Source organism: Saccopteryx bilineata, chromosome 7, assembly GCF_036850765.1.
Source record: "Saccopteryx bilineata isolate mSacBil1 chromosome 7, mSacBil1_pri_phased_curated, whole genome shotgun sequence".
NCBI classification, from domain to species: domain Eukaryota; kingdom Metazoa; phylum Chordata; class Mammalia; order Chiroptera; family Emballonuridae; genus Saccopteryx; species Saccopteryx bilineata.
Window position 1 is genome coordinate 47,187,855 of NC_089496.1, and position 104,763 is coordinate 47,292,617.

At 49.0% G+C, this 104,763-nt stretch overlaps 2 protein-coding genes, 1 long non-coding RNA gene and 1 pseudogene across 4 annotated transcripts; 2 read left to right on the forward strand and 2 right to left on the reverse strand.

Moving 5' to 3' along the window:
- Positions 1 to 15,183: 15,183 nt before the first annotated feature.
- On the reverse strand, positions 15,184 to 52,907 carry NOD1 (nucleotide binding oligomerization domain containing 1). The gene is made up of 14 exons (XM_066238310.1): positions 52,594 to 52,907; positions 45,943 to 46,133; positions 40,651 to 40,736; positions 38,897 to 39,206; positions 37,528 to 37,702; positions 33,129 to 34,953; positions 30,231 to 30,314; positions 28,931 to 29,014; positions 27,355 to 27,438; positions 25,936 to 26,019; positions 24,972 to 25,055; positions 22,606 to 22,689; positions 18,218 to 18,301; positions 15,184 to 16,566 (listed from the first exon to the last, which is right to left on the reverse strand). Exons 4-14 carry the CDS (start codon positions 39,098 to 39,100, stop codon positions 16,494 to 16,496), a joined length of 2,865 nt encoding a protein of 954 aa, XP_066094407.1. The 5' UTR covers positions 39,101 to 39,206; positions 40,651 to 40,736; positions 45,943 to 46,133; positions 52,594 to 52,907; the 3' UTR covers positions 15,184 to 16,493.
- A 4,229-nt stretch (positions 52,908 to 57,136) lies between these two features.
- On the reverse strand, positions 57,137 to 64,935 carry GGCT (gamma-glutamylcyclotransferase). 2 transcript variants are annotated; one of them, XM_066238311.1, is made up of 4 exons: positions 64,771 to 64,935; positions 61,360 to 61,505; positions 59,608 to 59,743; positions 57,137 to 58,291 (listed from the first exon to the last, which is right to left on the reverse strand). In XM_066238311.1, exons 1-4 carry the CDS (start codon positions 64,933 to 64,935, stop codon positions 58,148 to 58,150), a joined length of 591 nt encoding a protein of 196 aa, XP_066094408.1. In that variant the 3' UTR covers positions 57,137 to 58,147. The 2 variants fall into 2 exon arrangements, with proteins under 2 accessions (XP_066094408.1, XP_066094409.1); XM_066238312.1 differs by lacking the exon at positions 59,608 to 59,743.
- Positions 59,857 to 64,991, forward strand: LOC136310141 (uncharacterized). The gene is made up of 3 exons (XR_010726516.1): positions 59,857 to 60,088; positions 64,159 to 64,211; positions 64,885 to 64,991. It is a non-coding gene; the product is annotated as an uncharacterized lncRNA (long non-coding RNA).
- A 255-nt stretch (positions 64,992 to 65,246) lies between these two features.
- Positions 65,247 to 67,408, forward strand: LOC136310367 (ER membrane protein complex subunit 5 pseudogene; annotated as a pseudogene).
- Positions 67,409 to 104,763: the final 37,355 nt, after the last annotated feature.

Here is a 104,763-nt window from a genome sequence, read left to right on the forward strand (position 1 = left end):
ACTAACAGTTAACTTTTTCTCCTGTATTGGTTTTAGCAAGAAAAACTTAGAGCAAATACATGTAAAGCTTGAGACTATTAAAAAAATAATTTGAGGCCCTGGCCTGTTGGCTCAGTGGTAGAGCGTCGGCCTGGCGTGCAGGAGTCCCAGGTTTGATTCCCGGCCAGGGCACACAGGAGAAGCGCCCATCTGCTTCTCCACCCCTCCCCCTCTCCTTCCTCTCTGTCTCTCTCTTCCCCTCCCGCAACCAAGGCTCCATTGGAGCAAAGTTGGCCCGGGCGCTGAGGATGACTCTGTGGCCTCTGCCTCAGGTGCTAGAATGGCTCTGGTTGCAACAGAGCAACGCCCCAGATGGGCAGAGCATCGCCCCATGGTGGGCATGCCGGGTGGATCCCGGTCGGGCACATGTGGGAGTCTATCTGACTGCCTCCCCGTTTCCAACTTCAGAAAAATACAAATAATAATAATAATAATAATTTGAAGTTTACCTGGACTGAATGGATATGTGAATAACAACAGAATGCTTTTTTGATTAATTTTTGATTTTTGATTAGTTTCTTAGGTTTTTCCAAAAGAAGGAGGTTGGGGTGGAGGTGAATGAGAGGGAGCCACGTATGGGCAGATCAGACTAGGGAGAAGTTAAACTACCATCTGGTCATGTTTTAATTCTCAAAAATATAATTGTATCATCGTAGAAACAGTGGTAGGACTTACGGTACAGCCGTTGGAAAGGTTTGTGTCCTTCCGCCCGAGATAATTCGTCTCATCGGCCTCAGGGAGTCATTGGAATTTGAGGGCCGCAGTTTCCCTGGGATCTTTATAATGACTCAGAGGGTTCTAGTTCTTTCCCTTTGGGACTCAAATGAGACAACTTTCCAGTGACCTTTTTGCTTATAATGTCAAGTTTTTGTATCTCCTAGACCCATCAAAAGAGAACTATTTGATAGAGTCAAGAGGGTTTGGAGTGTATGGTCCAGGACGGGATCTGGGAAGTCCTTCAGAATGGCACAAAGCTATTGAATGTGACCAGGATTAGAAATTGACATGGGAGGAACCATTAGGGACCTCTTCATATGGAGGTTGTAATTTTAAGGGACTTTGAGTTCGTATGAGGCGTTCTAAAGCTGGAAGAGGAAGGAAGGGAAAGGGAAGATAATGAACAGGGAAGTGTGGAACAGAGTTGAGGTGAACCCACAAGCGAGGCAGGTTGAGCACTGCATATTATTTATTGGTCTAAAGAGTCTTTTAGGAAAGTTCTAGAACCTGGAGTGTATTTAGAGGCCTCATTTACCAATTTTTTAGCTGTATTTTAAAATAATTTTACACTCACAGGGAATTGGAAAAAAACAGTACCGAGATTTCCTGTGTACCTTCACTGAGTCTTCCAGATGCCCCAGTGGTAAGCTCTGTAACCGTGCTTCATCGTCAAAACCGAGGAACTGACATTGGCACAAATCTTTTAACTAAACCTCAGACGGTATTCACATTTTACATGTAATATTTTAAGTGTACAGTTCTAAGAAATTTTATCTCATACAGATTCCTGTAATGACCACAAAGAAACTCTCATGCTAACCTCTTTCTATTCAGATGGGAATGTCCCAGTCTTTCTGTTGCTTGTCACGACTGGTTTTTGTTTTTTGTTTTTTTTTGTAATCACCTGGCCTGGAGATAGATAGCATGTATCACTTCTTCCTACATTCCATTGGTCACAATCCAGTCATGGAGCTGCACCTGCCTGTACAGGAGGCTGAAGTAGATCGTAGCAGTGTGCCCAGAAATGTAATTGCGTAACACTCTTGTGTTGTGGTTTTTTTCTCTTGTTCTTTATAAATTATTTTCTTCCTTTATTCCCTGGTCCCACTCCCATAGACACATAACCTAGTATAATTCATATATGTCCTTCTGATCTACCTTATTTATATTTAATCAGGTTTTTGTGAATCTTGGAGAAATGCATATCATGCTTATTTAGTATGTTTTTAAAATGTATATAACTTCATGTTATTTTGAACATTCATTTTTCACTGCATTTTTTGAGATTTATGTCACTGCATAGAAATCTTAATTCATTCCTCCTGATTGCTTCAAAATATTCCCTTCACACTCATTCAGCATTTTCCGTATCCATTCCACCACGTACAAAAAGTCAGAAAGCTTCACTAATTTAGTGTCGTTTATTCTTTCCATTATTTTCTGCATAATAAAGCATGCCTGATTTAGTGGCTTGAGATAACACTCATTTAATTTATTCACATCTGCATTTGGGCTGGGACCAGCAGGGACCGCCCCTCTCGGCTCCATGCAACACTGACTGGAAGCTCTGTCCACTCAGCAGGTTGGGGCTGGAGTCAGCCAGAGGCGCAGTTACATCTGGTGGTCGAGGTGGCTGGTGGTTGGGGACTTGGCTGGGGCATTTGCTGGAATACCAACATGCAGCGTGTGTGTGTAGCTGCTAAACTTCCTCACGAGGTCATGGCTGGTTCCAAGAGCTGATGTCCCAAGAGAGTGAGGCAGAAGTGCGTGACTTGTGACCTTGTTCTGAAGTCACATAGAGTTGTTTCCACGGTACCCTGTTGGTCGAAGAGGTTTTCCCAAGCTCAAGAGAGAAGACAGACCCCCCCACCACCACCACCCAAAGGATGGAATGTCAGTGCTACATGGTTTAAAAGAAAAAGAAAAAGGTGGAACACGCTATGGTGTCCATCTTTAGAAAAGGTGACCGGCCACATGTGTGAAAATTAAAGATCTGATTTGAGTATCAAGTGGTTAACAAGGAGTTTAATTGTAAAAGTGATCTTCCAAATGCGCTCTTTTCGTAGAGAGTACTGATGGTGGCCAACAAACTTGCTCCCTGTATCCCGACTTTTTTCCTGAGGTTATTAGTTAATGTCAGTCCCCTCTGTTCTGTTTATGTGGTTAATGAAACAGATGAGATCAAGCAATACATAGAACATGATTTCAAAACTTATGCACATCTTGAGTGTAATAAAAAATTGATTTTTTTTTTCAGAAAATGCAGCTTATGAGAAAGAAATAGTAACTAGTTTCCAATATCTTTCTCCTTGTCTTTTGTGCTGCCGACCAGAGGCTCTCTTGGGTACTGGATTTTCTGGTTAGATACGTATGTGTGTCTTCTGAAGATCTATTGTCTCCATCCATAGAAAGGCGGCCCATCAGTTTTGCAGTCCTCACGCTCCCTTCCCTCATCTGTTCTCTCCTGTTCCATACAAGGTGCTTGATGAAACCACTGCCCAATAGCTCTGCTTTCCCCGAGGGGACAGGATGGGGGGAGGGCGGGGGAAGGGTTCTGGAAATCAGTAGGTCAAGAAAACGTAGTTGAGTTCAGCTAGCCCTGTCCAGTTCTGATTTCTGTATATCATTTTAAACACTTCTCTCAAAATCCAGAGAAAAACGCAACCAAATGGATAATGCTGATCATGGCAGCAGTCCCTTTTCGTTATGTCAAGTTTTCACCAAAAAATCACAGCTAGAAAATGTGATAGGAGATGGGCCAGTCAAGTCCATTTCTCCTGAACCTGTAAGCCAAGAGGAGATAGTCTTGGGCTTTTATTTTCCTTTGTTTGTTTCTTTAGGGGAAACTTTTTGAATGTATACAAAAGTAGAACAATATAGGGGACTCTTACGCACTGATGCCCTCACTTCAGCAATTAACTCCTGGCCAGTGTACGTGGTCTGTATGCTCCCCTCCCCTCCCCTAAGTATATTTTACCCATAAAGACTTCCAAGTTATGCCCTGGCTGGTTGGCTCAGTGGTAGAGCGTCAGCCTGGCGTGCAGGGGACCCAGGTTCGATTCCCGGCCAGGGCACATAGGAGAAGCGCCCATTTGCTTCTCCACCCCCCCCCTTCCTCTCTGTCTCTCTCTTCCTCTCCCACAGCCAAGGCTCCATTGGAGCGGGGATGGCCCGGGTGCTGGGGATGGCTCCTTGGCCTCTGCCCCAGGCGCTAGAGTGTCTGGTCGCGGCAGAGCGACGCCCCGGAGGGGCAGAGCATCGCCCCCTGGTGGGCAGGGCGTCACCCCTGGTGGGTGTGCCGGGTGGATCCCAGTCGGGCGCATGCGGGAGTCTGTCTGACTGTCTCTCCCTGTTTCCAGCTTCAGAAAAATACAAAAAAAAAAAAAAAAAAAAAAGACAAGTTGTATGTATAAAAGACTCTTAAAATATAACCACTGTCCACTTAAGAATGTCCAAACCTGGAGAGAATTTTTCTGTAAGAAAGGCAACATGAGGGTGGGAGAGAGCAGTATAGGGGGTTGGGTGACAGGAGCATTGACTAGATTGTGTGCTTTCTTGAGGGTGGTTATGCTTATCTCAGCGGTGTGTTAACCTATATACGTAAGAGCAGGGGACAGGGTTCACTTAAGGCAAAGTTAAACCTTTTACTAAAAAAGTTATATGCCTGGGGTGTGACTACCCACCATGACCTGCCCAGTGAGGAGTCTACAATCAGATCACCGTAAAACCCCCTTTTTGTCCGCACCACAGTAACATCACACATTTAAATGTTTGCGATTCTGGAGAACTGTTGAAACCTGCAGAGGTGTGTCCATATTGGCGAGAGTGAAGCAGAGACACATAAATAGCACATAGCGTGAGGAGGAGTTTCACCCTCTGGAAGTCCTGGAAGAGGTTCTGGTCCAGCAGGTCTCCCTTTGATGTTGCCAGCCACACCCCACCTCTGTCCTAGGAAGTCCCCTCCCTTTGAGGTAACGCTGGTTTGAATTCCTTTCCCGACTGACGCCTGGAAGCCCCGTGGGTTCTTCTGCTACCTGGGTAGCTCAGTGTTGCTCTTACTTGTTTTCTTACTCTGATTCCTCACACCGTGCAATTTAGTTATAATAAGAATGCTATTAGCCGCCCTTGATTGACTGTCACATTCCATACACTTTCCTGAGTGCTTTACATGTAATCTCGCAACAGCCCGCTGAAGACGGTCTTTTCGCTGTCTTGTGGATGAAGAAATGAAGATGAACGTGGACCAGGTCATTGCTCAGGTTGCCGTTAATAAGTGGGGACCCCAAATCCTGCCCTGATCTTCCTAAACCTCGGTTCGTGCTCCCCCTGTGCTGTGCTGTGCACCTCACAGATGTGGTTTTTATTTCCAGAAAAGTGGACGAGATTCTGTCACATGAAGCCGAGATGTTCGCCAGACTCCTCGTCCGTTGTCCTGGGCACAGAGCCAGGCCAGGTTGCAGTTCAGTCTGGTCACATGGTTGGGTTCTCCCTGCCTAGGCAATGGGAATAGAAGAAAGACGCCCTTTTAACTGGCCCCAGGAAAGCTGCACGTTTGCTGTTCTCTGTTCTCTCTGCTTCCCCTGTCTGGTTTAACCTACCCAGGGTGACCTTGGAAACTACATGGTCAAGATGGCAAACACAGGCAGCCTGGGTCCCCAGTGACTGTGCACCGAGGCCATCTGCCGCTGACCTGAAGCTGGTCACGTGCGCAGTAGATAAGCTTCTGTTGTGTTTAAGCCCTTATGTATTTAAGAGTCCATTTATTGCAGCAGTAAGCCTTCCTTAACTTTAGTACCATTTCAGTTACCCTTTGCCAGATAACAAACCACCCTAATATGTAGTGGCTTGAAATCACAGCATTGACGCACCATTCTGTGAGTCAGAAATGGAGGCCCTTGCCCATGCCTGTCCCTGCAGCTACAACCAGCAGGTGGGTCCGCCGGGGCTGATGGGTCTGGCACTGCCTCCCTCACAGCTGGAAGTGCGAGCTGGCTGTTGGCGGATGGGTGTCTCCTACAGGTCTGCCTGGGATTAGTCACATGCACTGGAGCGTTCTCCGCACAAGAGAAGGCTAACCCTCTTGCATCTTAAAGGCTTCTGCTTGTGTTTTTGGCCAGTGTACCATGATCCGGGGCAAGTCACCCAGGCAGAGGCAAATGTCACTTATTGGGGAGCATTTACCCAGCAATCTACCATACCTGTTACCATACTCATGCACGCATTAGGCAAATCTTTCACACTTCTGCGTCTCACGTTTGCTAAGAGTCCAGCCATAAGGCCGCTTTTATAACCCCTGAAGGAAGTTCTATCAGAGTTGGTTATAATAAAGATCCTATCAGTTTTGTCTTAAAGTTACATTTCAGGTTCATGTATAAAAATATTTACCAACACAGCATAAATTTCAGGTAGTAGACTTTGCACCCCTCTCCCTTCTCTCCCTCTCACTCTCTCCCCTTTCATCCTGTAGCTATGGCCCAAATGGATTTAGCACGTTGACCCTGGGCACTGAGGATGGCTCCGTGGTCTCACTTCAGGTGCTAAAATAGCTCAGTTGCTGAGCAATGGAGCAGCAGCCCCAAATGGCAGATCATCAGCCCCAGCCAGGGGTTGCTAGGTAGATCCCAGTCGAGGCACATGCAAGAGTCTCTCTCTCCACCTTCCTGCCTCACATTTTATTTAAAAAAAAAAAAAAAAAAAAAGTAGTGCTATGGTCATTAAAGGCCTGAGTTCAAGAGCCAGAATGCCCAGGTTCAAATACCGATGCTGCTGCTCATTAGTTATGTGACACTGGGTGATTCAGTTATTCAGTACCTCAGTTTCTTCATCTATAAAATGGAGATAATTACACAACTTGCCTCATTGTGTGGTAGTGAGGATTAAAAGAGATAAAATATCTAAAGCCCTTGGCTCAGAGCCTAGCCTCACCTTATACAAAAAGTCATACTGATTATCCTTATGGAGGTATAATTGACAATTTTATTTTTAAATTACTCTTCAGGCCTATGTATATACGAGAATGAAATATTTACCAATACATCCTAAACTAGGTTTTGTAGGAGATGACCTGTTTCCTTAGCAGGTGCATGCTAAAATATTTAGATAAGTTTCATGATGTATGGAACTTACTTTTAAATGCCATAACAAGAAGGAGAACTTACATTTATTTATATATATATATATGAAAAAGTATATATAATATAATATATATGAAAAAGATATAGTAGAATGTTAATGCTTGTTAATATATGTAGGATGTGCATGTTTATTGTGTTTAAGTTTTCTGTGCACTTGAAATTTTTCATAATAAAAATTTCAGGGAGGATGGAAATCTTCATTTCTCTCAATCTCCTTAGGGGTATTTTGTTTGGTTGGGGTTTTTTCAGTGTCTTTCTCCCCAAACTGTCTTCCAAATTTCTCCCATTCGGGGCTTCAGGCCTCTCCTCATCTGTGGATTCTCTCTTCATTGTTACCCATCAGCAGCCGCCCTGTAGCGGAAGTGGTTACACATAAACACTCCGGAGCAGCCCCCCTGTGAGGGAGCATCTGCCGTCTCATTTTCTTGTGTGACCACGTGCCAGTTACTTGAAACTCTTCATAGCAGTTTCCATAGCTTCAAAGGGCTGGTGTGGGGAGTGAGGAGACAGTGCATGTCTCGAAATGATCAGAAGAAGGTCTGGAATACTGTGAGGCTCCTCTAGGGTTGCCCCGTGATTGTACCTGTAATCTCTCGTGTCCCCGACTTCTCTTCAGTGAGGGGGGACCTCCTGTGGAGAAGGAGTTGGGGGGAGATCGCCAATGCTTCTTTCTCAGTACTTTTCCTTCTTTTTTCTTCCAAACACAAAAGGAATTGAAATGGGTAACAATCCTGGAAAGTGTTTCTACATTCAGAATAAATATTTTAGATCGTGCACGTGTGTGCGCTGTCTTATTCATCAGTGGCCCTGTAGGTGGCTCCCCCATCTTGGCTGTTGTAAATGACACTGCAGTGAGCACGAGGGGCATATACAATAGCTTTCTGAATTAGTGCTTTCATGTTCTTCGGATAGATACCCGGAAGTGGAACTGCTGGATCCGATGGTAATTCTATTTTTAATTGTTTTTAGGAAGATCCATGCTGTTTTCCATCGTAGCTGCACCAATTTACAATCCCATCGACCGTGCACAGGGGTTCCCTTTTCTCCACATCCTGACCAACACGTGTTCGTTGATGATAGCCATTCTGATGAGTGTGGTTTATCTCATTGTGGTTTTGATTTGCGTTTCCCTGATTAGTGATATTGAACATCTTTTTATGTGTCCATTGGCCACCTTTATGTCTTTTTTTGGAGAAATGTTTATGTAGGTTCTCTGCTCCATTTTCTTAATCGGATTATTTGGTTTTTTGAAGTTGGGTTGTATGAGTTCTTTATAAATGTTATATGTACTCCCTTATTGGATACATCATTTGCAACCATCCTCTCCCATTCAGCAGGTTGCTTCAGACATTGCAGGGATCAAACCCTTCCAGAAGGGCCAACTATGTTCTGGACTCATTCTGGGGTTGTGAGGGAGACGACTGAGGAGACACAACATTTCTGTGGGTCGATGTGTCTGCTTGGAGACTATTTGGTCAGCCAGCTCTCCTTCTGACACGGAAGCTCTGTCAGGGGCAGTCCTGTTCGACGGGGGCATTTATCCTGACTCATTTGAATCAGTGTCGTGTCCTGCTGTCTCGCTGAGCTTAGTAGTGATTTGTGGTGAGGTTGGCACCCTGGGGGCTGGGCCTAGGCCTGGGTTCTGTTTCAGAAGGGGAATTCTGGACATTCCTGGGTCTCTTGAAGGGGGTGTGAGGGTAGCGGAACCAAGAAGTGAGAAAGGGAAGTGGGACAGAGGAAAGGCAAACTTGTCACCCTCAAGTTCTGCCCAGAGCCCTGGTGGCAGTAGCCAGGGACTCAGAAATTCATCTCTGAAGCTGTCGGCCCCAGAATGCTTCAGATAGCAACTGCCCCCGTTAGGATAAACTTCCCCTTTCACGAACAACCTGTTTTTATTGCATAAGCAGAAGTCTTGCACATAGATTAAAATTGTTTTCAGGGCAGAGAAAAGGCTAAAGAGGGAGAATCAGAATGTTAAATGTACAGCTGTTCAGATTTATTGAGTTGGAGGCTGAGCAATGGGCAGAAAAGCAGACAGCCCTTGAAGTGACATGGGGTTCCTGGAGACAGCGAGGGCGGCAGGAATCCGTTCAAGGCTTTGCCTAGATCGAGCGTTCTCAACAGGGAGGATGTCACCCCTAAGGGGGCGAAAAGCGGTTCTTGGGGGACAGAATACACCTTGGATACTCGATGGTTTTGGCCCTCCCAAGGTCCAAACTACTATAAAGTTCATAAATGTACTCTATCTGTGGTGTCAGAATTTCATGGTGGAGGGGGGGAGTAGAAACACAATGTCTTACAAAGTCTCCTTAAAGGCACAACAATGAAAAAAAGGCTGGGAAGTGCGGGACTAGATGATGCAAATGGAAGGGTTGTGCTGACCAGCAGGAAGTCCTCCTGGGCAAAGGCGATGGAGGTGAGCGCCGTGTCTCGGCAGCAGGAGAAAGGCCTTACCCAATGCCTGGTGAGGACCCACTGGGAAGTCTGGAAGCAGCGGTGGGCGGCTGGCTCCATTGAACTTCAAGTGTCCAGGCTGCGGGCTGATGGCCCCAGACACACGGGGCCAGTTCCTGGACACGGCAACGGGAGGTACGAAGGAGGGCAGAAGTGTGGGTTCTGGGAGTTAACCCACCCTCCTGCCCCCTTTCTTTCTTTCTTTCTTTCTTTCTTTCTTTCTTTCTTTCTTTCTTTCTTTCTTTCTTTCTTTCTTTCTTTCTTTCTTTCTTTCTTTCTTTCTTTTTTTTTTCATTTTTCTGAAGCTGGAAACAGGGAGAGACAGTCAGACAGACTCCCGCATGCGCCCGACCGGGATCCACCCGGCACGCCCACCAGGGGCTCCGCTCTGCCCACCAGGGGGCGATGCTCTGCCCATCCTGGGCGTTGCCATGTCGCGACCAGAGCCACTCTAGTGCCTGAGGCAGAGGCCACAGAGCCATCCCCAGCGCCCGGGCCATCTCTGCTCCAATGGAGCCTTGGCTGCAGGAGGGGAAGAGAGAGAGAGGAAAGCGCGGCGGAGGGGTGGAGAAGCAAATGGGCGCTTCTCCTGTGTGCCCTGGCCGGGAATCTGCCCCCTTTCTGATCTGATCTGTTCCCCTCCCCTCCCCTCCCCTCCCTTCCCCTCCCCTCCCCTCTCATCCCCTCCCCTCCTTTCCCCTCCCCTCCCCTCCCCTCTTCTCTGCTCTCGCTTGCTCTCAGGACTCCCCTCACTCACTCCTGCTATAGGCAGTAGCCATGTTGGTGAGTGAAAGCCAAGAATGCTGGGAACCAAGAGCCACGTGCTGACGTCAAAGCTAGAGATGACCTCCAGCCGTGTGACTTGAGTGTGGAAGGCCAGGTAATGCAGTCTAACATCTGTGAGATCAATCTGAATGCAGTAGGCCTCTTGGCTTTCCCGATCCTGGGTATGACCTGGACGTGCAGCTTCTTAAAACAAAAATGAAGACACTGCCGATAGGGGGATGGTTAGCTCTTGTCCGTCGGCTATTCAGCCTTGGAAATGGCTTCTGATCTCTGAGCTACTTAAAGGTCTAGTTTGCTCTCAGTTTGAAAAATAGTGATGTTGTTTTGGAGGGACTCCCAAGAATGGGAAGGATGGCCTCGGATGGGTCCCTCTTCTCTCTTGCCTTGTCCCTGGTTCTCATTAAGACAGTATGGGGGAGAGAGGGGGGAAGGTCCAGTTAGATGACAAGTTGCAGTTACTGGAACCCGACTGCATGTCAGGTTTTTAGTGCTTTACGTGTCTGAATTTACTCCTCGTGGCCCTGGCTAGTCAGCTCGGTCAGTTAAGAGCGTCGTCTAGAAACAACAAGGTTGCATGCAGTCCGATCTCTGGTCAGGGCACACATGGGAAGCTACCAGAAGATGCACAGCTGAGTGGAACAACAAATGCTTCCCTTCCCCCTCTCCTCTCTCTCCGTTCCTCTCTCTATCTCTCTAAAACCAGATAGCTCTGTTGGTTGGAGCCTTGTCCCGGAGCACGGAGGTTGCCAGTTCGATTTCCCAGTCAAAAAAAATTACTCCTCGTAACCAAACAACAGCATGGGAGCACTGTTATAATGGGCAGGAAACTGGCACAGAAAAGCTAAGTCACTTGTCCCAGGCCACACAGTTACTGGTAGCACTGGGAGTTGGACCCAGATCCTTAGCACCCAGAGAACTTTCTGTAATCAGGCTGTTCAGTGTGCCTAGGGGCCAGCCCTCCCTATTACCAGTGTCTCTGAACTCATCATGGATGAACGGGCGTAAGATGAAATTGCTTTAACACCATGCACTTAGGATGAGTCTTATTTCTTTTTTATTTTTTTTTATTTTTTATTTTTTTCCATTTTTTTCTGAAGCTGGAAACAGGGAGAGACAGTCAGACAGACTCCCGCATGCGCCCGACCGGGATCCACCCGGCACGCCCACCAGGGGGCGACGCTCTGCCCACCAGGGGGCGATGCTCTGCCCATCCTGGGCGTCGCCATGTTGCGACCCTCCTGGGTGTCGCCATATTGCGACCAGAGCCACTCTAGCGCCTGGGGCAGAGGCCACAGAGCCATCCCCAGCGCCCGGGCCATCCTTTGCTCCAATGGAGCCTTGGCTGCGGGAGGGGAAGAGAGAGACAGAGAGGAAAGCGCGGCGGAGGGGTGGAGAAGCAAATGGGCGCTTCTCCTATGTGCCCTGGCCGGGAATCGAACCCGGGTCCTCCGCACGCTAGGCCGTCGCTCTACCGCTGAGCCAACCGGCCAGGGCCGGATGAGTCTTATTTCAATAAAACAATGTGTCTGGCACCAGGCCCCTTGACTGCGTCCAGCCACTTATGTGATGGATAATTGCTGGGCATTTGCTGCCCTCTTGTGATGAAAATTGTCCGAATCTGACCTCCAGCTTTCTGGAATGCACCCGCTTCCTGTGGTTGGTTTCCTGGTTGGGGGACAGAGGGTTGCTGGCCAGCGAGGAAGCTGCTGGCTCTGTGGTCAGACCCTTACATCACCCCGACGTTCTCCACGGCGCTCCTAGCCTGCGACTCTCAGACAGTGAGGCTTGTAAACGTGACTCCTGGTCCTGTAACCTTCAGCACCATGCACATAGGCTTAAAGACCAGGCTTCCCCAAGAATCCCAGGGACACTAAGGAGACCCCGTGTGTGTCCTCAGGGAGAGAGGTCATTTTGTTTAACTGCCCTAGTGGGTTGGGACCCGGTTTCCTAGACGTGATGGACAGGTCAGCTGCAGAATGCACTGAAGGTCACCAGCTCTGTGAGAACAGAGGGAGAATGAAACCAACCAGAAGGCCTGTGGTCTCATTCTCGCTCTACCAGAGGTCCAGTGTATGACCTTGGGCGCGCGTTGACTCTCCAATACCAATTGCCTCACTGGCAGAGTCAGGAAACCGGAACTAACTGGGCTCAAAACCTTAAATATTGGCCTGACCCGTGCTGGCGCAGTGGATCAAGTGTTGACCTGGAACGCTGGGTTGCCAGTTCAAAACCCTGGGCTTGCCAGGTCAAGGCACATGTGGGAGTTGATGCTCCCTGCTCCTCCTCCTCCTCCTCCTCTCTCTCTCTCTCTTCTCTAAAATGAATAAATAAAAATAATTTTTAAAAAAAACAAACAAAAAAAAAGCCTTAGATATTGTCAACTTTCTACATCTGTCAAAATCCCTTTCCTGAAGGGTTTTGCCTTCTTTTGTTCCATGTTGTGTACATCCTGATTAGCATGACAAGATGCATGTCAGTACTCAGTTTTCTTATTCGTGAAATCATTCCTACTTCATGGCGTGTTGTCGGGAAGAAGTCTCCATCTTTTTTCAGTCGAAGAAAACGGATTCTGAAGACCCTGACACCTATGCTACGAAGTGGTTCTCCAGCAGGGTATCTATCACTTTCAAAGAGATGCCAACTTACAGGTCATTCATTGTGCCCGGCAGCTCAGCCGTAGTTAGTACTGGCACCAGTCTTAGCTAGAATCTGTGGGGGAAGGGGGGGGTGCGGGGAGGCCTGAACACCATCCAGGCTAAGGGTCCCAGGGTCCCGGGCAGGAGTGTTTCTCCTGTTCCAAGCAGACACCACTGACTTCACGTTACACTGTCCTCTAACGCCCCCTGCTTCCACACTACTCACTTCACCCCTAAGCTGTAGGCCTGACATAGGTTGAAAAAGAAATAAGCCAGACACAAGAGAGAAATACTGCGTGGATCCGGGTCTGGGCTCTTAGCTTCGTCCGAGTCAGAACCGTGGAAAGGGAAAGCAGAAGGTGGTTCCCGGAGGCTGGGGGGAGGGGCGGGGCGGAGTAACGTACTCAACGGGGACAAAGTGCCAGTTTTACAAGAAGAAAAGAGTTCTGGAGTTGGGTAGTGGTGACGGTTGCACAACAATGTGAACGTATTTGATACCATTGAACTGCACGCTTAAAATGGTTAGATGGTGAGATTTCACGTTATGTGTATTTTACCACAATTAAAAAAAATTGGGGAAAAGTCTCGAAGGCAAAGCACAGGAAGCTGACATTCAAAAATTAAAATAGCTGTATTCGCGTGGTGTTAGCACACGCATTATTTTTGGTTTTTCTTTCCATATTGTGATATTTGCTTTTACAATGGAAACCACTGAGACAAGGAGAGAAGAAATCAAGGAAGAAAATGTGAGATATTTTGATTTTTGTTATCGACCAAAAAAGCACCCAAGTGGTCGTGGGAAAAATCAGAAACTTGTTTAACATCCAGGCACGTATTTTATAATTGACTGTTGTTTCATTTTTTTAAAAAATGTTTTATTACAGATCACTGGGGGCCCGTAACCTTTTCGGTGCTTAGTGGTTCTAAAGGTTAGGCTACTCTCAGGCGCACCTATTCAGTTTCCAGGCGGAGAGAATTGGGCCAGGTGGCCCTACAATAAAAAGGGCTGCTTCAGACCCTTCCGTGCGGGACCTCGAGCCTGGATCTCCTCCCAAGCTAATCCCGCTTTCCTTAAAACTCCTCCCTCTGGACCTGGGATGATGGTCACGGTGTTGCCTTTCCGCTCCAGAGCCAGGTTGGTTCTGTTGTTGCTGCTGCTGTTGTTTTAAGTAAGCAGTCGGTTACTGAGAACAGATGTGTGTCACACCTGGAGGTGGGCCGAAGTATCGGTGAGCTAAGTGTGCCCTGCCAGCTCGGGAGCTGGAAAGGGCGCGTGGCAAAGGCTTGTGGGTCCGGCTCTGTGCGGGGCGCAGAGACGCGGACGCGCCTCCCCTGCTCAGTGAGGGACACTCCCGTGGTAGGGCGCTTCCGTCACGATGGAAGCGGATGATGGGAACAGACGCCCGGGCCTTTCCCTGACAAAGCTAGGATATTGCACGGGGCTTGGTGTTGAATATTTTTGGATTTGACTTTGAGAATTTACAGTCTCATATTTGACCTTGCTGAAAAGTTCCCTTAGATGGAGTAAGGTGCCAACGGTCTGGGCATTCCACCGTGAGCAGAAACGAGAGGCATAGCAACTAGCGGCTATTGATCCGTGACCCTGTGCTGGGCGCTGTGCTAGCTGCTGTCCCTGTAGCAGCCCATGACTCTTCACAGCCACCCCGTGAGTCATTCCTCTAGGGCTCCCAGTTTTCAAGGAGGAAACTGAGATTCTGGCATTCTTAGGATCCGGCCCAAAGCCACTCAGTGACTTGACATGGCTTTTTAAAGTAGTTCAAAGTTAGCATGAATATGCCGTAAATACAGGTCATCTTTGGTAGTCTCTTAGTAAATTTTAGCTTCTCAAAAGCTTTGGGATTAGTGGGTTCATCAAATATGGATTTGTCGACTGAGAAGTGTGGTTCTTTCGCTCTGCATGGCTGAAGTCTGCCCCCCCAGCCCCCTGGACCTCAGCTTGCTACGCACTCCTTTGTGCTTTCTGGGCGTATTTGCTGCCCAGATTCTTTGGAAGGAACAGTTGCTGCCAGGGAGGGGGAGTGAGGAGGAGAGGGTAGGGTGACTGTTACGTGACTATGCAGATCTGAGGGGGTGAGGGGTGGGAGGAACCACCGAAGCAGTGCCTTGGGGAATGGCCACCATGTGGCTGAATGACTGCAGGGTGCCAGTACCTGCATCTTTCAGGGTGACCTTCCGAGCAGGGCTGCTGTACCAGGTAGGCTGTACCTCTGAGAACTCAAGGAGGGCCCCTTCTCCCTCCCCCTCTCATGTTTGACCATAATCAGCTCAATGCCTTTTGCCACAATAGGTGACCGTCCCATTTGGGTCCTCTACTCAGCAGAACAGCCGAGGAAGGTGGTAGACTTCGAACCTGGCCTGCCAGGACCTATCATGGCACAGTGGGGAGGGCAGTGGGATTTGGCCCATGCCAGCGTGTCCTGCCCGCTGCCACCCCCTAGTCCCTGCCCCTGTCCTTTCCTCTGAGGAGCCCATTTGGACCTGGTGGTCAGATGGGGAGGCCTCAGGGGCTTCCTCGGCTGTCTTTGGTCCCTTGGTAGGTGGAGAGACCTATGAAGAAGCAGAATGAGGATGCCTCCGCCCCTCCGTCAGGCTGTCCCCACAGCCTGTCACCCCGGGACCCATGCAGCGCACTTGGACGGGAGTCAGCAGGGGGTTCAGGAAACAGCATGCATCCCAGATTCAGTCCCTTTAAACAATCACAGGCTCCGGCAATTAAAATAGTGCGTTCAGTATTTTACTAACAAATGGATTGGCAAAAGCACATGTCATCTGGTCCTATCACCACCTCCTGCCCTGTTCAGCATCCACCATGTGCCCGCCATGGTGGTCGGGGTCTACCCTGCTCTGCTAGCTGGTTCTCCGCGGCTCCCTGAGTCTCGGCTCCAACTCAGTCACCCTCACAACTCCTCGGGCAGGAGGATACTTCCTCAGGACAGGGAGAGAGAGAGAGAGGCTTCTGTGCAGATGCCAGGATCACAGGTAAGCCATGGCTTATCCCTTTAGGAGGGGAGGCAGTGCTTCTTCCCGGGGCAGAGCTTTGCCCGAGTGTTGGTCTTTCGGAGGAGGCCAGCCCAGCATGCCACAGCCCTACGTGGACACTCAGCATTATGAAGCCATCGTCCTTTCTCTTAGACCGGCTAAGAGGGCATCCAGTGGCCTTTGCTGGCAGGGACAGCCCACGACTAAAACGATAGCCTGCGACGAGTCCTTCCCTTGGCACCAGCCACACCTCGGTCCTACAGCCATGAAGTGAGATTAACAGCAACACATCTGAGGAAGAAGGAGATCTCAGGCAAAACACTCCTTGTATGTTGAGCACCTTTTCTCCAAGAAACCCTGCACCATGTCCCCGACTGTCAGAAAAAAAGGCAGCAGTGACCAACTCACTCCCCCTGGTCCTCAGGGCGGTCGTCTTCATGAGCTCAAAGTGTTATTCCTTTAGCTTCAGGTTAAAATGAGCATGGATATGCACGAACGTCTCTAGCCTGTTTATGCGAAGAGGATGGCTCACAAAGCCAGCAAAGCTGGGACAGCTGTGCAGGGAGTTTGCCAGCAGCGCGCCTGCGCGGAGGCGGGTCTGCGGCACGGAGGCGGGGCTCCCGGCAGCCCTGTCTCGGCAGAGCCCTCTCAGGACACGTGGCTGCACCCAGTGGCGGTGGCCGCTGCAGTCTCCCAGGGCCAAGGCCACGGACAGGAAATCACCGTCTCAGAAACAGACAAGCCGCTTCTCGCTTTCAAAGGCCTGGGCCTCCTCGGGCTTTATCAAGTTGCCATTTAGGCTGTTGGAGAAAAACCAAGAAGACAGGTAACGTGTTAGGGGCTGTTGTAGGCTCCGTGTCTTCCTAACGACGCAGCTTCACGGGACCTTGAAATTAAGAACGTGCTGGAGTTGAATATTTGGCCTTAATGTTGATCCTTTTCAGCTGCCGTTACTCTGTGAACTAGGTCTCGGGAAGGTCACCAACAGCTTCTATGAATTTGAATTTAATGGCGTTTCTGAGACCTTGTCCCCGCCCTCTCTCCTTCTAGAAACACGACCTTCCCTTGGCTTGATACTACGCCGTCTGGCTTTTCTTGCACCTCTGGCCACTCCATCTCAGTCTCCTTTCCCATGTGATCTATAAATAGTGGGCTTCCTCCCAGCTTGGGGTAGGCCCTTCCCCCAGGCCGCTCTGTGCCATGGCCTCATCCACATGTCAGTGACCTGCAGCCAGACCCCTCCACTGTGGGGCCACCTCCCTCCCTGACGTCTTCACTGGGTGTCTCCTGAACCCCTCAACGTGGCCACGTCCCCCAGAGCTCCCTAGCTCAGTGAAGAGTAGCACTCTTCATCCAGTTGTGCAAGTTAGTAAGCTGGCGTCAACTCTGGCCCCTTCCTCCTCATCTTCCTGTTTGATCTATCACTGAATTCTATTCTATTCCCTAAACATCCCCAGACAGCCTCCTTGGAACCTCTCCGTATCTCCTTCGCCACGATCCTGGTCTGAGCACCCACCATGCCTTCTCTCTGGATCACTGCCATGTCCTCCTGACCAGTCCCTTGACGTGGACTCTGGCCTCCTCCCAGCCACTTTTAGAGGAACCAGACTGGTCTTTTTGACAGTGCGACTCTGATCACATCCTTCTTTGCTTCAAACCCTTCAGTGACTTTCCATTGCTTTTAGGATAAATACCAAACTATGTAACACGACACACAGATCTTGTATGGTCTAGTTTCCCCATACCCTCAGTTCCCTGTAGCCCCCGCTTCCAAACTATCTGAGCCCCAGGGCACATCAGCTTCTTGATATCATGCCCCTTCCTGCCTCAGAGCTTTGGCACATGCTGTTCCCCCTACCTGGAACACTTTTCCTCTCGCCCTTGCTGACAACCCCTAGTCATCTTTTATGGCTTACTTTAAATGCCACCTCCTTAAGGAGGCCTTCCCTGAATCCACACCTGTGTTAGCTTCCCTTCTTAGCTTTCCCCATAATAGCACTCATCATGACTGTAATTAAATAATTTCTTGAATGATTTTATTTTAACTGTGTGTCACCCTCACCAGACGGGAAACTTTTAAGGGCAGGCCTATTTTATTCATACTGGATTTTCAGGGCCCTCACGGTGCCTGGCACTCAAACCCTTGGTTATTCAACAAATGAATGAGGATGCAGCCTAGTCCTTGTGGACGCTGCAGTGCCTGGGCCACAGGCCCTGCCCTCAGGGAGCTCACAGTCGGGAGGAGACAGCCACACAGAAAGCCAGTATAACAGAGTGTACTGGCTAAATGCTAACCTCAGACTCAGCAGGCAGGGGACCCGTTCTAGGGAAGGGAACGCAGGTGTGAGGGTAGCTGGGAATCTGGGGATCCCCTCCATTGTCCCTGGCACATAGTCAGTGGCGCTGAGTACATGATCAGTGTCATCATTACCAGTGGAGAGTGGGTCTTACCAGATCTCCATTATGCCCGTGTTCTTCTGCAGTGCTTCTGCCAGCCGGGCAATCCCCCTGGCTGTGATCTGGTTCTGGATAAGCCTGAAAGAAGAACATATCTTTTGTATCAAGTTACACGGTACCAGATTAAATCTGCCCCCTTCATTAGGGGGTCACTGTAACGGGCTGGTGGGATAAGAGAGAGAGAGAGGGGCCAGGGAAGAGCCGAGTCCACGTGACTTTTCATTTGGCTAAGATTGTCCAGATCCAACCCACCGGAATAAAGGACAACCTTTAAAATGTTGACTTCTTTTCTATAGATTTTCATAACAAGCATATTATCTGTGTGTTCTTATGGCAGTAGTTTAATATGTGAACATACATGTGTGTGTGCTTGACATGTTTCATTGCAGAGCAGCCCAATCAGAAATGGCTGGAGACCTCTAAGAAACACATTCTAAGAAATAAATGAGAGAAGAGGCAGTCAGATCTTCGTCCAGGTGGTTAGCAAGAAGCAAGGCAGTTTTTGAAGTTAAGTAGCTACCAACAGGCTGGTCTTGTCTTCAGGGGAAACAAAAGCTTCAGAGGCGGGACCATGTCCTCCCCAGCATCTGATGGGGGAGAGGAGAAGCAGTTCTGAGAGCACTCCCGGTCCCCGCGGAGAAGCAGCGGTAACGGGGCCTCTGAGAGTAACCCCAGTGTGGTGGGTAACAGTGATCCAAACGGAACAAAGGTTTCAGGTTAGCCGAGAAGCCCAGGCAATTCCCAAAATGCTCCCCTGGGCAGCTCTGCTTCCAACCCCTCCAGAAATCAAGGCACCACGAGGCAGTGATGTGTCTGTCTGTCCTCAGGCTCATTCCTCACTCCCGGCTATTTGTAGAGTAAGGTTTTCTATGGAACTTGAGCCCTAGACGTCCTGGGCACTGACCCAAGAAGGCAGCCCTTCCAGGAAGGTGAGGGCCTATGCTGTTTGATCGATGAGGTCATAGAAATTAAGTGAGAAGGGGCCAACCCTTAAAGAGGCAGTAGGACACAGTGGTTAGAAGCTTCCCTCACACACACACATACTCCCCATTCCTTAGCTACAGATCCTTGAAATAAACTCAAGCTCTCTGTGCCTCAGCTGCCCGATCTTGTAGAATCAGAATAACTCTAAGAGAGCCACTCTCCCCCAGTTATGGGACGTTTCAATGGGACGGCGTGTAGGAAGGAAGCAGGTCTCACCATCTGTGCCTTGGTGCTCAGTGGAAGGGAGCTCTGTCACCTTCCCTGACAAGCACACCGGACTCAGGTGGCTGTGCTGCGGCTGGGACCCCATGTTCCCAGCCACAGCTCCCAAAGGCTGGGACCCCGGGGCTCAGTGGCCAAGGTGATGACTTGGTAGGCTTGACATTTTTGCAAAAGGAGCAAAAATAGAACCTGGAAGTGGGCACAGCGTTCTGCATTCGGTTAAACGCTGCTGTTTTCTAATCACTTCCTTCAGGGCTGCTAGTGCTGGCCTTGCTGGGGGGCGGGGCTGGCCTTGCTGGGGGGGCGGGGCAAGCTGCCTGCCGCCAAGACTTAGCAAGAGGCTGGGCGAGAGGAGAGCTGGCAGGCCCAGCAGTGCGCAGGCCCACATGCCTGCCGGGGCTCCCTTCACCAGGGCCACTGTGGCTGTGCAGGCACAAAGCGGCCAACATCGCTCTCCAGTCCTGTTCTAGCTCTGGTCTCCCTGGTGGGGCTGGCCTGGCACCCGGGGAGGGCATAAAAGAACACCGACAGGCCAGAAAGGAAAAGGGGAAACAACCAACCAAACAAAAAAGATGTAAAAGTAGCACAGTCTAGCTTTAAAAAAAAAAAAATGGATACAGTGACCTAAAATTCGTATGAAAAGGCAAGGGACCCACAGTAGCCAAAAGGATCTTGACAAGGAAGATTCGCACTTTGTGATTTCAAAGCTTACAACAAAGTTACAATAATCAGGACTGTGTGTTGCTGGCATAAGGATAGAGAGTAAGGATAGACATATGGATCAGTGGACTAGAATAGAAAGTCCAGAAATAAACCAATAAACCCATACATTTTTAGTCAATTGATTTTTGGCCAAAGTGCCAGGTCCCTTCAGAAGGGGAAGATGGTCTTGTCAACAAGCGCTGCTGAGGCAGCTGGACGCCCACAGGCACGAGGGCGCAGCTGCCCCCTTCCACCCCATGCCAGTCACAGAAACACACTCCATGGAGGTCAAAGACCGAGAGCGCAAAGCTTGCAACACCTAAAGGAAAACTTCGGGGTGCATCTTTGTGTCCCTGGATTAAGAAATGATTTCGTAGTGAGCTACTTGAAGCATAGCAGCCAAAGGGAAAAACAGATACACGGACTTCATCCAAATGAAAATCTTCTGTCCTCCAAAGGTCACGGTCAATAAGGTGGAAGACGGAGAGCTGCAGGTGGGTCTCTTTCCTTTTGCAGCCATCACAGGGGAGCCAGGGGTCAGGATGAAGTTCGATCCCTTTGTGACTTCTGACCGGAGCAAGAACCAGAAAGGGCATTGGGCATTTCAGGTCATCTTCCCGCGAATGCGGGAAGGACGTCTTCTTCAGGACGTCTTCTCCGCTTTCCAAAGAGAAGTACAGTGTACGTTCATGGTCATTGGAAAGGATGAAGTCAGGTTGAGTGAGGACACTACGAAGGGTAGCAAACTGGCAAAGTAAGTCCGAGAGGACAGTTGTACCACTTCGCACAACGGCTCATGTGGGCATTCACCCCAGCCAGGTAGCCATCACTAGACCAAAGCTGGACAGAGTCCACAAAAAGATCCTTGAATGCAAAAAGATCCTTGAACGTAAATCCAAATCTCGCCAAGCAGGAAAGGAAAAGGGCAAATACAAGGAAGAAACAATTGAGAAGATACAGGAATAAAGTAATTTGATGTACAGCTTTCATTAAAAACTTAAAATGAAAAAAAAAAAGAAAGTGAAAAACCCCACAGAGAGGAAATATTTGCAAATCGTATAGCTAATAAATGTTTGGTACACAGAACAGATAAAGAACTCTTAGCAACTCAGCGCTTAAAAAGGCAAATAACCCAACTGAAAATGAGCAAAGGATGTGGAGACATTTCTCCAAAGAAGACACACAAATGGCCAACAGGAACATGAAAAGATGCCCAACACCGTTAGTCACCAGGGGCACGCCAATTGAAACCACAGTGAGATTCCACTCCACACACACTAGGATGGCAAGATTCCAAAAGACGGACAGGACCGAGTGTTGGAGAGAATCTGGAGAAATGGGAATCCTCCTGCGTTACTGGTGGGATTGTAGAGTAGAGCAGTGCTCTGGGAAACAGGTTGACAATTCCTCCAAAGTTAACAGAGAGGGTACACATGACCCAGCAAGTCTGTTCCTCAGTACACACCTGGGAGGAAGAAAATACGTGTGCACACACAAGCATGTACCTGAATGTTCACAGCAGCATTATTCATAATAGTCAAAAAGTAGAGTCACCCAAATGTCCACCGATTTATGAATGGACATATAAAATGTGGAATATCCATACGATGGCATATCGTCCACCCATAGAAAGCAATGAAGTATGACTGATGCATGCTGTAATGTAGATGAACCTTGAACTAGTTAGTTACTTTTACTAGTGAATGAACAGAGACAAAAGGTCACATTATTATTTGATTCCATGTCTGTGAGATGCCCAGAATAGGCAAGTCCATAGACAAGAAAAATAGATTAGTGATTGTGTGGGCCCGGGGGGGGGGGGGGGAAGGACAGGGAGTGACTGTTTAATGCATCTAGGTATGGGGGTGGGGAAACAGGGAGTTGAAACTTCTAGAATTACATAGTAGTAATGACTGCACACCCTTGTGAATATACTAAAAATTACTGAGTGGTACACTCTAAAGGAGTGAATTGTGTGGCACGTGCATTTTATTATTTATTTATTTATTTATTTATTTTGCATTTTTCTGAAGCTAGAAACAGGGAGAGACAGTCAGACAGACTCCCGCATGCGCCCGACCGGGATCCACCCGGCACGCCCACCAGGGGGCGACGCTCTGCCCACCAGGGGGCGATGCTCTGCCCATCCTGGGTGTCGCCATGTTGCGACCAGAGCCACTCTAGTGCCTGGGGCAGAGGCCACAGAGCCATCCCTAGCGCCCGGGCCATCTTTGCTCCAATGGAGCCTTGGCTGCGGGAGGGGAAAAGAGAGACAGAGAAGAAGGCGCGGCGGAGGGGTGGAGAAGCAAATGGGCGCTTCTCCTATGTGCCCTGGCCGGGAATCGAACCCAGGTCCTCCGCACGCTAGGCCGACGCTGTACCGCTGAGCCAACCGGCCAGGGCCAGCACGTGCATTTTACATCAGTATCTTTAGAAAGGAGCACAGTCTGAAATTCCAGGGTTCTCTGAGTTACCATAAATGTTTCAACGTCTGGTTGACTTGCAACGTCTCTGCCAAGCTCTCTGCCACTTCGTCGTCCAGTTCGTTTTTGGTGAGCCTAGAAAGGAAGGGCAGTGTGTCCTCGGGGAGTCTACCTGGCACACGTTCCTAAGTGAGTTCACAGAAGCGGGATGCCAGCCCAGGTGCCCACAGCCAGCCTCTGAGCCCCACAGGTGATAAAGGGGGATTCATTTGTAGGGCAAATTCTATACCTAACCTCTTACTCCGGAGCGCCCACACTCCCTCTCCGTTCCTGCTGAGCCCCCAGGAAATGAGAAGCCAATGTCTGCTTCTTAGGTCACCTCCAACCCCCAAGGTCCCCTGAACACCACGGACAGGACAGCATGTCCCCAGAATCAGTCGGATAAAGACCTAGAAAAGCCTGCTGACATCAAAATGCACCCAGTGTTCTGCTCTGAGACGGGTTGCAAAGGACCCAGTTTCAGTGACTGGAAGTTCAGGTCTCTCACTTGTTGTAACAACTGTGAAGTAGTCTGGATAAAGCACCAAGGGCTCGAAGCGCCCGGAGGTGCATAGGAAGGGACCCTGGTGTGCTGGTGGATGAAAAAATAAGAAGAGTGGGATAGAAAGAACATTAAGCAATCTTTCTTGGAAGGACAATTTGGTGGTGTCTTTCCACCCAGTAAATGTGTTACACTTTGAGCCAAAGGTTAGAAGATTTCTAGAAACCGTAGTGTGCAGAGACCTACACAAGGATCTAAGCACACGGTATATCAATGGCAGTATTATTGGTCTAAGATCAAGGTGAACAAATTTAAATATCTCTCAGTAGAGGCCACTGGCAAACTAAGTTGTGAACGTCCATTCCGCAGGACGTCGTGCCACCTTCTGTATGAAGACGGAGGCAGAGAGGGGTGTGCCACGTGCTCTGGAGCCAGAGGTGGTGGCTGTGTCACCTACGAGCATGGCGGCCTCGGGTGGGCGGCTTCACTTCTCTCGGCCCAAACGTCCCCACGCATAGACACGGACAGAAACAGCACAGACCTGACAGGGTGACTGTGGGGTGAGTTAATACGTGCAAAGGCTGAGATTGATGTCTGGTGCAGTCCGTACACAGGAAGTGCTGGGTTTGACATTTTTATCCACGTGGAATAGTGGTTCTTAATCTCCAGGGGACACTGGCCAATGTCTGAAGATATTTTTGATGGTCACAACTGGGGTGGGGGGGTCTACTGTTCTGTAGTGGGTAGAGGCCAGGGATTCCGCTAAGCCTCCCCCAGTGCATGGGACATCCCCTTACAACAAAGAATTATTTGAATCAAAATGTTAATAGTGTTGAGGTTGAGAAACCCTGACATACAGAGACATATAAAATACGGACAATACCTGGCTAAGATTTTTTTAAAGCCACTTGTGAAATGCTATTCTATTTTGTAAGAAAAGGGATATAGATACTTCTTGAACATACATATATTCAAATGCTAGAAGGCTAGAATATGCACTCAAAGGCTAGAAGACAAAGGTTATTCTGGTACACACCAGGGAGGAGATACTTTCACTTCCTACTTTTTAGACTTCAGTATCTTTTTTTTTCTCCAAAAAAGCATATATTACTTTTCAAAATATATATTTTTAATACTTGTTGAGGGGAAAAGAATTAAAAATGCATTTTCTGGCCAGCAGGTCCAACATCGAACCTGTCCTCATGAGGACATTCTCAGGAACTAGTTTAGGCAGGAACTCGTGAATGCTGAGCCGCAAGAGGACACAGAGCCCTGCGACACCGTCGCCTGACCCGTAAGGAACGTAGGAGACAGGCAAGTGGATAGGACACAAATGAATCCAGTTAAATAATAATGGCCAGGAGAAGGGACCCAGGAAGAGCACTGTCAGAAGGCAGCACTCGTTTAATTAGTGCCCCAGAGGGCAGGGAGGGCATGAGGACAGTGGGCATCCTGTGACAGGTGACAGGTGAGCTGAGCACAAAGGCCAAATCCCAACATGGCTACCAGGGAAGGAGGAGACCACATGGGGAGGAAGGCAGTTTCAGAGGAGGAAGGAAGGAAGGAAGAAGAGTCCCAGCCAAGAGCACGACCAGTGGGCCCCGTGCGGGTCCTGAGGCTGGCCGGACAGGCGGAATGGGTGGAGGGCTTCCAGAGGGCCGGGCTGGCGCAGCAGGCTAAGGCCTGGACCGCACGCCCCTGGGCCCCTTCCCCCTGCCGCGCTTCGGGGGATGGCTGGACGGGATCGACCTAACTCTGAGGAAAGGCCTAGAGCCTTTTCAGCGGACAGGCAGCTTTTCGGTTAAGATTCCTGGCTGCCTGCAGTCTCTGGAATCAACCCCGAGACCCAGCCTTTCAAAACGACTCCGGTCATTACCAGAAGATCCGCAGAGACGCATTCTGCTGTAGGGCCCGCGCGAGGCTCTTTCCTCCTTCTGTAGAAATGCCGTTGAATGCAAGACTAGGGAGGAAAATGGGGTGGGTTATTATTATATTAGGCTTTGGCTTCAGCCACCCAGACAGCCCGGTGGCTGCGGCCGGAGGTGGCCCTGCCCGGGCCGGCTTGGGGCAGAAGCAGAAGTTCTCGGCCTCGCTGGCAGCCACCCAGGCGTTGCTGCTCCAGAGCTAATGCTCTGAGCACGAGGTCAGGTTCAAGGCTGATCACGGAGAGGCCACGTGGGAAACTGGACATCAGTGAGACGTGGTCACAGTGCAGGCTGGAGGCTGAGGAGGCCTGGCCTGCCCTGCTTCAGGGGAGGGCCCTGTCGGGGGGCCGGTCAGTGAGCGCTGGAGAGGTTTCCTCTGTCCTCGTGAAGAAGGACTCCGCCATCACCCTTCCGGCCCAGCTTCTCCTCCACGGCAGGAGAACAAGAGGCACAGGGGACACCTGAGTCTCTGAGATTTGGCCAGAGGCCTGAAGGAGGGCCAGGAGGAGCATGTCTGCACACAGAGACAGAGGGTCCCCTCTGTCCCAGCACCGCCCTGAGAACGAGGAAGGGGCAGGAATCCGCTGCCGACTGTCCCTTTCAGTTTCATCCGGACTCGAGAATTCCTCCCCACCCCCACAGGGCATGGCGGTGGCCGAGGGGCTCACGGTGTCCCGTGTCTTGACCTGAGTGGTGGTTATACTGGATGTACCATGTCAAATCACCGAGTGGAACACTTACGAGTAATGCACTTGACTGTAGATAATTAAATCATTTTTTAAAGAAAAATCACACACAAATATCCCTCTCCCTGGGAAAGCGAACCGCCCTCTTCCCCTTGGCTCGTCCCTTGGCACACCAAGAGGCACAGGGAGTGACCAGGGCGGGGCCCCTGGTGACAGAGGCGGTGGTTACCTCAGGTTGGTCAGGCTGGGGTGGTTTTTCAGCGCCTCTGCGAAGGCCTTGGCTCCCTCATCACCAATGTGATTGCCCCACATCCTGCGGGCAGAGTAAGACAGTGAAAGTCAGGGCTGGTTTGCTGCCGGTGGCCACGCCAGGCTGCACACCACACCCAGCCAGCAGATGGCTTTGCTCCGTCCCCGGAGCTGTGGCCCAGCCATGACATCCTACGCCAGCTCCGGATTTTAGATCCAGACAGAAGTGTCGGGAGAAAGAGCCGCTGAAGCTATGAAAAGAAGTCCGTCCGCAAGTCTGTCTGCAGGCCCAGGCTCACAAGAGATACCACCTCACACCTATCAGCATGATTACTATTAAAAAACAAACAAACACAAACAGAAAATACAAGTGTTGGCGAATTGTGGAGAAATTAGAACTCTTGTGCCCTATTGGTGGGCATGTCAAATGCTGTCACCACTGTGGAAAACGATACAGTGTTTTCTCAAAAAAATTTTTTTAAATAAAATTACCACCTGGCCCAGCGATGCTACTTCTACATATATATACACAAAGGAACCGAAAGCAGTTCTACTCACAACAGCTGAAAGGTAGAAGCCATCCAAATGTCCCTGGACAGATGGGTGGCTAAACAAACTGTGGTCTGTACATACAATGGACTTTTATTCAGCCCTAAAAAGGAAGCAAATTTTCACACAGGCTACAACCTGGATGAATCCTGAGGACATCAGGCCAAGTGAAATAAGCCAGTCTCAAAAGGACAAGCCCTGTGTGACTCCACTTCTGTGAGGGACCTACTGTACGAATAAACAGGGACAGAAAGTAGAGCGGTGACCGCCAGGGGTTGGTGGGAGGGGAATGGGAAGTTATTGATTAATGGATTCAGAGCATCTTTTCTGCAGGATGGAAAGAGTTCTGGAGATGGATAGCGGTGATGGTTGTGCACCGCATGAATGTGCTCAGTGCCACTGGGCTGTACGCTTAAAGATGAGTAAGATGGTGACGTGTATGTTGTATGTTATGCCACAAGAAAAATTTAAACTAAAAAAAAAATCTCTAGAGAATAATAGATAATATTCTGAAAATGGAGAGCATCTGTCTGTGGCAAGGAACCACATGGGGCTTGTTTGACAGGGCTGGAATAGCGCCCTCCATTGGCTGGAGGTGATAACACTGATTTTTGCATGAATTAAGTAAAAGTCCACACAATGAACATTGCAGGCAGTCCGGGACCCCACTGCGTATCCTGTGCAGCAGCCAGGGGGGCCCACGAGGGCCTCCATGATGAAAGCTGTCTGTGCCCAGCCCCACGACTGGCCCAGCAGTCCTGCTGGTGTGTTTATGCACAAGACCAGCAGGAGCGCATGGACACAGAACAGGTTGTGATATGCACATGCGCGTGCATTTGTCTCCACTCACCCGACTTCAGAGATTGACTTGCTGTTCTTCACGGCCAGCGCGAGACACTTGCCCCCCTCACTCGTTATTTCGTTTTTCCCCAGTCTGCGGAGAGAGCCGTGCACATGTCAGCCTCCAGCCGCGAGGGGACTCAGCCACCCTGGTCCCCAGCACAGGGCCCCTCCGGTCCCCCTTGGGAGGTGTGGCCTTTCTCCTGGGACCCACAGCAGCTGTGCCCTGCGCTCCCACTCAGGAAAGGGCCCAAAGCCGGGAGGAGAGCCATCCAGGATTCCTGTCCAGGAGATGGTAACGATTTGCAGAAATTCGACGACCCGAGCTTTCTCAGGGGTCCTTTAAATAAAGGACCACCGGAGCATCCCTCATTTCCGCTAGACCAGGGAGGTTCCGGTTTCAGCTGCAGATGGTCAAGGCGTGTGTTCCCGTCACCAGGGCAGCACCAGGGGCTCCTGTCACCCTTGGTAAAGCCAGCTCTTTCTTGCAACTAGATGGGCGTTACGGTCTGAAATGTTCGTGACCTGCCCAAAACCTGTATTCCAAATCCTAACCCCCAGCGTGATGGGATTAGGAGGTGGGGCCTGTGGGAGGTGATTGGGTCACGAGGGTGGAGCCCTCAGGAATGGGGTCAGCAGCTCGTAAAGGAGGCCCCAGAGAGCTCGCCTGCCCCCTGCTCCCAGCAGGTGAGGCCACCGCCAGGCCTCACCAGACACCTAACCTACCCGCACGTCGGTCCTGGACTCCGCAACCTCCAAAACCGTAAGCCACACGTTTTCAGTGTTTATAAACAACCTCGCTTACGGCACGTTGTTACAGAAGCCTGAAGGGACTTAGACAAGGGGGGACTTCCTTGGGGGGGGGGAGAAAGACCTCCACAAAGGGTGACAGCTGTGGCCTGTCTTCCTGTCATTAGTTAATAAAGTCAAAATGCCAGGCTTTCTCTTCACCAGTGGGAGGCGGTCCCCTCACACCCCGAGCCTCCCCCCACCAGGTCAGAAACCCTGCCCAGGGCCAGCTCCCCTTCCCACACACAGGTCTCCTCATTTTTTTTTTTTTGTATTTTTCTGAAGCTGGAAACGGGGAGAGACAGTCAGACAGACTCCCGCATGCGCCCGACAGGGATCCACCCGGCACGCCCACCAGAGGTGATGCTCTGCCACCAGGGGGCGATGCTCTGCCCTTCCGCGGCGTCGCTCTGCCGCGACCAGAGCCACTCTAGCGCCTGGGGCAGAAGCCAAAGAGCCATCCCCAGCGCCCGGGCCATCTTTGCTCCAATGGAGCCTTGGCTGCGGGAGGGGAAGAAAGAGACAGAGAGGAAGGGGGAGGGGTGGAGAAGCAAATGGGCACTTCTCCTGTGTGCCCTGGCCAGGAATCGAACCCGGGTTCCCCGCACGCCAGGCCGACGCTCTACCACTGAGCCAACCGGCCAGGGCCAGGTCTCCTTATTTTACCAGGAAAGCTCCCAGGCAAGCAGAAGGAGGCAAGGGTGAGAGCGCTGTCGGGTGACATCTACTCTTGGTTTGAATAATGAGGCGTGACCGAGAGAAGCTACCGACGAGCCTGCCACGCCGGCGCCACGTACTTAAGGTGTGTGAGGCCTTTGCATTCCTCCAAGATCCTGGCGATGTAGCCGGCTCCGACATCGGTGATCTGGTTGTTGTACAAGCTTTGAGAGAAAGCACAGTCACAACACTTGATGACTCCCGCTGTTGTCTTGATGGCCCCACCCCCTTTTTTAAACTGAGCTTGCGCTGTCTGTTTTCCCAAGTCTGGGTTAAGAGAAGAAAGAAAGGGCACGTGGAGACCGGCTCTGGGGGCTCAGAGGCTGCGTTCGAAACCACTTTCCAGCTTGATGGCCTAGGGTAAGTTACATAACGGCTCTGTGCCTCAGTTTCTCCATCTGTAATACTGGGGTAAGAGTGATAGTTCCCTGACGGGGTTGTCATAGGGATTACGTGAGACCATTCCAAGCCCTTGTCTATAAGAGCTTGATAGATGGCGGGCGATGGGTATTCTTAGATAAATATACCAATCAGCGTCTCGACGGAAGGAAGTCTCTGAGTGTTGGGGCCTCCTCACTGTCTACCTTCTAGTCATTTTACCCCTTGTTGCCAGTTCAACAGTACACACAAAGCATTTGAACGTGGGAACCAGACAGGACTCAAGGGTTCCTCGCTGCTCCCGAGCTGAGAGGCAGCCTGGCACCCTGTGTGTCCATGTCCTCATTCATCAGCTTAGGGAACTGAGGCCCAAAGAGGCTGACCAGCGGGCTCCAGCTTACAGAGTCAACAGTGGCCATGGGGCGGGCCGGATGGGCCCACAATCTTTTATCTCCAACTTTGAAATTCCAGGCTCTGAAAACCCAAAGCTTTTCAAAACTACTTTGGCAACTGATATGGAGCTATTCGTGGTCTTTATCCCAACTGGCTGCAGAAATATTCAAGTATTTAAAAACGGGGCATTGTCCTAGACCCCACTGTCACTGCTGTGTGGCAAGCACGCTGAGTTCTGATGTGCGTCTTGCCCCAGGTTCTGGACAAGGGCTCATGGACCCATAGCAGTGAAGTCTGATACATAAACGGTACTCCAATGTTTATAAAGCGTATCCCAAGATGGTCTCTCACTGTGTCCCCCCGCCACCAAGAGTGAAGCCACTTGCCTGTACTATTAGGATCCCAGTTACACAAGCAAGGAGACCATGGCCCCGCAGGGCCGCCAGCTGAACCAAAGGCAGGACCCAGGACTCCGGCTCCCAGTCCAGCACTCTCCCTGGTGCCCTTGGCCGTGAATCCCAACCATCTGGTCACTCACGCAAAGGGCCGTTTCCTGCTGTTCTGTATTACTACTACGTGGCTGGCCCAGGGCTCTTGAGAAATACGTACCCTAGAAACGTCAGGATTTTGTACTTGGTCAGCTCTTCGTACAGCACCTTGACCCCCCTGTCAGTGATCTGGTTGACGCTGAGTCTGAAACGAGACAGCAGAGGAAGTTACACATCGGAGTAGCTGCTCCCTAAGGGTGCGCTCGTGTCACGAGGATCCAGAAGCCGATGGGTCCTGGACTTTTCCTGCTCTCGGCGCCCCCTGAGGGAAGGGCTGTAGCAGCAGCCAGACAGCCCCCAAAGAGCCTGGTGGTTGTGGAACTGATAGACCCACCCAGGACGAACACATAAGTGAGACGGCAGCACAGCCCTGATTCAACACAAGGACTACGGAGGACACACGGAGGACACAGGGACAGCCACCTCTGATACCTTGCACGTGTGGGTGGCCTCCATGCCACTCAGCTCCTTAGTGTGAAGCAGCCAGATTATAAACAAGTGGCTGTGGCTGTGTTCCAGTAGCACTTCATCTACAAACGCCAGCTGTGGGCCATATTAGGCCCAGGTGTTGACCTTTTTAATAAGTAAAAGGCTGAACAGGTAAAAGCTTTGTTTTTAGGCCTCATTCAAATGATCAGGTCAGACACTCTGGGCCCCTCTGCCAGAAGGGTACCCACCTTAGTGCCGGGGCACAGTGTGTTTGCACAATGCATTGCCATCCCAGGGTGGCAGAAGCTACTAGCCACTCCCAATATCTCTGCTTTCTTATTAGGAACAGCATCCCTCATTTTGTGGCTGGGCATAGATTGTGAAGAAGTTCTACCCATAAAATTTAAGCACAAGATTCCTTAGGCATAACTGAAAAGTCTTCTTAAAACAGTAGGGTGTGCCCCCTTCTTTGCTCCTCCTTCTTCCTGGTGGCTAGAATGTTGACCGGATGGCTGGAGCTTCAGCAGCCATCTTGGGTCAACAGGTGGAAGTCAGGTAGTGAGGGCAGCGGGGTAGCAAGGCAGAAGAGAGCCTGAGCTGTTGAGGGTCCTGGGAGCACCACAGCAGCCCAGGACGGCCCCTCCTGTAGGCGTTTGCATGAGAGACAAGTAAGCTTGTAAACACCAATATTTTGAATTTTCTCTCTTAGCCAAAGTTAATCCTAACTGATACCCTAAGGCAGTGGTCGGCAAACTCATTAGTCAACAGAGCCAAATATCAACAATACAACGATTGAAATTTCCTTGGAGAGCCAAAAATTTTAAACTTAAACTATATAGGTAGGTACATTTCTTATCGAGGCTCCGCCCGCACGGGGTATTTTGTGGGAGAGCCACACTGAAGGGGTCAAAGAGCCGCGTGTGGCTCGCGGCGAGCCGCGGTTTGCCGACCAGGGTCCTAAGGGAATGCAACCTGTTTCCCTGGGATGGCCCTTTTCTTCCTGCTTTCTCCTTTCCTGGTATGGTGAGAAATTTGGGGACAGCTGCCTGGGGCAAGACCACTGCACTGGTGTGGAGTTTCCATCTCGTGAGATGAGCTCAGGGAGGCACTGAGTGTGTGGTTGCCGACAGAGAGATGCTGGCTCAGCGCAAAGAACAGACTCCAGGCCTCCAGGTTCCCAGCTCAGGGCCGCCCTGGGCTCCCTGTATCCCACCGTCCCCACACAAACTATACTCTGGTATTGATGTAACAAGTACCCAGAAACAATGGCAAATCCCCTCTGCTCTCCAGAAATGCATGAGCCACATAACAGAGAAATAACTCCCTCCCACACCCCCGCTATGCACGCCCCAGAGGTTTACAAGGTGTATACAGGATATGCTAATAGAAGAAAGCAGTCAGGCCTCTCTTTTCTCTAAACCATCAAACAGGAAACTGATCAAGAAGTGGTATTTTTTTTTACTAAGATCCCTGGCTCCGAGCTGCTGACTTTGATCATGGGAAGCAACTAATGCCAACGCCACTAAGCCTGCCTTTTCTGCAATCATGGGCTGTCTCTGAGCCTCACATACATCTTGAAAGGTAGGTTCCTTTTAATTTTGGCTCCACCACAGCCCAGCTGTGTGACCTTGAGCAACTTATTAACTTCTCTGTGCCTCCGCGTCCTCATTTGCCAAAGTACAGTAACAGCATCTACCTTACAGGATTGTGTCTTTTTTTAATTAAATTTTTAAAAATTTTATTGAACTTATTGGGTTGCATTAAGAAGATTAAATCAGGTAATGTATATAATGACTTCACCCGTTCTCCATAAATGCTGATTGTTATTATAGTCGACCCCTGAACAGCATGGGTTGGAACTCTGCAGGTTTATTCACACATGCATTGTTTTCAATAAATATATTGAAAAAAATCTTTAGAGATTTGCGAAAATTTGAAAAACCTCACAGCCTAAAAATATTTTTTAAAAATTAAGAAAAGTGAGGTATGTTATGAATGCTTAAGATACATATATTTTCTCTTTATGATTTTCTTAAAAGCATTTTCTCTTCTCTAACTTATTCTACTGTAAGAATACAGTACATAATACATGTAACATACAAAATATGTACGTCTTAATCAACTGTTTATATTCTTGGTAAGGCCTCCAGGCCACAGTGGGCTATTAGTTAAGTGTTTGGATTCAAAGTTCTATGTGGATTTTTGACTGCTGGGGGGGGGGAAGGGTAGCACCCCTAACCCCTGCATTGTTCAAGGGTCAACCGTACTGTCATTGCTAGGATATGAGCATCTCCCTTTTCCAGAGGAGAACTCTGAGGCTCAGAGAGGTTAAGCAGCGTGTTCAGGGACACCCAGCTGGGGCTCACGCAGGTGCTTCCGGCTCTGAAGCTCGGCTCCTTGCCCTCCGCCCCCCTGACCTAGAGAAGGTCCGGGTGTTCCACGGCCAGCGGTCGTGGCTCCCAGGGTAATCCGGGACCCCCCGCTCCTGGTGTCCGCAGCCTGCCGCCACCCCCTCGCCGGGTGGCCCCACCTGATGACGGTGAGGCGGCTGAAGCAGGGCCTCAGCTCGCACACGCCGTAGTCATTGAGGTTGTTGTTGTCCAGGTCGAGGGCCAGCCGCCGGCGGAAGTGGTGCAGGACGAAGGCCAGGGCGCTGCAGTCGGCCGAGCAGGCGTTGCAGTAGGTCAGCTTAAGGTAGTTGGCGCAGATGCCCCGGGCCGCCAGCCGCCCCACCCCCTCGCTCTGCGTCTCATAGATGCAGCGAAGCATCCAGATGAAGGTGGGCATGGCCTGCACCTGGCTGAAGCCCCCGGACTGGACGCGGGGCAGGTTCCTCAGGTAGGACCGCAGGCTGGCAGACAGGTGCGCCCACAGGGCCCTGCGCTTCCTCCGCAGGGTGGCAGCTGGCACCAGGTGCTGCAGGAGCCTCTGCTTGGCTTTGGACAACAGCCCGCACAGGAAGAGGTTGGTGAACTGAAAGTGGTCCTTGTTCTTGAAGGGGTCTTCCCCCGCCAGGCCACCGTCCCCCAGGCACTGGAAAGGGAGGAAGCGGCGGGGACAGGACACGGCCGCCGCCTCCCCGGGAGGCGCCCACTCCTGGAAGAAGCGGAGCAGCCCCCGAGTGCCCACCTTGTCATCCACCACGAGGAAGAAGGCAGCAAAGAAGGCCTGGAGGGTGATGTGGAAAAATTCATAGGCCGGCCGGTCCCCTTCGACGCCCAGCTCGGGCACGGCCCGCAGGAGGCCCAGCTGCAGGTCGCCCTCCTGCACCTCGGAGGCCTGCGCCTCCTCCTGGCTGAAGACAAAGAGGTTCTTCTCCATGCCCCAGTGGGCCACCCGGCCCAGCCAGTGCAGGGTGGCCCGGCCGGTGCGGAAGGTCTCCGCCTGGCTCCGCGTGTTCTGCTGCACCAGGCTGCGGGGCTGCGTCCTGTTCAGGTGGACCTCGGTGACCAGTAGGAAGACGTCGGTCAGGGTCACCGTGCAGCTGGGCAGCCGCGCGCAGCCGGCGGCGGCGCCGTGGAAGTGCTGGAAGCAGCGGAAGACGATCCAGCAGAAGAGCGGCACGGCGCACAGGCTGCAGAGCTGCGGGTTGGCCTCCAGCTGGTCCAGCAGGCTGCGCTGCACCGCCCGGTCCGGGAACATCCTCCGCGTGTAGGCCCGCAGGTGGCTCCGGGAGAAGCCCCGCAGCAGCACCTTCTTCCGGAGGAGCTGGCGCGGGATCTCGACGCCCGTGCGGGCCGTCAGCAGCTTGGTGGCGCCCTTGAGCAGCACGCCGCTGAGCAGGCTGGCCAGCAGGACCAGCGGGTGCGCGGGCTCCCAGGGCGACGAGGCGTCCGGCGCGCGGCTCAGGTCGAAGTCCGAGTGCAGCTCGTCCAGGCCGTCGAAGGTAAAGAGGGCCGTGTGGGGGAAGCGCAGCAGGAAGGCGAACACCTCCTCGGGGTCCTGCTCCGGGTAGCAGTAGTGCTTGAAGAGCAGGTCCTGCAGCGACAGCGCGTCGCTGTCCTTGAAGCAGCTGAACATGCGGCAGCGGAAGTGGAAGAAGAACTTGAGCCCCGCGTCCAGCTGGCCAGCGGCCCAGAGGCTCTGCAGCCGCTGCAGCAGCATGGACTTGCCCACGCCCGCGTCCCCGAAGACGAAGATGGTCTCCCCTTGCTCGTTGAGGACGCCCGTGGAGTGGTCCAGCAGGCTGGCCGGGCTGCCCAGGCTGCCCAGGCTCTCGTTGCCGAAGCCGACCAGCTCCACGATGGTGTCCATGTACATGTCCTCCAACAGCACCTCCTCCTTCTGCGAGTAGCACTGGATGAACTTGGAGTTGCGGCCCAGCTGGTGTCGCAACTGCTGGATGTACCGGCTCACTGGAGGGAGAGTGGGGGGGCGGGGCATGGGTGTCCGAGAAGTTCGGGACCCCAGGAGAGGTGGAAGCAGAGAGAGAGAGAGAGAAGCAAAGACCAACTAGCATCAACCAGGACGGTCTTAGGAGGAGAAACAAGACACATTCAAACCCACAAGCTGGACCCTGAGGCCAAGAGCGAGGAGGCCTCCAATGCAGGCCCTGAAGACTCCCAGAGTCTCAGACTCAGATCTCCAGCACCTGCAGGTCCTCAGGCCTTGACACCTCTGCCTGACCTCTGAACCCGCCAGAGGGTGACGGACTTCAGCTGGGATCAGTGTCTGAGACGGGCTCCCTGCTCTTCTGCACAGGTGGTCATTGAACTCCAGCTAAAACCTGAAGCTCTCGCCCTCCAGGACCAGGCCACCCCATCCCCAGGGCCCTGATCAGCTCAGTAGAGCCCGTCCCTGTTGAAACTCATGTTGTTGAGGCAGAAATTGCCCTGACCTTTCTGTGGCTTATTGCTCTGCTCTGGAAACAGCACGTAGCCTCACAAAACCGAATGCCAACACGTTTGGTGAGAAAATACGACACGGGAGGCTATATCTGGATTGCAAAGAGCTGTGCCGTATCTAAATCACCACGAGTGAGTCCACTAAGATGAAACCGGCCTTCTTATACTACAGAGGGCACACCATGCTGTCCCCAAGCTGAGGCTTGGGAGTCACTGGTGTCTGGCACATGCACACCCCAGGGACAGCCCCGGGCCTGCCCCGCAGGAGCAGACACAGTGGCATGCTCCCGCAGCGCCACGCTTTCGGCAAACCAGAGCTATGGGGTGCGGCCCACACCCCAGGAGGAAGGGGGTCCTTCCCCAGACAAAAACGTGTGCCATAAGTTCCTTTAAAATGGTTTTAGGACTTTAAGGGTGATTTACTTAACAAACATGAGACACGTGTGCACATCTCCATTTCTCTATAAGCCTGCCTGTCCATCTAGTCCAAGTTGGGCGTCTGCTTAAAATTTGCAAAGTGAATTCTATTTTTTACAGCAGGGGTCCCCAAACTTTGGCCCGCGGGCCACATGCGGCCCCCTGAGGCCATTTATCCGGCCCCTGCTGCACTTCCGGAAGGGGCACCTCTTTCATTGGTGGTCAGTGAGAGGAGCATAGTTCCCATTGAAATACTGGTCAGTTGGTTGATTTAAATTTACTTGTTCTTTATTTTAAATATTGTATTTGTTCCCATTTTGTTTTTTTTACTTTAAAATAAGATCTGTGCAGTGTGCATAGGGATTTGTTCATAGTTTTTTTTATAGTCTGGCCCTCCAATGGTCTGAGGGACAGTGAACTGGCCCCCTGTGTAGAAAGTTTGGGGACCCCTGTTTTACAGCTTTTACGAAGGCGTACTTTACATACCATCAAATTCACCTATTTTACGACAGGTATTGTGTAATGGTCCCTGATTTTTAGGAAACTGACTGAGTTACGCAAACATCGCTACCATCCAGTTCTAGAATGTCTCCATCATAACCCCATTTGCAGTCAATATCAGTCCCCACCCCTGACCTTAGGGAACTAACTACCTGCCCGTCTGCTTTCTGTCTCTATAAATGTGCTTTCTCTGGATTTTTCATATAAATGGAACCATATATGTAGCATTTCACATCCAGTTTCTTGTCACATGAATTATACTTTAAAAGCTACCCAAGGAGCTGCCTAAAGGGACCCATGGAGAGCCCTGTGAAAGAACTCTTCATCATGGAAACATTTCCCCTTTGTTCCCAGGGGAGGGAACAGAGGAAGGTGGGAAGGGCAGTCCGGTGAGGAGACAGCAGTGGCTGGTGGTTAACTTGGCCCTGACCCTACCGGTTGGCCTGGTTTCCCTTGAACACAGACCTTCTGGGGCATTGTCCTTTGTTTTTAAGGTCAAACTGGATTCTTTAAAAGTCAGAGTGTAGGACTTTGGGGCTAGTATGTTGCCACCAGCAATCTCAGCGTGAAGAGGCCACAGCTCCGGAAGCAGAGCCCCAGGCCTCAGACCAGCTGCGGGCGGAGCATGGGCTCCAGCAGCACCCTGAGCTGCTGCTGTCCTTGTCACCATCTGCACTGATACCTGTGTGTGACAGTTCACTGTCACCCTCTCTGCGGGCACTGGACCCCTAGCTCCCAGCACAGTGCCTAGGCACATCAATCCCTGTTGAATTAATTGGTTGACTAATGGGGCGCCATGGTGCTTTGGAAATAAGGACTGGCAGTCAGTGGTGACCAAAGAATACTTTGCCTGAAAGCAAATCTGAAAAAGATTCTTCAAAGGGGAAAAAAAATGCAACCTTGAACTTGTGCCACCATGAGAATGTCTATGTGTGTCGGAACAGGAAGTGAGCAAGAAGTCAGGAGAGAAGCCCTTCCCCCCATCCACGGGCCGCTACATAAAGCAGGCCCGCCACGTGCAGGCATTGCAATGCCAGTTCCCTGGGCTGCAGGGCTGGCCGTGGTGGGATAGCTGGCATGTCCACGTGAGCCTACTTGCTACAGCATTTCCAAACGCCAGGGCCTTGTCTGCCTGGTGTCTGCAGTCCCCCCGGGGCGGGCTTGTACCTGGGTCAGTGTTGACAACAGCTTTGCTCCGAATGAGCTCAGACGGGGAGAAGCCGATCTCCGATAGCCAGGGCCTGAGGTCCACGTAAGCGTCTGCCAGCTTCTGGAGGACGTAGAGGAAGAACTCGGACACCTCTTCGCCCTTGCTCTGCACCAGGTCCAGAACTTTGCGGACCTGGTGGCGGCACACGTGAGGGCATGAGACTGGCTCTCAGTGTCCCCCCCCACTGTGGGGCTCCAAGCTCTGACTGCAGCCAAGAACCAGACCGGCCACCCAGCCAGAGTGAGAGGCTGTGCGTCGAAGGCCAGACTCGACCTTACGCAGAAATGAAACCACACAGCTCCAAGAAACCAGGAGGCTTCCAGGCGCCTAAAGATAAAGTCAGACTCACAACGAGAGCCGTGCCCACCTCTGGAATTTTCCGTGTCTCCTTTTCTCTCCCTTAGACTAACACTATCACTCTCCAGGAGTGAGCGCGGAGGGGAGAAAGTCCCCCCTTAGGCATATGAGGGGGGTACTGGGCCACTCAGCAAGGGGATAACAGACCCCCGTGTAGTAATTTAAAGCTTTTTTTTAATTTTAAAAAAAAAATTTTTTTTTTTTTCTTTTCATTTTTCTGAAGCTGGAAACAGGGAGAGACAGTCAGACAGACTCCCGCATGCGCCCGACCGGGATCCACCCGGCACGCCCACCAGGGGCGAAGCTCTGCCCACCAGGGGGCGATGCTCTGCCCATCCTGGGCGTCGCCATGTTGCGACCAGAGCCACTCCAGCGCCTGGGGCAGAGGCCACAGAAACCCTTCTGGTCTGAGCCCAGCAGGATCACGAAACAGACAGGTCTGTCACTCCCCTAAGCAGGAAGGAGTTTTGGGTCTTGCCAGTTTCATTCTTCAGAAGATGATACAAAGGTGGAGTGAAACTAAGGGCTGGTAAGACTTCCCACAGGGGGGGGGGGGAGAATTCTCCATTGGATGCAGGCGTGCCCAGACCAGAGGGCCACGCTCACTCTTACCAGCAGCACGCAGCGGCCCGGCCTTTAAAGGCCCTGGATGAGCGTGGCAGCGAGTGTTCTACGCTCGTTTTCTTCTTCCTCCCTGCTCAAAGTGACTCTAATATTGGGGCATTGTGGAACCCATGCGCACAGGCAGAAGAGGCCTGTGAGTCTGCTCTGGACACGAACACAGAGGTTACAGCACGTGATTGTGTCATGAGCCCCTCACTCAAGCCTTTGGGTTCTAGAAACGGTCCCCATAGGAAGTCCTGCCCGATGTAGTGAACACCCAATGCTCTCCTCTTAGGTGGACTGGGAGAAGCCCCTTTTGGCTACCAAGCCCCCCATCCCGCCGAGGCCGATGCCGGCCACCGGCACCTTGTCAGGCTGCGTGGGGCAGGCGCCCACGATCTCCGCGTCCTCAGCCGAGAAGTAGTCATTCTGCAGCAGGTTGTCCACCAGACACTGGGTGTTGCGGATGTGCGTGACCAGAAGCTCACGGTTGGTTTTCAACAACTGAATGTGGCGGTGAAGGAACCCAAACGGGGTGATTTCCATCTCACCACCGCCCCGTGTCTCCATGGTTCAAGTCGCCGGCGGCTACTTGTCCCAGATTCATCTTTGGCCACATGTGTCTTTCTGGCAGAGGACAATCAGGGTCCAGGGCCCCTGCCTCCCCGTGAGGTCCCTGAAGAGACAAAAAGAAATCACCAACAAAGCAAAAGCTGTGGAACGGTCCCTCCCCTTCCTTTGGTCCTGGAATACATCTATTCGGAGCAGGTGGGAGTCACGCTTCATTAATACAGTGATCTGAGATGCAGCAAAGAAAAAAAAAAATCCTCATTTAATTATGTCTGCCGGTGGGCTCCATGTGAAGGTAGGTGACCAGAGGTAGACAAACCTTTTTTATTTGTTTGTTTGTTTTATTAGCAAAACTTTTGAATAGTTATTATTTTTAAATGTGCCCCAATCCTACACTTGAATAGAAATGGAAAGGTATATTATTTTCCATAAAAAGGTTAATTGGGACTGGAGGTTTCCACATGCCCGAAGAGGGGAAAAGGCCCGGACCTGGGAGCAGAGGAGCGTGGGGACTGGAGAGAGACTGGGTCTAAACAACCAATAGCCCGAGCAGCCAGCCAGCCAGCCAGCCAGCATGAGTCTGCCGTGGCTGAGCCCAGGACCCTGGGAGCAGGGATGACCCTGGGGGTCGTTACTGCCCTTGCTGGGTTGTGCTGTAGCCCCCCACCACACTACGCCAGCCGCCCTATCCCTTCAGCAAAGCCTGCTCTGCACAGCACCCTGGGGAATGAAGGAGGAACACGGCCGTGTGTGGAGGGAAGCAGGACCGAGGGTGGGCGAGAAGGAGAGGTGGCACAGACTTGCAAGTGGCGGGGGCCCAGAGGGGCCAGCTCCCTGGAAACCTTGTGCATGTGCTGAACGTCCGGCGTAAGGAGGAGCAGGGGCCCGGGCTACTTGGGTATTACAAAACCACTTGGGTTCACCCAGGCTGCCCCTAAATCGCACCGACTGCTTTCTTGTGACATAACATCCCTTAGCCACCTCTGCAGTCATCCTTGTGAATATTAAATAGACCATAATCTCGGAAGTGGCAAAGCCTTGAACTGGCCTCTTAGTCCTTCGTCTAGGTAGGGAAACCCACACGTTCCAGAGAGGTTGTGTTTAATTTTTTGTTGAGCTCGAAAACTAAATCCATAGATTTGTAAACACTGTGTGCCCTTGATGTATGTTTCAAAAGCCATATCTGTTACATTCAAGCCTAGTGGTTCTTGATTTGTTCCCCTCAAGGCACATGTGCCTATCCTGGTCTTTGATACACTGCAAGCATTGTAGCGAAATTTAGCGGGACCCCACACAATCACGTCCCTTTCATAACCTGAATGACAGAGCAAGAGACAGCATAATTTAACATTCTGAGCAACAGAGGGGCAAGAGATCCGAAGGGATGAAAATGATTGATTAGTTTCTGTTCCATTAAAAAGATGCTTCACTATCAGAGTTCTTTTGTGGTCAGTTCTACGACCCATTTTAGGATCCACAGCGTTAGAAAATTGCTTCCCACAAGGAATACCAGTTGATAATGTGAAATTTAAGTTAGTGGTTCACAACACCTTTTTAAGTTTCTGGCATCGTTCTCTGAAGCAAGTCAGGATATTTTAAAACCTTCGGTCTTCACTTCCCATTTTCTTCCTGACACCTGCCAAATCAAGAGAAAGATTGTAATGAATGGTGAATGAATGAATGAAATCGGTAGCAGGAGAAACTGGAGGCGGGGAGTAGGGCTGAAATCGTAGAAAGCTCCCCCTGCCTGGGAGGATCTGTGTCCAGGCTGTCTTAGCGTCAGTTGCAGGGTCGGGGAGGCGGCTTAACCACCAGGGGACAAGCACAGCAAGGGTGAGAGGCCTCCCAGAGAGCGGCAGACCTCCTGTTGACATCTCACTCCTCAGGCATTCGTGGGGCAGACGGACATACAGTGAATAGAGCCCACTGTACCCCTGCCCTCCAGGGGCTGATGGACCAGACACACTGTGACCAACAGAAACCTACCAGGCCACAAAAAGCAGAGGGAAAAAAATATGACAGAAAGGAAGCAAGAGGCTGATAATGGAGGAGAGAAAGCAAAGGGTTCAGAATGAGGGGAACTTAGAACCCCAGAATGGAGGGAGGTAGGGATCAGCTGGAAGTCCGGGGAAGGCAGGTGAGGGCTGGGGCTCAGAGGGGCATTGTGGCCCATCCGGGGTCAGAATGCCTGCCCTGAGGTCACTGGGGAGTCTCAGAGAAGGGGTTCACTTATAAAGGGGCCCAGCCCAGGAGAGCAAGCAGGACTCGTGGGCGGGGACTGACCTCCATTCCCGTTTCTGTCCAGGAGTCACAGGGATGCCTCCAAAGAACTCACCTATGCCCCCCTACACCCCACCCCACCCCGCACACTCAGTTCCACTTTCCACGGAAGGGTTGACCCCAGGCCTGCTTCTCTCTTTCCTTTCCGCTATCCCAGGGGCCCCGAAATGAAATGTGCACTCTTTGTAACTGAGAAGCTAACCTTAAAAAAAAAAAAACATTTTAGAAAGATGTCCTCCATCTCCACACAGATGTTCCTTTCTGTGCTCTCATCACTGTGCCCAAGTGGAAAAGCAATACCTGTCACTGTGCAAAATCTGGGAGATGAGAAAAAGGAAGTCACCTGTCACCCACTATTAACGGGCTGCTCCTCTCTATGGGCAGTGGTGCCTACACTAATTTTTCATATGTTCGGTATCACGCTATGGTTGACCCTCGAACAGTTCAGGGAGTTGGAGGACCCTATCCCCCATGCAGTAAAAAAATCCACATATAACTTGTGATTCCCCCAAAACTTAACTATGAACAGCCTACTGTTGACTGGAAGCCTTTCCAACAAGCTAACCTGTTGATTATTAGCATATAAGGAAGAGAAAATATGTTGACAGTATTTATTGAAGAAAACCCGCACAGAAGGGATCTGGTGTAGTTCAAACCCATGTTGTTCAAGAGTCGATGGCACACGTATGTTCTGTGCCTTGACCATTATCTCATGTTCCCTGTCACCACCCAGACCCTCTCTGGGGCTGCAGAAGCCAGTTTCTGACAGGTGCTTTGCCTGCCTGGGTTTTGTTTTATATAGAAGAGAAGACCCACCCACCACTCTTTGCTCTTTAAAAACTATACAGTGGGACCTTGAGATACGAATCTAATTCGTTCTGTAACCAAGCTCGTAAGTCAGTCAACTCTAATATCAAACTGCCAATACTAGACCCGTTGTGCCAACGCGCCAACTAGTGGCAGCTTCCAGAATCACGACTCGTATCTCAGAATTTCACTCGGATCTCGAACAAAAATATGGACCAAGTCACAGCTCATATGTTGGTCTGTTCGTATCTCAAGGTACCACTGTATATATTGATTGATTATTGATTGATTGATTTGAGAAGGAGAGGAAGGGAGAGAGGGAGACAGAGAAACATCTATTTGTTGTTCCACTTATTTATGCATTTACAGGTTGATTCTTATATGTGCCCTGACCACAGATCGAACCGACGACTTTGGCGTATCGGGATGACTCTCTAACCAACAGAGTCGTCTGGCCAGAGCCCTACTCATTGCTCTTGTAAAGCCCTGTACCTGAAAAATTCCAGAGGCTCAAGGAGGATGCTAACTGGGAGCACCTCCCTTGGCCAGGCCCCGCCTGCCTGAGCCACCAACGCTGGTCTGAGGACCTTCTCACCAGCAAGATGCTGTACTCAACAGGACCGCAGCGGGCAAGCCCAGGTGCCGGACCGGTCTCCAGGATGCCGCGGTGTCAGCATCCTTCTCCTGTGATCCAGTGTCAGGCGCTGTGTCGCTTGGGGGATCCCGGCAGGGCACAGAATGATCAGCGCTAACACTGGGTAAGCACTTTACGAGGGCCCAGCGTGGGTCTGATGCTTCCCCTCACTGTGGGAGGCAGGGTAACACGGGGTTAGCCGCGGTCTCTGGGGCCTGCCGGGCTCGTTGGCAACTTAACCATCCTGTCAGTGCCTCAGTTTCCTCAAAATGAGAGTCACTACCTCCAAGTGTTACTGGAAGAGTTAATATTCCCCAAGTGCCTAGACCAGGGCTGGCATTCAGCAGATACTCAGTAATTATCCCCTCACGTGACCTTCGATCGGTCGATCCTTATGATAGCTGTAGGTAGCAGAGGTCACCGGCACTGTTGAAATACAAACCAGGAAACTGAGGCACACAGAGGTGAAGTAGCCCTTCCCTCAGAGGGTTTACAGTCAGGCAGGGCGGACGGTGTGGTGAGTGCAGGGGAAGAGAAATGGACCGAGAGGGCCAGGCCGGTCCGTACCTCTCCCGAGGGCTCCCCAGGCCCCACTGGAGACTCTGGGGTGGACGGGAGAAGTGGTCCGAGCCCCTGTCTCTTAGGAATGTAGACGTGAGACATGTAGCGTCCCAACAGCCCCTAACACAGGAGTGATGGGTCAAAGCTGCCCACTGCTAAGGGACACCGTCTCCACAGTCACCCAGGTGTGTCAACCCCTATCCCGTGGGCCCTATAGTCATGCCCCGAGCAGAGATGAGTGTAATATGCCGCTGTTCCCTGAGGGACACCAGCAAACACATCCATTCAGCAGCAGCTTCATGCCAATCGTCCAGCTGGGCCGGAGCATAGCAGTCACCCTGCCCACAGTGTGAACGTTCACTTCCGGGGTGAGCTGACAGAATGAGGCCCCATCCCAACCGCTGGCGGGGTGGCAGTTAGAAACCTCCAGAAAATCATTTCCCATCACCCCTACTGGCCTCACAACCTCACTCTTCTCTCAGAATCCCAATTGTTGGAAATCATTGTGCACTCTTTTATAATCTGTGTATTTCAAAACAAATGACACAACTTTCCACAGATGGGTGTTGCAATCCCAGCTGATAAGACTCCTAACAGCCTGACCAGGCAGTGGCGCAGTGCATAGAGCGTCAGACTGGGATGCCAAGGACCCAGGTTCAAGACCCCGAGGTCGCCAGCTTGAGCGCAGGCTCATCTGGTTTGAGCAAAAGCTCACCAGCCTGGACCCAAGGTTGTTGGCTCAAGCAAGGGGTTACTTGGTCTGCTGAAGGCTCGTGGTCAAGGCACATATGAGAAAGCAATCAATGAACAACTAAGGTGCCGCAGTGCGCAACGAAAAACTAATGATTGATGCTTCTCATCTCTCCATTCCTGTCTGTCTGTCCCTGTCTATCCCTCTCTCTGACTCTCTGTCTCTGTAAAATAAAAAAAATAAAAAAAAAAAAAGACTCCTAACAGACCTGAGTCCTGGTCTTTAAAACGTCTGGTAACAATGTCGCAGATGCTGACTGGGAGTCACAGCCCAGAGCTCTTTAAATGGGGCTCTATTGAATCGGGCCCTCCTACAGGCATGTCTGTGGCCGGCCCTTTCCCTGTGTCAGCTGGAAACGACTAGAAACATAAGCAGGACCCGGGCCAACCCTGCTGAGGCCCCAGTGCTACGGAATCTGGCCCGGGACCATCAGCCTCTGCGCCTACCCTGTCCCCACCTTCCCCAAGTCTGTTCGCTTCTCAGAATGTGAGTTTCCAACCCGGCTGCCGCTCGCTGGGACCTCAGAGACCGCAGGAAAAGGTCAAGGACTGTACTCATACAGAATGGATAAGTCTGTGGAACGTGCCCTCACTGACCACGGGGCAGTGTTCAGAGACTCTCCCACCCCTTTCCTGGACAGCGTCCCGGTGAGAGAAGTATGCTGCTCGGGAGATGGTTGGGATTTTCCTCCCAAGCACCAGATAGGGTCACACTTCTCTACCCCCTTGAACTGATTTGCTTTGACTCCTGAAACGTGAGCAGAAGTGGAATGAGTTATTCCGGGCAGGATGCTTTCGGCAGCGGTGCAGAATTTTTCAGCGGGCCGCCCTCCTCTGGCGCTCTGACCAGCAAGCAGTACGCGGGGGTGGTGGCTGCTCCACCAGCCACGGCCCACACACAGTGACAGTGAGGAGGGCCTCCTGCTTACCCATGACGAACACAGAGAGTGAGCAAGGGACCTACCTCTGCTGTTTGCGCTGCTGAGCTTTGGGGCTTTTCTGCGGCTGCAGCACCGCCTAGCCCAGCCTGACGGATGCCATCGTTTCAGATGAGGAAAGCATGGAGCGTGTGAGGAAACTGAGGCCCAGTTTCCAGTGAGCTGTCAACGGCCAGATAGCTGGTGGTTGGAGACAGAACTACAAAGATTCTGGCCCAGGATGGGGCCACCGCCCTCTTCCTTCCTTGGGCAGATTCTGTGGGACAGAACCCGCTACACAAAGGGAGCACTTGTGGTCAAGAAAGCCCCTACAATTTCTTTTTTTCAGATACTGTCAGACTGATTCAGAAGAAGACACACTTTGTGAGAAGTGAGATTGCTTCTGAACAGGGAAGGAAGGGCACCGAGACTGGTGCAGTATTTTTATTTGTAAAGCTTTAATTTTTTGATGAGGAGAATATACACTTGCATGATTTAGAGTCTAGCCCGCAAATACCATCTCAGGCGAAGCCACGACCTGCCAAGCACAAGATGGGCTTCTAAAATATTCTGTCGACCGCAGTCCTGGACAACAGGAATTGATCATTGATACTTCTTTATTGGGTTCAGATTTATGATAAGGTAAAAAAATAAAGCCATCCCTTCCTGCCCACCTCACATAGGTACCTCCCTACCTCAGAGATGATATTACCCACGGGACAGAAGGTCAATCAGAGGAGAAGCCGCCAGCCTGGCCGTAAACCCCAGCATGACGTGAGCTCGCACGTCACGAATGTCGAGGGTCGTGTCGGACCCTCCTCGAGGAAGCCGCTTCTCTCTTGAATAAGACTCGTTTTGGTGACTGGGATCCACCGGCTTCTGAGATCACTCACCATGAAGAAGATCATGACACCGTGCTTGTAGACATGGAGCGCTTGGGTGTTCAGGAACAATGTGACGACGTGGACAGTGTGGCTTCGCCACCTTTAAGTTGCTCAACAACGAGATGGGTGGACTGACCCGGCCCAGCGGCAACCGAGCAGGAAGCTACCGTGGAGCACATTTTTAGGCCATCTGGACAGCGCTGCACAGAGAACACACAGAGGAGGTCAGCTCAGAGTGGGTCCTGCCCTCCCTGCTGCATAAGCCATCGCGACACCAGCTCGATTACGCTCCCAGGCTTCAGAAACTGAATAAACTCAAGCTGCCATTCTTCATTGGGTCGACAGAACCTGTCTCTCCTGGCTGGTTTTTGTCTTTTGTGGGGTTTTTTTTTTTTTTGGTCTATTCATTTTTCTTGTTTTATTTTCCATTCCTTAACCTGGAGAACACGTCCAGTCCTTTATGCCTCAGCCATACCAGAAAACTAATGGCCCCCTCTGGAAAAAAATTGAGCAGATGGATGAGGCCACAATTATTATTTGACGCTTTTGAGCTCCATGAACACTGATTTACATTAAGTACCCGCAAGCGTTTAATGCCTCAGAATTCCAAAGCAGATACAAAAATCAGTCTCTCTCAATATCTCCTCTTCTTTGCTCTCTCCCTCCCCACTCTCTCCCTCCATCTCTCTATCTCCTTTCCTCTCTTTCTCTCTTGTGAGAGTACCAAAGAGCTGGAACGGCAGATACAAGACACTGCCACCTGACTCCACAGAAAGAAATGCGACATTCTTTCCCAACCGGGCCTGGGCCTTCCGGGAAGCCAGGTGTCTGGCTCCTCATCGCCCAGATCCCAGCATCCGCTGCTCCTGGTCGAGAAAGCCTGCTGAGTGTACGCGGAGCCAGCCCCTCCCTGATGGGCCGAAACCGGGGACCAGAATGTTATCTAACACCCCCATGTTAGAAACGAGGAAACTGAGGCCCTGGGAAGGACAGGGACTTGTCTGGATCACCTAGAACTGGAACCCTGGTTTTGCCAAAGCTCCACAAGAGGCGAAACCTAACAGGGCGTCGTGGAGACGGGTGGTGAGTAAGGGAGTGCGTGTATGTGGATCTGGCCACCGCACTTTTGATGGGATGTTGTTCAGGGACTGTTGTGCCCACCTGGGCCCCATCCTGGGAGCTGCCAAGCCCGGTGGCTGTCTCCTCTAATACCCCACGCACCTGTCCAGGTGAACGTTCTGTGTTATTACACCAGGTTAGCAATCTCGGTGCACTCAGATGACATTTATCTCAAAGTAAACACCATAACCCACTTTAGTAACATTTGTCAATACCGGTATCGGCTCCCCCCTCCCCCACCCCGCCCCGCCCCACCCAGAGGCTGTCACATCCTCCGGGGTAAGCAGCGGTTGAGATTCAAGTTGCCAATCTGGGGTGGATTCATAAGCAGAAAGTTCTTCGGAAGCTGGGGCTCTGTGTCCAGAAATACAGCTCTGCAAAGAGCATAACTAAGCACATCTGCCAGTCAGTGACAGGAAGTGAGCATGAGAAGGTGAGGGAGGTGGGCAGACAGGGCGGGGCAGTCACCGGGTGCCGGCTCGGAGGCTAGCGCCCGGGACCCTGATTCACAGGCAGCGTGCAGCACTTACTGTCTGTTGACTCTGAGCTAGTTATTTCATCTCATTGAGCCTCGGTTGTCCCATCTGTAAAATGGGGAATATGATAACTACCGCCTAGGATTATTGAGAAGATTAAATTAGCTTGGAAAAAAAAAAAAGAATTCCCAAACCTAAAAGCCTTTGGAGCAGTGTCACACATAGTAAGTATGTAACTGTTTGCCATTATTATTTAGGGTCTACCAGATAAGACGCATCTTCACTAAGTTTCATTTAACTCCTCCAACCAATCCTTCCAGCTAGGTAGGGTTTCCCCATTTCACAGATACAAAACAGAGGCTCGCCTGACCAGGCGGTGGTGCAGTGAATAGAGCGTCGAACTGGGATGCGGAGGACCCAGGTTCGAGACCCTGAGTTCGCCAGCTTGAGCACAGGCTCATCTGGCTTGAGCAAAAAGCTCACCAGCTTGGACCCAAGGTCGCTGGCTCCAGCAAGGGGTTACTCGGTCTGCTGAAGGCCCATGGTCAAGGCACATATGAGAAAGCAATCAATGAACAACTAAGGTGTCACAACAAAAAACTGATGATTGATGCTTCTCATCTCTCTCTCAGTTCCTGTCTGTCTGTCCCTATCTATCCCTGTCTCTGACTCTCTCTCTGTTCCTGTAAAACAACAACAAAAAAAACACACACAAAAAACCCCCCAAAAAACCAAAACAGAGGCTCAGGAGGGTTAAGTACCTTACTCAAAGCCACACAACTAGGAGATGGCAAGACCAGCCCTTGAACCCAAATAACCATCATAATCATTATTACCATAATAATTACCATTTATTACTGAAAGCCAGGTGGTGTGCTAAGCACTTCACGTCAATTATTTCATCACGCAAAAGCACTCTAAGGAAAGAATTATTATAACTATTTACCAACGAGGACACAGGATTGGGATTAGAGGCAGATTAAGTTTGATTGAGGCCCCCGGTGCAGAAGAAAATATTGGGCCCCTTGTCATTAGGAAAAAAGTGTAAAGTTGGGGTTTTGTGGGGCCCTTCAGAAGTCGGGCACAGGGTGTGTGCCCGGTGCGCCCACCATTAAATCCACCTCTGGTTGGGACGGTTAAATATGTTGGCAGAGGCCACACAGTAAATTAAGGAATAAAGCAGAGGTTTAATCCCAGTTCTGACACCAAAAAACCCATGGTTTCACCCATTAAAGGCCTGCCTGCCTGGCATTTGTTATAGATCTTTCATCTCCACTTGAAACCATCCATGTGCCCGCCTTCGTATTAAGTGTGAAACACTGGCCTCGTTAAAGGGAGTCCAGGAATTGCCCGCTCCATGAAGGGACCCATCTATTGTCCTGAATTGTAAGGAGTTAGGCTGTCCCCCAATACGAACCAAGTTTTCCATCCAGTTCTTTCTAGAAGGCTTGGTTTAAAGGTCAGAGACAACAATTAAGAAATGGGTTAAAAGAAATCACAGGAAGTTCTTAGTTATTAGCCTTTTTTTTTTCTTTTGTCTTTTGGGAATTAGAACAACACAGATATTTCCTCAAGTAAATCTGCATCTGCTCACAGATCTATGACGGAAGGATTTTTCTTCACTATACATGACTACCCTACTCAGCTACCGGGGCTCTAAAAATACCTACCCGCCACGACATCTTTTCGGCCCCCAACCTGTATGGTGGTGACAAAGCATAGAAGGGCAGGGATCGCGACATCCCGAAACAGAGATGACAGTGGTGACTTCATGTTTTATTAAAATATTAACCAACCAAAACCTGGCGCTAATCTGGTGCTCACTTTGCAATTTACCTGGGCCTCATTTATTAACCCTTTATAGTTTTCTAATATTTATAGGAACTTGACTATTCAGCAGTACAAGTTCCCAAGTGGCAGTTTACCAAGAGGTACCCTATTGGTTCTGATGAAGGGTAACACAGAATGGTCTTACTGACACTAAAGATGCACTCTGCCCCCGTCGGAGGGCCAAGATACTCAGAGTGACAGCATCCCTGGCCCCACTGGCTCGGTGGCTCCAGAGGCTGGAAGGAGCTGGTGGGGCGGGGATGGCGGCAATTTAGCCTTGGCCGACCCTGCATCATAATCTCTGCCTACAGTTTGGGTCTTTGGCAGTGCTGGATAAAACACAAGAATAAGAGAACTCAAGCCAGGAAGTCTTGCTGTGATAAACTTCCTAGCACTAGGTAAAAACCATCATCTAATTGAAATGGCAGTGACTACTCGTTTCCTAGTAGAAGAGTCAAGTTTGCAGAAAACATTTGCCCTCCATGAGCACTTGATGAGCCAGAAGGGTGTTCCTCAAAACCAGCTACGACCCTGCGGGTGGATGAAAGAGGACCTTGGAGTCAGACACATCTGACTTTGCCCAGGAGATAAAAGAAACAGGACCTCTAGAAATTTGCAAAATACCCACCAGCTTCTGCAAAAAATTCACCCCCAGTAAAAATGAAAGCTTTTCTAATCTCATCTTGCTTAAAATCCCCCCTCCCCCAAAAGAAAAATCATAAAGAAACTGGTAACTTAAACCTCAAATCCTAGGTTTATGTCTTAGATTTTGGAGAAATGTAGAACTCTTCTCTTTGGTTAAAAGGAGACAAGAATTTGGTATTCTCGTTTAATTAAATATCAGCGATTGCACATGCACTGTAAAAACCCTTGACCTTGTACCTATATTATGTCCCTGTTTATATTTCTGACAACATTGTCAAAGTAATCATCAGTGACACGCAGAGGGCATACTGAGGTGAAATATTCAGCTGGGATGCTGGCATTGACAATAGTAGGATGTGGGTCTCCTCCTCCCCAAATTTCTGATTATTCTTGGTCATCCAGGAAGAATTCATTGTCCCTAGGCCAAGAGTCAGGAGCAGAACAGCAGCCGCCTGGGTGTGGCACAAGGATGCTGCCAACAGAAGAGCCACGTGTGTGTCCACACCAACTCTGAGACCCCACAGAAAGCCCAGCTTTCTTGGGGGCCCGTTTTATTGATATATGTGGCAATGGGGTGGAGGAAGTCTCAAGATTAAGGGCCAGTTTCTTTTATCAAGAAATGTATTCCTATCGCATGGAGTAAAATTGTATTCCAGGGGCATTACTAAGTCTTCTTGATGAGGTGGAGCCTGAGATTCCAGACCTCAAAGCACCCAGAGCCTGGAACCACACAGCCCTCCCCGAGCAGGACAGGGGGACAGCAAGCAGGAAAATAGTATTTTGAGGGTGACAATTTTTTAACATTTGCCCTCGTTGTGGCTAGGCTAAATAAACAATTGCCAATCACACATCACCACTACTGTACCTGTAACAGCACCTGCCACCTGCCCAGACATTGGATACACATGATCTCATTTAGTTATATAAACCCCAGGGCAGTTACAAATATAACCCTTATTGTACAAGTAAGAAAATAGAGGCTCAGAGAGGTCATAGAACTTGCCTATGGTCATATGTCACATGTGACAGAATCTGAATTTGAGTCCAAGTTTGATGGGCTCCAAAGCTTGAACTTATTTCTCCACTCCACAAAATAAAACCTACTTCTCAGACTTTGTAGAAGCCCACACTTCTCCTGTCTCTCGGATGTTGTTTTAAGTCAACCTTTCTTATCTGTCCTGCATATTCAGTAGAAGTCTGTGTCTTGTCCAGAGGCCCTGTTTGGTGGGATCACAGCTATCTGCTCCCAGCATCTACCCAAGGGTGAGGCGGATCCATTATGTGTATAGTATGTGTATTCCTAAAATCCATGGCAAAGTTATAGTTCCCTGCACCTGGTAAACCTTAGATTTACTTTTAGCAGGGACAAGCTGGATGAACCCTATGGCAAAGCACACCGGATTTATCCTTTTTATTTATTTATTTATTTATTATTGATTTTGTAGAGGGAGGAAGGGGGAGGGAGAGAGAGAAAGAAACATTGAGTTGTTGTTCCACTTATTTATGCATTCATTGGCTGATTCTTTTTTTTTTTTTTTTTTTTTTTACAGAGACAGTGAGTCAGAGAGAGGGTAGACAGGGACAGAGAGAGATGAGAAGCATCAACCATTAGTTTTTCATTGCGCGTTGCAACACCTTAGTTGTTCATTGATTGCTTTCTCATATGTGCCTTGACCGCGGGCCTTCAGCAGACCGAGTAACCCCTTGCTGGAGCCAGTGACTTTGGGTTCAGGTTGGTGAGCTTTTGCTCAAACCAGAGGAGCCCGCGCTCAAGCTGGCGACCTCGGGGTCTCGAATCTGGGTCGTCTGCATCCCAGTCCGACATTCTATCCACTGCGCCACCGCCTGGTCAGGCCATTGGCTGATTCTTGTATGTACCCTAACCCAGGATGGAACTCGCAACTTTGGTTTACCGGGATGATGCCCTATCCAATTAAGCAAGGTGGCCAGGGCCTGGCTTCATCCTTAAAGCAGAAAACCCAGAAGTTGTCAAGGCCATGGGGTTTACTGGTTTCCCCAAGCTTAATGTGACATGCCAACAATGGCGGCATTTCCCAGAACTCAGAGCCAAGAGGGCAACATTCCTTCTGTTTTTCACAATGTGCCAAAAGACTGAATAGCTGAGGCTCTACTGAACCCGCCGTTCAGGCGACTCTGCCGGGCACTGTCTCGTTCCCCTCCTTGTCCATGCAGGAAGCGGAGGGCAGTCTGCTGCCCTCGGTGCACATTGGAATCACCCGGGGAGTTTTAACGATAGAAGCTTGGGTCCCAGCCCCAGGGGCTCTGATGGCATTGGTCTGGGGTGCGGCCTGGGCATCTGGATGTTAAAAGCGCCCCAGGTGACTTTAAGGTGCAGGACGGATTGGGAAGCCCTGGCCGCCCTGGCCCAACCGCCGTGGGACGGACGATCCCGCGGACGCTGAGGTTTCTGCCTCTGCACTCGGGCCGCACTCCCGGAGCTCCGGGTCTCTCCGCCCGTCCCGGGAGCCCTCCCGGAGCCCGCAGGCGATCCTGGCACGCTGCGCCCGGGACCCCAGGAGACGCCTGCCGCGTGAGCATAGGGCGCGCATTATCCCGCGCCGGGACTTACTTGGCCGCCGGTTTGCAGAGCGGGGGGCGTGCGGGCCTGGGCGCGGAGGTCGAGGCCAGAGGGCGCGGAGCCGGAGCGGAGCGGGAGCCGGGCGGGAGCCACCGCCGGGCGGGCCTTGAACGGGAAGTGGCGGGAGGGCAGTGGCGGCCGCGCCCCTCCGTGTGGCCGCACTGGGAGGCGGGGAGTGGGCGGGCGGAGCGGCCGCTGGCCCGGAGGGACAGGAGGGGGGCGCTCGGAGCGCAGCAAGTGACCCGGGGCAGCCCCTGGGGCGCTCCCTGCCCAGTACGGGCGGCCAAGCCACGGCGCTGGGGCGAGTGGGTAGGCCCGAAAGTTCGCCCAGGGGTGACAATTGGAAACTCGTCGCGCCAGCTGGGCCACGGCCGCCGCGAGCTCAGGCCTGTCCCCCTAAAAGTGCCAACCCAGCGTTTGCAACCAGAGGCAACGCCTGGGCACGACAGTGAAACTTCTTTTCTCTATTCTTTTTCTTTCCTTTCCTTTCCTTTCCTCTTTCTTTTTTTCTAACTTTTTTAAAAAATGGAATTTATTGGGATGACGCTGGTTAATAAAACCACGCAGGTTTCAAGGGTACAACTCTGTAACACGCCATCTACTTGCGGCCTCAAAGGCTTACCACCCTAAGTCAGGTCTCTTTCCGCCACCCTTACCCCCCCCCCTTGCCTCTTCCACCCCCCCCCAAGACATTGAAACTTAAAATGCGACCGTGCTTTCCAACTCATACAACAGAGCATACACTTCCATTTATACTTTTTGAAAATCTAAGCTTTTCTTCCAGTCTTTAAATCTTTTCCTGATAGTGTACATTTCATATTCTATACATTATGCTGTAATGAAATGGCTTATAAAGGAATGTTTCACATAGTAATAAATTTCCCCAATAAAATAGTTTTAAATGTTTGAAATGGGGAAGGTCTTCATTAGGCATCAGGATGCTATAGAAAAAAAAGAGTCACTTATTCATAGTAAAATACATCCAGTCATGTGATCGTATGTACTCATGGGTTTTGAAACTCTCATCAAAGACTGCCTTCTGAGAAAAGGGTTTTCATAGCTCAGAAGTGAAACTTGCCCTGCCTGGAGGGCGCAGTTGGTTAGAGCATTGTCCCAAAGCACAGAGATTGTGGGTTCGACCCCTGGTCAGGGCACATACAGGAACAGAGGAACAGATTGATATTCTCTCTCCCTCTTTCTCTCTCTCTCCATTCCTGTCTTGCTAAAATCAATAAATAAAAATTAAAAGAAATTTAGAAGTGAAACTTTGCAAAAGTAAAATTGATAGGATATAGTGTGCAAACTTCTAAGCACCAAAAGGAAGATGCTAAAGACACTAATTTCTCCAATTTACCCTTATATGAACCTCTAGGATTCTCAATTTTAACTTCCATTTTTTTTCCATGTCCCGTTTGTCTGGATGCGTTCTGCATGACTTCTTCAGTTCTGTCTTTCTGTTCATTAATTACGTTGTAAATATTTGAATCTGCTGTTTAACCCATATGCAATAGATAGGCAGACTAGTCCCCCTACCTCCTCCGTGATGTCCACCTCCTACAGCTGGGACCTGTGAATATGGCAAAAGAGCTGTAAGGTAGCGGATGGGATGAAGGATGCTAGTCAGCTGACTCGGAGATGGGAGGAGGACCATGAACTATTTCTGTGTGGGCCCAATGTAACCACAACGGTCCTTATAAGAGGAAGAAGGAGACAGAAAAAGAACCAGAGGTGGTTGTCTGAGAAGGACGTGGCCTGATGTTGCTGGCTCTGACGATGGGGAAATGGGACTATAGGCCAAGGAATGTGTGTGGCTTCCAGAAGCTGGAAAAGTAGAGGAAACAGAGCTTCCCATAGAAAGAGTACCATTCTGTTGACACTTTGATTTTAGCCCAGTGAGACCCACTTAGACTTCTGACTTCCAGAACTGTGAAATAATAAATGTACATTGTCTTAGGTCACTACATGTGTGGTAACTGGTTACAGCGGCAATAGGAAACCAACACACCATCCACTAAAGTTCTTAATTTCAACAATAATATAAATATATTCACTTTCTATGAGACTTTGGTACTATCTCAAGTATTGATCATTGTTAAGTTTCCCTTTCTTTGCTGATCCAATCATTTCTTTAAAAAATGCATACGTAGTTAATTTTTGGTTGCTTTCCATTAAACTTTTTATTTTGAGATAATTATTATATATATATGTGTGTGTGTGTGTGTGTGTGTGTGTGTGTATTTTGTTGTTGTTGTTGTTGCATTTTTCCAAAGCTGGAAACAGGGAGGCAGTCAGGCTCCCGCATGTGCCTGACCGGGATCCACCTTGCATGCCCACCAGGGGCGATGCTCTGTTGCATCCAGAGCCATTCCAGCGCCTGAGGCAGAGGCCACAGAGCCATCCTCAGCGCCCAGGACATCTTTGCTCCAGTGGAGCCTTGGCTGCAGGAGGGGAAGAGAGAGACAGAGAGGAAGGAGGGGGAAGGGGTGGAGAAGCAGATGGGCACTTCTCCTGTGTGCCCTGGCTGGGAATCAAACCCGGGACTCCTGCACGCCAGGCTTATGCTCCACCACTGAGCCAACCAGCCAGGGCCTATTTTGAGATAATTATAAATTCACATGCTGCTTTAAGAAATAATGCGGCGAGATCCATATATCCTTAACCCAGTTTCTCCCAATGGTAACATTTTGCAATGTCATATCTAAGATGTTGGCGTTGATACAGTCAGGAGGCAGAACATTCCCATCACTACAAAGATCCCTCATGTTGCCCTTTTACACCTCACTACCCCCTCTTTAACCACTGGCAACCACTAATCTGTTCTCCATTTCTATAATTTGTCACTTCAAGAACGTTTTGTAAATGGAAGCACACAGTTTGTAACATTTGGGGATTGCTCTTTGTTGACTCAGCATAATTCTCTAGAGATCCGTCTAGGTCATTGCATGTATCGATAGTTCTCTTCTTTTTACAGATGAGTAAGCAGTACTTCACAGTATTACCACATAGATTACTGCAGATTGCTTAACCATTCACATGTTGAAAGACATTGGGATTATTTCCAGTTTTTGGCTATTACAAATAAAGCTGCTACAGACATTCATGTACAGGTTTATATGTAAATATGAGTGTTTATTTCTCTAGAATAAATACCCAGGAGTTCTACTTCTGGGTATTCGGGTAGCTGTACCATGTCACATTCCCATCAGCAAATGTATGAGTGATCAACGGTTGGATGGATAAGCATATTGTGGTATACTCATACAATAGAATATGATACAACCATGAAAAGGAATGAAGTGCTAATGTATGCTAAATGTTGGTGAACCTCAGTGACATTATGCTAAGTAAAAGAAGCCAGACACGAAAGGTCACATATTATATGGTTCTTTTTATATGAAATAGCCAGAATAGGTAAATCCATCATCAGAAAGCGGATTGGTGGTTGCCAGGGAACCGGGGGTGGGGGGGGGGGGAAGGGAGTAACTGCTTAGTGGAGATGGGTTTTCCTTTTGGGATGATGGAGAATTTTGAAGCCCAGAAATGCTTTTCAAAAAACTATGATCCTTCTGGTTTATCCAGGAGCTGGTTTGTATTGTGGTTAGAGGGCCAAAACCACTGGTAGAAACAGAAGTCCCTTACATATGACACTTGATAGCATCACCTTGAAGATGACTGGAAAAATATGCCTCATGATAACAAGATTTTTTTTTTAAGCCAGACATGAAGGTTTTACTGCTAGGGTTTTTAATTCTTTTTTTTTTTTTCTTGTTTTTTTTTTCTGAAGCTGGAAACGGGGAGAGACAGTCAGACAGACTCCCGCATGCGCCCGACCGGGATCCACCCGGCACGCCCACCAGGGGCGACGCTCTGCCCACCAGGGGGCGATGCTCTGCCCCTCCAGGGCGTCGCTCTGCCACGACCAGAGCCACTCTAGCGCCTGGGGCAGAGGCCAAGGAGCCATCCCCAGCGCCCGGGCCATCTTTGCTCCAATGGAGCCTTGGCTGCGGGAGGGGAAGAGAGAGACAGAGAGGAAGGAGGGGGTGGGAGTGGAGAAGCAAATGGGCGCTTCTCCTGTGTGCCCTGGCCGGGAATCGAACCCGGGTCCCCCGCACGCCAGGCCGACGCTCTACTGCTGAGCCAACCGGCCAGGGCCGGTTTTTAATTCTTTAATGAAGGTTGTCATTTTAGGTAGGATACATTGTTAGAATAATATTCAACTTTTAGTATCTACAACAAAACTGAGCCTGTTCACTGTTATGACCATAAATGGGCTCCAGGTCACTGACACACTTGGTCTTCTTTGAAGGAGTTCAGAATTGGAGGAAACGAGAATCCTAGAGGAAGGACTTGAACATAGAGAGGTAACAGCTATAAGACATTGTAGGCTATGGCTCAGCGTCACTGCAGAATCGCAGCTGTAGCTACAAAGTCCTTAGGTCATTTTTCCCAAGAGAACCAACCAAATCTTTATGCTCCTGCAGCTAGCTCACTCTCATTTCAGTAACGACCCGCTGCATTCCACAGAGACAGAAGAGTTTTTGATAACCAGTGTTGTTTTATTCATGACTCTTCTCCGTTTATTCAGTTAATAAATTTAAGAAGGTGGCCATTTCTTTCTAAGCCAAGCATCAAGTTGTAACTTCCAGAAAACATTGTTTCCCTCCTAATCTTGACTCCTCTACTTTAAAATCACATTCCGAGGGTGGCCCTGTACAAACTTCATTCTTGAATAAGAACAATAATGATTGCTAATACTGATATGCCAGGTTCTATTCTAAGCTCGTTACATATATTTACTCCTCAAAACACCCCTGAGACATAGGTGCTTTTGGTGTCCTTACTCTACAAGTGAGGAAACCGAGGCACAAATAACCAACAAACGTCTCCCAGCCAGAAGGTGATGGCACTGACGATGGGTCCAGGGGTGTTGGGTTGCAGAGCCTGTGCAGTAACCCGCTAACAGCAGGGACTGCACATGGCCAGGACCAGACCCACTAGGTGTGATGGTCTGAATCTAACAAAATAAGACCGAGCACATGAGTTGGGCATACAGGTTAAATCACAAATACATTTATTCCTCGAAGAAGAGTATGCCAGCTTTTGAATTTAAAACATTGTTATTTATCAACTGTCTCTGCAGTTTGCTTGCTCTTATTAAGCTGATTTAAAAAACAAACAAACAAAAAGCCCAGAGCAGAGAGAGTCACGACTACCATTAAGTTGTAAATCCGTCCTTTGTCGCAGAGCAAGAATACACTTCAGATCAACTCAAGAAAATAACTTTGCAGAACAGCGCTCACCGAAGAAGTACCCACATCCATTTATCATGCATTCCAGTGCTCCTGGTCCCCTTTGCAACTGCCTAACTCCTAACTCAGTTTCTTTGTATAGTCTGAAAACAAGGAATCCATCACATGAGATATCCCTTCAGAAGACTGTTGAAAATGTACTAAACGTAGAGAGAGCTCAGATCCCTGTTCTCAGTGTTAAAACTACATTAAATAAGCACATAGAGAAAATATCCATAGGTATAGTCTATTATGTTCTAATGAGTTTTTGTTTCTCCTCTCCTGATAATGTCTTCGATTTCTTCTGAGACCTTTCCTTTGTAGTCATTCGGTTCTATTTCATTTAACTTCTTCTGATACTCCTGTGGCAAACCATTCTCTTTTGCCCCCATGCAAATGACCTAGACAGGGTTAAAATCAACAAAAACACCTCTGTTAGGCACGTCGTTTATCTTAGTGTAGCACAGCTTTACTTGCAGTATCAAAGTATGAAACACTAGCTTTCAGATAATTTTAGAATAACTCTAGAATGAACAATCATAGAACAAAACAGAGATCCAGCTACGGTCATTCCTTTCCCAGTGAGTTTAAATGGGCAGGGAGTGTTCAAAGCCCCGTGGGTAGATCCTCATGGAATATCAATCTGACTCAACAGTAGGATTTAAAATACTTTTATATTAGGCCTGACCTGTGGTGGCGCAGTGGATAAAGCGTCGACCTGGAAATGCTGAGGTCGCCGGTTCGAAACCCTGGGCTTGCCTGGTCAAGGCACATATGGGAGTTGATGCTTCCTGCTCCTCCCCCCTGTCTCTCTCTCCTCTCTCTCTCTTTCTTTCTCTCCCTCTCTCTTTCCTCTCTAAAATGAATAAAAGAAAATAAAAATTAAAATACTTTATATTAATAAGACAAAAACTTCTTGTGTAGACTTTGCATGATCTTTTAAGGAAAAAAAAAATATCGTTTTTCAAAAATACTTCAGGTTTCCAGGGAGCAGATTGAGTGGAATCCCAGACTCCAGTCGCCCGCTGAATTAGACACGAGGAAATAAAGGCAGCTGTGTTCAGGGTTACTCCCCGACCCAGACCAGGCTGACCCTCTCGGTTCCAGACCAGGCTGACCTCTCGGTTCCAGACCAGGCTGACCCTCTGGGTTCCATACTAGAAATCCCAGAGCAGGCCCAAGAGCTGGGTCACCCGCTGCGGCGCGTGTCCTGCCGGGCCTGCTAACAGTACCTAAGTTTGGGTTTCTGGAAAGGGGTGTTGGGGTCTCTGTCCCACATTTTTTTCCCTGTGCGTTCTCTGAAGGCCAGTGTGACTTTTTCCTTTGCTTTCTATCTAGGGTGGGAAAACATTTCAGCAGGAAGAAATATATTTTCCCCATTCAAATTAATCTCGGTGTTCATATTTTGTGGAGGAAAAAAAAAACCAGTTACAAAGAGCCTGTGTGTAGAAAGAAAATACATTGTCTAGAATTATGACTCATCTATGTTTCTAAAATTTTTGAAACAAATGTTTTAGGAACAAAGTTGTATCATTACAAATAAATCTGAACATTGCATCTCAGCTACATAACTATAATTTTTGTATTTAAATTTTTTTATTTAAATGAATTGTTCATGTAGAATTTAAAATACACAAAGCTTTTAAAAAATATACTCTTTCGTTTAGCTCAGTGAAAATTAAGAGGAAATCACCAAAAATCTGTGTAAGTAGTTTACCTTTTTGTACTGCGGTGAAGGGGGGGCGCTCTGGTAATTTTTCATCTCATAAGTTCGACAGGTTATTTCTTCTCCTTCTTGAGTGTAAACTTTAACATTAATTGGGGCATATGTTCCACTATTAACTCCTTCTTGCCTGAAACCAGAAGAGCCAAATTATAACCAGACTTGACTTTGCCAAGTTAAGAATTGAAGTATATTTGGATGTATTTGAGGATATAGGAGAACATATTATAATACTACCACATCAAAAGCAGACTTTGCATTTGAATTAGAAATCTGAGACTTACTATTACTTGCTATACTTCTAACAGCTCTCTATATTTATCCTATGTAAAACCATGCTTCAGGGTAGGCATTTTAATCTTTATCCCCCCAAACACTGCTCTCCAGGCTATGGAAAATGGGCTCTGTGATCTGACGCAGGGAATAACCAGCCAGAGGGCAGGAGAGAGGATGCTCGTTCTCATTCACCAGTGAGGTAAGTGCCAAGCATGGCAGACAATCTGTTCTTCTCTTTTCCGCTAACTCTGTTTGTATTGAATGCTCTGCCACACAACTCATGGGAATTCTAGTGATAAAAAGCATCAAAACGACCTGGCCTGTGGTGGCACAGTGGATAAAGTATCAACCTGGAATGCTGAGGTCGCTGGTTTGAAACCCTGGGCTTGCCCGGTCAAGGCATGTACGAGAAGCAACTGCTTCTCACTCTTTTACCTCTCTCTCTCTCTTTCCTCTCTCTAAAATCAATCAATAAAAATATTTTTCTAAAAAAGTATCAAAACATTCCTAATACATTGTTACAGTTTTTACGAGTTATTACTTTTTTCTGATTTAACTGCCACCATAAAGAATAGTTCTGAGCCTGACCAGGCGGTGGTGCAATGGATAGAGCGTCGGACTAAGACTCAGAGGACCCAGGTTCGAAACCCTGAGGTTGCCAGCTTGAGCCCAAGGTCTCTGGCTTGAGCAAGGGGTCACTCATTCTGCTGGAGCCCCCACCTGGGTCAAAGCACATATAAGAAAGCAATCAATGAACAACTAAGGAGCCTCAATGAAGAATTGATGCTTCTCATCTCTCTCCCTTCCTGCTTATCTGTCTGTCTGTCTGTATCTCTCTTTCTCTCTGTTGCAGAAAAAAAAATTAGTTTATAGGCTCTGGCTGGGTAGCTCAGATGGTTAGGGCATTGCCCAGATACACTAAGATTGAGAGTTCAATCCCTGGTCAGGGCACATACAAGAATCAACCAATGAATGAATAAGTAAGTGGAATAACAAACTGAGGTTTTTCTCTCTCTCCCTCCTTCCTCTCTGTCTCTCTCTCTCTGAAAATCAATTTAAAAAGAACTAGTTTTTTAAAACTGGCTCTAATATAAAACTGAACAACTGCTTTCAAAATTAATAAACATATGTAGCAATGACAAAAACCTTCATGTTTTTTCACCATATGAGGCTACAAAGATTGTTATAAGACAAATAGAATGAAAATAAGGACTTCCATCTCTTATATGGACATGAAATTATATGTCACCCCCAAAGCTCAATCAGAAAGTGTGAACCAGTTTTCTAGGCTTTTCTTTTCAGAAAATGCACATTGTACCTTTTATGTTAATTATAAATGTAAAGAATATGTCTAGTATATTGGTTTGAAAATCACACACACACACACACACACATAGATATACACATCCTTGGCATACGATCCATTTTCGGAATTTGTAACTATTTAACTCATAATTAGAAGCCACCTACTTATCCAGGGAACTTAAATTGCTTTTGTTCATTTTCCACACCACTCCCCACACTTCATCGCCAGGACTCTGAAAAACGGTGGCTATACCTCCATGCCAAGTTTTACTTGTTTTTCCTTGGGAATTGCCGAAGTCAAGCTTAAAATCCTACAAAGAAAACCAAAGTGATATGATCAGTATCTTCTTGAACCAAAATTTACCACTCAAAAAATAAATTTACCTTGAACTTCATTACAACATAAACCTGAGTTCTTTCTCTGTGAAAAATACAAAGATAAACAAAACTCCAGATTTCAAGGACTGTATTGTTCATATTTTTCCTTCCAAATAAAATGTATACTGAATATGTAATATGTATCTTACCATAAACAAAAGGTTTAAGGGGGAAGAAGTATCCCATAATCCCAATGCCTTAACACACTATTTTACTTTTGAAAATTACTTCCCAGTCTACTTACACATAGATTTTAACGTAGAGGCAATGGTAGTGTATATAATTATTGAAACTGGGTGGAAGCTAATAGGGGTCATAACATTCTCTGTACTTTTATTTATGTAAAGAGCATCCTACTAGCATATATATTGATCACTATGTTTGCACTAAGGGAGCTGGCATTTGAGGGTGATTTGTATATTTATGAACACTAATCTAATATTCATAAATGTCTATAATAATCATAAAAGCAGCCAACACATACTGCAAAACTACTGGTTCTATACACTGTGCTATGAGCTTTATATAGACTCTCATTTTTATCCTGCCTAAAAACCTTATTATACCCATTTCACAGCAAGAAAAACTGTGGCTTCCAAAGATTATGCAACCTGCCTAAAGTCTCACGAATAGTAAATAATGGAGCCAGGCTTCCAGTTTACCTTCTTCCCTCACAGAGAGGGCACAATTCTGGGGAATATTAAAAACCCCGACTTGGCAGCTTGGTCTAGGAAGAATTCTTTCCATCCTTTAAGAAGTTAGTTTCCTTAATAATAAAATATAAAACGTTGGACTAGATAATTAAGTCTAAGGTTTATAACATCCCTGTCACCTTTATTTTCTTAAAAACCTTGTCACACAGCCTGACCAGGAAGTGGCGCAGTGGATAGACTGTGGAACTGGGATGTAGAGGACCCAGGTTCAAAACTCCAAGGTCGCTGGCTTAAGCACGGGCTCATCTGGCTTGAGTGTGGGCTCACCAGCTTGACACAGGGTCACTGGCTTGAGTGTGGGATCATAGACATGACCCCATGGTTGCTGGCTTGAGCCCAAAGGTCGCTGGCTTGAAGCCCAAGGTCTCTGGCCTGAGCAAGGGGTCATTCGGTCTGCTGTAATCCCCCGGGTCAAGGCACATGTGAGAAAGCAATCAGTGGACAACTAAGGGGCCGCAACGATGAATTGATGCTTCTCGTCTCTCTCCCTTCCTGTCTGTCTGTCCCTGTCTGTCCCTCTCTCTGTCTCTGTCATCCCTATTATCTCCTCCTCCCTTCACAATCAGCCACCAAGAAGCTGACACTGTTACCTCCTAAATATCTCCCAAACCCACCTGCCCTCCACTGCTAACGCTCAGGGTGCCATAATCTTTAGTATGGACTGCACATACAAAAGCTTTCTAACCGGGCTCCCACATCCACTGTTGTCCCTGCCTTCCCGTCCATTCTCCACGGCAACCAGATGAGCTTTCAAATATGTAAATCTGAGCTTTCTTTTGCTTAAGTTCTGCAATGGGTCTTCTCATGCTCTCAAGATAAAGACCAGCGTCTTCTTTGATCTGTGGTCCTATCACATGAGGCCCTCCCCTACCTGGAACAGCTCTCCTGTTACGCCCCTCCCACACTCAGCTCCAGCCACCCCAGCTGGTCGATCCACCTTCTCTCCTGAGGTCTTTTGCACACACAGAACCTCCTGTTTTGTTTGCTTCTTTCCTCCCCCAGACACTCAGGTCTTGGCTTAACAATCACATTTTCAGGAAGAACTTTACTGAGCATCCCAGGTAGGTCAGGGTTCCACGTCATACACTCTCAAGCAATTTATATGTTTCCTTTAAAAAAAAAAAAAGACTTCACTTTTTTAGAGCAGTTTTAGGTTCAGAGCAAAATTGAGAGAAAGGTCCATGTGTCATTTTTATGACTAACCGCACATATAACTGAATAATTATTTGCTTGATAGCTCTTCCCCTCGTTCTAACTAGACATATCTGAACTTCTTTCCCACATTTGGGGAATCCCCTACCTTATGTGTCTGGAGTGGGGGTAGAGAGTGTGAGAGCCCAATCCCCAGTTTTGAAACTCTGAACCCCAGAAGGTATTCCTAGCTTTGCCAGTAGTAGGGCATGGGCACGTGGCCAATCTGGCCTGCCCCCTGGGGGCTTTGAATTGTGCCCAAGGACGACAGAAACTCCGCCCTGGTGGTGGCAGCCACACCTGGGTCTCTGGAACTGCAGGAGTGTAGTGACAGTGGCAGGCAGGGTCCCAGTAGGTTGTGCTGGCCGTGCAGGAGACAGTGTACACGTTCACCGAGTTCAGCAGTGGAGCAGCAGTGGCCTCCCGGGCTGCTGCTGTCAGTGACACTGGCTGTATTACGGTTGCCATGCCTCCCTTTATGCCGGCAGTTTTGCAGCTTTGTGATCCTAACTTCCTGGTCATTCTATAAGGGCTTCAACAGTTTTTCAACACATTCTTTTTCTGCTTAAATCAGCCACTTTCTGTTGCTTCCCACTAGGAACCCTGATGATGACAGCAGACTGTGTTTGTCTAGTTCAACAAGTGGGAAGGGTTTGTATAACATTGCGCGTTTCCCCTACAGCCTGGAGGCTCTCGAAGCAGCAAGCTTCACTGAAAGCATCTTCGTGTCTCCAGGTAAGTGCTGTTAGAATATGTTCTGAATGAGCGGATGGGCTGGACTGAAGAGCAGCGGTTACTGAGCACAGCGCTTACTAAGAATAAGCCACGGTTCCAGCTTTCAGGACCTCCAGGGCTAGCCGGGGGAGTGGTGGGGGGCAGGGGGCGAAAGACAGGTAAATGGGTTTGTACAATACCAGGTGACAAGTCCAGTAGCAAAGGTATGTGCAGAATAGAAAGCAACTTATTTCCCGACTTGAGCGGAGAAAGCTTTTCAGTGGTGTCAAATGAATGGATTCTGCGATGATGCCCCTAAGTTAGTGGACAAGAAAGGCGGCCAGTCTGGGCTGGTGGGAACGTTACGGGGGGGGGGGGGGAGTCGGGGCAGCCTGGGGGCGCACCCCCAGCACTCGGCAGGGGGCAAGCTTAGGGCCGCGAGGGCGAGGTGGGCTTGCCCAGGAGGGCAGGGACCAGATCGCGAAGCTGCATTCCTGGCCCCGATCGACTACTCGGAATCCTGGCCCCCTCGTCTGTTGAGTGGGCACAACGTGGCAGGGACCGGGCGGGGAGCACTGACCTGCAGGCAGGCCACGCAGCAGAACACGGCCGAGGGGTTTCGGAGGTGGATCCGCGCGGTCAGCAGGTTGCTGCCGTAGGCAAAGTACAGAAAACTCTCCTCGTTGCTCTGCAGGACCTTACAGCCCGAGTTCGCCATGTCCCGGCCCCTGCGCGGCCCCGGCATCGGCAGCAGGGATTAGAGAAGGCGAGAAGCGCCGCGCACTGGCCGATGACCCCGGCTAATTGGCCGCAGCGCTGCCACCTCTGGAGTTAAAGGCTGGAAGCGCGGGCCGGGTGAGCCGGATGCAAGTGCGCTCTTCTGATTGGCTGTCCAATGAGAGTCGCCCCTTCTGATTGGCTAGCCCCACCGCCTCCTCTCCACTTTCCACTTGTAAATGTCTGTCCTGAGGCGATCCGGGGTCTGATTTCTCATTGGATACGCTCCTCTTTTGTCCCGCCCCCATGGTTAAGGCTGCCGCTGATTGGCGAGCGGGCGGGCGCCACGCGAAAGCAGGTCAGGTCGCTTGGGCTCGGTTCCGGGGTCGCGGCAAACTGGGGACTCAGTGACCGGGGGATCCCAGCCAGGTTTTCTCACTCTGGGGGGTGGAGGGGGAAAGAGGAGCGTGTGAGTACGGGGCCGTGTGTGCGCTTTAGGGAGCTCTTGGCAGATCTGAGGCGACAGTTTCTCTTCCGGCAGCTCGCGCTTGGCCTGGGTGGAGGCGTCGGACGGGACTGGCCTGTTCACCCGGCACGCTGGGCCCCGCATCCCCCGCCTGATGGTCTCCCCGATATCATTTCTAAGGTCCCTTTGCCTCGTGGAGAAGCCCCTCTGAATGCCTCGGGCTCCCTCCCCTGACGGAAGTGCCGTGCTGTGCCTGGTTCCTATTCCGACGCTGCCGGTTGGTGTAAGTATTTAAAAGGGAAATTTGTTGATGGTAGTAAGTGCAAAAAAAAACATCCCAATGTAAAATTAACTTTGAAGTGAAAATATTAAAGTGAACTCAGGGCCTAGAAGCAATAGCTTTGGCACCCAGATTTTGATCTCTCACTGCCATTCTCCCCTAAAAGATACCGGGGCGCCTTGGAGAAATGGCTGAGGCCAAGGTCAAGGCCGGGAATGAATAAGAGTGCGGGGAACATCTCGTCACCGGAAGTCGGGGAAGTAGCCCGAGAAAATCGAGGTCCCATTAGATTAAGGACATGGGAGCTTGAAGGAATGCCAAAGTTAGAACAATTTGAGCGTCAAAAATAATGACTGCAGTTGATTGAAAATATCAAACATGTAACAGCCATTCCTTGGAAAGAGTAAGCCGAATCTTTAAAAAAAAGCACAAATTTTTTAAAACCCCCATTCGCCATTCTGCTGGTGGTGACTATTACACCAACTCTTTACTCAATAACGTCATTGAAGGAAATATTGTAAACATTTCTCCTGCCTTTCTAGTTGCAGGTGTATTTCAAAGTAATCAAATAGCCCCAGCTGATGTGGAAACAGTTCTTCTTACAAAAATACGTCATAGATAATGTAAAATGAATGATAGAAAGTAACCATTTTGCAGACCCTAATAACTGATTCATGCCAGGGCCATTAATGAAACCGTTTGGGAACAGAATATTAACATGTACACAATCATTCTCCAGGGATTACTTGCCGGCCATCGGGGGGAAAACATAATGACAATGGAAAAATCTGGCCTGTCCCACCTTAACCTAGATGAATCTTAACATCAGAAAACGTGGACCAGCCTGACCGTATATGTCTCCTGATGTGATTGATGTTTGAAGCACCAGTATCATCTGAGTATTGTTTCCAGAAGTCTTTAATTTGAACATAATCAAGCAGGAACTGCAGGACTGAAGAAAAATGACACCAATAGGAAAAGTCTAAAGGAAATGATGGGACATTCTGCAGAACAAATAGCTTAGTCTCTTAAATTAAGTGAGTGCCATAAACAATAATAGTAAGTCCTTCTCCGTTTTTGTTGGGCTACCACTGGGCCGGGATCATGGTGCCCTCGCTGTGGAAGGGGCTGGTGGGCGTCGGCCTTTTTGCCCTCGCCCACGCGGCCTTCTCCGCTGCGCAGCATCGTTCTTACATGCGATTAACAGAAAAGGAAGATGAATCACTGCCTGTAGATATAGTTCTGCAGATACTGCTGGCCTTTGCGGTTACCTGTTACGGGATAGTCCATATTGCAGGGGAGTTTAAAGACATGGATGCCACTTCAGAACTGAAAAATAAGACATTTGACACGTTAAGGAATCACCCGTCATTTTATGTTTTCAATCACCGTGGCAGAGTACTGTTCCAGCCTTCGGATACAACGGATTCTTCAAACCAGGATGCATTATCCTCTAACACGTCATTGAAGCTACGAAAACTTGAATCACTGCATCGTTAAAGATTTTTACAAATCATAACAACAGGACAGGACACAGAGCTGGACTATTGGAGTTTGGGGTAAAAAACACCTGCCCCATTGGTATTTATATTGATCTTTCAGACCTAATTTTAAAAACGTCTGTGGCACTTGTTTGTACACTGTTGTTGATGCAGTATACATTACCTGTGAAATGAGTCTTTGATCTTTCATAGAATTCTTGATTTCATTTAAAACAAATTCACATCTTTTGTTAAAGTCATTGTTTTGAGTACATTTCTTTGAAAAAAAAAATGTTGATGTTTTTGAAATTGTTTTCTTAGATGTCTTTGGCACTACAGTTTTTAGGATCCTTTTGGAAACAGTGTGACCACTGCATTTTGCAGCATGAATGATAGTAAAATGGTCTTCAGTTCTTAGCAACAAATGGACTTCTCCAAGGAGATTTAAAGAGGTGACAAATCAGTTTTTCTTATGGCCACTAAAAAGTGGCTCTGCTTCAGCCAGTTTTTAGTTTATCCCTGACTTCCCAGCCCGCCCAACTCCCATGTACCTTCTAACATCTGCTGTCTTGTTGCATCCCTTTTCTGGGACTCTGTATGCGGTGATCAATTTTTTTGTGTCCAAAATTCTTTGTCGTAACAGATGTATTTAACAAACTCAACTAGTTGTAAAGCTACTTGTGCACTCTTCGCTTATCTGTAAAAAATTTCCATAATTGGTTGTGTAATCTAAGAATAATTGAAGATAGACCAAAAAGACCCTTTGTGATTTATTTCTCTGCCTATTTAGTATAATAATTACTGAGGAACACTGATTACTTGTTATTGGCCTGGGTAATTCATTTAAAGCCTGTTACTTTATTGCATGCTGTAGTCACTAGTGACATTAGTAAAAATAAACTTCTTATTAAAGGTAAACTTCAAAAGAATTGGGCCAGAAATGTTCTAAATATTTGGAACTACTATCTTTAATTTTTTTAAAATTAACATCATTTAAGATACTGTTTTGTGGCTTCTGACTTGTGGCAGGCTTGGAGTTTTTCATCTTCTTTGTATATTGCTGAGGATGAAGATACAGAAAACTTTTTTAGAAACAGTGATTTTAGTTTTAGGGAAATTTGGCTAGCACTTTGATCTGCAGCATTTCTTCGTGGAGAACATTGCTTTTATTGAATTCTATAGTTATGAAAACATTGCTTGCGTTGAAGTGTATCCATGTAAAGGGAATAACTGCAGATTTGAAAAGGAAGTGAACTTTAGGCAACAGTGCTTTACACTTGATGGCGTTTTGTCCATTAGAAATAAACCAGCTCATATGTTCTGCCTGGTAACACCCAGCCCCAAAGCAGGAGAATGTTTTGTCGTTGGACTTTTCTTGTTTTACTTATTAGTTTTGTTGTACCAACCTCATCTGTCTGTGGAACGCTAACTCTGCTCTTAAAGAGAACAAAGTTAGAAATCTGGTAACCTAACATAGTTTACAAGTGAGTTAAAAATGTGAAGTTGGGCTCCAAGGGGTGATAAGAAGTCAAAATAGTGTGTGAGAAACGGCTCCTTACATCAGGTTGGATGCTGGGTGCTGGGAGACTCGGGGACAGCTGGATTGCAAGAGCCTGTTTGTTGCTTTCTTCTCTCGGGGTTGTCCTCCTCTCTTAATATGTTTCTGCAACATTATTAAGCTGTAAGTCACATACCTTACAGTATATGCATTTAAGAGGTACAATTCATTGGTTTTGTAGTCTAGTCACTGGTTGTGCAACCACGACCACAGTCGATTTGAGAACACTGTCTTCACCCCCAAACGAAACCCCGTGGCCTTCAGCAGTCACCTCATTTCCCCCCAGTGTCTCCCAGCCCCCAGCGGGTCCTTCAGTATAAACGGACTCGTCTAATATCTGCTCTTTCATGACCGGCTCCCCACGTACTGTTTTGTTCCATGGGGAGCGAGCACTCCTCGTGGTGAGAACTCGCTGCTGTGAGAGGAAGTAGGTGTAAGGACGGAGGGTCAGATACCTAACAGGTTTCTTAGTCAATCTTATGCTGAATAGATTTGCCTCTTAACCAACCATTCATAATATGCTATTACTTACATTTTGGCTAGTCTCCAGAATAGATATTGAAATCTTTGCCTGCCTCGTCAGGAAAGTCCTGCTAAAAATGATGCCAAATAGTTTGGCATATCAGTGACATAGTCATTTTCAGGCGAGTCTCACTTTGCTAGCAGCTTATGTACCTCGGGCCGGGCGAGCTTCCCAAGCTTCTTTCATTTCCCCCAGTGAATTTCTCTTTTTCCTGTGTACCGTAGGACTGAAGGTGATTAGGGTGCATCGAACCAGTGCTCAGTGGAATTTTATTTATAATACCATGACACAGTCTGTGACTACCCAGGTAGTCCCAAAAGTGTAGTGTGAGCTACGACTTCAGTGACATTCAGAAGTCTGAACTATTGAAAGCTATAGAATATGGGTAGACTCACTTCTGAATAACCAGGGACCAGCTAGAGGCTATGGGCTAAGGGCCCGCTGCAGAAAGTGCAGACTGGTGAATGGAGGCCAGGACGTCTGTATCTCCCTAGTGGTTGCTTCCTAACCACTGCAGCTCCTTGTTCAGTGGCATGACCGCGTGTTCCTGGTGTATGTGGCCTGTTGCCATGGTGCCTTGAATAGTGTGGCTTGTGAGCATTGATGCTGGTGACACCAAGCTAGCCACATTCTTTTGGACATTTGGATATGTTTCCTCTTTAAGTGACCTTCCCTTCTAATAAACAATCGTGTCTCCCTCAAGAAAAAAAGAAATAAAAAGCAGGACTGAGGGTAGGCTGTTCTAGATTAAAAGAAACCGAAGAGGCATAATAAACAAATGTCATGGCTTGTCCTGGGATCTGGTTTCAATAAACCAGACAGGAAAGATATTTGGGGGACCATTGGAGAAGTTTGAGTATGGACTAGAGCAGCAGTTTTCAACCTTTTTCATCTCGTGGCAGCATAAACTACTCAAATTCTGCAGCCCACCAAAAAATAAATTTTTCCTGACCTGTCAGAAACAAAGGTGTAATTCTGATTGATTCACACCAGATGGCTATTGTTGTGTTGGCTGTTGTCAGTTTTTTACTTGACAATCTAAGGGAAAAGAGGTCAGTGCCCCTCACTAAATAGGTATTGCAAGTTTGAAAAAGTCTTACAGCACACCGGTTAAAAATTGCTGGACTAGGCTCTTAGATGATATCGGACAATTTTTAAAAGTTGGATATGATTGTGCTTTTATAGAAAAACATAATTTTTAGATATATATATATATATATATATATATACTGGTGTATTTAGGGGTAAAAACATTTGCTATCTACATTTTAAAATAATTCAGTAAAATAAAAATATAGAAAATGTTAAATGTTAAACTGAGTGATGTGTATATAGATGTTCATTTTATTATTCTGTCTTTTTTTTGTGATAGAGACAGAGAGGGATAGACAGGCAGGAAGGAAGAGAGATGAGAAGCATCAATTCTTCATTGTGGCACCTAGTTGTTCATCGATTGCCCTCTCATATGTGCCTTAACTGGGGGGCTCCAGCAGAGAGAGTGACCCCTTGCTCAAGCCAGTGACCTTGAGCTCAAGCTGGTGAACCTTGCTCAAACCAGATGAGCCTGCGCTCAAGCCAGCGATCTCATGGTTTCGAACCTGGGTCCTCTGTGTCCCAGTCCGACACTTGATCCACTGCGCCTCTGCTTGGTCAGGCTATTCTGTCTATTTCCTACATATATGATTATTTAAAAGTAAAAAAAGGGAAAAGATTATATATGTAAAGTTCTTGGCATATTGCCAGCTCTCAGTAAGCAATAACGTTATTACTATATAATCTGCAAATAGGAAGGTTCTTATCTTTCCCTGGCCTCCTCCCCCCCACACACAAGGCAGAACTTGAAGTGTTTATTTGGTCATTTCAGTGAGCAAGTTGCTTTTCTTGGCAAGACCATGCCCTATTGCACTATGAATTCTCAAGGTCAGTGCCTTGGAGGGCTACGATTTAAAATGTCCTTCTGCTCCTTAAATTACTTTTATACACTTAAAATCATTTAATTATTTTAAGGTATTTGAGGATTTTTTTTTTCTCTTTAACATATGTCTCACTGTGTGATTTTATGACGATTGATTTCTCTCAAGACCACTGTGCAAAAGTTTTCTGAAGTTAAGCATTGACGTTTCCCTCAAACACTGAAAATCTTTTACTCGGATTCGGCATTTTGTTTTATTTAGCTTCTCTGTTGATTGCAGTGTACTGACCCCTTTGGGGCAGCAAGGGGCGGTGGGTGGTAGGTAGCAGGGTTTTTGTTTTGTTTTGTTTCATTGTTCTCAGATTTACCCAAAACCTGGTGAATATTAGTTAACATCCATTGAGCGCATATTAAATGCCAGGCACCAGACCAAACTCATCTACAGTTGCTCATTTCATCCTGAAAATATCCCTATGCGTAAAGTTCTAGCCTTATTCTCACTTTACAGTTGAGGACGCTGAGGGGCTGCAGGTTAACGAACATGTGCGGGGCGTGGTCCGCAGTGACTGAAGTGGAGCCTAACCCAGCGGCCTGATTCCGCAGCCAGTACTGGACGCCGCCTCCCGGTGAATCCCCGGCGGTTTAGATACAACTGGTTATTGTTGGGGAAGGGGAGACTTCACCCCCCCCCCCACACACACACACATTCATGCGCACACTCTTTAGTTCTCAGGGCTGGTCTAATAAAGCAATAAACTTGACACAAGACTAGATTATCGGGAGAAACACCAATTTAATACACGCACAAGGGAAAATCATAATATGATGCTCAGATCATAAAATGAGGCTCAAGGAAATGATAGAACCAGGCACCTTTTAAAACTTTTTAGATAAAGAAACAAACTTGTGAGAAATCGAGATGAAGAGAACTAGCACTTTTAGAAAGGACGGGGTAGCAGGGCTGAAGCTAGAGGGGGGAGGGCTGGCTGGCGGCCTTGCGGAGGGAGCGGAGTGGAGCTGCGACTCCATGTTTCCCGAACAGCTTCGCAGCTGTCATCCGTCTTCTCAGTACGTTTTCCTGCTAGAGAAGGAAGCACTGGTCAGGGGACGCAGGGCTCTGGTTTTCCTGCTAACTCGGTTTTCTTTCCTGAGAATTTGAAGTGGAGTCTGAGTGGGTTCGCTGCCGCTCTGGGTGCCTGGACTGTAGTTGGTAACACTGAGCTCAGCTGACCTCGGTCACGTTCACAGCTGACCTGCCCTCAGTCACGTTCACATGGGTGGAGTCAGAAGAGCAGGAAGATGATCTGAGTGACAGAGAGCAGAGACCACAGCCAAGGAGGAGAAGAGAGATGGATAAATCCGAGTCCTGAGCTGGGGCAGATGCCTGGCTCCAGCTGTTACCGAGACCCAGCTCAGTTTCTCCCCTCGGTTTTCACAAGATACTCTCATGAGCCTTTACTGCAGACCACACTGGTAATGAACCAAAGGATCCTTACTAAATGCATATAGTTTATGTGGGAGGCAGAATATTTACTCCCACAACTGCAGAGTGTGTCTGGCTCCCAAAGTAAAGTATTTTACGATGCTTGTGTTTTAATAAATATGTATTAGTGACCAAAAGTATGGAGAAATTATTAATTATATGCAGTCCCAAGTTACACAGCGGTGTGAAATAAATAGGAACCTCCAACAACCAGAATGATTTGGAATAAGAATTCTAAGTGTTGCGTACAAACCAATACAGTTACCTTTGATTCACCCCCCCCCAAACCCTACATTCAACCAGTCAGTGATCTGTGCTGAGATTTGTATCTGCGCTCCTCTCTGTCCCCACTCTCCCTCCATCCCCACTCTCCCCTCCATCCCCACTCTTCCCTCCATCCCCACTCTTCCCTCCATCCCCACTCTCCCTCCATCCCCACTCTCCTCCATCCCCACTCTCCCTCCATCCCCACACTCCCTCCATCCCCACTCTCCTCCATCCCCACTCTCCCTCCGTCCCCACACTCCCTCCATCCCCACTCTCCCCTCCATCCCCACTCTCCTCCATCCCCACACTCCCTCCATCCCCACTCTCCCCTCCATCCCCACTCTCCCCTCCATCCCCACTCTCCTCCATCCCCACTCTCCCCTCCATCCCCACTCTCCCCTCCATCCCCACTCTCTCCTCCATCCCCACTCTTCTCCATCCCCACTCTCCCTCCATCCCCACTCTCCCCTCCATCCCCACACTCCCCTCCATCCCCACTCTCCCTCCATCCCCACTCTCCTCCATCCCCACTCTCCTCCATCCCCACTCTCCCCTCCATCCCCACTCTCTCCTCCATCCCCACTCTCCTCCATCCCCACTCTCCCTCCATCCCCACTCTCCCCTCCATCCCCACTCTCCCCTCCATCCCCACTCTCTCCTCCATCCCCACTCTTCTCCATCCCCACTCTCCCTCCATCCCCACTCTCCCCTCCATCCCCACACTCCCCTCCATCCCCACACTCCCCTCCATCCCCACTCTCCCTCCATCCCCACTCTCCCCTCCATCCCCACACTCCCCTCCATCCCCACACTCCCCTCCATCCCCACTATCCCTCCGTCCCCACTCTCCCCTCTATCCCTCGACCAGGGCAGCAGCATCCTGACTGGTTCCCCTGACTGCTTTCCTGTGGAGATGGGGGAAGGGTGCAGAGGTTTGGAGAATGGTGAGGAGCTCAATTTCAATAGAGCAATGGGTTCATATTAGGAAATGGGACATAAGTCAGGAAGGAGGTTGGCATAGATTATGGGAGGACTTTGAATTTTGCACTAAAAGTTCAGACTATTTGGTGGTCAAAGGGAAGACGTTTTGAACTGTTGAGCAGAGAGGGGCCCTCCTGGCCCTTTGGAAACTCGTTCTGGTGGCAGTGAATAGGATGACCTGGGAGGGAGTCAGGTGGGTAGGTGGCTGAATACTGTATCATTGCGATAGTCAAGGACATGAAAGCCTTCAGCTGGGGCGTTAGTCATCAATGGAAATGAAGGGGTGGAAGGGAGCAAAGACGGGTTCTTCTAACTTGTGTTTATCATATCACTCCTTTGTGCAAGAGTACCTTTAGTGGCTGTTGTTACTTTATCTAGCTTTTGTGCAAGCCTTTATTATCTGATTCCATTCTGTCCAACCAGTCTGGTTTTTCAGTTGACGGTAAGCCCTTTGGAGACAGGAACCACACCTCCCGTTTCCAGACACCCAGTGCTGACACAGCACAGATGACTAATGAAGATGTGCGGGCCTGTCGAACCAGAGTCGGAGTCTCCCCTGCACTTCACACGGGCTCCCAGACCCTTTTTCCTCAACGTTTCCCCCCAACTTCCCTTGATTTACTGACAGGCACGTGTCCTTGAGCTCTGATTTAAGATTTAAAAATGGATACTAATACTTTAGCATATGGGGTTCTGCATAAATTTTCCTTGCCATAGTGGTATCTATTTGTATATCTCCTCCCAGCTTATGGTCTGGCAGGTGACACAGGAGCATTCCAGAATATACTAATTCAGAAATGACCTGATTGTGGAGGAGAGTATATTAAAATTCCAATAGGCAGCAATTTCTCCAGATGTTTGACAGATAATCTGGATTCTTGTTTTGAGACCAACTCTGAAAAGTAGTTCCAATATAGTTTATTATTTAGCGCCTAGTATGTGGTCTTCTTTGATATCTCTGTCCCTTTATTTGTATCTGCAACTATATACTTTAGAAAGGTATACACCCAGCTGCTAATAGTGCTCATCCATGGAAGGGAAATGGAATTGGAGGGTGGGGGGTAGGGGAGCAAGTCAAACAGAAAGCTTTCATTTTTTGGCCCTAGCCAGGTAGCTCAGTTGGATAGAGTGTTGTGTTGTCCCAATACACCAAGGTTGCGGGTTCAATCCCCGGTCAGGGAGCATACAAGAATCAATCAATGAACACATAAATAAGTGGAACAACAAATCGATGTTTCTCTCTCTCTCTCTCTCTCTCTCTCTCTCTCACACACACACACACACACACAAACATGCATGCTCTCCCTCTCTCTCTAAAATCAACCAATTAAAAAATTACAGTAAGTTTTTTGTTGTTGTTGTTTTGGTTTTCATATTTTTCTGAAATTGGAAACGGGGAGGCAGTCAGACAGACTCCCGCATGCGCCCAACCGGGATCCACCCGGCATGCCCACCAGGGGGCGATGCTCTGCCTATCTGGGGCATTGCTCTGTTGCGACCAGAGCCATTCTAGTGCCTGAGGCAGAGGCCATGGAGCCATCCCCAGCGCCCGGGCCATCTTTGCTCCAATGGAGCCTTGGCTGTGGGAGGGGAAGAGAGAGACAGAGAGGAAGGAGAAGGGGAGGGGTGGAGAAGCAGATGGGCGCTTCTCCTGTGTGCCCTGGCCGGGAATTGAACCCGGGACTTCCACACGCCAGGCCAATGCTCTACCACTGAGCCAACCAGCCAGGGCCTACAGTAAGTTTTTTAAAAGCTTTCATTCTTTTGTTCTGTACTCTGTGTATTTTGTGTACTTTGATCATATATTTATGTGTTACCTTTATTATTCAAACATATATATTGTTCAAACGTGGAACAAAAAATTTTATCTTACAGAATTTTAGGTCAGAATCTAGAGCTCTAATGTTGGGAGGATAAAAAGAGGGTGACGACTAAAGAAGTTGCCCAAAGATGAACGCAGCGGACGCATTCCGCAGCAGGTCCGCCTCTCGCCACGTCAGTCCCATCGGCAGGCCAGATCGGCTCACTCTGCCCCGTGGAAACCAGCACGCCTTCTCGTTCTGCGCGGCCTGCCGCTGCGGACTCTGGTGTCGGTCTGGACTTCCCTCTGCCCTTTGAGGTGTCAGTGGGTACAAGAACCGGAAAACTAGCCCCGTCTGGGTTAGGGAAGGTCACACATAGGTTCTAGGACAATAATCTGCCAGGTCCTGCTGCCAATCTTTTTTTTTTTTTTGTATTTTTCTGAAGCTGGAAACGGGGAAAGACAGTCAGACAGACTCCCGCATGCGCCCGACCAGGATCCACCCGGCACGCCCACCAGGGGGCGACGCTCTGCCCACCAGGGGGCGATGCTCTGCCCCTCCGGGGCGATGCTCTGCCAAGACCAGAGCTACTCTAGCGCCTGGGGCAGAGGCCAAGGAGCCATCCCCAGCGCCCGGACCATCTTTGCTCCAATGGAGCCTTGGCTGCGGGAAGGGAAGAGAGAGACAAGAGGAAGGAGGGTGGGGGGTGGAGAAGCAAATGGGCGCTTCTCCTATGTGCCCTGGCCTGGAATCGAACCCGGGTCCCCCGCACACCAGGCTGACGCTCTACCGCTGAGCCAACCGGCCAGGGCCCCTGCTGCCAATCTTAAATCAGCTATCTCCATGTCATTTACCATAGCGACATCAGATTGAGATGTGCCAATCCCAAGATTTACTACTGTTATCATAAAGCCTGGCCCACTGCATCGTGATTAATATATTCATCTCCTCAGCTCATATGTCCGCGTTATTTGCAACACCTTAAATTCAGTTGAAATTGAAATAGAAAAGAATTGCTGCTTATTTTTACTGCCAATAACAGCAATAAGCAAGTCATTCCCCTTTAGAATGTAGATTTGCTTAAGTGACAATCCCAATGGTTCCTTTAGTGATAGACCTGATTCTTGTCTTCCCAGAGAGAAATGTAAGCTCCATAAACTCAGTGTCACACATAATAAGTAGAGGAGAGCCAAGGTTTTCTTAATGCCCTTATATGAAAAATGGTTTGGGAATGAAGCTTCGTTTAAGCATTTGGAAACAGGCACGGAAAGTGAGAAGTAAGCCTGACTTCTCTGCTTAATTACTGTGCTTGGATTTTATGTTTTCAGTGTATTCAACAATATTTAATCAATAATGAACTCTTCTCAGAGATGTACTCTCAAAGGAAGTGCCTTCCTTGGCTGCAAACCAGCTCTGGATGCTTGGAAATCTTTGCAGAATGAGCTGATCTAGTGCTGGTGTCAACCTCTTGCCTTCCTCATTATTTTCTGCTTTCACACGAATACAGCACATCCCAATAATGGAGCTCCCAACAGGCATCTCTACTCATTGTCTTTGATAAACGCTTATTGGCCGAGAAGACAACAGAAACTCTGTACGACTGAGAAACTGAAACTCAGATGACTCACTGAAAATGAGTTATTCATAGGACAAACAGGTGTGATTTGTCTGTACAGAAGAACCTTGCTTCGGTAATTCATTGTCTAAGCTTCCTGTGGGTAGTGCCTTTTATACGCATCTTTTTCAGATGTGTTAAACACTATGTCTCAAGCCAGCAAAATCATTTGAGCGATTTGACTTTCTTTTCAGGGGTACCACGAAGTTGTGGTGGCAAAATTGTATTTCTATGACCCAACAATTCCACTCTGAGGTATATATTCCCAAATGAAGTGAAACAAGTGCTCAGACTTAAATGCTTATATATGAATGTTCATAACAGTGTTATTCTTAGTAGCGAAAAGGTAGAAACAACCCAAAGTCCATCAAGGGAGGAATGGATAAACCAGTGGTAGTCAACCTGGTGGTCCCTACCGCCCACTAGTGGGTGTTCCAGCTTTCATGGTGGGCGGTAACGGAGCAACCAAAGCATAAATAAAAAGATAGATTTAATTATAGTAAGTTGTTTAGTAAAGATTTATTCTGCTAAACTTAGCGAAAATCCAACATAAAGTACTTGGTAACTTTAACTTGCTGTAATTCTGCTTTATAAATTTTATAAAGTAAAGTTACTTCCCTACTTTATAAATCACCATTACTGTGGAACCAGTGGGCGGTTAGAAAATTTTACTACCAACAGAGATACAAAAGTGGGCGGTAGGTATAAAAAGGTTGACTACCCCTGGGATAAACAAAATATGGTATATCTGTACAATGGAATATTATTCAGTCATAAAAAGAAATGAAGTGCTGGTATGTGCTAGAACATAGATGAACGTAAAGAAAACATGGTAATTGGAAGAAGCCAGACACAAAAGGTCGTGGGTTATAGGATATTATTATATGAAAAACCAAGAACAGGTAAGCAGTAGACACAGAAAGCTGATTGGCTGGTTCCCAGGGGCTCGGGGGAGGAGGCGGTAAATGTTAGGGGTCTGAGGTTTTATTTTGGGGTGGTGAAAATGCCTTGAAAGTAGAAGGATGTGCTGGTTACACAGCACTGTGAACGCACTCCTTGTAACTGAAATGGTTAATTTTATGTTAATGTGAATTTCACCTCAATTAAAATAAAACAAAACAAAACAATAAAAACCCTTATTTCCAAGGGGTTCTGATTAGTGGTTGTAAGAAGTAACAGCAGAATGTTGGTAGGCAACGGGGATATCAAATTCCTTTTGCTTTGAAGCGGGGGTGAGGAGTTCAAAGGGTTTGACATGTGTCCCTGATAGGTCACTTCTGTTCCAACATACACTGCTCAGAAGGAGTGAGGGCAGGCCCTTCTGTTTTGGAAGGGGTGGGGCCGGAACCTTTGTCCCAGTAAGTACTCGGTGGATACTGTGGGAAGGGCAGATCCAGTCCTTACGAATATGCTGCTGCTTCCCTGGGGTCTCCTTACAGCGTCCTGTGCTCCGTTAACAATGTGGGTGTCCAACAATAACAATGACAGTGGAGTTCAACAATAACAATGGCAGTCGAGTTCAACAATAACAGTGACAGTCGAGTTCAACAATAACAATGACAGTCGAGCAGCCATATTTCCCCAAGTATGGCCTGTGGGACATGGGCCCCACTGGATGGCCCTTCATCCAAAAATGACTCCTGTGGTCTCAGGGCCGGAGAACACTGTGTTGCACACGTCCTCTTGCAGAGCCTCCACGCCCACCGCCACAGGAAGGCATCTGAGAGTCCCTGTCCTCAGGAAACCCGCTGAGCTCTGTTTGGTGGTCCTCATTTTCCCAAACCTCTTTGCTTGCAGAACCCTGCTGATGTGGAAGCACATGAGGGAGAATGTGGGAAAGGCCTTGATTTTTTTTTTTTAAAGATGATCTTTCAGTTCTTGAAGAATCGGTATTAACTCAAATCTTAAATTATCCAGAAAGTTGTAGAGAAGCAATGGTGTTACCTAGATGCTGTTTTTTGGTTTATCAGGACTCCAAAGCCACTTGTTTATGACTTCAGCGAAGTTGTTTTAATTCACCTGTTGTGGCAAAGACAACAAAAATTTGTGTTTAGAAGTGACGTGGTTTGGATATAAGAATGGAGTAGGTTGTATCAGGGTGTCATCATCTTATCTGTTATTGGTAAACTATCAGCAGTTCGATGGCTAGGGACCCTGCAGAGAAGCAACGACAGCCATCTTATACGTATTATCTATAGCAGTGGTCAGCAAACTCATTAGTCAGCAGAGCCAAATATCAATAGTACAACGATTGAAATTTCTTTTGAGAGCCAAATATTTTAAACTTAAACTGTATAGGTAGGTACATTGTTATTAACTTAATTAGGGTACTCCTAAGCTGGCCAAAGAGCCGCACGTGGCTTGCGAGCCGCGGTTTGCCGACCACGGATCTATAGGATTGGCTTTCTATGGAGTACTTAGACTGTAAATACTGAGTTTGTGACAACCATTAAAGAGTTTCTGTCTGGGCAAAGTGCACTTTGCGAACCTATCTCTCCGAAGTCAGGGGAGCATCAGCTCCCGTCATAGACAGTGGTGATACTCCGAGCAGGGGCCCCTCAGAGGAGGCATCCTGCCCACCCGCACGTTGTTCCCTGGCAATGTGCTCTAGCAGCAAGGGACTTCTCTTTGTGTGCCTGCAGCTGGCAGTCAGCCCAAGGCTAGTCAAAGCTGGCTCTCCCGAGCGCCCGCGTGTAGAAACAGGCCCATTTCAGCTAAACGTGGACATTATTTCTTTCACCTCCCTTTACCTGGAATAATAGTATAATTACGCTACTGTGGCTTTGTAATGTGTTATTTCTTTAACTGTCTTATTAAGAGACATCACATGGATGCTGTTGGCTTGTGATGTCCCTGCAGTGAGCCTGTGTGAAATAAATGGCCGGCAAAGACAAATTAGTCTCGGAGAATAGTTTTACACCCCCACCCCACCCCCAAACAAAACAAAACAAATCGCTAGACAGTCGTACAGTTCTGACTTCCCACTGCCTGGCTTGGTGGGTAATAAAAACCTTTTTAGCACAAATCGAGTCATGGAAATGGTGCTTGGCTTTGCCTTTTGAATTCCTGCTAATCAGTTTGAAACTGCAGTTATGTAGAAAAATACCCATCAACCATTAACCTCAATGAAAGGCAACAATGGCTACAAGCTGGGGAGAATAAAAATTTGATTGCAAAGCTGAGTGAGGAGCAAGTGAGGTGGCGTCCAGGATTCTCAGCTGAACTGGAAGAGGTCTGGCCGCCCCGTCTCCTCCTGCTTCCCAGTCTTCCTCCTGTGCCCTTCCCATGTCCCCTGAGGCTGTCAGAGCAGCTCACAGGCAGTGGAACAGGTTCCACGGCTTCACGGGGGCCGTGTACCAGCTAGCATTGGCGACAGTGGCAGGTCTTGTTAGACCAGAAGCTTCTTGAAACAAAATGCTTGAACTTGCTCATTAAAACATTTTAGTGTCAGGATTGCAATCCGTTCCCTGCTACAAATGGGAGCTCTTTCCCAATCCCAGTTTGGAGGACTGTTGATTTATCAGGTTCCACGCTCTCAGGCAATACGATTTTCCATGCTGCCATGCAATTAAGAAGCGTCTTAATATTTATAATCCCTAATGAATTGAAACTGACAAAGTAGAAAACTACATTCGGCTGTTTCAGGTCCTTCTGCCAATCTGGGTTCGAGTGTACGATATCTGACAGTCTCCCGGACCGCTCCAAGGGAGCAGACAATAGTATACACACGTCTGCCATGGGACAGAGGTGCTTCTGGGTTCTCAGCCAGGGGGCAGAGAGGAACATTTAGAGGTAATAGGGAGACCATTTTTAGGAAGAATATCTTCCGTCTTGCTCAGAAATGACGAGAAATTAAAATATTTCTCAGGAAGAAACTGAGACTACATCCTCTTTTAATGTTTTTCCCTTGAATAAATTTTTGCCACTCTGTCAAAAAATCATCTCTTCTGTAGAACTGTTTTGCATCTAACTCTGCTAACCTCTCACTGCCCAGGGAACAAAAGCAAAAATAAGCTCACAAGACTGAAGCCCAGAAAAATAGTTGCTAATGTTTATATTAGCAAATTAGGACTAGACTGGAGTGAAGAGAATCCTGCTAAAAATCGGGGCTATCAGTAGTTCTGGTCTGCACGCAAAGACTTTCCCTACTTAACATTCCTGAAAGATTCTTGTTTAATCTTCAAGGTCAAATAGATGCTACCTATTCTATCAAACCATCCCTAACTTCCAAGTAAATACAATCTTTACATTTATAATACTTTATTGATCCCTTTACTAGTTCATTAAAACCATTTTTGTTTTAATTATGTTTGTTTATTTAATTTTTTCTTTGTATTTTTCTGAAGTGAGAAGCAGGGAGGCAGAGAGACAGACACCTGCATGTGCCTGACGGGGATCCACCCGGCATGCCCACCAGGGGGCGATGCTCTACCCATCTGGGGCGTTGCTCTCTTGCAACTGGAGCCATTCTAGTGCCTGAGGCCAAGGCCATGGAGCCATCCTCAGCGCCTGGGCCAACTTTGCTCCAATGGAGCCTTGGCTGCAGGAGGGGAAGAGAGAGACAGAGAGGAAGGAGAGGGGGAGGGGTGGAGAAGCAAATGGGCATTTCTCCTGTGTGCCCAGTGGGAATTGAACCTGGGACTTCCACAAGCCGGGCCGACACTCTACCACTGAGCCAACTGGCTGGGGCCAATTAATTATTTGTTGACATGCTTCCTTCCCCTACTGGCCCAGGATGACCATTGAGGGCAGGAATTATCATTCATTCAACAAACACGTCTTGATCTTGACCGTGTGTCGGCAGGCCACTTTGCGGCTTCTCAGGGCCGAGGAGTATTCAGCTCCTTCCTTCCAACACTTAACACACACCTGTCCCATTGTCGAGGAGGCACTCAACGGTGAGTTACCAAGTAATCAAAAGGCTGAGTGAGAGAAGGGATGAATAAACGAACGGCCTGTACTGTGTAAGGTGGAGAAGGCACCAGTTTTGCAGGAGAGTATCAGTTTTTTCAACTTGCGAAAAGAATTCAGTGCAGAGAGAAGTTAAGCTTCGGAGGAGAGCAGGGTTGTCCTTCTGCGAGCGGCACAGCGACTCAGTTCCTGGCGGGCCTTTGGGGTGTAGGGAGCTGCAAAGTGGTGTAACTTCACAGGGAGGGGCAGTCCCAGCCTGCGCCTTTCCCCCTTGTTGCAAAACGCTTGTTGCCCAATACATATAAGACCTGTTGGGTTTTCTCTTAAAATACTTTCCTCTGATGCTGTGTCCCTCTTCATAAGTAACGTGCCAGACTCAGCAGAGCTGTTGCAAATTATTGTTGACAGCAGGGAGTACCTTCCCCAGAGGAGTCTGAGCCAGCCTAGCCCGAGCTCTCTCATCGGCCGATTGCCTACGAAGGCAGTCTCAGGCCGGCTCAGACAGGCTGCAGTGCCCTGAATTTCATACCTGGGGTGGAGTCTGATCTAGTTTTAATAGCAAGTGTGATGACTGTGGTTGGGTTTGGCATAAAAGAAGGCAGGCACGCCTGACCAGGCGGTGGTGCAGTGGATAGAGCATCGGACTGGGATGCGGAGGACCCAGGTTTGAGGCCCCGAGGTCACCAGTTTGAGAATGAGCTTATCTGGTTTGAGCAAAGCTCACCAGCTTGGACCCAAGGTCGCTGGCTCGATCAAGGGGTTACTCGGTCTGCCGAAGGCCCATGGTCAAGGCACATATGAGAAAGCAATCAATGAACAACTAAGGTGTCACAACGAAAAGCTAATGGTTGATGCTTCTCATCTCTCTTCGTTCCTGTCTGTCTGTCCCTATCTATCCCTCTCTCTGTCTCTGTAAAAAAAAAAAAAAAGGACAAGAGAAAACATCAGTCATTGTGTTCCTAGTCGATGCCCTTTCTCATCGCCAGCAGATAACATCCCTTGTATGTTAATTTCACAGAGGAAAGAGAGACCATCGGGCGTCTAAACTTCTCTCTTTCCCATACCATGTGTGTCTCTACCTGTCATTCTCCAATGTTCTTCTGACTCAGAGGAAGAGGTGGTTTTCGTTTTCTGTGGCTGTGTAACACATCGCCCCCAAATTGAGGAGCATGAAAGAACAAACATGTATTAACCTCACTGTCTCCACGAGTCAGGGGTCTGGACGGAGTCTAGCTGGGAGGCTCTTGCGCAGGATTGCAGTCGGGGTACCGGCTGGGCTGCCCCCTTCGGAAGCTGGGCTGGGGCTAGAGGACCAGCTTTGGGGATGGACGGCTCACAGGGCTGCTGGCAGGAACCCTGCACGCCTCACCACGTGGGCCTTTCCACAGGACGGCTTGCGTGTCCTCACCAAAGACCAGCTGGCGTCCCCAGACTGAGGGGCCCCAGGGAATGAGCGGGAAAGGAGTTGCAATACCTTTTACAATTTACTCTCCAGGTTTCAGACCGCCACTTTTACCACATCCTATTAGTCAGAGGGGAGTCACTAAGTACCACCTCCACCCAGAGGAAGGGGAGTTAGGCTCCATCTTTTGAAGGAAGGGGTATTGTTGGTCAAATAAGTTTGTAAAATGTGATTTTTATGTTTGTTCGCTTATAGTCTGCATCGTGGGCTGGGCAGCGCCAGGTATCTGTGATCTGTGAAATTACAGATTATCTTCCTGCTTGGGAAGGGCCATTGTCTTGCTAATGTTTGCTGGAGGAGAGGTTTTTTTGCGCCAGAACGTTTTGAAAAGGGAAGGAGTAGGAGAGAGAGGGAGAAGCTGTGTTTTGCAGGGAGAGCAGAGAGAATGCAGAGTGCTGAAGAAGAAGCCAGTTTGTGCAGAGAGGAGGAGGTGTCCAGATGGGGAACCAGAGCTGAGGGACTTTGTGACTTTGTGAGCCCTACTGAGGTTTTGAGGGTCTTTGATTCTAGGAGGAACCGGAGAAGACTCTCCTGGTTGTGGAACTGGAGAATGCGTCAGCGGCTTTGGGAGCCCTTGAGTGAAAGGGAAGTGTTTTCCCTGCCTGTTTGCTCATTGGCCGGTGCAAGACTTTAATAAAGGAATGGCCCACCATTCTTTGGCTCCACTGTTTCTTTACCGTCTGCCCGAGTCCAGTGGGAACCTGCATGGGAATGGCCGTGATGACAGCGGCGACTGCTGGCCTGGCTTACAGGTATCAAAGAATTTGTGGACATCTTTCAGAACCACCATTGAGGGCAAATGCCTTCAGCTATGTGCTTGGCCCCACCCTTCCGCACCTGGACTTGGCTAGTCAATTACGCTCTCTCTCAATCTCTTAGTAGTAGATCCCACTTGTGGCCACTGCCTGTGTCCTGGTTACCGTGCCAATCACTCAGCGTGCATCATCTCTCCTGATACCCACAACTCTCTGTGGCAGGGGAATAATTACCTCCCTTTACAAATGAGACCAAGGCTCAGAAGGTGTGAGATGTCCAATGTCAGATAACTGGTGAGTAGAAAAGTCAGTACTTAAACTCAGCCCTGACTGCCTCCAGAGCCGTGGCCCCTCTGCTGGGGTGTCCTACATCGCCCCGTGTGGACGCCAACCTCGACTGCTCCACCAGCTTCTCCTTAGCTTTCCGACAGTCCTATACAAAAGTTTCCATCTTTCCCCATCTCAAGCTTCGTCACACCTTCCCACCACCACCAAACATCTTCAGATAGTCATCAGCACACCGGCCCTACCTCCATGCCTCCCATTGGCTGAAACTCACCACCCACCATCCGCCCACCAGGAGGGTTTCTCTAAGTCACCTATTACAAAATCTGCCACACCTCTTCTGTGCTAACAAGGCCTCATTTCTGCTTTGTCCTTAGCTGTCCTTTTATTTAATTGATTGCCTGCTATGTGTCCTACAAGCACCACAAACTCTATGCTCCGAACCTGAACCTCTTTCCAAATCAACTTCCCTGCTTGTATTCCCTGCCTTAGATGTTGACATCACCGTTGTCAAAGACTATCTCGGAAGCATTGAATTTCGCTTAAGGCACAGCTGACATTTATTTATATGTAAGAGAGATCAGTGGTACAGAAATTGTCACCAGACGGGCAAAACAGGGTTTATAGAGGGAAAACCCTCTGTTTGCGGAACTTTTTTTTTTGTTTTTCGGCTTGCTGATTGGCCGGAAACGATCAGGGGGCAGATCTGCAGCCAAACCGACTGCGTTATGATCAGGGTAGCAATTTCAGTCATTCACTATTTTCCTAAGAAATCTTGTTGAGTTCAGCTGTGGATCGGAAGGTGGTGTGTCCATCACTGGTGCTGGCTGCTGATATCTCGACTCTCATGATTACAGCACAGCTAAGCTAGGACTGCCCTATTTCCCTCATTATAATTCCTCCCTCTGCTCTTGTGGTCAAACTAAGATGCAAGACCACGGTGGACCTCAGTGACTTTTGTGCCTCCTCGATGCGTCTCATCCACTGGATGTTGGCTTGAGTTAACAGCACACAGCCATATTTCATCATCTGGATATCAGCCGAGGGAGGAGCCCAAGGAGTTTGAGAATAATCACCCACACAATTAAAAAAAGAAACTGGAACCAGTTTGTCTGCGGTTTCATAGGCGGCCTAGAGCGGCCAGGAGAATGAGTTTCTGCTCTCTTTATCCATGATCTTCCTGCAGTTTTGTTGATGTTTTTGTGGATTTCAGGAACAGTAGCTAATGGTTGGCAGTGCAAGGTTCAGACATATAGATTCGTTAGGGGGTCTTATTAGAGGGGTTTAAGGTCAAATGGCAGATTTGTGGGTTGGAAAAGTCGGCAGCCATCGCAATCGCCTGAGATGGGTGCATTGGGGACTCCGAGGGTTTATAGGAGAACAGACAGCTGAGAGAACGGAAAGAGAGGGAGGATGGCCGTCATTCTACAATCTGATACCTTGACTCACACAAAGGAAAGTATAGAAGTAATAAGAAGAGGAGACAAATAATAAAATATAAGTCCTAATCTGAAAGCTTTGGGTAGAAACTGTCTATACCTTACGTCATTTTTGATCCAAAAATGTTGGCGTAGCAATTTTCAGGGCTCTTTATTTGCTTCTAAAAGCTTTCTACAGAGCCTCAGGGTTCTCTGTCTCCAGTGGGGCCGGACAACCCGGCAGTAGAATCCTTGGTGCTTGTACACTGGGGATAGTGAGTCCACGAGCGCACACCCTAGACTCGAGTTTGAGAACAACGTCTGTGGATAAAAATACTGGGTATGACCTTTCCAAGGCTGATGTCTTGGTGTCCTCAGTATACCCAGTTTCTTGGTTCTCATCGTGTAGGAATGTGTCTGATATTGTCTCTTTCAAAGTACCATTTGCGTCTGGTGGGCATGTGATTGTGCATATTATTGGGGTTTTTTTTGTTTGTTTTGGTTTTTTTTTTTGTATTTTTCTGAAGCTGGAAACGAGGAGGCAGTCAGACAGACTCCCGCATGCGCCCGACCGGGATCCACCTGGCATGCCCATCAGGGGGCAATGCTCTGCCCATCTGGGGCCTCGCTCTGCCGCAATCAGAGCCATTCTAGCGCCTGAGGCAGAGGCCACAGAGCCATCCCCAGCACCGGGCCATCTTTGCTCCAATGGAGCCTTGGCTGCGGGAGGGGACATATTATTGGTTTTGACAGTAATTGACAAGATGGGCATGTAACAAGGTAAACTCTATCGTCGTAGAAGGACTTAATTGTCTTCCCATAAGAACTTCGCACAGGCCTGACCAGGCGGTGGCGCAGTGGATAGAGCGTCGTACTGGGATGCTGAGGACCCAGGTTCGAGACCCTGAGGTCGCCAGCTTGAACGTGGGCTCATCTGGTTTGAGCAGAAGCTCACCAACTTGGACCCAAGGTTGCTGGCTCAAGCAAGGGGTTACTTGGTCTGCTGAAGGCCCATGGTCAAGGCACATATGAGAAAGCAATCAATGAACAACTAAGGTGTCGCAATGCGCAACAAAAAACTAATGATTGATGCTTCTCATCTCTCAGTTCCTATCTGTCTGTCCCTGTCTATCCCTCTCTCTGACTCTTGCTCTGTCTCTGTTAAAAAAAATAAATAAATAAAAGAACTTCGCACAGTGTGAGTTTGAGGTTTTGTGATGTACGTCACACGATCCTTAGGGCAAAGGGTGGAACTTCAGGCCAAGAAAGGTTAAGCTCTTCTAAAAGTTTAAACAGTTTTGATTTAAAAACATCATTAGCTTGTTTTACCTTTCTAGAACTTTAGGAATAACAGAGGAACCATGAAGTTTCTGTTTAATTTGATGAGTCTACTTAGTTCCTACTTTCGGGTGGAAAAAAAACAAAATCTAAAGTTTTTTTAATATGTTAAAGTGTTATCCTTTCAGCAGAAGAAAGCTTTTCCCCAACAACAACAACAACAACAAAATCGCAGGCTATTACTGCAATGTATTTAAAGCACTGTCACTTGGGCAATAGCGTGAATTCATTTGTAAATGTTCAAGTGAATCTTGAGGTAGGATTCTGAGCCTTGCCCTAGCTTCACAGTTTTTCCTGAATTTTGATACTTATAGATAAGGGAAGTTTTTATTCACCTATTTGAGCACCAGGTAAAATGTTCCCAACCATATTTTTGTCTTTTGAACCAATTCATCTTTATATAGACAATTCTGTGCAACAAATGTGATAAAGGTCTGTATGCATTCTTGGGTGCCACCAGGTGGTCACCATAGGAAATGCAGAATCCAAAGCTCTGCATGAGAGTTTTGATAGAAGTCACAATCTTTTCCCCCTCTGTAAGGGCAGATCATTGTATTTGAAAAAATTCTTCTGGGTTGATGAAATCATATACAGTAACTTTCCTTATAACAATAATCATGGGAAAATCAGTATAGCTGCAGAATAACTTAGCATATTTCTGCCTATAGATATTTTTTCCTTCTCTTCATGTCATTACCCCCTTTTCTTTCCCAGAAATATCTCATGCCTTCACCTACTAATTGGAACACTATTTGGGTTTATTCCTGGTCTGTGTTTCCCAGAGTTTCAATTCTTTTTGGATCTTAGATAACCGCTTATTGCTTCTCAACTTGGCTTTTTATTTTTAGGTTAACAGGTGCGCAACTCCATGGCTGTCCTAAAAACCATGAGAGTTTGTGTTTTAAATGAGTGAGTTGTATGGTAGGTGAATTACATCTCAGAGAAAGCTCAAAAAAGGATTTCTACAGGATCAAGGTGTAAAGCCAGTAGCCACGGCCACCATCAGAGCCGCCTGGCCCATGCAGGTTTGCATTAGATTCAGACAGATGGTGATGAAACAACAGAGCCAAGAACTGGTGGGCCATTACCTTTAATCCTAGCTTGCACTTGGCAGGCAAGTAAAAACACACTGGGCTCCAAAACCCACTCATTCAGTGCTCACAAAGCTACTGACTTATCCAAGTTTCCTAGGATCAAAGGTTTCTAGCTCACTAGCCTTATTCACCTCTGTTCCCCGTCTCCTTCTCTCTGCACAAACTGCACTAACTGGCTTCTTCCTCAGCACTCCACCATCTTGGCTGCTTCTCCTGGCCTCCTCCACGTGGCCTTTTCTCTGCTCTCTCCTCTAATGCTAATATCAGGAACCGAGCAAGAGTAAGCTCCCAGTCTGCCCTATTTTATAGTGTAGAAATCAAAACCTTTAATCCAATATACAAATAAGGAAGTCTCTGATATAAAGTCACTTATCTGAGGCATAATGGGATTCCTCATGAGAGTGCACCACTCACATCATGCAATCAGTCAAGGGTGTGGGGGAAAGCTTAGTCTTAACTAATCCTCAGACTATAACGACCCTGCCTGCTTACAGCCTGTCCCCCACACCCAATGCAAACTATAAGCGAGCAAACATATACATCATATTTGCAAACTTTTTTGACCAACACAAGGCAATATGATGATTAACCCACTGTTTAAAAAAGAATTTACTCTCTCGCAAGGAGAGACAAGGTTGTTTTCACTGACAGATACACGGAGAGGAGGCAGAAGCAAACATGCTCTCCTAAGATAAGATAAAGGACACAAGAATTCCATCAGCAGTGGAAAACGCGATAAATCAGCCGTGTTGGATAGGACATAACCGTATTTTCAACCTCACCGTTGTGCCTGACAACAGCCTAATTAAACCACTGTCTTGTGACCTCAGGGTACACACAGCAGTTTCCCAAACACTAGAATCTTCGAGGCAAACAAGAACACCAAAAAGCAAAGAGAGGCATCCGATTCACCATCATTTTTCAGTTGACAAAGATTGGGTGATCAAGTCTTAACAACCCACTTCCCTTCTACCGAGGGAGGGAAAAGCAGCCCTGCCTCAGGGGCCTGAAACGGCCTGGAGCCCGTTTCAGCCTGCAGGGGTCAGGGGCCTTGGTTGTCACCCAATGAGACCCACCAGAGCGGCCAAGGAAAGACAAATCAGAATTCTAGGTGTCCGGAAAAGATGTGCATGTGGACTCCAACGAAGGAACTAAGGTGGGCCGATCTCGACGGCGACCCCAGGAATAACCATCAAACTCAGTGACATTCACCGCAGCTGATGTTCACTCCTTCCTACACGAGGGCAGCCAATCAGGCATAGACTTTCATAGAATACAGGGAGGCCGGTTCATAAAAGGAGAAGCATCCAGGAGGTGAAACAGGGAGCCTTGCGTTCTGTCGTTGTGCAGGCGGATGGCCTGACGAACTGCCCAGGACAGTTTCCCCAGAGGAGCAGAAAGGAATTGCAGTTCTTTCTTGCTTGTAACTCAAGTCCTTATCATCAGCCACATGAGTACAAAATTATCATAAAAAAACACAGATGCTTGACATTCCTCTGTTTAGCAGCCTGCACACACTCCACGTTGCCAGTAGGATTAAATCCAAAGGTCGTATAAAAACGGCACACAGGCGCTTCGTGATCTGGCCCCCCTGGCAGCCATATCTCACCAGCACCCCTCCACCCACCTGCCTTCCCCTGGACGCCATCACCTGCGCTCCGCTGCCTTCTGTCACTCTCCCTCGGCCTGGATCCTCTTTCACTTCCCTGCAAGGAGAACCTCCACTCATCCTTCAAATGTCACCTCTTCTGGGAAGCCACCCCTGATTGCCCACCAGAACAAGTCACTTCCTTCTTTGTGTTCTGAAAGCTCTTTGTAATCACTGGCATTCCATTCTTAGCACTTAGCACATTGTGTTGTAATTCTTTGGCTGCTGTCCTCTCGCCCTGAGGCCGGTGGCAGTGGCGGTCAGTGTCTTGTACTCTCCAGAGCCTGTCTCCTGACTTGGCACTGAGAAACTTCTCAGTATTTGTGAGTGAATGTGTCATCCATCACAGGGACACTGATTAGTAAGTGTGTTTTTCAAGGCATTGCAGGCAATAAAAAAAGAGTTGATAGTCTGGTGGAGGTTAAGAGAAGTAAGCGTGAATAGTAAACGTTTGTCTGAAGGCGAAGGCTGATTCCTAGAGACAGCTCTAAAGAGTTCTCCAGCCGCAGCTGGGGGCCAGGTGACGGTGGGGAAGGGGGCAGCAGAGGAGATGGTGACTGATGGAAATAATTTTCAGCGACAAACTTTATTTCTGAAATAAGAAGGCAGCGCTATTAGGGACTGTGGGATTCTGTTCCCTGGAAATTCTCTCTGCTTAATACAGACAGTGCAACGGAGCGCCTCCTTCCTCTTACGTGTTGGGAAAAGGCTGTTCTGAGACTACAGCAGCGGTGGCTTCCCTGTTGTCCCCTGCCTCTCCTAGCTTTCAGCTTTGGCAGCAGTCACTCCAGGAGCATCTGGACCACCATCCCCCTTGATCTGATAGTGCTCTCCCTCCACCAGCGGAGCAGAGGGAGGGTGCACCTCCCCTGGCTGCCGGCCGGTGCCCCTAAGCTCCACCCACACTAGACTCCCTAAGCTCCACCCTCACTAGACCCCCTAAGCTCCACCCTCACTAGACCCCCTAAGCTCCACCCACACTAGACTCCCTAAGCTCCACCCTCACTAGACCCCCTAAGCTCCACCCACACTAGACTCCCTAAGCTCCACCCTCACTAGACCCCCTAAGCTCCACCCACACTAGACCCCCTAAGCTCCACCCTCACTAGACCCCCTAAGCTCCACCCACACTAGACTCCCTAAGCTCCACCCTCACTAGACCCCCTAAGCTCCACCCACACTAGACTCCCTAAGCTCCACCCTCACTAGACCCCCTAAGCTCCACCCACACTAGACCCCCTAAGCTCCACCCTCACTAGACCCCCTAAGCTCCACCTTCACTGCTCCACCCTCACTAGAACCCCTAAGCTCCAACCTCACTAGATCTCCTAAACTGCACCCTCACTAGACCTCCTAAGCTCCACCCATACTAGACCCCCTAAGCTCCACCCTCACTAGACCCCCTAAGCTCCAACCTCACTGATCTCCTAAACTGCACCCACACTAGACCCCCTAAGCTCCACCCACACTAGACCCCCTAAGCTCCACCCACACCAGACCCCCTAAGCTCCACCCTCACTAGACCTCCTAAACTGTACCCTCACTAGGCCCCCTAAGCTCCACCCACACTAGACCCCCTAAGCTGCACCCACACTAGATGTTCAGGCTGAAACACTTCAAGGTTTGGGTGTGGGCCGTTTTCAAAGCCGATGAACGCTCTTGATCCTCTCCCCAGAAGAAAGCACCCATTTTCGGACAAGTTCCAGCTCGCCTAATATTTCAGGGAGTTTATAGACCCTCCGGAGCCCGTCCTGATCCTGAGATTAAGTACTCGCGTTCCTCGGCATCTGTCGGGTCCACGGGACATCCCGGACTCTCCATCTACCTTGGACAGAAGACCCAGATCACTAGCACTTGATAGTGTTCGACATAACATCATTTTATTCCAAACTTATTATTTTTTTAATCTAATTCACAGAGATGTAAAACGGTGATCACAATTCTGTAGGTTTCTTTAGAAAAGGGGATACCAAGGAGAGTTCAGCTAAGTAGTCGACAGACACAGATGCGGGGGCAGGAGGGCACTTCTGTTCGTGCCTGGATGGGTGACATCCTCTCCTCCCAGGCAGGGTGAAGTGGGCAAACCCTGCAGATAGCACTTTGCGATTACTTACTCTGTGCCCTTTTCTTGATGTTACATGCTATTCAACCAATACCTGAAAATGACTTAATATATTTACTAAGCATTTAAGATGGGTAAACATCAGGTGATTTCATTATAGTAACATATACGGGAAAACATTTTTTATAAGGATAGGAAAATGTACATAACTGAGTTTTTCCAAGCCTGTCAGGATATGGGGAAAGTGAATGAGCCACAGTAGCGATTAGAACTCTTGTTCCTACCTGAGTATGCAAGACTTTCACATCCTTGGAAACATCTTTCCAAATACGTGCTGTATTTCTCTTTCATCCCAGGGAGCGTCTCAGGGCTGGTCTTGATGGACACAGTGTATACCCCATTATTTCCACCAGGCGGCAGCAGTCCCCCGGCGGGCATAGCCGTCAATTCTCAGAGCCCTCCTCCCAGAGTGTGACCAAGAATTCTCTCCTCCCCTTTGCAGACTGTCCGAATTCCCAAAGAGACCAAGGAAGTTATTTTGTTTTGTTTCTTTTTGCATTGTTTCTCCTTTCCTTTTGGTTTCTATTGTACATAGCTCTTTCAGCCCTGTCTCTCCATAGGAATTAGACATTAGCTCCTAAAAGCCAAATGTGAGTCTCAGCCAAAGGGCTGTATTCACAAATCACCTTGCCACAAAGTCCGGTCCTTCTGGTCTCTGGGCGTGGGAAATCAGACAGACCTTGGATGATTCCTACCTCTGCCGGTTGCAGCTATAAGACTGGGCTGTCAGCCTCCACACCTGTTTCCTCATCTGTAGCTCTGGGGACAGTGATGGTACCCACTTCATAGGGCTGATGTTCAAATTAAATGAGAATCTAGCATAGTCCTTGGCCCATGGAATGCGTTTCATCAATGTTAGTGCTTATCAGTATAACCACACATACCTCCAAAAAATTAGCGACGATTACTTCTGGTGGCAGTTTCTAAGCTGATTTTTTATTTCTTCTTTGTTTTCCAAATTCTCTTCAAGAAGCATGGATTGCTTTCATAATGAGGAAAAAAGGCAATGAAAATTTAATAGGCTGTTGACCTCAGCTCTGAAGCTTTCTTTGAAACGTTCAAATGCTTTCTCCACTGCTCAGTGAGTTCTGAAGGGCTGGGCCTACTTTTTATTTTAATCTATTTTGGTATCTTTAATTTAATTTAATTTTTATTTTTCTGAAGCTGGAAACGGGGAGAGATAGTCAGACAGACTCCCGCATGCGCCCGACCGGGATCCACCCGGCACGCCCACCAGGGGCGATGCTCTGCCCACCAGGGGGCGATGCTCTGCCCACCAGGGGGCGATGCTCTGCCCTTCCAGGGCATCGCTCTGCCGCGTCCAGAGCCACTCCTAGCGCCTGGGGCAGCGGCCAAGGAGCCATCCCCAGCGCCCGGGCCATCTTTGCTCCAATGGAGCCTCGGCTGCAGGACGGGAAGAGAGAGACAGAGAGACAGGAGAGGGGGAGGGATGGATAAGCAGATGGGCGTTTCTCCTGTGTGCCCTGGCCGGGAATCAAACCTAGGACTTCCGCATGCCAGGCCGACACTCTACCACTGAGCCAATCGGCCAGGTCCCTATTTTGGTATCTTTAACATCATTTGACACCCAGTAGGAAGACATACTTACTTCCTGAACAGTCACAATGGCAATTGCTTCAGGTTAATAATTTCTCAGTGTAACAAAACGTCTTTTTCTTCTCCATGAATTCTTTTCTCTTAGGTAGGTCTGGTTTCTAATCCTTTTTCCCACTTAATTGAATCCTCTCCCAAATTGACCCCCTCCAAGCTCCAACCAACAGAACTCCTCTTAGACTGTTGAGTTGGTTTGGGGTAAGTTTCCAGAATGTATTTCACCTGAACTCCATACACGTCACGGCAGGAGGGGATATTTTCACTTGAAACCCGTGGTGGACAGGGTGGCTGGTTTTTCACCAGGGTAAAGAGTGTCATGTTATTGGCGATTACACTTGGCTGTGGCCATAATTGGTGCCTTTGATCTTCACTCTGAGTGAATGAAATGGTCAGCCGTTCTCTAGGGAGGTTTAGCTCAAGGGTGATACTGCGGGACATTTCTTCCATAAAAGCGAAAATGAAACAGAGGACATTCGCCTTTGGCAGCTGATACACTGTAGTTCTCTCTGCAGGAAACTCGCGAGCGGCCCCACCTATACGAGCCTGATACTCTGTTACTCCTCTGACTCTGGTCCACACTACATTCTTCTTGGATTGAAGTGTCCTAACATTTAGACTCCTGACTGGGTCTTACAAGGTTCTAGGTCAAGCTGGGGCCCAGGGCCCAGAGCCCAGGTAGCAGTGAGGTGTGGAGACGGTGGCCCTGTCGCTGACGGTGCATCAGGAAGATGTGGAAGGGGGAAGGAGACAGGAAGGCCAGGGGTTTACATATAAATACATCGGCCGGGCTGGTCTCTGTCTCCTGTAACCTAAGCTTTCAGTTGACACGATGTCAAACCTGGCTGTGGTCCCTTTGTCCAGACTGCTCACACCTGCTCCTTCTGAGACTGAGATGCAGACATTCATTCCAGGCACCAGGATATAAACTTCCCCTCTCATCATTTAAGCAGCAAATGAAAAAAATAAGAAATTAAATTAAATCAGGCACAGCGCCTCCGCAGAGGCCAATGTCTTCATGTGGCCACGGGGGCTCAGACGATGCCCGTGCCGAGAACTGAAGCCTGACCCAGCTCGCATCAAAACCCCTGGGTCACGAGGAAAAATCCCAGCTCGCGGGGAACATCGCCCTGACATCTCCCGCAGGACGCGGCAGCAGGGAGCTGGTCTGGGAAAAACTCCGCTCTCTCTGAGATGAGTCATCAAAAAGGAAGCCACCGGGGACTTCTGCAAGCACAGGAAGGGACAGGCAGAGCACGTGCAGATGTGGACGCCTCATCGGGAAACGCTGCTGCAGCGACACCCAGTGCATTTGATTTGAAGAAGGGGAGTTAGTTGCACACAACGAAACGATGGCCTCTAGGAAGGAAGAGTGCAGGAGAAACAGTGGGAAAGTAAAGTGAAGGGAAGTGAAATTAGACAACCGTTCCAGCTGCCCAGTCCTTTCTGTCCTTTTCTCCCGTGCAGGTAAAGGCTCGAATAACATCAAATAATTTCCTTTCTTGTGACCCTGGTAGGTGTCCAGAGCCCCTCTTTTGCGAGCATGCCCTGAGCTCCTATGTCAGTTGTTGTCTCTGCTTCTGCACTGTCCTGTCTACCTCCTGTCAGCTGCTGCCTGAGATGGGGTTTCCAAACCACAGCCCGGGGATCATGTCCTCGGAGGATATCAGTCTTTTCCTAAAGACCTTCGCCTGATTGGACGGGGCCCACCCCCGTCTGAAAGTTGACTCCACTCCACGTCTGCTGATTTAAATGTTGATCTCTTCTACAACACTCCTTTGCAGCAACATCCAGGCATGTTTGATCAAATATCCAAGCACTGTGGCCTCGCCGAGGGGGCACATGAAATTAACCGTCGCACCACCTGACCCAAGTTCTGGTCAACGGGACGTCAGCAGAAGTTGTTGAGCAGGACTTCCAGGGGGGCGCCTGAGGAGAGAGGCGGTTTCCTCTTCTCGTCCTTCCCACCTGAGAAGTGAGCTCGTGGTTGGCACCTCACCATCCATCCCAGAGGAAAAGCCGGGAGAATCCGACATCCCAGCCCCGATGCCCTTGGGCCTTGCACCGGCCCCGGAGTCTTGCCTTTGCACCCCTTTTTGGTTGAGAGAAAAGCAGCCCCGTGTTGTCACGCCTGTTCTTCACGGCTCTGTTACCTGTAGCCACATGCGATTCCTCACTAACACACCACTGTACTTCCTGGCCGCTTGGAGCTGTCTCAGGCCTGAGTGTTCTTGAGCCCGGCCCCCCGGGCGCCCTCAGACTCTGTGAGTCTCCCAGCTGTCCCTCCCATAGGTGTCCTGTCATTCGAGCTGGCCTGAACGGGATCTTGTTAGTATTCAAGAACTCTCCCAGACATAAGACGTAAACCAGGTGGCAGGGACTAGGAAATTAGGGGTGTGATGGGGTGGGTGGGGTGGTGGAGATGAAAGAAACATTCCAGGTGGAGGTAGGATGATGTGCGGAGGCCAAGGGCAAAAGGCCACACCCCCTGTAGGTTAATAAGGCTGAGTCATGGGTAGGGGTGGGGGAGGGGGCTGATGGGAAGCTGAGAGGTAGGCGGTGGGGAGACTGGACTTCATCTCGAAGGATATGGGGAGCTGCGGGGAGGTTTTATGTGAGTGTGTGTGTAAGTCACATGATCATATTTCTAAATTGGGAAGCTCGCTGTAAATGCAGCAAGAAGGAAGGATTGCAGGGAGGCAGACGGAAGACAGGGAAACTTGCAGGGACTTGGTTAGAGGTGATAGGGCCAGGGATGGGGTGGGGGAGACTCCAGAGAGACTTGGAGATAAATTAGGCAAAACTGTATTTGGTGGGTAAAGGAGAGAAAGATGTCAAGTGCAGAATCAAGGATTTTGGCTTGAGCTCCTGGCTGGATACCATTCCTTCCTCCAGCAGGCATTTATCATCCCCCACACCACACCTCTGCACCCGTGCAAGTGTTTCTGGTGGCCCAAGGACCTGTCATCTGTCATCCCTCTCCAGGAGTCTCAATAGTCACAGTCTTTCAGATAGTCTTAGGCTGCATCATAAAGATATTAAGTTCAGAATCAGGGAGGTGATACTCCTGCCCTCTTAACTCTGGTTAGAACATACACCAGGAATATCATGTCCAGCCAGTCTTGGTCCCTAACACAAGGGGGAATTTAACAATTAGAGCATGTCCAAGTAAGTGACCATCAGGAAATCATATCAGTGAGGAAGTTTTGAGGGATCTCAGACTAGACAGTTTTTGTTGTTGTTGTTTGTTTTTGTATTTTTCTGAAGTTGAAACGGGGAGACAGTCACAGAATCCCGCATGCGCCCGACCGGGATCCACCCGGCATGCCCACCAGGGGGTGATGCTCTGCCCATCTTGGGGCGTCGCTCTGCCATAATCAGAGCCATTCTAGCGCCTGAGGCAGAGGCCACAGAGCCATCCTCAGCGCCCGGGCCAACTTTGCTCCAATGGAGCCTTGGCTGTGGGAGGGGAAGAGAGAGACAGAGAGGAAGGAGAGGGGGAGGGGTGGAGAAGCAGATGGGCGCTTCTCCTGTGTGCCCTGGCCAGGAATCGAACCCGGGACTCCTGTACGCCAGGCCGACGCTCTACCACTGAGCCAACCGGCCAGGGCTTGACTAGACAGTTTTTAAGGGGGATAAGGTTCCTGCGTGCAAATGTATAGAGGCACAGGGAGCAGAGGGTTCTGGGTAGCCCTCAACTGCAGAGCAAGGGCTGGCGGGTCAGACCTCTAGGGGGCACATTTTTGTCCAACCAAAAGAAACTTCTCTGGGTTAGAGTTGCCCTGTGTGGACAGGAAGCCCCCGGCAGAAAATGAATAGTCCATCCTGAGAAGAATTTTGGAGGAGGCTGAAGGGTTCTTCTTTCCAGCCCCCCACGGGAGTGTGGAGCAGGGACGACAGCTCCCATGCCCACAAGAGCCAGGTGAAGCGTTAGTAGGAATGGTCCTGCTAAAGGCATGCAAATTTAAAATTAAGACTGCCTGACCAGGCGGTGGCACAGAGCATTGGACTGGGACGCGTAGGACCCAGGTTTGAAACCCTGAGGTCAGCAGCTTGAGCGCGGGCTCATCTGGTTTGAGCAAGGTTCACCAGCTTGAGCCCACGGTGGCTGGCTTGAGCAAGGGGTCACTCGGTCTACTGTACCCCCACCTCCCGGTCAAGACACATATGAGAAATCAATCAATGAACAACTAAGGTGCAACAAAGAAGAATTGATGCTTCTCATCTCCCTTCCTGTGTATCCCTATCTGTCCCTCTCTCTGTCTCTGTCATACACACACACACACACACACACACACAAACATACACACACACACACAAACATACACACACACACACACAAATTAAGATCAGCAACAGCAAACACTGTGCAGTCTGAACAAAACCTGCTGCAGAGGTGGGATGAGGCAATGCACGACCTCCCCTGTCGGAGGTGGGGCTGAGTGTATTAGTTTACTCCAGCTGCTGAAACAAAGTGTCCCACACTGGGCACCTTAAACAACAGACACTTACTGTCTCACAGTTCTGGAGGCCGGAAGTCCCAAATCAAAGTGTTGGTGAGCCAGGCTCAGGGAAGGTCCTTCCAGCTTCCGAGAACCCAAGTGTTGCCTGGCCTCCCGTCTCTGCCTCTGTGTCCACGCGGCCATCTTCCCTCCGTGTCGGTGACCAAATTCTCCTCTTATAAGGACATCACTCACATTGAATTAAAGGTCCACCCTGCTCCCATATAAACTCACCTTAACGAATTACATCACATTAACCCCATTTCCAAATCAGGTCACATTCTGAGGTGACTTTATCTGTTTGGGGGACACCATACAAACCATAACAGAACCTGAGGTCCCATCTGGCTGGAGACCTGTCACCCTGGGAGTAACATGGCTCTTTGGTAAGCCCTCTGTTCATTTGCCTGTTTTTGTATGTCCTGTCTTCCTGCCTTATATAAGCTCCCTCCTTCCCACCAAACTGGCAGAGCCAGGGCCCCCTAATACTCAGTGGCTGACCCTCTCTCTGCGGGAGAGGGGTAGGGAGAGCCAGGACCCCCTAATACTCAGCGGCTGACCCCTCCCTCTGCAGGAGAGGGATAGGGAGAGCCAGGGCCCCCTAATACTCAGCGGCTGACCCCTCCCTCTGCAGGAGAGGGATAGGGAGAGCCAGGGCCCCCTAATACTCAGCGGCTGACCCCTCCCTCTGCAGGAGAGGGGTAGGGAGAGCCAGAGCCCCCTAATACTCAGCGGCTGACCCCTCTCTCTGCAGGAGAGGGATAGGGAGAGCCAGGGCCCCCTAATACTCAGCAGCTGACCCCTCTCTCTGCGGGGGAGGGGTAGGGAGAGCCAGAGCCCCCTAATACTCAGCGGCTGACCCACCCTCCCTCTGCAGGAGAGGGATAGGGAGAGCCAGGGCCCCCTAATACTCAGCAGCTGACCCCTCTCTCTGCAGGAGAGGGGTAGGGAGAGCCAGGACCCCCTAATACTCAGCGGCTGACCCCTCTCTCTGCAGGAGAGGGGTAGGGAGAGCCAGGGCCCCCTAATACTCAGCGGCTGACCCCTCCCTCTGCAGGAGAGAGGTAGGGAGAGCCAGGGCCCCCTAATACTCAGCGGCTGACCCCTCTCTCTGCAGGAGAGGGGTAGGGAGAGCCAGGGCCCCCTAATACTCAGCGGCTGACCCCTCTCTCTGCAGGAGAGGGGTAGGGAGAGCCAGGGCCCCCTAATACTCAGCGGCTGACCCCTCTCTCTGCAGGAGAGGGGTAGGGAGAGCCAGGACCCCCTAATACTCAGCGGCTGACCCCTCTCTCTGCAGGAGAGGGATAGGGAGAGCCAGGGCCCCCTAATACTCAGCAGCTGACCCCTCTCTCTGCAGGAGAGGGGTAGGGAGAGCCAGGGCCCCCTAATACTCAGCGGCTGACCCCTCCCTCTGCAGGAGAGGGGTAGGGAGAGCCAGGGCCCCCTAATACTCAGCAGCTGACCCCTCCCTCTGCAGGAGAAGGGTAGGGAGAGCCAGGGCCCCCTAATACTCAGCGGCTGACCCTCCCTCTTTCTGCAGGAGAGGGGTAGGGAGAGCCAGGACCCCCTAATACTCAGCGGCTGACCCCTCTCTCTGCGGGAGAGAGGCAGGGAGAGCCAGGGCCCCCTAATACTCAGCGGCTGACCCCTCTCTCTGTGGGAGAGGGGTAGGGAGAGCCAGGACTCCCTAATACTCAGCGGCTGACCCCTCTCTCTGCGGGAGAGGGGCAGGGAGAGCCAGGGCCCCCTAATACTCAGCGGCTGACCCCTCTCTCTGCACGAGAGGGGCAGGGAGAGCCAGGGCCCCCTAATACTCAGCGGCTGACCCCTCCCTCTGCAGGAGAGGGATAGGGAGAGCCAGGGCTCCCTTATACTCAGCGGCTGACCCACCCTCCCTCTGCAGGAGAAGGGTAGGGAGAGCCAGGGCCCCCTTATACTCAGCGGCTGACCCACCCTCCCTCTGCAGGAGAGGGGTAGGGAGAGCCAGGGCCCCCTTATACTCAGCGGCTGACCCACCCTCCCTCTGCAGGAGAAGGGTAGGGAGTCAGATGCTGTAGTGAGGGCTGAGCAGGGCCTTGGAGGGCTTCTCTGTGCTCCGTCTCTGGGGCAGGTCTCTTGTGCTCAGAACTCGGGCTCAGAGGCTGTTTTCTGTCCTGCAAGCCTCTGAAGGCTGGGCCTGCGCACACCGGGTCAGGGCACTCTCTCTGCCTGGCGCTGGTTTGTGGGCAGCTACTCCCCTCTGCTGGACAGACAGCAATCTGCTCTCCTTCCATTTCTTATGGATTTGTTTCCCTAAGTCACAAGTTCACAAACCGATAGTGAGAGTGAGAAGGGGTCAGAGGGCAGCAGGTCCAGTCCCCCTCGGGTTCAGAGGGGGAGCCTGAGGCCAGAGAGCTAGAGGAGGAGTCAGAACTAGGTGTGCAATGCCTTCCCTCCCGCCGCAAGTCTGGGAAGCATCCCTTGGGACCCGGGAGGTGTGGGCTGGGGGGAAACCGGGCGGGCTCCTGGGAATCCCACACACACCTTAACTCAGAAGACAAATGCCAGGCGCACACACCTTAGCTCAGAAGACAAATGCCAGGCGAGGGAGAAGACAAAGGAGCAAGATGGGCGCCTCCTTCTGGTGGGGGCGTCAGGAAGCTGGGAGATGCTGGGGCCACCAGTCAGCTCACTCTGGATAGTTCCCCACCAGCTGTGGGAGTGACCCCAGCTTTGCCCAACTCCATACTCCTGAAAAGGTATGTATAAATGAAACTTTTGTCAATCAAATGCTCTTCTTACCCTCGCCATCCTTCTCCGTGTCCCAGCTTACCACCTTCGTCATGCCTGGCCCAGTGGTCACAGAGTAGTTAGGGCAAGCTTACTGCATTAACAAGTAGCCCAGGATGTATAGTAGCTCAAAGGAAAGGAAAGTTTACTTTGCTCAGGGCACCAGTTCAAAGAGCTTATCAGAAAGAGGTAGGGCGATGGGTTCTGCTGCACACAGCCACTGAAGAACCAGGCTCTGTCATCTTCAGCACGTGGACATCCATTTCCAGGCAGTGGAAAAGGGACCGGCCAGGGGGGTGGGAGGGAGGATGGCTCACGGGCGTTCTCATAGGCCAGGCTGGGAAGTGGCGGGCAGAGCAAAGCTTCGAGCACATTCCATTGGCTAGAACTCAAAGGAGTTAGGAGTCATTTAAATCAGTGGTCCCCAACCTTTTTTGGGCCACGGACCGGTTTAATGTCAGAAAGTATTTTCACGAACCGGCCTTTAGGGTGGGACGGATAAATGCACAAAATAAAATTATGCGACCGGGCATAAAAACTGTTGTATTTTTTTTTTTACTTTTTTTTTTTAAATTTTATTTATTCATTTTAGAGAGGAGAAAGAGAGGGAGAGAGAGACAGAGAGAGGAGAGAGAGGGGGGAGGAGCTGGAAGCATCAACTCCCATATGTGTCTTGACCAGGCAAGCCCAGGGTTTCGAACTGGCGACCTCAGCATTTCCAGGTCGACACTTTATCCACTGCGCCACCACAGGTCAGACAAAACTGTTGTATTTTTAAATATAATTGTCGAACTTACGAGACAAGCATCAAGAGTGAGTCTTAGACAGATGTAACAGAGGAAATCTGGTCATTTTTTAAAAAATAAAACATAGTTCAGACTTAAATATAAATAAAACAGAAATAATGTAAGTTACTTATTCTTTCTCTGGACCAGTACCAAATGGCCCACGGACCAGTACCGGTCCGCGACCCCGGGGGTTGGGGACCACTGATTTAAATGGCTGGAAACCTCTGGAGAGGAGAAAAAGAACAACAGAGGGAAACAGCCCCAGAGCTCCATCCCCGCCTCGCCCCTCCCCTGCAGAAAGAGTATATGAAAGAGAAGGGCCACTCTAGCTTCTGTGAGAATGTCATGTGTATGTACGTGAAACGGACTTGTATTTGCTTAGAAGTAGTACAAATTGTGGACCCAACTAATAACAGTGTTTATCATTGAGGAATTAGATTTTGAAGGATTTTTCATTTTATCCCATTTAAAAATATTTTCAAAATCCAGAGATTATTTATTCTATAAAGCAATGCAAACAACACAGATACATTGTATATGTGAAAAATATCCCCGCCTCTCCTCCTTATTCTTGCCCTCTCTCACTCTCAATTTTCAGGTCATATATTGCTATAAAATTTCCAAAGTGCAAGTATTTTTTAAGTATTTTTTTTTATAATCAGAAAGAATAAAGATTAACAGGATGAAAAAATAACCATGGTCTCTATATTAGTTCCCTAACTCGTCATAACAAAGTAGTGCAAACTGGCAATTTAAAACCATAGCAATGGGCCCTCTCAAGGTTCTGTGTCCTAGAAGTCCACAATCAAGGAGTCAGCAGGGCCAGGCTCCCTCTGTGACTCTGGGCAGGAAACTGCTTGTGCCTTGCTCACTTTGGGGGCGGCCATCAGCCCTTGCTGTTCTGGGGCTCACATGGTGTCAGGCCATCATCACATGGTGTCTCTATAGGAAAAGGCAGGAGGGGACTCTTCGAGGGGAGGGATGTGTTCTTTATCTTGATTGGAGTGTGGGTTATACGAGGGGATTTCTTTGTCAAAACCCACTGAACTGTACACTTAGGATCCGTGCACTTCAGTGTATGCACCAAATTTGTTCCCTCAAGTAAAGAAAGGAACTTTAATAAAGAAAGAAAGAAAAATAATCACCATGTGCATACAATGTTCGGGACTCTCGTGGGAGGGCCTTGAAAGTGCCCATCTAAACGAGGGGCCGTGAAGCCCACTCAGCTTTAGTTGTGTCATTAGGTACATGGTAGAACTGCCTCTGCCCCCCTCACCCCCATCCTGGCCCTCCACTCCCTTAGTCATTGTGACTGTGGACACGTTGTTTAATATCGTAGTGCCCTGAATCCCAAATCTGTGATATGAAAATTATTATGGAGCCCATCCATCTCATTAGATTGGTGAGTAAATTACCTAAGATAACTTATAATGCTAACTGGTAGTTAGCAAGCCCTCAACAATGATAAGCTATTATTATGACCTGCAGGTGTGTTTTTCTAAGGAAAACCACTAAGGAAATTCTGCTGAAGGGTCACGTGGACCCAGTGAAGCGCCCTCACCAGAGGAACAAGGTACATGGCTTTGCTTTTAGAAACACTCGCGGAGGCAGCAGTGGGGAGGAGGGATGGAGGGGGGAGAGAATGGACCTGAAGACCAGCGATAGGGCTGTCCTCGCATGAACAGGGATGAGACATTATCAATCTGAAGAATTAAAATATATATACTTGTATTCAAAGTATAATTTGGAAGTTTTAATAAAAATGTAAAGAGCTGATGTAAAAATGAAAATTGGTTTTCAGTTTTAAAATATTAGGAAAAATTCAAAAGTCCCTATTAAAATAAGGCCAAATAAAAATTATAATGCATCAATACCAAATCTTGAAATAAGAGTTTTAAAAAAGAGGAATTATTCAATATTGCGGAAGGTCCTTGAGCCACCTCCCTGTTTATGCTAAATTGTGAGGACCCTTCTCACATTCATTGTGTGGTTTTGCAAACTGGAACAGGCAGAAAAATAACATGGACTTTCATGCGACTGAGAAAGGTGACTTCATTCTGGTGAGTCTGTCTACACGTGTACACTCCTGGGGTGGAATTGTTGGTCATGGGAAGGTGTGTAAGGTTGGCTTTGGTAGATACTGTCAAACAGTTCTCCACCGCAGCTGCACAGCTGACATTCCTCTTAGCAGGGTGGGCGAGTCCTAGGGCATCAGTCAGTATTTCTCGTCATTTTCATTTTCGGCATTCTTTTGGGTGTGCGCAATGCTATTTCTATCACTAACATATTATTTCTCTATTCCTTCAATGCAAAGGGAGTTCAGCTTTTCCAGCCAGCCCACTCTTGGGGCAGGAGGAAGGGAGGCAGGCATCCCTGGATGGTGGTCAGCTGCGGCCTAACCACAGGGGCAGCTCTGCTGATGGATGCAAGGCCACGCAGAGGGAACGCTGCCGGGCTCCTGGACGCTCACCTCCACTCCCCTGCACTGTCGTGTTTCCCAGCCTTTTCTCCTTTCTTTGCCTCTTGCCTTTCTTCCTCTCTGCTAGTTCAAATCCTGCTCGCCCTGATAAGCACTCATCTGCAGAAAGCCCATCACTCCTTCTCCCCCTTCCCCCAGCTTTTGTCTGGACTTTGGCGGGGTATGGATGTGTGAAGTCCTGCTGATCATTGACCTGCTTCATCGGAGCAACGTCTGAGCTTGAGCAACATCGACTCTAAGTCCCTATCTGACTTGATGTTTTATGGTCCTTTATGGTCCTGGGGGCGAAAGAACAGACAGTAGTGG

Excerpts from the sequence above, each read along its gene's own strand:
- NOD1 (XM_066238310.1), bottom strand. The coding sequence starts at position 39,100 with ATGGAGACACGGGGCGGTGGTGAGATGGAAATCACCCCGTTTGGGTTC. Across the intron at positions 25,056-25,935 it reads CCCAGCCTGACCAACCTGAG|TCTTGCATTCAACGGCATTT; the intron begins GTAACCACCGCC and ends TTTCCTCCCTAG. Across the intron at positions 16,567-18,217 it reads ACGGGCATAATGGAGATCTG|CCTAAATGGCAACTTGATAA; the intron begins GTAAGACCCACT and ends TTTCTCCAACAG.
- GGCT (XM_066238311.1), bottom strand. The coding sequence starts at position 64,935 with ATGCCGGGGCCGCGCAGGGGCCGGGACATGGCGAACTCGGGCTGTAAG. Across the intron at positions 59,744-61,359 it reads AATTTAAGTTCCCTGGATAA|GCAAGAAGGAGTTAATAGTG; the intron begins GTAGGTGGCTTC and ends TTCTGGTTTCAG. Across the intron at positions 58,292-59,607 it reads CTTCACCGCAGTACAAAAAG|GTCATTTGCATGGGGGCAAA; the intron begins GTAAACTACTTA and ends AACCCTGTCTAG.